The following is a 133,889-nucleotide window of genomic DNA, read 5'->3' as shown; positions in this document are numbered from 1 at the left end:
CACAGACCTTCATTTCTAAGGGCTGCCTCAGTTAGAGTTCTACCCTGATGATGGATCCTTTCATGGTGATGCCGAACGAGCAGCAATGCAGTGTGACTATTAGGGGGTATGATGATGGGGTTTTTTATGCACGCCTTGAGTTTAGCTTTGGCTAACCTTCCTCCAACTCTCAAAATACCCTCCTTGTCTAGAAATGGGTTTAACTCATTTAGAAGACTTTGATTAGGGATGTTGAGCCCTTGCTCTAGCCTAGCTATTTCCTGCTTGAAAGCAGATCTCTGCACTGACTTGAATATGACGCTCTTAGCCTTTATCATATCCTGGACCTGTAAAGGCTCACTATCTTTGCAAGCTAAACGATGTATAAGCCTAGCTACTGCTCTAAGAAGACTGTGCCACTCCGAAAAACGTTCAAAACGGTGTGGTTCCAGGCAAGATCTTTGGCCCATCTTGATTTCTGTGGTTGATTTGCAGGCTTTCACCTCTGCACTTCGTGAGACTTGAGCATTCATAATGTCCGAAAACCTTTGCTCATCTTTCGAGAGCGCTGTGGCTTCGTCTCTCTCAGAGACTTTGAAAATGGAGGAATACTCTGGCGTTATTGCTTGGCAGTAGACTGAGATGTGACTTAGGCAACTGCGCACAAGTGTAGGACGTCCACCTTTAAGCACCTGTGCTTGATTGGAGTCCAACGACGATGGTGGGTGCATCTTGTTTATGCACACTGGGCCTGTAACTGTCCAGCCTAGTGGTAGCAGCTGAGCAATGGGCGCCCCTGGAGGTCCCTTAACTTGGTCGTTCACATAGAACAAGTTCGGACAGTCCGCACCAAGCAGAAGGGCAATGTCCACATCTGGACAGAAAGCAGGTATGGCATTCTTTAATCGTCGCAAATGTGGATGAGCCTCCACAACTTCTCTAGTTACAATTTGTTTTTTGTTCCGAGGGATGGAGGAACACTCAATCAGGTCTGGCAACTTGAACTGCCTCTTCTGGTCGCAAGAGGAGACAACAAAGCCAGATGCTATGCGACCCTGCAACTTCTTTTTTCCTGCACACGTAGTCATAGTGTAGTCAACCATCTTGGTTTTAAGGTCAAACATGCGGAAAAACTCTGGAGTAGCCAGGGAGGCGTCGCTCTGTGAATCCAGGGCCACATAGAGTCTCTTTCTAAGCCAAGGGCTCTTGGCTGGATATACATCCGCTAGGCAGATAGGATGACAAACTCTGTACTGGTGCGAGTCAGAACACAGCTCTGTACAGGCGACTGCTGAAACCTCCACCTGCATCTCTGGTACGACTGGCTTGTCGGTGTCTTCGACTGCTGACTTTTCTTTTGGTGAAACGTTCCCTTTGGGGTGGGAGATGACACTGGAGTTGTGCATTGCGGTGCAATGCTTGAGGCTGTTGCATTTCTCACACTTGACGTTTTCTTTGCAGTTGGACGCAAAGTGTGGAGTTGCTCCACAGCATCTAAAGCAGATTCCCTGCTTTTGAACTAGCTGTTGCCTTTCTTTGTATGACTTTCTACTAAACTCCTTGCAGTTGGCCAAGCTGTGAGGCTTTTGGTGGATAGGGCAGAGCACCTCCTTCACCTCTGACTTGGATTCGTTGGCCCTGTGCTGAGTTTCAACAGCCTTAACACTAACCGGTCTTTTGGCCTCTCTGGATGGTTTTTTCTCCACTTTAGGTGCCTTCTCTGGCTGGGTCCCTTGGTATAAGGTGGGGAGGCCCGTCTGCGGATCATTCCTTTCTCTGGCCGCCCTGGTGATGAACTGGACCAAATGAGAAAATGGAGGGTATGCCTGGGAGTGGGCCTCCTTGTAGTTGAAGACCTCCTGTCCCCAGCGTTCTTGCAAAGTGAAGGGCAGCTTGGTCAAGATCTGCCTCTGGGACAGGTGCTGATCGAGGCACTTCAAACCGGGCAGTTCTGGATTCTCCTTGGCCGACTCTAATTCCGTAAGGAGATCGCTAAGGTCCCACAAGAGTTTGAAGTCTTTGAGTTTTAAAGCTGGGAACCTTTGGAGCTTGTCCATAAGAGATGCTTCAATCTCTGTGCTGGCCCCATACCTCTGCTGCAACCTGGCCCAGGCCTTTTCCAGGGCTTTGTCGGGATCGGCTACGTGGGCTGCGTAGATCTTCTTAACTTGTGAGGATGAGGCTGGGCCCAACCATGCAGCCAGAAGAGTCAGTTCTTCCTCAGGCAATAACTTTAAGTCTCTGATTGCTCTCTGGAAGGTGGCCTTCCAGAGAAGAAATTCCTCAGGCTTGTCCGAAAACTTTTCGACACCCTTGTCCTTAAGATCTCTTCTGGGGCTTCTGATGATGGAGACAAGCTGGGACTCTGGCGTCGAAGGGAACAATTGAGGAGTTTGCTGTTGTGGAGTGGACTCCCACCATGTACCTTGCGTCAACCTTTGGTCTCTTGGAGGGATGACATCGACCACTGACGAATCGATGGTTCCCTGTGCAGCTGTCTGTAGGGGCCAACTAGCACTCGGCCTTGAGGCCCTGATTGACTGACCTAGGGTTTTAGCAGGAGGCACAGGTAGCTCGAGCAAGGGTGAGCTCCCCGCTATGACGCTCTGCTCTGCAGGAAACTCAAAAGTGACTTTGGGGCCCTGCTCTGGGTAAGGAGAGAAGTCTCCCTGTTCCTCATCCGAAAACTGGCTGTTTAAGCTATTAAGATGCACAAGCACCTTGGAAGAAGGGTCCTGCTTCGGCAACTGACTTACATTTTCTTCTGTGAGTGGCTCAATTAGGGCCTTGGCCAAAGTCTCAGCCCTTACCCTTTTGGCTGCGGCATCCATCTTTATTCTAAGCATTTCTATTTCACATTGCCTTTGGGCCTGTTCTATTTGCATTTTGCTTTGCAGTCGTTGCTCTTCTTCTTTAAAGGGAAGGGTGAGATCAGCTGCCTTAGCATCAGCCTCCGCCCCCGCTACCTTGCTCTTTAGCTCCAGACGTGCAGCCTCCTTAATGTGCAAGGCAGCTAGGGAAGAGATGGCACTCCCAGCAGCAGAAGACTTGCTAGAGTGGCTATGTTTAGATGATGCACACTCCCTTAGTTTAGATACCTGGCTAGAGCGGTTGGACTTAAGACTAAGTGCCACAGCAGGTGATTTTAAAAGATTGGTCTCATGGCTGCATAAGGAAGACTGATTTCCTTTTGGCTCAGACCTTAGATTAACAGGTGGAGAACTAAATTCCAAGGCATCTAGAATTGCCCTCACCTTATTTTCTTTCTCATTAGTGCCAGCTAAGACACTCACTATTTCTAACTCTGAATCCTTGGCGTTAATGCGCTCGAGGACCTGGACTATCTTAGACACCAAACCCCTCCAGAGACCGAAGGTCTCTTCAAGGTCTGTCTGTAATATGGATGGCACCCTTGTAATACCCAAGCTCTCAATTCTGTCCATCAATGTTACAATTCGCTCCCATGCCGAACCTAACCTCACATGGAGGAGCTCCTTTTCATCTATTAGATGGGCTAGCATCTTGGCTGAAGGGTGCTTTATCCTTTGGGGCCTTTCATTCCTAATTTCAGCCTCAGAAGGAGGTATACCATCTGTATCATCTTGAAATTGCATAGACATTATGCATTCTTAATAGCAAGTAAATTTACAACAAAAGCAAATACAACATACCAGCAAGTAAATTTACAATAAAAGCAAATGCAATATATAATACAATGCACAACACTTAACCATAGCAATATATATCACTAAGTAACTATACTTTACAAAGATTGTGACCTTTGGCGCCAGATTTTAGTGGGCAAGCTGCAAAATGCCAACTGACAGCAACTTGCCACTTGATACCTCCCTTGCCCGAGTGACGTAAACTGCCAAAATGGCGACTTCGCCAAATTTTCAAGCACCTCGTGCTCTGCGGCTCGAGGCCTGCCGCCGAAGGAGCACCGAGGCTGGCTTTGGAAAGGAGGAGAGAAAAGACGCCTCCTCCCCGCTGTGAAGGGAGGTCACCACCGCAGGTCGATGAAGCAGGTCACCACCGCAGGACGATGAGGCAGGTCACCACCGCAGGACGATGAGGCAGGTCACCACCGCAGGACGATGAGGCAGGTCACCACCGCAGGACGATGAGGCAGGTCACCACCGCCGGACCATGAGGCAGGTCAAAGCCGGCCGAGTGCTCCGGCCGAACTCCTGATGAAGAGGCTGTCAAAGCCGGTTGAGTGCTCCGGCCGAACTCGCAGCAGCGTTGCCAGGCCTGTCCAGGTTCTAGCCTGGTTCTGGTGGGCTCCACGCCTCAGAGCCAGCCAAAGAACTGTCGCTGGTGCTCCGCGGCTCGAGGTCTACCGCCGAGGGAGCCCTGGACGTTGCTGGGAACTGCACAGCCTGTGCAAACCCAGAAAGCCACTGGGCTACGTGCGCACACGCGAGCCAAATAGCAAGGAAATAGAGCCCCACTATTTGACTCCTTCAGGTCTGAGAGCGGGCTCCACTGCCTCAGACGCTGGTAGAGTCTTTAGGTATGCAGACTGAGCTCAGGCGGAAAAGCCGCAGCCTATACTAAAACTTCCTAAACTATAAAAAACTATAAAGCCGTGCAAGCTAGCTGAAGCGGAAAAACCGCTGATCGACCTCAAAACTGTGCCGTCCGCCGGACAATAAAAACTATAAAACTGAAACGTGCTGTCCTTTATCCGGGCGAACTGCAAATCCCTATAAGCTGTCCTATAGATATTGAACGACTGAGTCTGGATAACTTCAAAAAAGGATGTTTATTCATACAAGGTTGTAAACCTGGCACAGATCTTAAAGTTGCAGAAAATGAAACAAATTTCTATAGGTTTTAGGTACAGAATTATCCCTGGTTCCAGAAAGCAAAGGTGATTATAAAACCACTATACCCTAATCACGCTGCCTATATTAGAAGGAGAAACTCTTTCCTTCCCTATCTTTACAGCAAAGATTAGTTCTAGAAGCGACAGAATAACCCTGCTCCTCTAACTAGATTTTCTATTCCAGATCAATATAATTCAATACTTATCTAATTTGGATAGGCTTAGATTGGCCTGGTTTTGAGGATGATTTGTCCCAGTTAGCCTTGCACAGCTCCAGCACGTTGTAAGACTATAGCCAGAATGAAGCTCCAAAATGGAGACTAGACCCTGGTAAAAAGGGCGGTCCTAAGATGTTGCATTCTTTGACCAATCACTGCAAAGAAAACTGCAGCCAGCTCTTGCAGATTCCAAGCCATTTTTCCTAGGCTTTTGCAGCCAGAGGCTCAAACAAAATGCAAAGGCGGGAAAACAAACAAACGACCAATAGGTAAGGCAAACCATCGTCCTGGGGGACGGAACAGACATTGTTTTCAAAATGTGTAGATTTTGTGACAGAGTCTGTTTTCAGAAGGAAACTCTGAGGACAGTCTTTTTATTCCTGCTATCTGCATATTCCATTAAGCTAGAGTTTAACCAATTTTTGCGGATTTGGTTAACGCAGCATGTTCTCTCTGGGAATCTCCCCTTCACAATCTAAACAGAGCTAGACTTTAGCTACATGAAAATTGCAGTGCCAACTCTACATTCTAACATCAGACCGGTGACCTAAGTATTGTTCTTTTGAATATAGTAACCTAAACAAAGCAAACTAGATTTAGTGCAAGTTATAGCTTAATAAGTACCAGTATACTCCTTCTAACAATTATCCTGGGCCATGCTTCATCCCACATGTCCCCCCACCCCCACCCCACCCCACTCCACAGGCTCGACTAAAGTGCTTAATAAGATAATTCTACTACATTTCTATCTCCCTTGTTTATCCAACACAATTGCAGCCATACATTGTACTTTGCTACTGATGAATGCTCTTAATAAGAATACCATACTACAAGGTTCTTAGTTTGAAGTCCTTAAATGTGCCTCAGAAGGGGGTTTTATTCAATTTTTTTCTGCCCCTTTGAAATGTTCATGACACAGAGAACTTTAAGCTAAATGTTTGGGTAAACCTCTTTTTTTTCACGGTAGGAACATCTGTGTGAAGAAATCAGATTCCAGTGCAAAGTGCAGATTCTGGGTGTATATACTGATGTCTGCTTTTCTGAGGAGGTAGTCCATAGTTTTCCTTCGATTCTCAAATGGGATTGTGACCCAAAGAAGCCTGCTGTAATAGTTGCATTATTCTAAAATCACAGCTAGAAAATATCACTTTTTTCTTACTACACGTCTCACAACCCTGGATTTGTAGTCCAAAAAGTAATGTTTGCAACCTTGTCTTGAAAAGACGCCCCCCCCCCCCCCCCCGCTGCTTTCTTTCCACTGTGACTAAGTAATTGTTTCTAGGTAATTGATGACACTGCTGTAGAGAAGAGAACTAGCCCAGGTTGTTTACCAAATACCTGAAGGCTTCCTCTGACCTAGGAAATTATTTGCATGTGACTAAGTCTACCATATGAGTTTTAACAAGCCGTTTGTGTGCCCTCGTTTTCAGAAGGGTAAAATCAATAAGAGAAGATGAATGAGATCAGATATGGAGCACTTTCCAACATTTCATAGGTACAAACTAGGACATGCGAGGCTAAGCAAATTCAGAGTTTAGTGGCTGAGGGAAACAGGATTATGTGTGAAAGCATTACTAGTTCTGGCACTGAAGGCATATTCCTTGTTGGTCAGATGGGCCTTACTTGATTTTGATGTGTGGGGAAATTTGGGAGATAGTTGTGTAAATTCGTATTCACAAGCAGAAGGTGAGGAATAACCAGTCCCACAGCACCAACATCTCACCCACAAGATCTAATAGAGAAATAAAGTACACTTAATCTTCTTTCTTAAACATATGAAGTAGGTTTACTTACAATTACTAAAATTTTCACCACAAGGCTAAAGATCTTGTTCAACTACAGCTCCCATGATTCCATTGTATTGAACCATGCCAGTTAAAATAGTATCCAACTGCATTAATTCTATAGTGTAGATGCACCCCTGGTTTCTCTCATCTCCTGCTCTCCTCCTTTGCTTTTAGCATCCTTCAATTGCAGAATTCAAAGTATAAAAGTTGTTTACATTCAACTGGCTCAACAGGAAGGGGAAGAACCCCGTTCTTCCAAAACTCAGATAATAAATTCCACAGTTTTTACACTTAAAATAGCATATTTGTATGTTCTTCCTCATTACCATTGCCTCTTGTTGCCTAGCCACACACATTGTGACTCTGTTTCACACACTCTGTAAAACGCTGGAAAGTATATAATGAAGGTTTGATAAAGACACAAATAGCTGGAGATCATATGGAGCTATGTCTCAGAAGAAACCAGAGAAGGTGGAAAAGAGTGGCAGTTAAGTAGAGCGCCAATTATAAAAAATACATCCCAATGATATTAACTGCTTCAGGGGTATTAGAAACCCTATTTCTAAACACAAATCATTTCCAAGGGAACTTAGGAATGTCAAGTTGAGAAGCTTTGCATAAAGTATTCCAATGGGAGCAACGCAAGTGATAAAGGATCTGAGAAGCAGTTCACATGGGAACAAGTTGAAAGAACAAGATATCATGCATATAGTATAAAGTTGGAAATGAAATACATTAACTTTTTTTAGTTAGGATATTTATTCAGATTTCTGTAAAACGTAGTTTTGTACTTGGATGAGCAATTTAATAATCGGGGAAAAACCTAAGGAACTTGTAAGATCATTTTGCTTTTATGTGTTTAATGGGAGAAAAAATGTAAAAGCATGTCAGTGATATCTTGCAGCCTTTATTAATTTATGAATGCCATCTTGGTATGTTACCCAACAACTCCATCACTCCAAATCAGCACTACCAAGGGGCATGAAAGAGTTGCCTTCATCAGCCATATTGGCAGGGAATAATAGGAATTGTAGTCCAACACATCGTGAGGGTATCAGATGTGGGAAGCTGGGGGATTTTAGTTCAAAAGAGGAGATTTGAACAGGCAAGTACTATGGAAGTACCATAGAGCCACCAGCCATCTTCATCTAGCTCAGTTTATAGTAAACTTCATTTTGCTATGCAGTCCTTAAGTTCAGAGACAACATTGCACAACCCACATGCACCAATGAAATATTACATTTCAGCAGGGGCACAAGGATATATGTTGACTGCAAATACATGTTCAAAGTTACAAAAGCATCACACATGCAATTCTGTTCCATGACCATGAAGTGAATGCACACAAGCCTTTAGCGAAGGGAATGGTTTAGTGGTTCAACCCCCCCCCCCCCCATTTTTTCAGGTCAAAATAAAATCCTGGTTTATTTATGAATTTTCACTAATTAACCAAATTCCTATGCCAAGTTTATGAGAAGCAAAAATTAGAGTCTTTCCAGAAATGCAAGCACTTTCTTGACCAGAATTCTTACTGCCGCACATTGAATAATTGAACACAAATGTCTGGCATCAATGTCTCCATCTAACCGATGCTGGAAAAAGGTTCACAACAGATTTTAGCCACCTTGGATCTCATCCTGTTGAAAAGGCAGGGTATACATTCAATCGATTAATTTTTTGTGCTCCTGGCTTCGATACTATTGAATTTCTGCTCCACTAGCCCCCAGATAGCTCACACAACCACACAAAGAGGCTCCCATTTGAAAACTGCCCTGCACTCCTAACCACCTTCATCCAGACTTGTTCACGAGTTGACCCTACCATTGGACAGAATGTGTCTTTCTCAGGCAGCAAATGGTGGGATGCAGCAGCAAGGCATTGCAGTAGTGAATTGCGTGCGATGCAGTTTACCCAACTCTCTCATGCTGGATTGTTGCCTTTAGATGTAATGGAAGACCTTCTTTTATATCCAGGACTGACAAAAATTCAACTGCCAGACTCATAAGCATATGTGTGTGTGTTTGTGTGTGTGTTTGTGTGTGTGTCCATATATCCATATATCTATATCTCTATAGATAAATATATAGTGAAGGAGTAGTATCTTGTTCTTTTCCCTTGGGTATCAAACCCAGCTTTGGCTATGTATCAGAATGAGGCATCCTCTCCAAACTGTGGACTGTTCTGGAGCACATTCCTGAATATAATTTCCTTTTACTCAGGGTACTGACCAAGCCTATTTGTGCTGTGTTAGTGCCTATGCCTGAGAACACTGAAAATATTAAAAGCTTTCATAAGCTTGAACATTTTAAATAACCTTTTCCTTGGCTTAATGATGGTTTTATATTAATATGAAGTTTTAAGGTTTCTTTTGTCTTACAAAAGTTTTAGGAAGCCAAGAGATTAGGAGATTAGAATTGAAAAACTCCAGGATACAAGACCCATGAACACCAAATTTTAGCATTTTTCTTAAAACAAATTTAGTATTTATAACTTAGGAATTTGCAGAATATTGACAAATAAAGCAGAAGCCCCCTTTTCTGTTCACAGCTGTGTGGGTAATTGTGATAAATTAATGATAAAGAAGTTGCCATAGACATTTCACACAGAAAATGACAGAGCTGAGTTGTTTTTTTATTTTAATTCTCAAGTTTCTCTTTTGTTTTCTGCAACCAGTCACCCACCATAATGAAAATAAAAGAATTAAACTAAAAAACTAAAACTAAAGATTGGTTTTAAAGGGAAAGGAAAGTATTCATAACAACAGCATGAAGACATAACTATGCTTTTAGTTAATAAATGTCAAGTTGTCATTAAGGAAAATGAACACCTCCAGACACCAAGGTGTGTACTCCTGAAGACAATTTAAAACTTGTAAATCAAGGCATATTGCGAAGATGAATTAAGTAATTTGTCTGCTGTGATGTAAAATGATGGCTTTGAGCACTGGATTCCAAACCTCCATTTAACTGGACACTGAGTGACTTCAGACCAGTAATTTCTTATCAGCTGAGGGAGTTGGGGAACAAACCCAAGTTAGGGAACAAACCCAAGATTAAAAGTTCTGATTAAGTTTGAATTTTGCATATTTCTTGTCATACGTTTCTACCAGTGCTGTGTTCTTTTTCTCTACAAATAACTAAAAAACCATCTTCTTTTAATACTGCCTCCTCTGGATTATTCAGTATCTCTTGCCAAGAACCACATATCTTTTTAACACATCTGATAGTATTCTTTGGGAAGAGGATACTGATTAGTATGGAAAATTCCTATGTTAGATAGGGATAAATAGGTCATATCCATTGCTTTGGTTAACCGATTACTTTTCCTTTATCTCAGTGATTAAATTAAAAAAATGGATGGCATTATGTAAAGCAATAGGGATGATAATTAAAAGAGTGAGGGCCTGTTTCAGGTAAAGTGTAAAATAAAAAATGTCCAAAATAAATAAATGTGAATGAGAGGAAACTCAGAGGATTGATTTCACTTTATAATGATATGATTAGAAATTCACCACTTTTTCTTACATTTCCCCTACTTAATTTTTTTGTGCTCTTTATAACTGTAATCCCCATAGGATACAGTTGTCAGGGTGCAACAAAGAACAGCATCATCAAAGCTGGTCTTTTCGCAACCTGACTACAAGAGGACAGAGGAAGGAGACCATTTGGCAGGATAGGCTGACTTTGCCAAGCTGTCTCTGCCTTTGACAGAATTACTAAAGACTAAGGGAGTGGGGGAGACTCGTAAGACGAAGACGCCGGGTGCGAAGCTGAACTGGACGCCTGAGTGCCAAGAGGCGTTTGAGGAATTAAAAAGGAGGTTCACAAGTCAACCCATATTAGTTCATGCCCAACGGGACAAACCTTTCGTGGTTCATTGTGATGCATCAGAGGCGGCCTATGGAGCAATACTGTTGCAGGCCGATGATGAGGGTGCTCTAAGACCGTGTGCTTATTTATCAAGAAAGTTCACGGAAACGGAACAGAATTGGCGGGTGTGGGAGAAGGAGGCCTTCGCAGTGAAGGCTGCCCTATCCCATTGGAGGCATTTCTTGGAGGGAACCGAGGCCCAATTTGAGGTATGGACTGATCACAAGAATCTGCAAGCTTTACGTACCCCTCAAAGGCTGAATGCAAAACAACTGCGATGGGCACAGTTCTTTAACCGTTTCAATTTTAAGCTGAAGTTCTTTCCGGGGACCCAGAACAGGATGGCAGATGCCCTATCTCGAATGCCCGATGCAAACTATTCGGCCCTGGGGGAAGTCGGAACTGTGTTCACGAAAGAACAGCTGGGTTTGATGGTGCAGACAAGGGCAACAGCGAAGGAAAAGCCCCCACCTAGTGGTCAACCACACGAACTGTCCCAGGAATTGAGGCTAGCTGCAGATGCAGACCCCTGGCTCCAGTCTCATAGGGATGAACTGTCTCAAACAGGGGGATTGTGGACTCACGGTTCCAAATACTATGTACCGGAGGAACTTCGGGGGAGGGTGCTGGCCCAAGCACACGACTCCAAGCTCGCTGGTCATTTTGGGTTTACAAAAACTCTGAAACTGTTGAATAGACAATTCTGGTGGCCAACCATACGCAAGGATGTAAAGGGTTATTTGCAGGAATGCCCAGTGTGCGCTATGGCAAAACAAAAGGTGGGCAGACCGGAAGGATTGTTGCAATCAGTAGCAGACCCCTCGAGACCGTGGACGGATATAGCTATGGACTTTGTGGTAGACCTGCCCAACAGCAACGGTTTCAACACAATCTGGACTATAATTGACCTGTTCTCCAAACAAGCTCACTTCGTGGCCCTTAAGAGACTTCCAACGGCACCCGAGTTGGCCAAATTGTTTCTGCAACACGTGTTCCGCCTGCACGGGTGTCCCAAGCGGATCATAAGTGACAGGGGCTCTCAGTTCACATCGAGGTTTTGGAAGTCTTTCCTGGGTATTTTAGGAACTGAAAGGGCCCTGAGCACAGCCTTCCATCCAGAAACAGACGGAGCCACCGAACGGGTTCAGAAGACCCTTCAGCAGTTCCTCCGTTGCTACAGCACGTACCAGCAAGATCAATGGTCCTCGATGCTACCACTTGCCGAATATTGCATTAACAATTCGGATCACGCGTCCACTGGGGTCTCTCCGTTTAAAGTTGTGAACGGCAGAGATTTTCCGCCATTCCCCGCACTGCAAAAGGAGTTGCCTTCTGACGAGAAGCCAGGGAATTGGGGCGAGAAGATCGCTGCCGCTTGGCCTTCAGTTCAGGAGGCCTTGCGCACCGCCAAAGTGGATTACAAGAAATATGCAGATAGAAAGAGAACAGCACCACCGGACTACAAAGTGGGGGAGTTAGTGTACTTGTCGACAAAGCACCTGAAATCCACACAACCATCCCGGAAGCTGAGCCTACGATATGTTGGTCCCTTTCCCATTTCGGCCGTTGTGAACCCAGTGACAGTACGGTTACAATTGCCTCATAGATGGCGCAAGGTGCACCCAGTGTTTCACGTTAGCCTGCTGAAACCAGCGCCAAACACTCACAGATGGAGTAAACCGGGGGCAGATCCGGTCCCCATTATGGTGGGGGCACACACCCATTTTGAAATCAAGGATATCCTGGACTCCAAGAAGTCTCGGGGGAAACTGTACTACTTGGTCCAATGGTCTTCACAGACCTTACACCCGGAATGGGTAGCAGCAGAGCATGTTAAAGCCCCGAAGTTGAGAAAACAGTTTCACACAAAGTTTCCCCATAAACCTGGACCATGATCCCGAAAAGGGGGGGGGTTGGACTCTCTCTCTCCTTCTTCTTTCCTTCTCCTGGCTTATTCTGCTGCTGTTGTTCTTAGATTGTCGGAACTTTGTCTCTCCCCGCAGGGTCGTCGTCCGAAGGGGGGAGTCATGTCAGGGTGCAACAAAGAACAGCATCATCAAAGCTGGTCTTTTCGCAACCTGACTACAAGAGGACAGAGGAAGGAGACCATTTGGCAGGATAGGCTGATTTATGACAGGGTCTGGTCTTCAAACGTGGGAAAGGACCAAAGGAAAGGGAGGTGTGGATGGAGAAGGAGGAGGGGGGAGGCAACAACCCCATATACTGAGGGGAAAAGCGGAAGAGAGTCAGTAAAAGCTTTTGCAGTCATCTTGGCAAGGCGGATTCAATAAAGTTTTCCATTGCGACCAGCGGTGTGAGCCTATTTCTTGGGTCCTACACCTTCCAGGAGCGGACAACAGTCCTGCCCATCTCTTCATGTATAATTGGCAGTACTGTGCAACTACTTTGGCCAAATCCTGAATAATGAAGTTAATCAGGCTATTTGGAATGGATTGTACAAACCTTGGACTGCAATGGCTTATTGCAAATTAGTTCAAGAGTAGAGGATAGTCTAAAGTCCTGAATGTCAAAGACATGTGGGGTGAAATTTAACTCTGAGTTTCAAAAATAATCATATAAAGAAAATGCCATGTTGTTATTATGCAGAAGAAATGAAGGGAACTGGGCTTTATTATTTGAGAGCTCTTGCGCGCAATTGGGACCACGTATTAATCAGTACTCTCTGTTCACAGTGCATATGGGGAGGGATTATATGAGGTGTTTGAATACTCAGTAAAGCCCTCCCAGTATTTCTTAGTAGTGGCAGATCATGAAAGAATGGGGAGTGAGCAGTTGCTGATCTCACTGAGATTTTCTTTAATTTCCTTTTGCCTGTTGAATAGCCTAGTTTAATCTTCAATTGACGTGTTTCTTGTCAATTTTTCTGTTCAACTAGGTAATGAGATTTATTGTTCTCCACCTGAATACCCCCCTTATCATTCTCACATATGTGTTAAATAGAAGGCAGACAGGCAGTCTCAGTTTTTGGGGAGGATTTTGGGGGTTTTGGTGATCTCACAATTCCCATCTGCACACATAATTTCTATCTGCCTTCAATGGAGACAGCAAAAGAGCTACAGTACAACACCAGCTGCCTGCTAAAACACCTTGAGTCAGACAGGGGCAAAACCTATGGGGCAGGAACAAAGATTGGCAGCCATGGCTGTCAGATACCTCTTCCTCCCAGCAAGAAGCTTAAACAGACAACACTGGAAGAGATGAGGCAGAGGAAGTATGAGGGTATGAGAGGGAATGTTCCCATGTCAGCCCTGATAATTGCCTTAATAAAAAGCCAAATGATCATCGGAGTAGACGAGGGAACTCACTACTGGGACACTCTTATCACCTTCCACTTCATTATGCTATGACACTGCATCACATTATTTGGTTGCTGAAAATGAAAAAGCAACCTCTCTTCAAATAACCTGCTATATAGTTATTACATATCTTAGTTCAACTTTAACAAACTTATGTTTTCTTAAGCAAGGGATACTATACCAGTTCCTTCCTCTGAAATATAGCTTTCAGCTCTTGATATTCATTGGAGTTCTCCTCTCTTAAGTACCAGCTGTTTAGCTTCCAAGATCCAACAGGATTTGATGCCTTGAGAGTGAATAGATTTAGCATTGCTGTTTCCTACTTCTGATTGAAGACACATTTTTTCTGGTTTGCTGAACTATTTGCAAAATAAAAGCAACCGTTTACCCATCTCTCTAACAGAGATTCATCCAAATGTCTTGGATTGTCTTCAGAATAAATAAGAGTCAGCAAATAAATAGTAGCTGCTAACTGAGTAGCATTTTGGGGGGGGAAATAAAGAGTAGGAACTGAAACTTATAAAGCAATGAGGGAGGAGCATTTACAAGAAATCATGTATATGCTGGCAGGCTGAGTTCTGGGGAAACGAGAGCTAAAATTCCTAGGGTTTTTCATAGTGATTTTAAGCCCATGTTGTGGTCAAAACACACCCTTTCCAACCAAACTCTCTTACTAGGGAATGGCATGATTGTCTGCTCAGCCTTGCCAAATGGTGAAGATTTTAAATACATGCCAGCTGTAGATATTGTCTTAGCCGCAATCCTACATTGTGTGTCTTTAAATGAGAAACAATGCCAGATGTATTTTTAGATTCTTGGAAAACATATTCAAAATCATGCTAGGTGGGGGTGGGGTAGAGACCCTTAACATATTTACTTGACTTGAGATTGTACAGATGATAATTATTACTTTACAGCCTGCTAGCAGACAAGCATGAATTGTAACGATGCAAGAAATACCAGTGTCCCTAAGACTGGTTCAGCTATTGGAAGGTGAGGATAAACTGGTTTGCTGAAACTATTCTAACAGATAAATGGCCTGTTCCTTTTAGTGATCTTTGGCAAGCTTTCCCTTTTGCCTCATTCCAACCAAGGTGAACCGAAGTGAAAAACTGAGCTGAACTTTGCCTACAAATTGATGACACAGTGACACCAAGCTCCCCATACTAACACGTTTTCCTCTTATTATCTTGGGAACAAGTTTGGTAATAAAGTTCGTTGTCCCTATAAGGCAAGCATTTAAAAGAAAAGCCATATTTTGAGATTCTCTAAACAATGGATTATAACTCAAATTTCTCTCCTCTTAAATAGATAAAATCAAATCCTAATTATTCATGTTGTTATCTCTTGTCACAATTTCTGGAACATTTAAACCAGCCGACTGAGAAATGCTTTCTCTTCACCTATGACTTTTAGTTAAAAGTAAACTGCACTGTTCTTAGATTGACATATCATTAGCAAACACTACAGCATATGATAATCCTATCTAAATGAACATGTACCAAATGGTGAACAAACAGCCATGTGAGGAACTGACCTTAATTTACAGATTAGTAGTGAGAATACAATGACATCTGAACTTGGATTGGGAAGGCTTCAGGAAATCTGAGAAAATGGGGAGATGGAGAAGTAAAATTCACAGATGGGCAGGCAATCATACAAATCACAGAGGTAATCATTTGGGCTACAGAACATAATCCAAATTCCCTGGTAGGATAATACTTTTATTAAGCCAACCAGAAACCTGCCTGCAAACAAGATTTTAAGTTTTCTCTATCTATTAAGATGTTGCGAAAGCAGAAGGGAAATGATAAGGAAAAACAAATAGATTTTGCAGAAACAGACTTGATAGAAATGGAAGAGTCAGCAGATATTCAGATTTGGTTCTATCAGGTGATATGCTGATATCAGATTAAACATCAGTAGGCACTCTGCTTCCTGAAAACAAAAAGACAGGGGAAGATTTGTCATCCATTTAAATGAAGTCCAGTTGTAAATTTAGGACTGCCTGTGTTCAGTTAAAAGTTTGGATGTAATCTTAGATGTAGCACTATGATTTTTAAAAGTCAACAAAAACCAAACTGAGGTTAGTTAAAGGGATTGATCTTCAGAGTTGAGTCTGAGGCCCCTTCTACACTGTCATATAAAATCCAGATTATCTGCTTTGACACTGGGTTAGACTAATATAATCCAGTTCAAAGTAGATCATGTGGACGATCCAATTTGATAATCTAGATTATTTGGCAGTGTAGATCCAGCCTGAGGTCCTGATGGTATAAAATGCTCTTCCTCTGCTTTCCAGAAAAACTGCTTCATGTCTTCAATGCAGTTCTTCTGGCATTGCTTGGATTGTGTCCCTGCATGGCAGAATGGGATTTGACTGGATGGCCCTTCCAAAAGTGGGAAATGCAGCAGCATGGGCTCTTGATCCAAAATTCCCAGCAACATGGGAGGAGCACAAGTGGAAAACAACATTCTCCAGTCATATGGGGGGTCTCTCAGCCCACACAGCCTGCCTGGATTGGTCAATGTTATATGCCTTCAAGTCACTTCTGGTTTATGGTGAACCTATCTACAGAGTTTTGTAGAATTCAAGAGTATGTGACTTGCCCAAATGGGTGTCTGTAGCCGAGCTAGGAATTGAACCCTGGTCTTCAGAGCCATTGTCCAACAAAGTTCAAAACACTACCCCACATTGGTCAGAGATAACCCAGGATGTGCAGGAGTGAGTTGCATTGCAGAATCTCCTATTCTGCCAAAGGAACATATGGAGGGTTAGTGTAGTGCTGCATAGTGGTCAGAAGGTGGGTCTCAGGTTTGAGAGGTAGGCCCCTTCCACACAGCTGTATAACATCCACATTGAACTCTATGATATGGCAGTGAGAATTCAGATAACCCAGTTCAAAGCTGATAATGTAGGATTTTCTGCCTTTATATTCTGGGTTATATGGCTGTGTTGGAGCGCCCCAGGAAGAGCACTCAAGGGTCATCTAGTCCAGCCCCATTCTAACATGCTGGAACACACAATCCAAGCACTCCTGACAGATGGCCACTCAGGCTCTGTTAAAAAAAACACCCATCTCAATCAGAAGCAGCAGATCCAACTATCAAAACCTATTACCATCAGAAAGTTCCTCATAACATTTAGAATAACGTGTAGAATCTCTTTGCCTGTAGCTTTAATCCATTACTGAGTGCCTTATTCTCAGGAGCAGCAGAGAACAAGATTACCCCATTTTCAATACAACACTCCTTCCCTCAGCCTAAATCAGGCTTGGACCAACTTGGGCCTTCCAGGTGTTTTGAACTCCTACAATTACGGGAGTTGAAGTCCAAAACACCTGGAAGGCCCAATTTTGCATGCCTGGGTTACACGAACATCCAGGAGTGAGCATATCATCCCTATCCTAATGTCACTCCACTGGCTGCCAATTATTTCCAGGCAAAGTACTAAGTGTTGGTTTTGACCTTTAAAGCCCTACATGATTTGGGTCCAGGTTGGATAGCCTTCTTCCATACAATCCACCCCACACACTTCAGTCCTCTGGGGAGTGCCTGCTCCAGACAGACAGAACACAACTGGCAATCATCACCCAGTGGACTCCTTTTCATCAGCCTCCCCATGACTGTGGAAGGACCTGACAAAGGAAGAACTCCGACAGACAGATCAACTATCGGATTTAAAAACCATCTAAAAACCTGATTTTTCAGGCAGGCCTAGCCAGAAGTCTTTAAGCATGAATTGTAAGTGCCCTTTGATTGATCTCTGTTTTGTGTGTTTTAGTATGTATTTCATAGAGATACGTTTTGATATGTATGTAACTTTTATGGAGGTATATTTGAGTATGTGGTTTTGTACTGTTTTTGCTTTTTTCTTCTTCTTTTTTTCATGTCAGGAGCAACCAGAGTTACTTCTGGAGTGAGAGAATTGGCCGTCTGCAAGGACGTTGCCCAGGGGACGCCTTGATGTTTTGATGTTTTACCATCCTTGTGGGAGGCTTCTCTCATGTCCCCGCATGGAGCTGGAGCTGATAGAGGGAGCTCATCCGCGATCTCTCCGGGTTGGATTAGAAACCTGGCAGCCTTCAGGTCAGCAACCCAACCTTCAAGTCACAAAGCTTCTATCCCCTAGGCCACCGGATGCTCCTACTGTTTTTGCTGTGTTGGTGTATTTTGTTTTGTAACCCGCCTCGAGCCATGAGTATTATACTTATTATATTAACAATTCTTATTATTATATTAACAATATACTATTATTATTCCCCCTTATTATATTAAAATTCTTTTTATTATTATTTACATTATACTATTATATTAACAATATATTATATTGGGTTGTTGTATGTCTTTTGGGCTGTGTGGCCATGTTCCAGAAGTATTCTCTCCTGACGTTTTGCCCACATCTATGGCAGGCATCCTCAGAGGTTGTGAGGTATGGATTCCATACCTCACAACCTCTGAGGATGCCTGCCATAGATGTGGGCAAAACGTCAGGAGAGAATACTTCTGGAACATGGCCACACAGCCCGAAAGACATACAACAACCCTGTTGATCCCGGCCATGAAAGCCTTCGACAATATATTATATTATTATGTAATATTATATTATTGATATATTATATTATATTATTATTATTTTACTGACAAAAAACACAGCATCACACAGCAAATGAGATGTATATGCTGAATTTCATATCACAAAATCACAAGTCAAACATTTCCCAAGCGTTTAATATTAAAATTATATTATTATTTACAATATTATATTAACAATATGTTATTATATTATTACATAACATTATGTTATTATATTAACAATATATTATTACCTCTCAATATGACTTGCAACCTAACCTATATATACACACAATATATTATACAGTAGAGTCTCACTTATCCACATTAATGAACTGCCTGTATACATGTGTGTAATCTCTTACTTACTTATATTGTTACTGTAGTAATACTGTACTAATACTGTAACACAATGACACCTGATAAATGAAAAAGCCAGATATAAAAAAGATACAGTAGAGTCTCACTTATCCAACATAAACGGGCCAGCAGAATGTTGGATAAGCGAATATGTTAGATAATAAGGAGGCATTAAGGAAAAAACTATTAAACATCAAATTAGGTTATGATTTTACAAATTAAGCACCAAAACATCATGTTATACAACAAATTTGACAGAAAAAGTAGTTCAATATGAAGTAATGTTATGTTGTAATTAATGTATTTATGAATTTAGCACCAAAATACCATGATATATTGAAAACATTGACTACAGAAATGGCTTGGATTATCTAGAGGCTTGGATAAGCGAGGCTTGGATAAGTGAGACTCTAATGTAATTATAACATAACATTACTGCGTATTGAACTACTTTTTCTGTCAAATTTGTTGTATAACATGATGTATATATACAGTATATTATTAATAATGCACTTATATTATTATTATTATTATATTACCATTATTATTATTATTGCCCCTCAATATGGCTCACAACCTAAAGTACCAGAGACGCGCGCCTAGGCCTTCCTTACAATACACACAAACAGCGACAGTTGACGCACGCGCATGCGCGCTCCCCTCTTCTCTCCCTAAGCGCGAGGCGGTTGAGCAAAAAAAATAAAAAAATAAAAAGGGAACGCTCTGTTTCGGATCCAATCGCGCGCCAATCACGCGCCGCACGGAGTCACGCGAGCGCGCCCCGCCCTTCCGAGAAACGCCACCTCACTCCCCCTCCCTCCCTTCCAGATTCCTATCGCAGCGCGCGAGCTGTCAGTTGATGGAGGGAGGGTGGTGTGTCCCTGACGTCATATCAGCCGCCCTGCTCCTATTGGCTGGGCGGCCTCACCAGACTTGAAAAGGTTGTTTTTTTTTGTGTGTGCTTGCAAGCCAAAGCAACTAACTCGTCGCTCTCTTCCCTTCCCCCCTCCCCTCCGCGTTGTTGTCGTCAGCTTCGGCTCGCGCTCAAAGGGGCGGTGGAGGCGGGGCCAGGGTGCTGAAGCGGCTCCGCTGATTGGCCGGCGCCGGAGGGTTACAGGGCTCGGCGGCGCGCGGCTTTATAAAGCAGCCAGTGCGCGTGCGCAGGAAAGGAAAAAAGCAAAGTGGGGGTACTATTTGAGTCGTTTCGCGTGGCAGCAGGCGGGTAGAAGGACAGCGCCTGAGGAAGGAGGAGGTAAGGGGGCTGGCGAGGGGAGGATGGCACTGAAGCAGAAGGGCCTAGGCCCTGCTGGGAATAAGTCCCATTTGTCGGTCCCTATTCTCACTGTATGTGTCTCTGTGTCTATATACCAGGCCAACTTGGGGCCTTCCAGGTATTTTGGACTGCAACTCCCACCATTCCTAACAGCCTCAGGCCCTTTCCTTTTCCCCCTCAGCCGCTTAAGCGGCTGAGGGGGGAAAGGAAGGGGCCAGAGGCTGTTGGGAATGGTGGGAGTTGCAGTCCAGAACACCTGAAGGGATAGCTGAAGATGCCCATGCTTGGTCTAATGATACAAAACATATAAGAGGTATCATCCATAGATAAAATAGAATAAACAATGCACTACACTGTAGAATGAAGGCAGTTTGACATCACTGCATTGGCTCAATGCTGTGGAATGGTGGGATTTGTAGTTTAATAAGGCACCAATGCTTACTAAAGCCTTGTCAACCACAACCCCCACGATTCCATAGCATTATCTTCAATGGGTGCCAAACTGCATTCACTTGACAATACAGAAGCAGCCTGAGAAATGGGACCCATGGCTTGGTGCAATTGGAGCAAAAATGAGCCCCAACTAGATGAGTCCGTAATCTCCAGCAGCTCCCTTCTATTCCCCACCTATTGCAACAAGCCAAATACTTGTGCCAGTGTATAGCTGTTTCTTTATGTTGATGTGATGTGGTTAATTGGAATGCATATCTCTTGTGGCAAACACACACACACCCAATCACATAAGCAACATTTTTAGCAAACGATCTAGCAAATGTGTTGTCAAAAGCTTTCATAACTGGAATCACTGGGTTGCTGTGAGTTTTCAAGGCAGTATGGCCATGCTCCAGAAGCATTTTCTCCTGGCGTTTTTCGCACATCTATGGCAGGCATCCTCAGAGGTTGTGAGGAAATTAGGCAAGTGGGGTTTATATATTTGTGGAATGCCCAGGGTGGAAGAAAGAAAGAATGTTGTTGGAGACAAGTGTGAATGTTGCCATTGGCCACCTTGATTAGCATTGAATAGTTGGCAGCTTCAAATCCTTTGTTAGGAGGTAATTATCTCACCCTGATTATTTCCTGTCTGGAATTCCCAATTTTTTTAGTGTTGTTCTTTATTTACTATCCTGATTATAGAGCTTTTTAAAATACTGGTAGCCAGATGTTGATCATTTTCATGGTTTCCTCCTTTCTATAGAAATTGTCCACATTCTTGTGGATTTCAATGGTTTCTTTGGGTAGGCTGACATGGTAGTTGTTAGAGTGGTCCAGCATTTTTGTGTTCTTAAATAATAAGCTGTGTCCAGGTTGGTTCATCAAGTGCTCCTATGGCTGACTTCTCTGGTTGAGTTAGTTTGCAGTGCCTTTCATGTTTCCAACAGACTTCACAACCTGTGGAGATGCCCAGGCAGTAAGTAGCTAGACCTTGAAGCTGAAAGGCTATTCAATGCTAATCAAGGTGATTAGACAAGAGTTCTTTCTCCCACCCTGGACATCATTCCACAGATATATAAACCTCACTTGCCTAGTTTTCAACAGATCTCATGACCTCTGAGGATGCCTGCCATAGATGTGGGTGAAACATCTGGAGATAATGCTTCTGGAACATGGCCATGAAGGCCAGAAAACTTGCAGCAATCCAGATCCAGCAAATGCAATTCTAGTAGGCCTGTCAATGTTCACTATAGGGATGTTTCTAACAATGCATGTCTTAGGATTGTTACCTCGAGGGTGATGTTTTTGTGGGTAAATTATCCTAATCCCCATTCTTATTTCACCAGAAGGAGATGTGCAGGCAGTAGCTCCTGCCTCAAGAAAATCATTCCTCTCCAAATTGTCCTGTTTGAAGGTGTGGTTATGAGGAAGAGATTTTTGAAGTAATTTGAAAGCCTAAGAAAGTGTAATTGCATATTATTTAGAAATTGCATGAATGGTTGGATAGTCCTCCAGGAAGGAGAGATATTGCGATATCTCTACTTCCTGGAGTGGAAAAGCAGCCCAGTAATAGTCATTTTAGAAGGGGGAGTTGCTTGGGGTCTCATCAACTCTGATAGCATGAGAGATAAGAGTGATGAGCTAAAAGTCAACAATAGGGGATAACCCATGGAGATGCTTTTTCGTGTAAGATTCAATCTCAAGCATCTGTAGTCAGGGCTGGAAAAATATTGCTGAATGAAATATTGGAGAGCTTATGTTAGTGAGCTAGACAACGTGAAGCCATATTGCAATATGACTTTTACCTGGACAGCCCAATCTTAGGCAGTTTTCAGACTAAGGATTGAGAAGTAAATCCCACTGTTTTTGTTTACTCTTAGGTAAGCAAGTATAACATTGCAGACATAGCTTTGAGGGGAGACTAGCTCAGAGTTAGATGGCATGTTTTGTTTGTGTGAAGTCCCATTCTCAGTCCCTGGTATCTTCAGGTAAAACAATGAAAGAATCCTGTCTGAAGACTTGTGATTCCTTTGGGCCCAGCATTCTTATAATAGTGAATAGACATCAATGTTGAATGATAAAAATAGCTACACCCTATGCTTACAAAGGGGTACTAACTAGTGGGTGGACATTCTATCTAAAATGAAGTGGTATTGGAAGCTGCAGTATGGACATGTGAGAAGGGGGACCAGGAGGTTGGAATAGGCATTAAAGGAGTAGTGACAGAAATACATGCAACTTTTCAAAGGGCTTTCCAGACCACAGTGTTGTGCCTATTAATCCAATAATGAGGGCCATTTGTAGCCTATACATCTTTTATCAGCACATATGCCTACATCTCTTCTTGGTAATTACAAGTAAATATTTATTAGGTAGATCTTGTGTAATGTCTTCATATGAAGGAATCTTAGTAATCTTTTCAAAGGTTTTCTTTCATGTGTGTGATGGGAGATGAAATGGCTGTATTTTTCTGAACAGAGTAGATGTGCATCTTGACAGTATAGGTAGGTTCTTCTGTCCAAAGAAAAGCTCGTTGAACAAAAACTTTGCAGAAAACAAAACTTTAGGAAAAATTGTGCATTTTGTAGGTAGGTGCAGTAACAATGTTTGGGAAATTTAAAATTGGAAGTTTTGACTAAATATCTCGTTATTCCTGTCTGGACAAATATGTACAAATTTGTAATACTTGGGAAAACCTTTGGTCTTCTCAGTAGAAATCCTGCAGGTTGAATTGCAGTTGACTTTGTATCTTGATGTAATTTGTTTTCTCATTTAGTTTTGCCATGGTAGAGAAAAGTGAAGTTCTAGGTACATATTCTTATATCTCCTTACATGTTCTTAAAAATAGCAAGGCCACTAGTTCTGCTAACTTAATCAGTTAAAGTTTTTCCTGGCCTTCCTGAAAAGCTCAAAGCAGTGGAAATCTTCTGAATGTTGCACAATTTGAGAATTTTCCAACTCCTTTATTTGTGTGAAGCTTCTAAATTCCTAGCTTTTAAATACAGTACAGACCCTGTATTGATGGGGATACTTTCAAGATCCCTTCATGGATACCTGAATCTATGGATAGTAGTGAACACTAGATTTTGACTATATTTGGATAGAGCAAACCATAGAATGACACTGGATGACAGAGAGAGCCACAGACACTTTAAGAGGTGTGGGGCTATTTTCAGAGCGTTCGTATGGATAAGGGGGTAATGTAGTATATGTGTCATTCTGCATTTAGTACACAGTACATTAAGGCATGTTGATTTAATTATGATGGAAGCTGCCTTGCTTTATTTTCCATAAGTTTAGAACATGAGTCCAACCAAAAGATCTTGTCTTCTAAAGTCTCTTAAGGCAGGTTTAAGAGTGTGGGCCATAATTGCCTCTGAATTTTGTGATTGAATGCAAAGTTGAACATGGGTTACACTGGCTATCCAAAATACCTTCATAGTGTAGTAATGACATAGCACTGTTTATTAAAATAACAGTATTATTATTTCAGTGCTTAGAATCATTCATATCCATCAAGTCTTTAATGCATACAATTGCCCTGTAAGGTGGAATAGTGTTATCCCATTATTACCAGATGCAAGAAGACTAAAAGCATAGTTGCATGTGAAATGTCACCTTGTGGGTCAATGCTAAAGTGCTACTTGTATTTATGATTTTCTAAGTTATAGTTCAGTCTCTGCTTTTGTACTTTCCCACATCTGTGGCATATCTGGCAAATAGTTTTTAGCTGGTCCCATATTAATTGTTTGTGAAACAGCTTTCTCTTCTACCTAGAAAATTGTGAAGCCTGGGAGACTGCACAGGTAAAACATGCCTGCACCCTGATTTGGCTGTTCAGCCCTAACCACATTTTGATGTATATTACAGAAATCTAATGGAGAAGCCTGCACCCAGAGTGGAGGATCGTACCTGGAGCTGTTCCTGTACTGCCAGAGGAAGGCACAGAATCCCCTTAGGTGGAACTGCTACAGAGCTGGCAGCCAAAGTGGGCGAAATGTTGAGCACATCTGTCTCAAGTTCTCCCCTAACACTTGTGGGTCGCAGGAGCACCAACAGCAATTTGAACTTGAGCAAGGATGTGGTGCAGCGGAGCCTGGTGCTCTTTACTGTGGGCACTTTCCTTGCACTGGTGTTGAACTTGCTGCAGATCCAGAGGAATGTGACTCTGTTCCCTGAGGAAGTCATAGATACCATCTTCTCCTCTGCTTGGTGGGTACCCCCATGCTGTGGCACAGCGGCAGGTGAGTCACTGAGGAACTGTGGTTGACTAGCAGGCTGTATTTGCTTGGGGAAGTCTTTGGTGGATTTCTTACTTCACTGAAGCAATGTTTTGATCAATTGTCCAGCTTTATGTGCATTTTCTTTCCATTTTTATTCCTATCTATATATTTTTTTCACAAAATCTTTGGCCAGAAAGGGTTCTTGTGTAGCATTCATTAACTTGTTAAGCATTTCTCAAGAATGGCTTTACCAGTAAGAATTAAGGCACATTGTATAGTCATCTCAGTATTAAGTAGATTTGCAGAATAGTAAGAATAGATAACATGATTCATGAGCAAAGTTCTAAAACTTACAGTCAGGCATATGACCTTTCAAGGAGCCATTAAATTTAGTGGGGGGGGGGGGGGGGGGTAGGTGCAGCAGATGGACCTGGGCAGCCTGTCGCATTCCTTAACTTGTCCTGCTGTGCGAGTTGGCACAGTGGCTGATCCTGAGAACAAGGAAGAGTTTCCTCTAGCTATTGTCTGTCAGGATTGAACACAGGGGCTGGGGTGACTCATCACCAGTCTCTGCTCTCCTGATTGGCTGTCTCTTGAAACTGGTGAGCCGCGTGTTCCTGTTCTTATTGGTTGGCTGCCTGAACATGCCACACACTTGAATCAAAAACAAGGAAGTCACATGTTTTGACAGCAGAGAAGGGGAAGTGAAGCTTGGCTGGGTGCCTATTATAAGAGCAGCTGCAGCAGCCAGCAGAGACCTAGGAGTTCTTCAAAACCCCAAATGTTGCAAAACCCTGTGAATTCTAAATAGGAAGCCCTTTTGCACACAATAGAAATGGAGCATATAACTGAACCAAGGGTGAACTAAAAAGAATATTAAACTCAACATGGATGAAAATCTTTGTTGTTTGCAAACTATGAACCCAAACACTTTTGCTTGCTAAGTTTGGGAATAGAGGAAAAGAAACTGAACAAATTATTCTAGAACATGTTTTTAGATTGCTTTCCTATTAAAATGGATGTCATGGCCTATTCAAGCTGATGCAGCACCATTCAAACCTGGAACTCTTCAGAAATGAGAAATTTTGAAGGAAATGCAGAAAGTGCAAAATGCAAATAAGCTGTTACCAAGACTACTCACTTGTAATGGCTCTGCCATGTAAGATAGTATGGTCCTCCTGATGTTAGCTAATGGAACCCCCATGATCCCTCAACATTTGTTATGCTGACTGTGGCTGATGGAAGATGCATTCAGCAATCTCCACAGAGAGACAAATAATCTCAATGATGTGAAGAAGGTTGTTATTCCTATTTTGCAGATGGGAGCTTAGATGTCAGAAAGTATTACGAGACCTTACAAACACCATTGTGTAAATGGATGGTTATACCCCCAGAAAGTCATTTCCAAGGTCATGTAACTACTGTAATTCTCCAATTTAGTAAATCAGCTACTTTTGGAAATGATGTGATCCCAGAGGGTGTTTTCTGGCATCCTAAAACATATCTTAGAAAACTTTTTTTTAGTACTAAACAGAGTTTGTTCTAGCATAGGCATGATATACCAGTCCCTTTGCCTATAGATATTATTACAGGACTGAATTAAGTATTATAGCTAGTTTGTGATGATCAACAGCAGTGGCTTCACCGATACAATCCTGTTGTCTTGTATGGGGAAAAAAGATATATTTGGCTAGCTGTGACAGAAAAAAGCTGGTCTATTCCAATCTAGAAATTTTTCATACAGATATAAGAACTGTATGAAGATTACCTCTTTGTGTGAATGGGGTTTGGAACCTAGTCAAAGTCAGCATGGCATAGTTCTTGGATTATGACTTTAGGGACCATGGTTTAAATCCCAGTTGAGTCCTGGAAACTCACTGGGTGACAACCCCGAGGCCAAACCTATCGCAAGGTTTTCTTGGTAAGATTTGTTCAGATCGGCTTGGCCTCTCAGCCCCAGAGGGGAGGTAAAGTCCCCCTCTGAACAAATATTACCAAAATAAGTAAAATGTTTGTTGATCCTTTTGAAATGCCTCTTGCTCAGTGTTTGTTTGCTAAGCTCATAACGTATCTGTCACTAGAAAAAATGTGGTAATTAACTACTACAGTGGACATTAAAGATCAGCAACAGTTCAGTCTCAGAGCATATATTTTACATATGGACTTCACTGACATTATCAGATGGGGACATACCTTTATGGTTTTAAGATTTCTAAAAGTCTTCAAACTTGGATGCTTTCTGAAAGTTTGTAAGCACACAGGATGTTTTCCCCCCAGTGTTATAGAACAGGGGCCAATCCATTCCTGCAGAATTCTGGGAAATGTAGGTTTAAAAAGCAGAGGACCTCTCTAGCTGAACTCCATTTCCAAGAATTCTGCAGGAGCAACTCAGACAATTGACAGATAATAGCCCCTGTTCTATAACATTAGTGGGACAGTGTCCTTAGTTTCTTGACAATAGGAAAGATAATTGTGTAAGGGAACTTCTTTTCCTTCCTGGAATTACAGGTGGCAATTCTTTGCTATAGAGATGAATATGTAGCGGAGCTTGTATAGAATAACTGTATGAATAAGTTGTGTTTATTTTTTTACAGCTGTTATCGGCCTGCTTTATCCCTGCATTGACAGTCACCTTGGAGAGCCTCATAAATTCAAGCGAGAATGGGCCAGTGTAATGCGATGTATAGCAGTCTTTGTTGGGATTAACCATGCAAGTGCTGTATCCTTTAATTTGCAAATATCTGTACAGTAGTTACAAGGGGTGGAATTCATTTTGATAACTTTTAGATTGCTTTTTTAGACAATACTTGATCGATTTTTAATTGAAACATCACTTAAATATGTTAAAAAGATTCCATTTTTCAGATGTTAGTTTTTATACTTGCTTCTCCTTAAAATGTCCCCTTTAGAGAATATGTGTGACTTGTGGGTTATTTCTATGAACTATAAGGCTATTTCCCCTATAGCAGAGCCTGATCCCAGAAGGGCACTTGGTTCTCGCAGAGGCAGCAGGAGGCACCTTTACTAACTATCCTTTGCATTACATACAGGAAACAAAGCAACATAAACAAATACACAAAGAGGTGGTTTGTTGCAGTTTGCACATAAAGTGCGTGCATATTACTTAACTGTACAAAGATCCCACTTGGCCACCACGCTCACCAAGAGATGCAACAAAAGCAAAACATTCCCATCACATGCACCAGCTGTGGCATGTTCCGCTTTTTCACACAAAAACTAGACAACTACATCTGCTCCAAATGCAAACAGATGACTCTGATGGAGCAGAGGATCCAACAGCTCGAGCACCGTATTAAGACCCTTAAGGACATTCAGGCACTCGAGCTCTTCTTGGACACTGCACAACACGCTGCTGTAGATCAGCAGCCTGCATCACACCAACACCACCAAGACCATGATCAGGAACCTTATGGGGAGATCAACTCAAAGGTAGACAACCCTCAGGCTTGGAAGGAGGTCACCCATAGAAGGAGACGCAGGACCAGGCAGCCTCCGCAGAACTCCTCTGCTCAGCTGCATTTACACAACAGACTTGAAATTCTTACATCATTAACATACAATCAGGAAACACATCTTGTGGAGGACCACAGTTTCTTAGATACCACTCAGTGGACCACCCTGGATCAATGCGCAGGGGATAGCCCTGACGGGGACAGTGCATCACCACAGTCACACTTATGTAATCATGCAAATGCTCCATCCCCAATCATAGACCAGGAGCAACAGGAACATCCTTGGGAGAGTAATGGGCTCTCGGATGTATCTCAATGGATTGTCATTGATGAATGCACTGGGGATGTTGAGGAGGAGGACAACACTTTACACCTACATGATTCACTTCAACAGGAACACTCTTCAGGGGACATACACACTGTCTTGCACAAAAGGGACCCTGTCAATCCTCAAAGGAAACAGGTCTTGGTAGTAGGTGACTCCCTCCTTAGAGGAACGGAAGCCATCATTTCCAGACAGGATGGGATGGCTCGAGAAACATGCTGCCTCCCGGGGGCAAAAATACACCATATCACTCAGAGGCTCAGCAGGCTCCTAAAGCCCCATCACCCTCCCCACCTTATGTTGATTCATGTAGGTACCAATGACACCGCTAGGCATACTTTTCAAAAGATCACAAATGATTTTCGAGCTCTGGGAACAAAGCTAAAACTGTATCTTTTCATCCCTCCTCCCTGTTGTAGGACACGGCTCTACAAGGGCCGGAAAAATAGTACAGGTCAATAACTGGCTCAGAAAATGGTGTCAAGAGGAGCATTTTGGCTTCCTTGACCATGGTCTACTCTTCCAAGAGGATGGACTACTGGCAAGCGATGGGGTGCATCTCACACAAGTAGGAAAACATCTTTTTGCACGCAGACTCACAAACCTCATCAGGCGCACTTTAAACTAGATCCACTGGGGGAGGGGAACAACAGCCTGGCGAACACTATATTACCCACGACCACAGGGAACCGCCGAAAGGCTAAACGGAGGGCTGGACAAACACAGCAAGGACCAAGTACAGAGAGCACAATAATCCCAAATAAACAGTTCGAGGGGAGGTCACAGGGGCTTACATGTCTTTACACTAATGCTCAGAGCATGGGAAATAAGCAAGACGAACTCCAACTCCTAGCACAGCACCACACATACGATGTCATAGGCATCACTGAAACCTGGTGGGATGACTCCCATCACTGGAATTTAACCATTGAGGGCTATAACCTCTTTCACAGAAATAGAACAAAGGGGAGAGGAGGGGGAGTAGCTTTATATGTCAAAAACAGTTACGTTGCAGAAGAAATGCAAGACTGTAATCCGGGAAACCAGCTTGAAAGCATCTGGATAAGAATCAAGGGAACCGGGACTCAAAAAGATCTTGTCGTGGGTGTCTACTACAGACCTCCGAGTCAGGATGAAGGACTTGATGAAGCCTTCTGTCAACAGCTGACCAAACAGGCACAAAGAAGAGATATAGTAGTCATGGGCGATTTCAATTATCCCGATATCTGCTGGAAAACAAACTCAGCCAAGAGTACAAAGTCCAACAAATTCCTCACTTGCCTTGCAGATAATTTTATGGTCCAGAAGGTAGAAGAGGCAACAAGGGGATCAGCAACTCTTGATCTAATCTTAACAAATGTGGAAGACCTGATCAATACAGTTGAAGTGGTTGGATCCTTAGGGGCAAGTGACCATGTGCTCCTGCAGTTTGCAATACAAAGGAATGTTGAAACTAAGACAAGTCAAACACGCATTCTGGACTTTAAGAGAGCTGACTTCCAAAAAATGAAGGAATTACTGAGCGGCATTCCATGGACGCCGATATTAAAAAACAAGGGAGTTAAGGATGGATGGGAGTTTTTCAAAAGTGAAATACTCAAGGCGCAAATGCAAACAGTGCCAACAAAGAAGAAAAATAAGACAAGTGCAAAGAAGCCAGAATGGATGTCCAAAGAACTTCTAACTGAGCTAAAGCTCAAAAGTGACATGCACAAGAAGTGGAAAAGGGGAGAAATCACCAAAGAAGAATTCAAACGTATAGCCAACACCTGTAGGGAAAAGGTTCGCAAGGCTAAAGCGCAAAATGAGCTCAGGCTTGCCAGGGACATAAAAAACAACAAAAAAGGCTTTTTTGCTTACGTTGGTAGAAAAAGGAAGAAAAAGGAGGCGATAGGGCCATTGCAAGGAGAAGATGGGGTGATGGCGACAGGGGACAGGGAAAAGGCAGAACTACTTAATGCCTTCTTTGCCTCGGTCTTCTCAGAAAAAGAAAGCCATCTTCAACCTCAGCAACACGGAATGGACGAAGGATTGGGGGAAATCCAACCCCAAATAGGGAAACAAGTTGTCCAGGAACACTTGGCCTCTCTAAACGAATTCAAGTCCCCAGGGCCAGATCAGCTACACCCAAGAGTACTGAAGGAACTAGCGGAAGTTATTTCAGAACCACTGGCAATTATCTTCGAGAGTTCTTGGAGAACGGGAGAAGTCCCAGCAGATTGGAGGAGGGCGAATGTGGTCCCTATCTTCAAGAAGGGAAAAAAGAACGACCCAAACAATTACCGTCCGGTCAGCCTCACATCAATACCAGGCAAAATTCTGGAAAAGATCATTAAGGAAGTGGTCTGCGAACACTTAGAAACAAATGCGGTCATTGCTAATAGTCAACACGGATTTACCAAAAACAAGTCATGCCAGACTAATCTGATCTCTTTTTTCGATAGAGTTACGAGTTGGGTCGATACAGGGAATGCTGTGGATGTAGCGTACCTGGATTTCAGTAAGGCCTTCGACAAAGTCCCCCACGACCTTCTGGCAAACAAACTAGTAAAATGTGGGCTAGACAAAACTACGGTTAGGTGGATCTGTAATTGGCTAAGCGAACGAACCCAAAGGGTGCTCACCAATGCGTCGTCTTCATCATGGAAAGAAGTGACAAGTGGAGTGCCGCAGGGCTCCGTCCTGGGCCCGGTTCTGTTCAACATCTTTATTAACGACTTAGACGAAGGGTTAGAAGGCACGATCATCAAGTTTGCAGACGACACAAAACTGGGAGGGATAGCTAACACTCCAGAAGACAGGAGCAGAATTCAAAACGATCTTGACAGACTAGAGAGATGGGCCAAAACTAACAAAATGAAGTTCAACAGGGACAAATGCAAGATACTTCACTTCGGCAGAAAAAATGGAAATCAAAGATACAGAATGGGGGACGCCTGGCTTGACAGCAGTGTGTGCGAAAAAGACCTTGGAGTCCTCGTGGACAACAAGTTAAACATGAGCCAACAATGTGATGCGGCTGCTAAAAAAGCCAATGGGATTCTGGCCTGCATCAATAGGGGAATAGCGTCTAGATCCAGAGAAGTTATGCTCCCCCTCTATTCTGCCTTGGTCAGACCACACCTGGAATACTGTGTCCAATTTTGGGCACCACAGTTGAAGGGAGATGTTGACAAGCTGGAAAGCGTCCAGAGGAGGGCGACTAAAATGATTAAGGGTCTGGAGAACAAGCCCTATGAGGAGCGGCTTAAAGAGCTGGGCATGTTTAGCCTGCAGAAGAGAAGGCTGAGAGGAGACATGATAGCCATGTACAAATATGTGAAGGGAAGTCATAAGGAAGAGGGAGCAAGCTTGTTTTCTGCTGCCCTGCAGACTAGGACACGGAACAATGGCTTCAAACTACAGGAAAGGAGATTCCACCTGAACATCAGGAAGAACTTCCTCACTGTGAGAGCTGTTCGACAGTGGAACTCTCTCCCCGGGGCTGTGGTGGAGGCTCCTTCCTTGGAGGCTTTTAAGCAGAGGCTGGATGGCCATCTGTCGGGGGTGCTTTGAATGCGATTTCCTGCTTCTTAGCAGGGGGTTGGACTAGATGGCCCATGTGGTCTCTTCCAACTCTACTATTCTATGATTCTATGATTCTAAGGGTTTGACTCTGATTCCTTTGCTGGCAAGCTGCTGAGGGAGACCTTGCTATATCTGGTCTGTGTTGGTATCTGCTAATATAGTCAGGTAAATTTTCAGGTTGGAGTTAATGAAAGATTAGGGGTAATATATGATAAAGGGTCTGCTAAAAATAACCTCATCGAAATAAATTATCAAAAGTGTCTGCATAGAATGGGAAAATCTCACAAAGCCAATGTTTATCTTCCAATGTTATTATAGCATCTCATAGAGCTAACTTTCCTTGCACTGTCTGGACTGATTATACAATGAAAATTGTGTGCGCACACCCTTTATATATTTGAATAGTGGAAAGCAGCAAGGTTGTAAGGGGAAGTATTTCAGAAGCAAGTACTTAAATAACTGTCAAATTCTGTGGTTGTATTTAAGAAAGTTTGTAGGAAAATCATTTCAGTCATTAAGATCACCAAATTTTCCTTAGCTTTCTTTATAGAAATTGGATTTTGCAAATAATATCCAGCTCTCTTTAACACTAGCAGCTTTGTCACTGGGCCTGTGGTGGACATTTGATCGTTCAAGAAGCGGCCTGGGCCTTGGAATTACGATAGCTTTTGTAGCTACTCTGATTACTCAGTTTCTTGTCTATAATGGTGTTTATCAGTAAGTATCTCTCCCATTGTGTCACTTGAGCTTCTTCCAACTGCTTTTGAAATCTTGAATTAACTTTAAACTTGTATTACATTCTTAAGCACCATTCATGCATTGTTTTGATAAAAAGCTAAAATCAGCAGCAGCTAGTCACAGTGGCATTACATTCTTCCCGTACATTTATTTTGTTTAAGGGTTATACTTCGCCTATGTTAACTTATAAAGCTTTCTTTGTAGAAATGTAGTGGTCTTCTAGAAAGGGTAGAACTTTTCAGTCTGTGCCAGCTTTCACTGTTTGTTAGTGTTTTTATTATTTAATGCAAGTAACTTTGTGTAGTTTACAAGGCTGTATATGTAAGACATCCTCAAAAGATGTTTAAACAACACTAAACAAAGGAGTAAGCCCTGCCCTAGCATAGAATGGTGGTGATGGAAATAAATAATTATAAGTAAAAAGATAGAATATATTCTTCAGTCAAATACTTAGTGTTGCTGACAATAGGTGATATGTCAATATGCATGTTCATAATACTGTATTTGTCCGGAGTAGTCAAATGTTGATGATTACAATAGACAGATTTTGTTGCTAACAACTACAGGCTCTAATTTGGTCTTGTAAAACTTTTTTTTTAGGTATACATCTCCTGATTTTCTTTACATCAGATCCTGGCTGCCATGTATATTTTTTTCAGGAGGTGTGACTGTGGGAAACATAGGACGGCAACTGGCTATGGTAATTATCATGCATGTTTAATAGGTGCTGAAAGTCTATTATGTCCCATTAGAAGGCAATTGCAAAAAGTGTGGCCACAATATATGCTGTTCAGTTAATGAAGGACCAAAATGCTTCCATAACACGTTAGAGAACTGGAATGAACTTTGCTTATGTTAGATTTCAGTATAGGACTGTGAGTGACCAAGGCCATTGCAGAAAGCAATTATCTGTGAGAAGGATTGTAAAATAGGCTGGATGAAACTTTGGGTAGTATAGGCAGTATGCAGTGGCTTAATAGTAGATAGCCTAAAACTCTAGTTTTCTACATACTAATTGAGAATAGAAATTGAGAGTTAGCAATGTAGTCTTTGGGAAGTGGCCAGCACTGGTAAGCAATGTTTTGGACCATGGTCCTCTTATTGCAAACCTGTGTGTTGTTCTTCTTAACCACTTCCCTCCCTTCTTTAAAGTAGGTGGATAACAATTGCCCTCCTTCCCTGTCAGTAGAGATGTGTTATACATAGAGATACTGTTTAAGTTTTGTTCCCCCAACTGACTAGATTGTTTATTGGAATGCTTTAATAGCACATTACTTGGTCTATACAAAATCAAACTCGTGATGTTCCACTAATTTCAAAGAACATAATCAGATTTTAGTGCAAGCCAAATATTACTTTTATTTTCAGAAATTACAATAACATTTCTTGTTTTGATCACAGGGTGGTTCTGAGAAGCCTCACAGTGACTAAAGGCGGCTTGAATAGCCTGAAGTACCTGCAGGAAGATAGAACTAAGATCTATTGTTGATTCCAAACTAGGATTTCTTCTTCTTGAATAGCCTGAGTGAGCTCCCTGCACAAATGACTGGTGAAAAAGATCATTCAGCTTAAGAGTGGCCAAGAGCTTACCTCAATATATTTAGGAGAAGTCTGGGCTTGGCTGTTCTGTGAACGAGTTCGGTACAGACTTGGGACACAACAAGCCCGTGCTTAATGGCAGTTCTCTTGCACGTTGGGTTTCAGTTGAAGATGTTGAAAAGCCGCCATATTTCAAAGCCTTGGAACTAAAGCTTTGTACAAGTGCCCAAAGAAAGTTGATTGGTGCTGAGGGATAGGGTATGTGAATGGGTTTAATAGGAATACTGATTATTCAAATATCCTTTAAGAAAGGTTGCCTTTAAATGAAAGGTGATCAGGAAAAAATACAATCTTTTTGAAGTTGTGTTGAGAAATAACTGACCATGGGCACAATCCATTTGAAAAGCTCCAGTGAAATCCAAGGGAGCAAATCCTACCCATTTCTGAGGCTCATGGAAGAGTACTGATCTGAAGTTCTATGATTTGAGCAGATTTTTTTTCAGTACATGAGTATTTGTGGGTTGGGAAGAGTTAAATTATCTTATAGACAGAAGCAATGAGTCTGTCACCTGTTGATCTGTGGTTGAATGATCATTTAGTAATTTATGGTCCTATTGGATACACCTAGCCAAAACCAATTACTGTTCAGTAATGTATGTCACATCTGTTATGTGCATCCTTAAGTATTTTACTGGGAAGCCTGTCCTCGATAATAGTGCATCAGTTATTGGGGGGGGGGGGGGGGGGGGAGTCATTCCTATGTGACAGCTGTTGAGCTTTCTGAAAGTCTGACTGGTTTCAGAATCTAAACAAGTTTTGCCATGAGAAAAACAGATCAAGCCAACAATGTTACTGAATGCTTCTTATACATGATCCTGTTTTACAGTGTATTTCTGAAGAACTCTTTGTGTTTTGGGTTTTAGGGTTGGTGTTTGCAACTCTACAGAACTTGCAATCTGTGATTGCCTTGTAAGGAAGAGTGCTTCTGTTACTACATTAAGTATCTGATGTTTCATAAATATTTCATGGTGAGCACAATAGTCATTTAGATAGCATAGACTGCAGTTGACCTAATGAACAACAAGTATTGGGTCTCAAATTTTTAAGGGCAATGTGCAGTTGAGAAAAATCTGAGCCTTGTAGTCTCTTTAATATCTTCATTGAAGAACTGAATCTTAAAAGAGTATAATATTCCTGAGTGGAAGCAAAAAAAAAATAGCAATAAATTAATTAGTAATGCTAGTTTATGTCTTACACTTAAACCCCTATGGTTCAGCTTACCAAGCGCACTTTTACCGTGCTGCTAACTTTTTACATTGAGCAGTTAGATCATCTTCCATTTTCAATCTCCTGTGTCTTCTAGTCTAGTCAGTGACTAATGTTTAAGACTTTAAGCTGAAGTTAAATAATGATATGGATATAGCCTACTGTTGTGGAGACAAGATTCTGTGGATCAGGGCACTAATCCCACACTGAAGGAGAACTGGGCTTCTTAAAATCTCATTATAGTTTTCATGGCTCCATACTTGGTTCCACTGCTGAAAAAAATGACTCCACTACTGCTAGATGTTGTCCATAGTCTGAAACTCTCCTTCCCTGACACATAGTTTGAGTATTGCTATTTTAAAACTAGGAACATTAGCAAAATTTTCCAAACTTATAAAAGGCTTTTTAAAAACCTGCTGGAAAACAATAAAAAAAATAGATACATGCTTAATTCTGCCCCCTCCCAAAATTTGGGTTAGAATCTGACCTGGAGGCAAATTCATCATATCTTCACTCGTCTTCATGGTACATTATGTCCCAGAAGAACTAAAACCCTCTGGCTACCATCACTTGCCCCTGAGTCAAGGTGACAGAAAAAAGGTTTGGGAGAGACCTCCCTCTGCATCTCAATTGGAGCTCCTCTAAATAGTGGTTGAAAGGTAAATAAAATGTTGTTCTGGGCTCCTGTGGGATTTGCTTTTGAAGACAATCCAGGCTTGCACAGGTGAACAACTATATATCCAAGTCCCTTCATTAGCTAGGAAAAATTAACAAAGATCTCATGAAAGTTTGGGAATTATACTCCATATGAGCGTAGGTAACCTTACCTTTCTTGGTCTTGAATCTGTTTTGAAAATACTTAGGTGCTCTAGGCAGGTAGGTTTGATTTATTCTTTAGTGAAGGAGTGGTCAGGAAGATGGCAAACAGGAACACTTGCTTTGAAGGAATGCCATTAAGGTCTGGTACTGCTCAATAATAAACAAAACATTGCAGCCTTAAAGCCTTGCTTATCACATTTAATTGGTTCTTAAAGACGTATTAATATCCTTTCTCTCAAAATTACTCAATTTTGAATGATATTACGCATTCAGTATGCCGAAGTGAACGTGTATCTGCAAGAAAATACCCACTGAACTCATTAAATGTAGTTGGAAATAACCATTATAGAGCAGCAAAGAACAATTTTTACAACACCTTTAATACTAGGTGCAACTAAAGAGGACAATGGTAAATGTAAATATGTAAACATAAAATGAGTATTTTACTTGTAAAGATTTATTTGTAAATCTGTTTTGAAAAGACAGCCAAAATACGTTAGAAGTTCTATCTTGCCAATTCTTGTAAGTATCTGAACCAAAGTGGTCAGAGTTTGTGTTACAAAAGGGGGGAGGGACTCTGCACTCTTCTGGATGGTATCTTTCAATTTTCAGACTCAAACATTTTTCAACTGTGTTTTTTTAAAAAATAAAGCTTTCAAACAGCTGTCTGTATTGTTTTTTGATTCATGATCATGATTCATGATCCTAAATGACAAAGACAAAGTGTCATTTGGTGGAACTGTTGGAATCTCCCTTGATTGTTGGTCTTGACATTACATTGTGGCCAGGATTCATAAAGGGCAAAGTTGACAACTTTGCCTTCTCTGGAGTTACTCCATGAGATGTGCTCTTTCTGTATACAATTGGAAATAGTTCATAGTATGTTACTTGTACGTCACATCCACAAGACTGAATATGATTTTCGCATCTGATGTCATACTTCATCCAGAGGCAGAAGACTTCCCAGCTCTTTGTTGCCCCTGTGTAGGAAGCAGAGAAAAGGGGAATTGCAGTGTTCACAATAAATATATAGTGATCTCCCTGACTGAGCATTGAGGGAAGGGGCCCCATAGAGTATTGCTGTCCTAAATGAAGAAAGCCAACTGCCCTGCAAATTAAGGCAGGCAGTGGCATGGCCTAAAATGTTTACCTGGTTAGCTGGGAGCAGAGCTAAGCGGTTGCTTTGGGAAATACTTGCCACTTTAACTCAAAAGTATTGCTGGGATAAGAGTAAAGCCAGACAGGCATGTACAAGAAGAATTGGTTCCTTCCCAGTATTTGGAGACAGGATAAATTCAAAACACAATGGCACGCCTTGTTATCACAAAAGTGGTTCTAGGCAAGCAGATGCCATCCAAAGAGGAGACTATATTTTACCCTAAATCTGCTGCCTGTATCTCATGATCTTGCCTAATCACCTCTATAATAAAGATTAACTTTTAAAATACATTAAAGAGCAATTAATGTCAATGGCATTTAAGAACTGTGTTTCAAAGACATTCAGAACAAAATTCCTGAGTCATGTGGCTCTCTCATCATGTCTGAAACACTCCTAAAAGGTCAGTTGGGCAAAATTTTCCATGCTGAACTTGAAAGGCCTATTCCCGGCCTGATGAATCAGTAAAACTTCAGTGCTTCTGTACTACTTTGACCTTCTGGAGTGATCTGGTTAATGTATTTCTTAGCCAATAACAGTAGCTTATCAGATCTCCTGACTGAGTGACACAAGCATTATCCTGTAATTTTTTTCATACCTGTCCACTGAACCTGATATGAACAGAAAATCTTTTGTTTTTACAACCTCACATTTCTTCAGATAGCAAGAGCTCCCTCTTGTGACACATCCCATTCAGATCAACCTCAAATATTTTGAGGAAGACTTTGAGAAACAGGGAAGTAAGGAGTTTCTTTTAAAAATTGCAATTATAATGGTAATTAATTGGGAGCTTGGAACTATATTTTTTAAGATATGCTCCAAATTGTGTTATTGCAAAATATAAATGTGACAATTCCTTTCTCCTGTTTCTGCCAAGTTCAAATTTCAGAAATGGCATTAAATCATCCACTTGAGACCACTTGCTCATGTGGAAGCAGACAGACGAAATACTGCTGCAATGAATGATTTTCAAATACCTTGGAAAAAGCTGAAAAATTAGCTGCAGTAGCCATTTTGTTTAAATTATTTTGTTGACTTCTGTGTGGTTGGCATCTCTGCTTCTGGGACTGGTGACTTCGCTTATCTTGTAGGCACAGCATTGTGGAACAAAGCAATTTCAAAAGTATCTTGATGAGTGGCAACATTACCTGTGGGGTATAATGAGTAATGCATTCTTCAGAGATCCTCGGAAGATGCCAGCCACAGATGTCGGCGAAACGTCGGGAGAAAATGCTTCTAGAACACAGCCCAGAAACCACACAACATTCCAGTGCATTCTAGCTATTTTTAAATTTAGAGTTTAAAAGACTCAAAGGTAACTAGAACTGTTGGAAATAGCAACCTTCTTCAAGCCTAAACTAGTTATTTGTTATTTATATAATTCAGATTGCTTACTGTATTGTATATTGTGTATTGGTATGCAGATTTCTTTAACTCTTTGTTGTGGGAGGGGCTGCAGACCATGTGATCAGATCTGGGCTTGTTCAGGACTCAGACTCCATTTTAGAAATAGTTCAGTTTAGACTTCATTAGAAACAGATTATGTTTTAGAAGTCGGTAGGAACAGAATGCTGTACAGAAGCCTTTAGACTTTCAGTGTAGAAGCAGAGACTCTATTAGACTCTCAGAACAGAGAGCTGCTTTAGACTATGTATGGCTGATTCTAAGAAAGATGCCCTGTGTTATCTACACAGAGAAACTACTTCAAATCCTATTTGTAACTCGATTGATTTGCAATGTACCTGTATGATAAATACATGAAGTTTGTGAGTAAACCAAATACGTTACTTTTATAGAAGTGTGCATGATTTAAACCAAGATGTTTTAAGGGACTGTAGATGTTTTGGGGCAACTGAAATAACACTTCTGAAACTCTACTGTGTGTGTGTGTGTGTGTGCGCGCGCGTGCATTGGCATATCTTTGTCCCTAACAGTTCAAAGAGATATCTAGGTACATCAGTTTAACAGCTGAGAAACCTAATTGCCTTGCATGAATGCCATTTTCCCAAAGGTTATAGCATCATTTTCTAAAGGTTGTGACTTCTAACAAGGTCACGCCTTTCCAAACATCATAAAATTTCCAAAAGATTATGGAGATTTCCATTTCCCTCTAAATATTTGAAGTTAACCTATTTGTCCCATATCTGATCCCCTTGCAAGAATTGTTTTAAATCTAATTGCATAACCAGTTTGAAATATTTAAGAAATAAGAATGTAAATCTAGGATTTTTTTTCAAGCTAATCCCATTAGGGCCGGATGTCCTTACGACATAAATAGTAAACTGATGTCCCTAATGAATGAAATCATGCATGTGTGATCAAGAGCCGAACAGACACATGTTCATAAATACAAGGCTCAAGAATATTTGGATCAGACTACCTAATGCAACACTGAATTTACCAAAGGAAGAGCAGGATAGATCGATGTATCTCAGGAAAAAGTTTTCCTGGCATTTTTAATTCCAATAAAGGAGCAGGGGGACAAAGAGGTGCAGTGGGGCACCTGCTGTTTTGAAGAGCAGAGGCAAACCTTGCTGATTTGATTTTGGGAAAATTATGGTGAGGGTTCGATTTCCTTCACCTTCGGTGTATTTTAGCAGCTGAACTGAACCTGGTTTACACGCGCAGTCTGTTGGCCTGTCTAAAGATCCAGAGCCTCTTATTAATTGCGAGGCGTTTTTGTATGTTACCTGAGCCCATGTAGGCCACAGAGGGGCTTATTTCAAAAATGAAAAAGTGAGAGGCTTTGCCTTGGAGGCACAGGTAAATTGCAGCAGATGTTGTACCTGGCTGCCGACTAAATGAATTTTTAATAGAAGCCCTCTGGAAACAGAACCTTCAATAAAGAGAAGCGAACACTCAACATCTGGAAGGGGCTCCAAAGTTGAAAGATTTCTTCCATGTTGAGATTGTTAGTGGGTGGGGACCACCGAGGGATGCCATTTTTAATTGTGTGAATGAATGAGCAAAATCCAAGCGCACTCCCAGTGTGGGGCTACCAATTTCTCTCTGGTCTGCAAACCTATAATTCAGGTCCCAAGGAAATGGAATATATCCTGCTTCTTGGCCCTATTCAACAGGAGAAGTAGACCAGAATACCTACAGCAGGAAAAAAAATGTTCAACATGACATACCCAAAGGATGCATCTTCAAGAGTATCACAAAAACACACTATGTTACAGGAGACTTCAGCCTCTGTGAGGGCATGAAACTGCTTTTTGGTGTCACAAAAATAGGAACGCTGTTAAAAAGTAATAATCATCATCATCATCATCATCATCATCTTTATTTATATTCCACTTTATCTCCTCTGGTAGCACAGTGTGTTAAAGCACTGAGCTGCGGAACTTGTGAACCAAAAAGTCCCAGGTTCAAATCCCGGGAGCGGAATGAGCACACATTGTTAGCTCCAGCTCCTGCCAACCTAGCAGTTCGAAAACATGCCAATGTGAGTAGATCAACAGGTACCGCTCCGGCAGGAAGGTAACGGCGCTCCATGCAGTCATGCCGGCCACATGACCTTGGAGGTGTCTTCGGACAACGCCGGCTCTTCGGCTTAGAAATGGAGATGAGCACCAACCCCCAGAGTCAGTCACGACTGGACTTAACATCAGGGGAAAACCTTTACCTTTTACCTTTATCTCCCCAGAGGGACTCAGAGCAGATTGCAGTACACGTATAAGGCAAACATTCAATGCCTTTTACACAATGAACAATGGCATGCAATACACAGATAAGGTAAAAGCCTTCCCCTTTCACCTCCACCATCTGAAGGCGATGCTCAACTCCAGCCATGGGGAGGTCTTCTTGTTCCATTTTCCATGTCGAGAAGCCTGCTGTCCATAGATATCTCTGATCTTTTTGCCGGCATATCTACATGGGGCACCCTTTTACTTTCCCACTCAGTCGGTACCTGCATTGTCTGCTTTCGAAATGCTAGGTTGGCAGAAGCTAGGGCTGACAGTCGGGAGCTCACCCTGACTCATGGCTTCGAACTTAAGGGACAGCACTTGCTATAACTTATGATGAGATAAAGGAATCCATGAAAAAGGCACAAAGATATGATTTTTGCTTGTGGTCTCTAATAATTCACACAGATGGACCTTGTTCCTGAGGAAAGTCATGCACAGAGAACCTTTTAGATTTCCTTTGACCAGAAGCTGGCCACTTGGAGTGCCTCTGGTGTCACTGTGAGAAGTTCCTCCATTGTGCATGTGGCAGGGCTCAGGTTGCATTGTAGTAAGTGGTCTGTGATTTGCTCTTCTCCACATTCGCATGTCATGTACTCCATTTTGGAGCCCCATTTCCTAAGATTGGCTCTGCATTTCGTGGTGCCAGAGTGCAGTCTGTTCCGTGCCTTCCAAGTCGCCCAGTCTTCTGTGTGCCCAGGGAGGAGTTTCTCATCCGTTATCAGCCATAGATTGAGGTTCCAGGTTTTAGCCTGCCACTTTTGGACTCTCACTTGCTGAGGTGTTCCTGCAAGTATCTGTGTAGATCTTAGAAAGCTGTTTCATAATTTAAGGCATGCTGGCTGATAGCTGGACAGAGGATGGGCCAAAGGTGTCAATGCCTTGGTCCTTTCATTACATTCATCACTTTCTCAAAGTGATCAGACAGGAGTCTTTAGGAAAGTCACAAACATGGAATGAGTCTATATACCTTCTTGCTGTTACCATGTGACCCCACCCACCTACCCACATTCACACCTGGCATGCAGTGGTGACCATGTCCTCCACTTTTCTGGTTGTTTTCAATAGGAGCCCGCTGTTATCAGATGACGGCACCATAAGAGGAATACAGAAGGCAAAGTCCACTCGGCTGGAACCATCTGGCAAGTTGACTCTTCGGTGAGCAGGTTACCTGACAAAAGATCAAAATCACAATGTAAATTTATCAAACAGGTTGCTGAGTTTGCCCCTTCTTTTCCTATTTCTCCTTTTCCTGTCAAATTAATCTACCTTAGATTTCTTTCAAGGACCTAGATATCCTAAAGGGAGACCGCCAACAAATATTGGATGCTGTTGGCTATATTGGATGCTGTTGGCTACCTCTGATTATTCCTTGACTAAAAAACCTATGAAATTATTGGGTTTTTCATAATTTGATAGCTGACATAAAGGCACACATATATACACAGCTTTGTCTCACAGGAAAGTTCTGTGGTTGCTATTTTTGCTGCTGTTTTCTGAGTAATTTTTGTCCTTAAGCATCTTCTGTGAGACAGGTCAGGCAGAAATGTGTGCCACACAATGCAAATACTGCAAGTGCTGCCCATTAAAATATTGCACCCAACAATTTGTCAGAGGTCACTGTTGCTGCTCCATGGGTGGGTTCCTTTTTATCTTCAACCATAGCATGAAAATCACTCAGAGTCCTTCAGGACACACCTGTATGCTGTCCTGGTCACAGATGTGTAGAACTGTTTGCAAAATGAGTGAAATCAGCAACTGAGAAGGAAGAGGAAAATGGTAGAAGATAGAAGGTTTCAGTGAACTCCTAGGGCTGAGCTCTCCTGTGAATATTTTTCAAGAAACAAAACCCGACAATCTGCTAATGAATATATGACTCCAAACTCCAGCGCCTAATTAAACAGCAGTCAGAGAAGTTAATAAGGAGGGGAGACACAACATCCTCCTAATTAATCAGCCTGCAAAGGAGCATCTCAGCTGGGGAGCATGTTTTTCAGTCCGGCCTTCTGCCTCCAAACCTCACCGTCCCTGACAAGTTAAGGGCATGTTGCCGATCCCTCCAGGTGGTCAGACACAATGGACTTCTTCAAAGGTGAGCTCAGAAAGAGATTCTCCAGATCCTCCCCATATTTTGAAAACCAACTAAAAACAAAAGGAAATAACCTGTTCCAAAATGCTGTTTGACCCTTTTCCCCACAGGAGACCCTTTCAATTACTTTTCATACCACTTTGTCTATTGTTGTAAAGCTAGAACGAATTCACACTCAAAACTTTGCCCTAGCAAACTTTCATGGTGATTGTGTTCTGGGTACATTATTATTTGTCAAATATAGGTTGATGGTTCGAATCCAGGGAGCAGGGTGAGTTCCCACTGTTAGCCCCAGCTTCTGCCAAGCTAGAAGTTCAAAAACATGCAAATATGAGCAGATCAATCGGTACTGCTTTGGCGGGAAGGTAAAAGAGCTCCATGCGGTCATGCTGGCTACATGACCTTGGAGGCGTCTACAGACAACACTGGCTATTTGGCTTAGCAATGGAGATGAGCACCAACTCCCAGAGTCGGACTCGACTAGACTTAATGTCAGAGGAAACCCTTACCTTTACTAGAGGCATATTATTATTATTATATTTATTATTATTATTTTATTATGACACAGCAAACAAGATAGATATGCTGGATTTCATATCACAAAATCACAAGTCGAACACTTCCCAAGTGTCTAGGACTGTGTGATGTATGACTATGTTCCAGAAGCATTCTCTTCTGATGTTTTTCCCACATCTATGGGAGGCATTCCAGAGGTTGTGAGGTCTGTTGAAAACTAGGCAAGTATGGAATGTCCAAGGTGGCAGAAAGAATTCTTGTTTGCTTGAGGCAGATGTGAATGTTGCAATTAATCACATTGATTATCATTGAAAAGCCTTGCAGCTTCCAAGCCTGGCTGCTTCCTGCCTGGGTAAATCCTTTGGTAGGAGGTGTTAGCTAGCCCTGATTGTTTCCTGTCTGGAATTTCCCTGTTTTCTGATTGTTGGTCTCTCTTTACTGTCCTGAATTTAGAGTTTTTTTAATACTGGTAGCCAGATTTTACTCATTTTCATTATTTTTTGTTGAAGTTGTCCGCATGCTTGTGGATTTCAGTGGCTTCTTTAGTGTAGTCTGACATAGTGGTTGTTAGAGTGGTCCAGCACTTCTGTGTCCTCAGATAATATGCTGTGTCCAGGTTGGTTCATCAAGTGCTCTGACATGGCTGACTTCTCTAGTTAGCTACTCTGCAGTGCTTTTCATGTTCCATGATTCGTCTCTGGGCAATGCTGCATTTGGTGGTCCCTCTGTAGACTTGTCCACAGCTGCATGATATACGGTAGACTCCTGCAGAGGTGAGAGGATCCCTCTTGTCCTTTGCTGAATGTAGCATTTGTTGGATTTTCTTAATGGGTCTGTAGACAGTTTGTAGGTTGTAGATCTTCAAAAGGTTTGAAATGTCTTCCTTTCCTTAGACAAGGTTTTCCTGTCCCAGTTTCACTTCACTCCTGCATAGAATTGAATAAAATGTTTGCTGAAATATTAACTGTTCTTCCCTTTTTGTTTTGAGAGAGCCTGTTCGTATTCTTTCTGTGTTATTTCTGCCTCTGCTATTATGTTTTCTGTTAAAGAACTAATGCCTAATAATAATAATAATAATAATAATAATAATAATAATAATAATAATAATAATAATAAAAACTTTATTTATACCCCGCCACCATCTCCCCAACGGGGACTCGGGGCGGCTTACATGGGGCCATGCCCAGAACCATACAATACAACAAAATATAAAACAACACATCATAACACAATTTAACAATACAATAAATAATAACATACATTACAACCCAGATCTAATCGAATCGAATCCCAAGAGCATATTGACTTCTATTCTCTGGATCCTGGTTTAATCAGTAATTGACACCCAGTGATATGTGATACCTAATGGCTGACATTTCGTATGACTTGATTGTACCATGGTGTTCAATATTTCAGAGCAATCTGGAGTACATTGTAGTGAGTGAAACTAGAGCAGTCAGCACACTTGGCATGGCAGGGTCTCACCATCAATCATTGGGAGCTGTGTGTTTCCTTGTGGTTGTACCCTGTTGATCTTTCACAGAGGACAAACATCAAGAGGTCTTCACAAATAATATTACAAGTCCTTTCACCCAAAAAAAAAAAACACCTCATTGTTGTTCATTGCCAACAAGTTGACTTTGACTTATGTCAGCTTTATGAATTAGAGACCAACACACCCTGTTAACAACATACCTGCAAACTTAGGAGCATGGCTTCTTTGACTGACTCTATCAATCTCTAATATTCCTCTTTTCCTACTGCCTTCAACCCTACCAAGTACAGCAAGCCCTCCAAATCTATAGGCTCCAGATCTGCAATGTCACCGACCATGGGTCATCAAGCTCCATGTTATTAAATGGTCACGACATAAACACAGACACACATTCATGTCACCACCATTTAATAACATGAGGCATAGTCATCTGTATTTCTTCAGATCTGCAAGGGCTCCTGGTGCTGGAATTGGTTCCATTACCTACTCCTGCCCTATTATAATCCTTTGTGACAGGCATGCAATAGTGTTTAGTATTATGTGACAGCATAGTTTGACCTATAACATTTAAGACGCAGCATGCAGTGGTAATTGATATTTGATGAAATCTAGTATTGGAAAGCAATTAAAATCAGGCAAATTGGTGAATAGGCAAACTGAAATCAGAGGAAATGGAAGTGGAGTTATGATTAACTTTTTCATGGTTTTCAATGGTCTCCAACTAACCAGCAACTAACCAATTCTATACATGTCCACTCAGGAGTAAAACTCACAGCATTCAAAGGGGCTTACTACCGGTGAAGCAAGTGAGAGGGAGGAAAATATAATTAGGCTTTTGAAGAAAATTCAAAATTTACATTGGATTCTCTCCCCTCTAAATTCTTCAAAAATTCAGCCAAACGCTAGAATTTAGAGGATTTCAACATTTGTACTAAGTCTAGTTGTAGTATTTGCAAACTGATTTGATTTCAGAGGGGGAAACATGCTCTGCATGTAAACATAATTCTTAAAATTGCTTTCTGTGAATGTCCTGTCACAACCAAGTTTTGCTGAAAATACACCCACCCACACATATGACTCTTTTTAGTGTGCCATAGAAAAATCAAATCACATGTTCTCATCTTTATGGTAAATTACGGTGATGTTTTACATTTATTTATTTTTATAGAACCTGTATTTTTTCACTAGAATGGTGGTAATACTAATAATAATAATCTTGAAATAGGGAAAGCCCAGGGAGGGCCACCCAACTACCAAAAACATATGTTGCCATAACACTGAATTACAGCTGCTCTGCAATTATTATATTAATGGGTAGCACTTTGGCCATCATGAGAAGACAGGAGAGCTTAGAGAAAAGAATGATGCTGGGGAAAATGGAAGGAAAAAGGAAGAGAGGCCAACCAAGGGCAAGATGAATGGATGGTATCCTTGAAGTGACTGCCTTGACCTTAAAGGAGCTGGGGGTGATGACGGCCAACAGGGAGCTCTGGCGTGGGCTGGTCCATGGGGTCACGAAGAGTTGGAAGCAACTGAATGAACAAACAACAACAGTAGTTACTAAACTTGGAAAAGTAACTTTCAAGGGCTACAGTTCTCAGAGCATGCTTCTGATGGCTGGGTGAACTATGGGAGCTGTAGTCCAACTGGATAAAGTTTCCAGGTGGGGTTCTGTCACTGAAATGGTTTCAAGTGTATCTGGAGGATTAAGTAGAGAACCAGATCTTTTGTAAAACATAGGCTTAACTTGCCTTCTCTTTTCTCAACCACAAATGGCAGTGGGACCTCCTCCAGGAGAGGTACTTTATTTATTTATTTAGTGTCAAAAGCATTGCTTAAATAAGCAAGTATAAGATTGATTAAATGGTATTCATAGTGTTCAACCTTATTTCTCTCACAGTTGGCAGCAACTTCCCGTCACACATTTGGGGGGGGGGGGGTAATGCCAGCTAGCTAATAGAGTCTATCGACAGATGTACGTTTGAGGCATCCTGTGATTATTCTACATGTTTCATTCAGTGCTATGTTCACCTGCTTCATGTGGAAAGATTTGTGCCAGACAGGGCAGGCATACTCAGCAGTTGAGTAAGACAAGACCAGGGATGATGTTCTTAATAGTTTTGAATCTGCACCCCATGCACTACCACTAAGATTCTGCAGGATATTATTGCATGCAGCTACTTTGTGCTTGGTGTTCATACAGTGTTTTCTAAATGTTAGTGTTTGATCTAAGCTGAATCCGAGATATTTAAGGTGGGAACAGTGTTCAAGTTCTTGGCCTTTCAATTTCCTGCTGGCTTCATGTTAAAGTAGGTGGAAATCACACACTTGTGTCTTGGCAGGGTTAGGCTTCAGGTGGTTCTCTTTGTAGTAGCTGGAGAGAACTTTCAGGGCATTGTAAGTTAGTTTTTGACTGTTTCAAAGTCTTTTGCTTGGGTTGTTAGGCCAAAGTCATCAACATATTTAAAGCTCTTTGTGATTCTTGGTTGTGGCTGATTGTTAGTAAAGATGTTAAACAAGGGTTGTTGTATGTTTTCCGGGCTGTATGGCCATGTTGCAGAAGTATTCTCTCCTGAGGTTTCGCCCACATCTATGACAAGCATACCTCACAACCTCTGAGGATGCCTGCCATAGATGTGGGTGAAACCTCAGGAGAGAATACTTCTGGAACATGGCCATACAGCCCAGAAAACATTCAACAACCCTGTGATCCCAGACATGAAAGCCTTCGACGACACATGTTAAACAAGGTGATCAGCTGCAGCATTCACACTTGCCAGGTAAGAGTTCTTTCTCCCAACCTGGACTTTGGGAGACCCAACCTGGACCCAATCTGCCATCACTGTCCAAGCAGGAAGCTTAGAAATAGTTGAACAGAACCTCTCTGAAGCTTTAGGTGCACTTACTGCCTATTACAGGCAAAACCAGCTGATTCTTAGTCCATCTAAAACACAGACCTGTGCGTTTCATCTTAATAACAGACAACCTCTGAGGATTACCTGGGAAGGAATCCCACTGGAGCATTGCAGCACACTAAAATACTTGGGAGTTACCCTGGACTGTGCTCTAACTTACAAGAAGCATTTCTTGACTATCAAGCAAAACGTGTGGCTAGAAATAATATCATAATGCTGACTGGCACAACCTGACACAGTGAAGAGAGCTGCCCTTGCGCTTTGCTACTCTGCTGCTGAATACGCAGGCTTAGTGTGGAACACACCTCACAGTGGACTTGGCTCTTAATGAAACATGCTGCAATATCACATGATATCTGTGCCCAACACCACTAGAGAAATTATACTGTTTATCCAGTATTGCACCACCTGACATCTGTCGGGAAGTAGCAGCCAATAATGGCTGGAACCAAGTGCCATTGAACACAATGGAACTTGAGCATCCATAGATTTTGGATTTCAAATGCCCTTGTACATAATAAGCCTTGATTGTAGGATCCTGGAACCAAATGCCAAGCATCCATAGGTCTTAGGTCTCGGGTCCAGAGTCGTATGCATTTCTGGAGTGTTCCTTCCCAGCATGCACAGCCACCCACCATTGTTTGTTGTGCCCTTCCTATGGTTTCTGGACTAAGGCAGTGACATTTCCATTTCATCCTCTGTTCGGATATCAGCCAGCAAGCTGACACCTTAAATCAAGAAATAGCTTCCTAAGATCTACAGAGATACTGGCAGGAACACCTCAGCAAGCAAGAGTCCAAAAGTGGCAAGCTAAAACCCATGGCTGATACCGAATGAGAAACTCCCTCCTGGGCACCTGAAAGGCGTTGAACAGACTGCACAGTGGCACCACGAGATGCAGAGACAACCTTAAGAAATGGGGCTATAAAGTGGAGTCCACGACCTGCGAGTGTGGAGAAGAGAAAAACACAGACCACATATTACAATGCAACTTGAGCCCTGCCACATGCACAATGAAGGATCTTCTTATAGCAACACCAGAGGCAGTCTTAAGTGGTGAGCTACTGGTCAAAGGACATTGAGTATAATGCAAGTTTTTTAACTTTGTGCTGTCGAAGGCTTTCATGGCCGGGATCACAGGGTTGTTGTATGTCTTTCGGGCTGTCTGGCCATGTTCCAGAAGCATTCTCTCCTGACGTTTCGCCCACATCTATGGCAGGCATCCTCAGAGGTTGTGATGTATGGATAAACTAAGTAAGAAAAGGAAAGAATATATATCTGTGTAGAGTCCAGGGTGTAGCTCCCTCCCTATTTACACAGGAGGAAAAGTTTAGAGATCTGTCCCTGAAACGGCAGGAAGGGATTCAAAGCGCTTCTGTCCCCATGTCTTTCTCCTTCCCAGTTTGAAAACAAGCCTGCTCTCTCTGCCAAGGCTTCTGGGCCTGGTTTCGGGGCGATCGCCTTCCCCTGAATCTCCCCCCTCCGAATGGGTTGGGATCTCCCTCCACAGTCACTCACGATGTTTAATCAAACCGATTCCTGCAGAAATCTTTGTCTTTGAGCACACAGAGCCGCCTCGTCCTTTCAACACGTCGGTAAAGCCACCCAATCTAATTAAAAACTAATACAAGCGCCGGTTTGGTTAATTTTCCGAGCTCGCCCCCCCCCCCCCCCCCCCAAGCCCGCCTTCATTTCCATTCCTCTCCTTCTCCCCCAACACGAGAGATGGGAGATTTCTTTCTCTCTCCCTCCCGGCTGCCAGGGCTGGGAAGGCAAGGCGAGGGATGTGTCAGGATGCTGCAAAAGCCAATGTTGTTTCAGCAGCCGAGTGGTAATAACAAAACTATTTATGCAAGCCCATTAGAGCAGCCGCGGGAGGAACCTTGCCTTGCCTGGTAGTTAAAATTTCTGAGCCAGAAAATTAAAAACAAATATTTAACTTCGCAATTTTGAACCCCGGGCTGGAACCGTGCTTCAACTTTTACTTTTACAGCGCGTGCTCAATCAATGGGGGACTTTCCCAGCCCGCTTCCCGCCGCCCAAGAGGAGAGGAGGCGGACACGGGTTTGGAAAGGGGCTCGTTCACACGAGAGGCTCGCAATCTCGGCCCACCCGCCACCGTTACAGACAGACAGGCAGCTTGACAGGGTAATAGTAGACAGAGGAAGCCGCGCGTGGAATGGAGCCGGGCGGTGTCTAAACGTGAGCAAGGAAATCTCCTTTTGGAGAGAACCCAACCTAGGTTGCTGCGAGTTTTCCGGGCTGTATGGCCATGTTCCAGAAGCATTCTCTCCTTATGTTTCGTCTACATCGATGGCAGGCATTTTCAGAAGTTGTGAGGTCTGTTGAAAACTAGGCAAGTGGGGTTTATATAACTGTGGAAGATCCAGGGCATGAGAAAGAACTCTCGTTTGTTAAATGTTACAATTGGCCACCTTGATTATCACTGAATAGCTTCGCAGCTTCACGACCTGGCTGCTTCCTGCCCGGGGGAATCCTTTGTTGGGAGGTGTTAGCTGACCCTGATTGTTTCCTGTCTGGAATTCCTCCTTTTTTTTTAAGTGTTGCTCTTTATGTACTATCCTGTATAAATACAAACGCTAATCAAGAAAGGCACTGCAGGCTAATCCAACTAGAGATGCCAGCCATGGCAGAGCACTTACAACCTGGACACAGAATATTATCTGAGAACACAGAAATGCTGGACCACTCTCACAACCACCGTGTCAGACTTCACAGAGAAGCCACTGAAATCCACAAGCATGTGGACAATTTCAACAGAAAGAGGAAACCATGAAAATGAACACAATGTGGCTACCAGTATTTTTTTTTAAAAGTCTAAAATCAGAACTGTAAATAAAGAACAACACTCTCAAAACAGGGGAATTCCAGACAGGAAACAATCAGGGCCAGCTATTGCTTCCCAACAAAGGATTCCCTCAGGCAGGAAGCAGCCAGGCTTTGTGAGGTCTAGCTACTTATTGAATGGGCATTCTCTGCAGAAAGGAGCAAACCATGAAAATGAACAAAATCTGGCTACCAGTATTTTAAAAAAGCTCTATAATCAGGACAGTAAATACAGTAGAGTCTCACTTATCCAAGACTCGCTTATCCAAGCTTCTGGATTATCCAAGCCATTTTTGTAGTCAATGTTTTCAATATATTGTGATATTTTGGTGCTAAATTCGTAAATACAGTAATTACATAGCATTACTGTGTATTGAACTACTTTTTCTGTCAAATTTGTGGTATAACATGATGTTTTGGTGCTTAATTTGTAAAAGCATAACCTAGTTTGATGTTTAATAGGCTTTTCCTTAATCCCTCCTTATTATCCAACATATTCGCTTATCCAATCTTCTGCGGCCCGTTTAGCTTGGATAAGTGAGACTCTACTGTAGAGAGAAACACTAAAGGGGGGGGGGGGAGAATCCAGACAGGAAATAATCAGGGCCAGCTAACAAAAGATTCCCCCAGGCAGGACGCAGCCAAGCTTTGAAGCTGCAAGGCTATTCGATGCTAATCAAGGTGATTCATTGCAACATTCACACTTGCCAGTAACAGAGAAGAGTTCTGGAGATATATAAACCCCACTTGCCTAGTTTCCAACAGACCTCACAACCTCTGTGGATGCCTGCCATAGATGTGGGCGAAACGTCAGGAGAGAATGCTTCTGGAAACATGGCCACACCGCCCAGAAAAATCACAGCAACCCATGCGAAAAAGCCGAGAGGCGCGCTCTCTCTCTCCAACAGAGTCATCCTTATTACCTCGCCACACATGTGATCGTAATCCTTATTGATAAGTCCTTCTTCCTGCCGAGGAGAACTCACTCACTCCCTCCATCGATCCGCACTGCAATCAGCAATATCGACAGAATCACCTGCTGTCCGTCCAAGGCCAAGGCCCCCCTCCCGGCCTTCCCAAGCCCCCAAGCCCAAGGAACAGGGGGATTTGGTCGGGGTTTCATTCAAATAGCTATCTGAATGAAGGGGCCTGATGCAGGCCAGGGCAAATTTTGTCCCTCCAGGTGTTTTGGACTTCAACTCCCACAATTCCTAACAGCCGGTAGGCTGTTAGGAATTGTGGGAGTTGAAGTCCAAAACACCTGGAGGGCCAAAGCTTGCCCATGCCTGCACTAGTGGATCTAATTTGCTATGGTGCAACTCCAAATAGGGCCCGGCCTTAAAGGCATATCTAGTGCATGCTTACTCTGAACTAAGGCTCACTGAGTTAAATAAAAATACTCCTGTATATAGTTATTAATTCTCCTGTACATATATATTAATTCTGTGTGATTGCAATTAAGTAGAAATCAAGTTTCCACAGGTGTGCATTGCTTAAAGAGCCTCGTTTTAGGAGCTCTTCACACTAGAGCTTGGGTCCACTTTAAATCCACTTTAAACCCACTTCAGGGAGGGGTCTTTAAACAGCTCAGCCAGACCTCCTGGGCCTCGCCAAACTACAAACCCCACAATTCTGCAAAAGGTAGAAATCGGATTTAAACTGCTCTGGGGTGATGAGGCAGTTCATAGTTTGAGTGTTGAGTGGCCACCCTGGGAGACCCTACTCACCACAGGGTGGCCTTGGGCAAGCCACACTCTCTCAGCCTCTTCTGAACAATTTTTCCCCAAACCTCCCCGTGATAGGATCACTTTGGGGTTGCCATAAGTCGGAAATAATAATAATAATAATAATAATAATAATAATAATAATAATAATAATAAACACAGTCCTAGACACTTGGGAAGTGTTCGACTTGTGATTTTGTGATACGAAATCCAGCATGCCTATCTTGTTTGCTGTGTCATAATAAAATAATAATAATAATAATAATAATAATAATAATAATAATCCAATACAACAGCCAGCAGAGTGTCTGCTGTGGACTCATCTTGTTGTGTTTCAAATAATAATAATAATAATAATAATAATGTTTCAAGTTATTTAAATTTTTATAAGATGTGTTATTATACAGTGATGTTATTGTGTTACTGTTTTTATTGATGTAATACTGTTCTGGGCTTGTCCCAGTGTAAGCCCTCCTGAGTCCTTCGGGAGATGGAGCAGGGGATGAATAAAGTTTGTTTATTTACTTATTTATTCCACCCTGAATCCCCTTGGGGAGATAGGGCAGAATAAAAATTATTATTATTATTATTATTATTATTATTATTATTATTATTATTATTATTATTATTATTATTATTCATGCCGGCCACATGACCTTGGAGGTGTCTACGGACAACGCGGGCTCTTAGGCTTAGAAATGGAGATGAGCATTAACCTCCCAGAGTCCGACAGGATTGGACTTAATGTTACCTTTACCTTTACCTAATAATGATAATAATAATAATAATAATAATAATAATAATAATAATAATAATAAAAACTATTTCTAGACCGCTCTCTCTCCCCAAGGGACTCAGGGCGGTTTACTGACACACACAAAAAAGGAAGACATTCAATGCTTCAAATGAGTACAAACACATTGTGCTTGTGCACAACAATCCTTTAGAAGTCGGAGCAGTTTGACACCACTTTAAGTGCCTGTAGCTGAATGCTACGGGATCCTGGGAGTTTTACAAGGCCTTCCGAGCCAAGGAGTGCGGATTCCTCGACAAACCAAAAGTCCGATGACTCCATAGCATCGAGTAATGGCAGTTAAAGTGGTGTCAAACTGCATTAACTCGGCCATGTCGACGCAATGCCCTCTGCCTGACCTTCCCCGCGGGCTTGTTGTGAAGATAAGGCGGGGAATCAAACACGCCGCCCTCCCTCCTGAATTCATGGTCGGAAATGGGGTTCTAGTAATCCGAATTGGGGGTGGCATTGGCGGCCTCAGTTCTGGATCCCTTCTTGGGCGCTACACGTCACCTCGGGACCTAGAGCCAAATATCTGATCTGATGCTGGGAATGTCTTGCTGCAGAAGACCTGCAAGGGACCCTTGAAAGGCAAGCAAGGCTCTCCATCGCTTTCTCTCTCTCTCTTTTTCTGGGTCCATACGACCCCCCCCCCCCCCCCACACACACACACACACGTATAGACTCTGCCGTCATTTCCCCGCTGTCTCTTTCCCCGCGAGTTCAATACCGCTGGTGACATTTTAATTTCCTCTGCTCTCAAGCCGGGGAGCTTTGCCGGGGACAAAGGCGGATTGACGGCCGTCCCTGTCCGGAACCGGAGCAGCCATCAAGGCCGGGCCCGGGCTCAGACCCCCGCGCCCCCTGGCCTGACAGCTCCCCCGACAGGTCAGCAAATGGGAATTGATCTCGCCCCGCTTCCTGAGTCCTTCGAGAATGACTCATTTCATTGTTGTGAATTTTCCGGGCTGTATGGCCATGTTCCAGAAGCACTCTCTCCTGACGTTTCGCCCACATCTATGGCAACCTTCACACTTGCCGTTGACATCCACAAGCAGGTGGACAATTTCAACCGAAAGGAGGAAACCATGAAAAGGGAACAAAATCTGGCTACCAGTATTAATAAACTCTAAAATCAGGACAGTAAATAAAGAACAACACTCTCAAAACAGCGGGATTCCGGCCAGGAAACAATCAGGACCAGCTAACACCTCCCAACAAAGGATTCCCCCAAGCAGTAAGCAGCCAGGTCTTGAAGCTGTGAGGTCATTCAATGCTAATCAAGGTGATTACAATAGAGTCTCACTTACCCAAGCCTCGCTTATCCAAGTTTCTGGATTATCCAAGCCATTTTTGTAGTCAATGTTTTCAATCTATCGTGATATTTTGGTGCTAAATTCGTAAATACAGTAATTACAACATAACATTACTGCGTATTGAACTGCTTTTTCTGTCAAATTTGTTGTAAAACATGATGTTTTGGTGCTTAATTTGTAAAATCATAACCTAATTTGATGTTTAATAGGCTTTTCCTTAATCCCTCCTTATTATCCAAGATATTCGCTTATCCAAGCTTCTGCCGGCCAGTTTAGCTTGGATATGTGAGACTACTGTAATTGCAAAATTCACACTTGCCTCCAACAGGAAATAGTTCTTTCTCCCACACTGGACTTCCCACAGATATATAAACCCTATTTCCTTGTTTCCAACAGACCTCACAACCTCTGAGGGTGCTGCCATAGATGTGGGCGAAACGTCAGGAGAGAATGCTTCTGGAACATGGACATACGATCCGGAAAACTCACAGCAGCCCAGTAATTCCGGCCATGAAAGCCTTCGACAACATAATGAATCATTTGTCCCAAGTTTGATTCAGAGCCATCAAGGCACGGAGGAGCCTTTGCGGTACCATCCAGGCAACATACATGCATACATACTTAGAATCATAGAGTTGGAAAAAACCTCGTGGGCCATCCAGTCCAACCCCCTGCCAAGAAGCAGGGAAATCGCATTCAAAGCACCCGCGACAGATTTCAAAGCAGTATATTCCACGAAGGCAACATACCAAAGAGTTACAAACGGTTCAATGAATCAATGTTACGAACCATTTTGTCAGTGTTCTATGTGCCCCACGCTTGCTGTATGGGTAACATGGAGACAACAGAGAACACAAAAGGTCTTATATTGTGGAGGAATGACTGGGTCTAGGGCAGTGGTTCTCAGAGACATGCGGGGAAAATCAGCTCTAGATTATTAAATATGGTTTCCTGTGAGCGAGCAGATGGACTACTGGATGGCATATGTTCTGTGTCAGAAACTAGAGCTGAGATGGTTTATCCAATGCAATTTTCTGAATCAGCACCCCAAAAGAACCAAATGATTCGTTACTCTTTTGGTACTAATGTTGGAGAGTTGTCCCTGGTCAAAGTGGTCCCTGGTGAAGGTGGTGTTGTGGTAATCTCTGAGCGGTTAGACTCAATTTAACCCTCTGGGGGAGATTCCACCAAAAATCAGCAGAGTAGCAAAAGCAAAAGCTTTCAAATGCAACAGTTACTTACACGGGGTGAGCAAGAGAAGCCTTTGACCATTTAGGATTGCAATGGAGTGCAGAGTCTCAGTAAAAGTTCAAAAAGTATTTATTCAGGTAAAAAGAATTCCATTGTAGATAGAAAGGCTTGGGAGCTGTCTAGTCTACTCTAGACTGGTTTTAAGGAAAATTAAGAAAGGAAAAATAACAAACATCTAAATAGTTACATCTTGCCAGGAGAGATGGCAGGACGTGTTGCTAGCTTGAAGAACAAAGGGAGAAGAGACTGGACCAAAATGGTTCCAACCTCATGGTCCAGTTTATTGGGGCCATAAAAGACATTCTGACCAATGAGAAGTTAGTGTCCCTAAAGATTCACATTTCTGTTAACTTCAAAGTAAGGGATGTGAAGTAAACAGGATAGAGGGAAACACAGTAAAGCCTGTCTAGGCATGCTTTGAAACAGGGAAAGGATTCCCTCAATCTAACTCTATCATCTACCTAACTACATCTAGACTTGAATAGTCCAGGGTGATTCCCAACAGGTGGTCCCTGGTCAAAAAAAGGTTGGGAACCACTGGTCTAGGGACTGTTTGTGCGCTGGGAGAGTCATCTAGGGGCAATCATTTGAAACTCTATGTGCTAAGAATTTCATTTATGGGTGGTTCCTGGTTGTAGGAATATAGGCTTTTGAAATCGGGTTCATCTTTTTGAAGCACTCTCTAGTCTCTACAAAGTTTATGTAGGGATCGAGATGATTTTTGTGGCAGCCAGGAACTGGTAGTGGGAGCTGGCTTGGCGCAATGGGCTTGGATGGTGCTGCTTGAGTTCCTATGGAATTATTTAAATGGGTGCCACTGCCAACTTTCTCAGGAAAATAAAGCGGATTGAAGTCAGCCTCTTTGACTTGGTTCTGCTCGTTGTTTTGATGCCTCCTCGATTGTCCGTGAGAATCAGTTCATAAAAATGTCCAGATTATATATTAGACCAGGCCTGGGCAAACTCTGGCCCTCCAGGTGTATTGGGAGTTGAAGTCCAAAACAACTGGAGGGCCCAAATATGCTCAGGCCTGCCTTAGAGTAAACCAAGGTTCATTTAGTTGTATCTCCCACCTATATCAAAAGGAAGTGTGCAGCCAGCCAGGCAAGGCAATCCTAAAAATTTCTGCTGAGAAGGAAATTCAGTTCAATGGTTAGGTATTTATTTACAGTGTGGTCATCTAATATCTACATGCCTATTCGGGTGGTAAGATCAATTGTTTCACAGGCGAGGACTTCAAGGTGAAGGGTTGCAATCTTCCTTTCCAGCAAATATGCTTAGCCTTGGAGCCTTTTTCATTTCTTTGTCGAAGTCCTGCCGAGTTAGGGAGAATGTTAGGCTGCAAAAGTTGCAACTGTAATATAGTTTTGGTGTCCTGTCGAACTAAGGCTCTACAAGGGCAAGTCACATCCTCTCAGCCTCAGAGGCAAACAAATGCTGCCAAGGAAACCCTATGAGAGAATTGCCACATGTCAAGAGTGATTTCAACCATATAGGAACTGGGTTGTTGTGATTTTTCTGGGCTGTATGGCCATGTTCGAGAAGCATTCTCTCCTGATGTTTCGCCCACATCTATGGCAGGCATCCTCAGAGGTTGTGAGGTATATTGGAAATTAGGCAAGTGAGGTTTATGTATCCCTGGAAGGTTCAGGGTGGGAGAAAGAACTCTTATCTATTGGAGGCAAGTGTGAATGTTGCAATTAATCATCTTAATTAGCATTGAAAAGCCTTGCAGTTTAAAGGCCTGGCTGATTCCTGCCTGGAGGGATCCTTTGTTGGGAGGTGTTAGCTGGCCCTGATTGTTTCCTGTCTGGATTTCCTGTATTTATTTCCTGTATTTAGAGTGTTGTTCTTTATCTACTGTCCTGATTTTATAGTTTTTAAAATACCGGAAGCCAGATTTTTTCCATTTCCACGGTTTTCAGCTTTTTGTTGAAATTATCTACATGCTTGTGGATTACAATGGCTTCTCTGTATTGAGTATTCCCTGGTCTTGCCGTTTTACACAAGAGACAATTATACACGTCTCCTATCCGTGTACTAACCAGACTTAAATGGGATCTAGCGCCTTGCAGAGACTCAGTCCCACTGACTACAAATAGCAACCTTCGCTTCCAACAAAATTGTACTCTTAGGCGGTTTATTTAAATGATAAAGGAGATATTTGTCTGCCTTTTATTTCCATGTGGAATAAAATGGTAATAAGGTTTGTGTAAGTTCTAAAATAAATGTAATCAGTGATTACATTCGGCCCTCCTTTCTTATGCCAGGATTTTATTTTCCTGGATTCAACCATCGAGTTTTAAACATTCCCCGATTTTGTGTTGTCGAAGGCCTTCATGGCCGGAATCACTGGGTTGCTGTGAGTTTTCCGGGTTGTATGACCATGTTCCAGAAGCATTGTTTCCTGATGTTTCCCCTGCATCTAAGGCAGGCATCCTCAGAGGTTGTGAGGTCTGTTGGAAACTAGGCAATGGGTTTTATATACCTGTGGAATAATGTCCAGCGTGGGAGAAAAAACTCTTGTTTGCTGGAGGCAGGTGTGAATGTTGCAATTGGCCACCTTGATTAGCATTGAATAGTCTTTCAGCTTCAAAATCTGGCTGCTTACTGCCTTTGTTGGGAGGTGTTAGCTGAAGCTGAAAGGCTATTCAACGCTAATCAAGGTCGCCAGATGAAACATTCACACTTGCCTCCAGTAGACAAGTTTTTTTTCCCTCCCAATCTGGACATTATTCCACAGATATATAAACCTCACTTGCCTAGTTTCCAACAGACCTCACAACTTCTGAGGATGCTTGCCATAGATGTGGGCGAAACGTCTGGAGAGAATGTGTTGTCGAAGGCTTTCATGGCCGGAATCACTGGGTTGTTGTAAGTCTTCCGGTGTGTATGTCTATGTACAGCCAGGAAGACTCACAACAACTCAGGAGAGAATGCTTCTGGAACATGGCCATAAGGCCCGGAAAACTCACAACAATTCATTCCTTGATAGTGCCGTTTCATATAACAACAACAACAACAACAACAACAACAACAGACATTGACAAAATTACAATCTGCCAACTGCAAAAGGCCACCCTACTGGGATCTGCGCGCATCATCCGAAAATACATCACACAGTCCTAGACACTTGGGAAGCGTACGACTTGTGATTTTGTGATACGAAATCCAGCATATCTATCTTGTTTGCTGTGTCAGACTATAATACTAATAATAATAATAATAATAATAATAATAATAATAATAATAATACATCACACAGTCCTAGACACTTGGGAAGTGTTCGACTTGTGATTTTATGATACGAAATCCAGCATATCTATCTTGTTTGCTGTGTCAGACTATAATAATAATAATAATAATAATAATAATAATAATAATAATAATAATAATACATCACACAGTCCTAGACACTTGGGAAGTGTTCGACTTGTGATTTTGTGATACGAAATCCAGCATATCTATCTTGTTTGCTGTGTCAGACTATAATAATAATAATATCTGCCAACTGCAAAAGACCACCCTACTGGGATCTGCACGCATCATCCGAAAATACATCACACAGTCCTAGACACTTGGGAAGTGTTCGACTTGTGATTTTGTGACACGAAATCCAGCACATCTATCTTGTTTGCTGTATCATACAATAAAATAATAATAATAACAATAATAATAATAATAATAATAATAATAATAATAATAATAATAATAGATCACACAGTCCTAGACACTTGGGAAGTGTTCGACTTGTGATTTTGTGATACGAAATCCAGCATATCTATCTTGTTTGCTGTGTCATACAATAAAATAATAATAATAATAATAATAATAATAATAATAATAATAGATCACACAGTCCTAGACACTTGGGAAGTGTTCGACTTGTGATTTTGTGATACGAAATCCAGCATATCTATCTTGTTTGCTGTGTCATACAACGTCGTTGTGTCAATAATAATAATAATAATAATAATAATAATACTTTGTTTATAACCCACCACCATAAGAGCCACCATTGTATATAATGGGATTTCCACGGGTGTTGCTAAGCAAAGGAGTCCTGGAATCAAATCCAGCGGATATTAAAGGCCCACTGCATACTTAAAATGGCAACTATGGGAGTAAGCCATGAGTAGACGGGAATAGACCCAGACGTAAACACAAAAGTGACCACTCGGATGACCCCTACATTCCCTCTGGGACCGCCTGCCTTCTGGATTTCCAGCTGGGGGTTAAACTGCAAGCAACACAAACTCTGACCACGGCTTTCCTTCCTTCCCAGCCCTCGAGTTTGGGGGGCTTGGAGGGGGGTCTCTTCCTGCACTGACGCCGAATGGCCACCAGGGGGCGCACAGAGGCCTCGACAAAGACCACTGGAGTCAATCAATCCCCGGAGTTGTTGCTTCTCTTTGCAAAAGTCTCCTCTCCGATTTGGAAAGCATTTTCCGCTCTCGCTTCCCATTCACCAACAAAGCAAAATAATAACGAGACACCCTTTTCCTCGGACATCTCTCTAAACCTGCCTGGACAGAAGCAGTGCTCGCAGGCATCTAGGACATATTTCCAGCAAAACAGAACGAAAGAGAGAGGACATGCTATTTAAATATGGGGTTCAATACAGGCACTGAGGTTCCCAGTCGGTCTTACCTGGTGGAGGTGTTTCACCTGCAATCCCGGCACTTTTGGGGACACATGGAGTCCTTCTTCTCCAAGAAGGTACAAAAGGAAGGAGGCTTCCTCTCTCTTCCTCCTCGGGCCAGGCTTTTTTGGAGGTTTTCTGGTTTCTGGAGCCTGCCAGGCTAGACGGAGTCCAAATGGACGCACTCAGGGGAAACTTGGCGTCAGACAAAAACACAAGGCGCGCACAAAGGCAGACACACACAGGGCACTTCCAATTTCCTGTCTCCGGCTTCTTCTCCCCCCGGACTTGTTTGGTTTGGCAGTGGCCCGTGGCAGGAGGCAACCGGGGGGAGACATCTCCTTCACACCCGCTCATCTGGAGCCTTTGGGCTGTTTAAATAAACTTTGGTCCAACAGCCGTGGTTGGGACCCAGGGCTTGCTCGGACTGCCTTTGGCGGGGGGATTCTGGGAGTGGCAGTCCCCCTGAACCCCATCCTCAGCCCCACAAGTTCATGGCATCACAAAGGCTCCTGGGCTCTGCCTTTTCTCCCTGCTCACCCAGCGTTAAAGCTTCCCCGGACAAAAACGCCCCCGTCTCAGCCCGGCTGGACAAAAGGCAATTTTAACCCTCTCCCAAAGAAACCCACACATTAAAAAAAAAGAGGTGGGAAGGCAAAGAGGAGTCCTGCCCTTTAGTTGTGGTGGGCCTCAAAGAGGCCTCAAGGACCCTCTCCCCCACCTCTTGGAGTTGAAGATGGGCCACTGGCAAGAAGGATGGAAGGAAAGGCTAGCAAGGTGCCAACGCAGACCCCTCAGTGAGAGCTGTTGGGAATCATCCTGGACTAGTCAAGTCTAGATGTAGTACTAGTTAGATAGATGATAGAGTTAGATTGAGGGAATCCTTTCCCTGTTTCCAAAGCATGCCTAGACAGGCTTTACTGTGTTTCACTCTATCCTGTGTATGTCACATCCCTTACTAGCAGAAATGTGACTCTCCAGAGACACTAACTTCCCATTGGTCAGAATGTCTTTTATGGCCCCAATAAACTGGACCATGAGGTTGGAACCATTTTGGTTCAGTCTCTTCTCCTTTTGTTCTTCAAGCTAACAACACGTCCTGCCATCTCTCCTGGCAAGATGTAACTATTTAGATGTTTGTTATTTTTCCTTTCTTATTTTTCTTTAGAAACCAGTCTAGAGTAGACTAGACAGCTCCCAAGCCTTTCTATCTACAATGGAGTTCTTTTTACCTGAATAAATACTTTTTGAACTTTTATTGAGACTCTGCAGTCCATTGCAATTCTAATTGGTCAAAGGCTTCTCTTTGCTCCCCCCCCCCCCTTGTAAGTAACTGCTGCATTTGAAAGCTTTGCTTTTGCTACTCTGCTGATTTTTGGTGGAATCTCCTCCAGAGAGGGTTAAATTTAGTCTAACCGCTCAGAGATTACCACAACAAGAGCAATGGGTGCCTCCCAGCCCACCCTGGGGAGAGAAGGGGCTTCATACCAGGATGGGTCGGTTAATGGAAGAATTGGCCCCTGAAGGGCATGGAGATGGCCCCAAAGTTCATGTGGTGCCCACCAACACCATAGTGGAGCTTCTTCAGGTCCTTGTTTTGTATTCTGTCTACAACAGGTATATGCAAATTTCAACAACTCTTAACTCAAAACACTTTTACATTGGGATGCTCTTAAGTAGAGGTTCCACTGTACACAGTCACAACACTGGTATTCCTCTTTAACTCACATGACCCACCTCTTCTTGTCCTCATTTTGGGCCCTGCCTCACTACACTTTTATAGTACTTATATTTTTCATTAATTACCATAATCCACATCTTCTAGCCCTGCCAAACCACACTTAGAGTACTTATGTTCCACTCTAACTGCCATAGCAACATCCTGTAGATTTCTGTAGTTTGTAGTTTAGTGAGACCTAAGAGCTCCTGTCTGAGAATTCTGCATTCAGAAGGACTTTGGCCAGTTCCTTCTGAACAACACCTGGCATTCATTGGCAATCTCCCATCCAAATACTAACCATGGTTGGCCCTGCTTGGTTCCAAGGTTAGGTAGAATCTGGTGCCTTTAAGGTTAGTGCCACTGCTTCAAAATGCCATAAAGCTTGAGGGTCTCTCCTGCCCATTATGTTGTGCACTTTTGCTCCTGAGGGCATCTATTTCCTGGCAGGGACCAAATGGACTTTTGTGTGAATCATTTACAAACTTTACTCTAGCACTGATCAGAGGTCTTCTGTTCCTTAATTGTCATGATATGAGCACCTCACTCACAACTGGGTTAGTCATTTGCACCCAGTATTGGTTGGTGGGCTTCAGTGTCTTCATATGGAACAAGTAAATCTCATAAACTTAAATAGATGGCACCTGTCTCTCTTACCAATGTCTTCCATTCTGTTTTATCTCAGATTTAGAATGTTCATGTATGGAATGTACATCATAGATTAAATTTTAAAATATGACATTAATCTGTTACTTTAATCTTTTCTGCATAGCAGAGGAAAAGGGCATACTCACAGAGGCCACTGGGATTTTATTAAACAGTTGAGTCACTTTAAAAAAATACTATATTACCAGATTGTCAAATGTACCATTTTGCAAAACGTTTTTTGTGTGCTAGGAGTGACTTGAATAACTGCAAGTCGCTTCTGGTGTGAGAGAATTGACTGTCTGCAAGGATATTGCCCATGGGATGCCTGGATGTTTTGATGTTTTATCATCCTTGTGGGAATCTTCTCTCATGTCCCAGCATGGAACTGGAGCTGATAGAGGGAGCTCATCCGTGCTCTCCCCATGTTAGATTTGAACCAGCAACTTTCAGGTCAGCAAGCTAATCTTCAAGCCATAAGTCCTGCCAGCACAAGGATTTGATCCACCGCACCACCAGGGCTCCTATCTTGCAAATAAGACAACAGATTCATAACTTTTTTCAGATTTGTGGTGAAATGTGTGCAGAAACAGTCACTGGCATTCAGCTTTAATCACATAGGTTCTTCTAGACTGGATTTTACAGGAAAACAAGGAGTTCATTTTGCAGTGGTTTGATCCCTGAATACCTTTTCAAAGCATCGCTCAATAATATGTGGAAAGAGGAAAAAGAAAACAAACTTTGGATATGCACCACTATGTCATATCAGGAAACCATTTCTCATCTGGGGTTAGGGAAACCAGAATGCAAAACTTCTAGTCCTCATTGCTCCCAGTTGTGGAGTATTCAGTGTCTTTATGCAAATATTATGCATAGCAACCAATGTCTGTAAAGCAGTGGTTCCCAACCTTTTTTTTGACAAGGGACCACTTGACCAGGGACCATTCCAACCCAGGACCACTCTCCAACATTAGTGCCAAAAGAGTCACAAATCCATTTTTGGTCAACTTTAGATTCTGTTTGGTTATTTGGGGTGCTGTTTCAAACAATTGCATTGGATAGACCACATCAGCTGTAGTTTCTGATACAGAACATGTGCCATCCAGTAGTCGTCATCAGCTTGCCCACAGAAATTTAATAATCTAGACCTGATGTGATCTATCCAATGCAATTTTCTGAATTAGCACCCCAAATAACCCGAGGAACAGGCATAAAAATGAAGACACTCTTCCAGGCACCACATAGAATGGCGCCACTTAGAGGGAGGGAGGGAGGGAGGGAGGGAGGGAGGGAGGGAGGGAGGGAGGGAGGGAGGGAGGGAGGGAGGGAGGGAGGAGAAGCAGCAGTCAGGAGGTTTGTTGTCACACCTTTCATGGGTAGTCAGCCTCTTCCCTCGTGACACCCCCATTGCCTCAGTACTATAAGAGGGTTTCACGAGACGAGTTGCTCTCATTGCAATGGTGTCGTAATGGTGACACCATGGACTATATTTTAGTTCTTGGGGATTACTGGTGATCCACGGACTACAGATTGGGAATCACTGCTGTAAAGTGATGGGGACATGAACCATTTTGTCTGCTTCATGTTTATTTATTTATTTACAGTATTTATATGCCGCCCTTCTCACCCCGAGGGGGACTCAGGGCAGATCACATTGTATACATATAAGGCAAACATTCAATGCCATATACACATAGAACAAAGACACAGACACAGAGGCAATTTAACCTTCTCCTGAGGGGATGTTCGATTCCGGCCACAGGGGGAGCAGCTGCTTCATCATCCACTGCGACGGCACTTCCTCATTCCAATGGCGGCTGGATGATTTTTTATGGAGTCCTAAATTAGTTAAATTAGCCTCCCCACTTTATAAGTGGTATCTTATTTTCCTACTTGATAGATGCAACTATCTTTCAGGTTGCTAGGTCAGCAATGAGCAGGGGCTATTTTTTTTAATTGTTGGGTGCTCACCCCCCCCCCCCACGGGTTGACCTCACACTCATGACCTGTTGGTCAGAGTGATTTATTGCAGCTGGCTGCTCACCAGCTTGTGCCACAGCCCAGCCCCTTTTGTGTTTTGTGAATATTGTCTTTATTAACATGGTAGTAGTTCACAGTTTCTCCAAATGAAACAATAGAAAAGAACTTGTCTTCTAAAATAAAAACCCAATAAACCAAAGCTGTAAACCATCCCCTTCTCTGACCTGCCATTTCTGTTTAATATTTCAGCGCCTCCCTGCAGCTTGTGTTCTTCTCATAGTGTGTAAGGCAACATTAGCCCAATACTCTTCTTTTTTTAAAAGTTCCATAAAGCACCCTGCCTATACCCTGCAGCAATACTACCCCCATCCATGATGAGGGGATGAGATGTTCTGCTCCTGGCATCAAATCTGGGTTTCCAGGAGCATTAGCCCAGAAAGGCCCTTAAAAGGTTGCCTGTGATAACAGTATGGTTTTGTGGGGTCATGTGATACAGGCAACACACAGCATACCTCCCACCTTGTGGTCCAGATTTTGATGCCTCTTTGTTTTCCATTTTGAAAACATAAACGATACCATGCCACATCCTGATCTCCCCATGAAACATAATTCTACTGATTTCAGATAATAGCCTCACCATAAATAGTGTTAAACTGTGTTAACTGGTCACAGGCCAGGGGTTTTAGAAGAAGCCCCCCAGTTTAAACTGTGCAGAACTTTTTTCTGGTTGCAGGCTCACAATGTTCTTCTGAGTATTCATCGATTGAAGGGGGGTGCGTAGGCATAGCCAAAAGCTGAATTTGTTCTGCTGGTCTGATTGTGTATTTAGACTGAACGCCATCAAGCAGAGTTTGAGTGGAGTAGCTGTACTATTTTATTGTCAATACCATATTGATTTCCCACCTTGGACATTTCCACCTCTTAAATGTATCCTTGGATACACAACTTAGATGCTCTGCTGTGTGGCCAATAGCTGTTCTAAGCTGCTTTTAATGAGTCTAATGGCACTTGGATTGAGACCTGCAGCACAGCGTGGTAGCAAAACAATGGGGGGAAAGATTGATCAGGAAACAACTTTAGAAAACAATTGAAACATTATCTATTCACGCTGAATTCTTAGTTTCCTTTTTTTTCTGTGTAAAAGTCTTATGTAGTCACTACCCTGACATGATTTGTGGCATATTAAGAAATGGAAAAAATTGGAGTGCACACCGCATCTTATTTCACAAATGGATTATGAGATGCATTCAAAATTGGAAGAAATAATCCAACCTATTTCAATGAAGAGCCAGCAGTTAATATTTGACCATATTTGCTGATTGTGAGGCTGACACTTCAATTCTCACTCAGACCACAGAAATATGGCCAATTTAAATAAATGAATGTTTGTTTATTATGCTGTTTACTCTGGATGTTTGTTTACCACATTGCCAGTTGTTGTATGTATTACTTCACCATTATTTGAATCCATTAGTTTCTCTGGAGGAGTACAAAACTCCCTCAGGCAACATTATTAACATAGCATTTGGGAATAGAGGAAGCTGGAGGAAAATCTTGGGCAAATGGAAGTTGTTTTGCAAATGGGAAAAGTTCTTTGTCAAGTTCTCCAAAGTGAACTTTTTGAAACACAGTTTCACAGTCTGCTCAAGATACAAAAAGTTGTATTCTTCATGGTTCCTAGAAAACAAAAACATTTTGAAATTTGTTTCGTTGTACAGTTAGTAATGAAATATTTTGATATGTTCACAATAATTTAGTACATCGTTTTTAAAGAAATGTCAAAGGGCTACTCTTTGCCTTATAAATACAGAAACAACCATTGAGGTATCATGTTATGTTAGCTATAATTCTTAATCCTTTGTTCCCCATGAGTGGGAAGTTGTTTATATGAATTTCATTGCTCTGGAAAAAGCAGCCTTTCCGCATGGGCAAAGATTAAATGAATGGAGTCAAAACAGTCTGTGCAGATCCATTGAAACCAGATACTGATTTAAACCAGCTGAGCATTTACTCCATCATTTTTCCCCTTTATTTAAACTGTATATTCCAAATCAAGCCATTGATTTCTCCATCACTGTTATGTATATTGAAAACAGTTCCAAAAGATTGTCCAGAAAGAAGGAAAATAGGGATCAACACGGCAAATATGATTCAATATAAATGGGGAAAAGTGAGGCAAAACTCCCTGAGCTAAAAGAGACTGCTCAAGGAAGGGATCTTACAATTGTGGAAGATAGGTCAATGGAGATATTGACTCCTGTGTGACTATTGTAAAAAAAAAAAAAGGCAAAAAATGGGTCGGTCAGAATTAGAAATGGAGTCCTAAATAAAAGGGTCAGTATCATATTGCTCTTATGTACAGTAACCATGTTTAGAGTGCTGAATATCATTCTGCTCAGCTGACCAAAAGAATATATTGCAGACCCAAAAAAGATTCAGAATTGGTCAACTAAAATGATCAAAGGCCTGCAGCAACTTCTCTATGAGGAAATGTTATAATGTTTAGTGATACTGAGCTTGGGGAAAAGGAAGCAAGGGGAATATGATAAAGGAAAGCAAGGGGAATATGATAAAGGATACATGGTGTGCATAAAGTAGGGGCTGCGGTAGCACAGCAGGTTAAACCACAAGCTGCAGGAAATCTGCTGACCGGAGGGTTGGCAGTTCAAAGCTGTGAGTTAGACTGAGCTCCTGCTGTTAGCCTTAGCTTCTGCCAACCTAGCAGTTCGAAAGCATGTGATGCAGGTAGATCAATATGTAGTACCTCAGCGGGAAGGTAAAAGAGTGCCCCATGCAGACATGCTGGCTGTCGTTGTTTGTTTATTTTAAAACTTATATAAAAATCTTTCAGAGGAGTGTCTTCAGCAAGTGGCATATTTATTTATGTATGTATGTATTTATTTACAGTATTTATATTCCGCTCTTCTCACCCAGAAGGGGACTCAGGGTGGATCACAGAACACACATATGCAGCAACTATTCAATGCTGTTTATACACTGACAAGACAGACAATTGTACATAGCTAGAGGTATATATAGGCTTTTCTCATCTTTGGCTTCTTGGAGGCTTGTGCTCAGTTCCGGCCACAGGGTGTGTGTATGTGCTGTCGCTCCATCTCCCTGCCAAAGAGCTTTGTTCATAAACTTCCTCCTTGATCAAATCACTGGCATTTATTAGCATTTCCTTATGGGTGCCTTAAAACACCTCACCGCTTTTAAGTGGTACCTATTTATCTACTCACATTTTGCTTTTGAACCGCTAGGTAGGCAGAAGCTGGGCTAAAGGCCAGGAGCTCACTGTGACTTGGGCTTTGAACTGTCAGCCTTTAGACTGATAAGATTTACTATAGCTGGTGGTTTAAACTGCTGTGCTAAAGCCTGGCTATTTAGTAGAAAAGATTATGCCAGGCTCATTAATCAAACAAATTTGCCATTGCAAATAAAGGTATCTGAAAATATTTTGTTAAGTGACAAAGGCCACACAGGAGACCCTTTATTTTTTATCAGGCAACCTGAAAGATGTTACCTATTGAAATAATAGTAGAGTTTCTGATACCATTTATTTATTTATTTATTTATTTATTATTAAAACTTATATGCCGCCACTCCTCTAAGGCTCGGGGTGGGTTACAAGAACAGGCTACTATGCGTTGACAGGATTGACCAAAGCCAGTCCTTTCAATGACATGGTCCTAAACCATTTGGAGATCTGAAGCTTAACACCAGCCCTTTGAGTTGGACTGGTAACTAGTACAATTCTTGAAAAGTCAGTACCACATGTTCTGATTTCCATCAGTATTCAGAAAACCAACTTTGGCACTGCTTTCAGAAGATAACCTCATTACAGCAGGCCCCTAAATCAAGCTGGATTTTTCTCTATGTTCTCCATTTCTTAATTTCTCAGTATCACCTTTTTTTTTTGATAATACAGGACTCTTCAATCAAATGATACCTCTGAGAGTTTCAAAGGTAACATTTGAAGTATATTGAAGACTGAAATCAATTGAGATAGTTGGGAGTAAGCTTCAGTAAACTAGTGGAATTTAGTTTTGGGTGGGCATTAGAAAATAGCAGTGAAGGTTGACTACTTTGAGTAAAAATTTTGTTATTTTGTGAAATCAGAGAATATGTTTCTCTATCTAGATTTCCAAATGCTCATATTTATGGAAATTGCCATTCCTAAATAAAAAAAAACACATTTTTCAAGGAAGAATGGGGATAAACTTGCTTCTGTGTTTGCCCATTTTCTTTGCTACCGTGTCAGCTTTGTCTCGTGTCCTTCTCTTCTGCAGATCTGCCTTCATAAGCAACAGGGGCACACAGAACTGCAAGTCTTTGCTGTTTTGAAAATGGCAGAAAACTGGTGGATCAAAAGTTTAGCCTAGAGGCTGCTGTCAGTTTTCTCAAGGAAATAACTTCATACACATTTCTGAGATCTATGGGATGCATGATGTGGCAAAATAACAACCCAATACCAGTTGCATACTTTATTCTAAATAGAAGAGTCAAATACTCGTCTCTGCACCTGAGCAAAAGGACCATTTAGGAAAATCCACTAGTCCAATCAGGAAAATAAATCAGTAAATATCCTTGAAGGAAAAAGCTTGAGTTAAATTATTTAACAAGACAAAAGAAAATTAAAGCAAGACTAAGTAAGAATCAAAATGTTTTGGTTACCTATGCAAGGCTTACCTGACCTGGCTGTTTCATTTCACATGTGCATACTTGTTAAAGTTTGGTGATACATGTTAAACTGCTCTCCTTCTTTGTGGTGTAGGAACTATTCCTATTCTTATCATGTTAATGCTGGTAAAGTATTAATAATTATTCTTATTTTTATTTATACCCCGATTTATCTCCCCCAAAGGGGACTCAAAGCAACAGGGGGGTTGTCTGTTCTCTGTCTCGAGCCCCAGTGAGCAACCTGCCTGCAGCTCTTTGGACCAGCTGAAGTTTCCGAGCACTCTTCAGAAGCAGCCCCATATAGAGCATGTGACAGTCATCCAGAAAGGATGTAACTAAAGCATGTACCACTGTGGCCTGATCCGGCTTCTCAAGGAATGAGCCCAGTTGGTGCACAAGTTTTAATTGTGCAAAGTCCCCCACCCTTCGACCACTGCTGATACCCAGGCCTCCAGGTTCACTGCCCATTCCAGGAGGACTGCTAAACTGCAGACCTGTGTCATCAAGGGCAGTGTGACCCTATCCAGCATGAATCCCTGTTCCCTAGTCTGCCTTCTGACTGACCAGGAGTACCTCTGTCTTGTCTGGATTAAGTTTCAATTTGTTTGCCCACATCCAGTCCATTACTAATAACAGGCACTCATTTAGGGTCAGGATAGCTTCCTTGGCATTAAGTGGAAAGAAGTAGTAGAGCTGGGCATCATCTGCATATAGGTGGCACCACACTCCAAAACTCTGGATGACCTCTCCCAGCAGTTTCATGTATATGTTAAACAGCATCGGGGACAAAATAGATCCCTGAGGAACCCTGCAGGTCAATGGTTGGGAGTTCGAGCAAGAGTCTCCCAGCACCACCTTCTGGGTACGGCCCTCCAGGAAGGAACAGAGCCACTGTAAGACAGTGCCTCCCAGTCCCATCCCAGCAAGACAACCCAAAAAGATACCATGGTTAATGGTATTGAAAGTCGCTGAGAGATTCAGGAGAACCAACAGGGACACACACCCCCGTATACCTCTCTTCATGGGTCATCCACCAAGGCAACCAAAGCTGTCTCTGTTCCATAGCTACACCTGAAACCAGATTGAAATGGAGCTAGATAATCTGTTTCATTCAGAAATCCCTTGAGTTAGGAGGCTACCACATGCTCCAGAACTTTGCTAAGAAATAGAAGGTTGGACACTGGCTGATAGTTGTCTGTTATAGAGGGGTTCAAGAATGGCTTTTAAAGTTATAGGTCTCACAACTGTCTACTTTAGGCAAGTTGGAACTTTGCTTTGTTCCAAGGAGGCATTGACCACCACCTTCACCCACTCTGCTTGTTTGATCAGCCAGGAAGGGCAAGGATCTAGAATACATGTGGTAGCTCTCACCTCCCATCCACATCCTCAGGATGCACCAATTGTAAAATATCTGTCAACACTGGACAAGCAGGAGCCAACGTTACATTCATTGGGACTGTGTCAGTAATAGTATCCAAGCTGGAACGGATCGGAGCGACTTTATTTGCAAAGCGCCATACACATTTTTCACAGTGGGCTGCTGAGTGGTCAGGGATTTCTTCTTGAGGACCAGTTTGTAAAAACCCTCTGACCACTCAAAACATCTCAGCGGGACGGTTCCTTGTAGATGCAAGGGTGGCAGCAAGGAATGATTTTCTCTGCTGCCTCCATTGCTGCAGAGTAGGATTTCAAATACAGAGTCATGTCTGACTCTGGGGGTTGGTGCTCATCTCCATTTCTAAGCAGAAGAGCCGGCGTTGTCCGTAGACACCTCCAAGGTCATGTGGCCGGCATGACTGCATGGAGCGCCGTTATAGTATAGTATGTAGCTTTTCACATTTCTGGCTGGCATAGGTGCAATACCTGGAAGTGTGCCTGACTTCACAGGTATGAGGAGCATCAGGAATATTTCTGTTTGACTTACAACAATAGAAAGATCACTGAGAACTAGACTCCCCTTTGTGTTTTGAGACTGAGAGCTTCTTGGCATCTTAAAATCTACACAGAGGTTAACATCCTAAAAACGGCACAGTTATTACATCCCGGCACCTCCAAGGGCATTTATTAAACTGCCTCTAGGTAAGATGTCATGTGGCAGTGATTTCTGAAATTGCAATTCTTTGGTGTGGTTTTGCAATGATTATTTCTTACATCCCCCCACTAGAGAGGATTATGAGAAAGATAAATCTGATTTCTCAGCAAAATCTTATCATATCTCTTTGCTTTAGCTGGGATTTTCTTAATAGCATTGATGTTGCTATGTTAGAACAATATTGACCCAAAGACCACTTAATAAGGCAGAGGTTTAAGTGTATTTGATGCATAGTGTTTGATTTTTATAAGCAAGCGAAATCAGCTGAGCAACAGTCAAATGTAAACAAAAATGTCCCAGCTTTGGCAATGAAGTTTTGGCTCTTAAATATAATCTGTACATCAAGCCACTTTGAGTCCCATCCCGGGAGAAAAATGGGATAGAAATAAATTATTATTAATACTAATAATAACAACAACAATATGTTGCAGTGCTTCCTCATTTTCTAAGAGAAGTGCTTCTGTTCATGATTTTGCTGGCCTTTCCCACTATTGAGTGAGCCCTAAGGATCCATGATTGCCATCAACTACAGATCATCACAAGCCATATTATTAAGTAGCAGCGATGTGAATGTGGAATTACTGCATGCATGTCCATGTTGCTGCTGTTTAATAATATGGGGCAAAACATACACGTTTTTCCATATCCATGATGGGTCCCAGAACTGAGCCCCCATTGATATGGTGGGCCCACTATATTCTACACACATCCTGTGTTCCTGGGTTTTTCCCCCAACAGACATTGATATTCTGCAGCTACTGGATATATTTGGCCAATAATGGGATTCCTTTGACTACTTAGCTAATTATTACATACAAACACACAGTCACACGTACCTCTGCAAACTTTGAGTCTCCTCAAAATGCTATTATGGTTCTTTCGATTTTAGCTATAAATAACTCCTCACCAGCCAAGAACTTTCAAAACATCCATGTGAATCAGAGCAAAGCCTTCTGTTTATCTAATGGTCAACCAACTGGCTTTAGGAAGTCCAGGTGAAAGAGCCGAATGTAACAGCACCATCCCACTTTAGTTCCCTGGAATCAAAATATAGAGGCATAACTAGCTCTGATTCTGGTCATCATTCATTGGTACTGTAATTCTCTATGAATCTTTCTAATTCGCTGGGGCATCCAAGTTGATGGCCAGCATTAATACACAACATAGTTTAGCTATGAATTGATAAGTTAGACATATTCTACATTACTGTATTATATAGTTTAATGTGATGAAATCTTGTTTATTTCAAAACACAGCACTTTGCATTTTGACAAAAACTAACATAGCGTTTCACAGTCTAAAATATAAAATATAACAAAATGCACTGGATTTGGTCATTAAAATAATGAAACAAGAAAATGATTGGTTCACCATTGCCAGGATACTGGTGGCACTAAAAGGAGAGAAATACCTGGGCAAAAAAACTAGTTTTAAGTTATCAAAATGTAAAACTTACTGGATCATATAACCATGATGTAGGCAAACCTTCTCTTTTACTCGCACCAAATGAGCAGAATTGGCTGACCAGCTTGGTTTATACAGGAGACAGTGGTGTCAGAGGTTAGGTCTAAATTGCCATATAATCCACTTTGAACTGCTTTATGTGATCATGCAGACCAGGCATGGGCAAACTTTGGCCCTCCAGGTGTTTTGGACTTCAACTCCCACAATTTCTAAAAGCCTCAGGGCCCTTCCTTTTCCACCTCAGCCACTTGTGAGCTTCTTGATCCCACCCTGGACATCATTCCACAGACATATAAACCCCACTTGCCCAGCTTCCAAGATAACACACAACCTCTGATGATGCCTGCTATAGATGTGGGTGAAACGTCTGGAACATGGCCATACAGCCAGAAAACTCACAGCAACCCAGTGATTCCGGCCATGAAAGCCCTCGACAACACAAAAATGATCATGTTCCCTCAGCGTAATGACTTGTGTGATACCAGCCTTAGCAACATGGCAAAATACTATTTTACTTTTATTTATTTTGTGCATGGTTATTCTTTTCGAAAGGCACAAGTCCCTGTAAATACAGATCTTACAGGCGTGAACAGAAACTGCATTGACTAATATTTGGATCTTTCGACAAGAAGTTTTTGGAAACACCTTTGCATGTGGTCTTTGAGGAACACAGACCTCAGATTTACTGAGATATTTGCAGCTCTGCAGTTCTTCAAGAGGAAGAAACAGGCAAGGAAATGTGGTGCAAAAGCCCAAACAAAGCCCTAAGTGTTTGCTGCTGTAGCCATTACTGCCTGCATGCTGCTCAGTACTTAGATACAAAAGCCAAGTACAAACGTTTTATCCTTGTATTCAATAATTCAGTAAACCGGCCAGAGGATTTCTCAGCAACTCTTTATTGCAATTCAGACCGACACTTTCCCCCCTGAAAAGCCATGGGTTTAATAAACACACAGGGCTTACCCTTGAGCTCAGCACGGATCTGCAGTAAGTACTTTATGACAGATTTGCCACAATTTTTTTTCAGAAGTAGCAGAAATCCCAATTGTTGGAGCTGATACTTTTATCAAAGCTCCTCACCTCTAGGGTTTTATGAGCAACCTCTCAACTCCCTGCCTTGGAAATTGGGGACTGAACACATCAGAACTGCAGAGAGGATGAAAAGACAGCTTTCTCGGAAAGAAGCTAATAATGGCATTTTCTTGATTGTGAAGGAAATGGAGGGAAAAAAGAAAAAAAGTTGCCATTGTTATTTAAAAGTTTAATATTACATTGTTTTTCTCACTCATGAGTACCCTCACTCAAAGGAATTCCCATCTGTGAATACTGCTGTCTTAAACCTATATACAATGCAACAGCTGGGTTACATCTGTTGAATAAACTATTAAAAGTTTTGTAGCTGCTAGAAACCAACACATCTAATATGGTATACAAATTTGGGGGTGCACATGCATATATGAAATGAAATGAAACTTTATTTATAGCCTGCCCTATCTCCCCAAAAGGACTCAGGGCGGCTTACAGCAAAATAAACACCCTGCAGATTAATTCAACCAGAAAAAGTCAGCCACAGCAGAACACAAAGGAGGAAACCATGAACATGAACACAATCTGGCTACCAGTATTTAAAAAAAACCCTCTAAGATCAGGACTATAAATAAAGAATAACACTCTGAAAACAGGGGAATTCCAGACATGAAACAATCAGGACTAGTGAACACCTCCCAATAAAGGATTCCCCCAGGCAGGAATCAGCCAGGCCTTGAATCTGCAAGGCTTTTCAATGCTAATCAAGGTGATTAATTACAACATTCACACTTCCCTCCAATAGACAAGAGTTCTTTCTCCCACTCTGGACCTTCCACAGATATATAAACCCCACTTGCCTAGTTTCCAACAGACCTCACGACCTCTAAGGATGCCTGCCATAGATGTGGGCAAAACATCAGGAGAGAATGCTTCTGGAACTTGGCCACACAGCCCCAAGATAAACACAGTGGCAAACATTCAATGCCAACAGTAATATATAAGCAAATAATGGATAAACTCGATAAAAAAAATATATTCCTGCTTATTATGACTCCCTAGATATCTAGACATGACGTGTGTATGTGTGTAAGTTACAGTGAATTAAAAACCCATGGACCTGACACATAATGTGGACTGCTCCATATGTGATCTCTTTCTAATATAGATATAATTTCTCTTAGGAAATAATGTATTTGCTGCCACTGCAAAGATTTATTTTGCCAGGAGTAAAGAAATGAGCCAAGTCTGAGTACGTTATTATCATATGTGGAACAAAAATAATTCATGAAGCATTCTCTTATTGCTGAATGTCAAGGGAATTTATCTGGAATTCAGGAAGCTCACTATGTTTGAGATACAAGTAGAAATGCTGTTGCATATTACATACGCAAAGGTTAAAAGAATTAAGCAGAAGTGAGAGCCATCTATGTCTCTTGTTTCTTTGCTTCTGGGTATGGTATGAACTGTACCTCTCGCACCCTCCAAGTAGCATATGAGATTCCCTTTAGGGCACATACCTTAGCTCTTCTCTTTTATGGCTGTTCTTAAGGAACTGTCAAAAAAAATTAAGGTCTGATACCCTGGGATATGTGGAGCTGATTATAAAAAACCTGTAGGAATAGGAAAGCTATTTTGAAATAATATTTTATGTACCTTTAAAATACTATATATGTGGTCACTCTTTTTCAGGATCTAAAAAGTTTTGCCTCTTCTCCGATGTACATCGCTGTGTTATACATCTCACCTGCGGCATTGTTAGCCTCACTCAGACAGTCCTGTCTGTCTCGTACTTGGAATGCAACTTAATGATTTACTGCCTTGCTTTGACTAACATGTCAGTTCAGGGCATATGCCTTCCGTGATGGTAGAAATTGTTTAACCTCTTAGGAACAGCAGATATCCTAACTCCCATGTCGTATAATTTACCCAGGTGAGAGAAAGATATCTGGCCACCCTATCTCCACAAATCCTTGCTCTCCACATAACAACTGTCATTTCTTAACTGCAGAGCCAGTCATTTAGAGACTGTTTGAGGAAATAATAACACCGTTTGTACTGGGCATCTCAGCAAGCATAAGTCTCTGTTCTTGGGCAACGTCTGCCTCCATGAAGTGCAAACTATTATTCATTTTTTAGAGATTTTTAACCAGAGGACCTGGAAATCTGCAAGGCTGAAGCACATTGCATATTATTGAATTGTGTGTCTGATGCTGAGATCGAGGAATATCATTACAGTAGAGTCTCACTTATCCAAGCTAAGTGGGCCGGCAGACCCTTGGATAAGCAAATATCTTGGATAATAAGGAGGGATTAAGGAAAAGCCTATAAAACATAATAAGGTTATGATTTTTACAAATTAAGCACCAAACATCATGTTATACAACAAATTTGACAGAAAAAGTAGTTCAAAGCGCAGTAATGTTATGTTGTAATTACTGTATTTACGAATTTAGCACCAAAATAATCATGATATATTGAAAAAATTGACTATAAAAATGCCTTGGATAATCCAGAACCTTGGATAAGTAAGTCTTGGATAAGTGAGACTCTACTGTACTTCTATTAAAAGGAGCAGGTTTCCAGCTTTCACTGAGGCTTTTTCCCTCTTAGACTGGTTACATTAATGATAAAGTACATAATGATAAAAATGTGTTTCCTCTTTCAGAGTTTGGAAATCCTCAAATGAAATAACAAACTGGATTGGATAGTGTGCTGTGCCATATTTTCCAGAATTAATTTATGACACGACCACCCTTGGTGTGTGTTCTTATATCAGTCATCTGCACACCTTAGAATTTGCTTTTAATGATGCTTGCCATAAACAGTTACCTTTTATTTTCTTTCATGAAATATATCTAAAAGCTGCATGAATGCTCTATGATGCACCAAAACTAAAACATTCAAGGTCCTGTGTCTTTAGCACCCTTTGGAAAACGTCTTGTGCTCCCTCTGCTGTTTTGACTAGGGCAGTGAACTGACCACGTGGACACCTAAAAACCATCAGCATAAGAGAGGTACAATGAGATCTTGGAAGCATGCCATGATTTTGAGTCTAGTTTTGATTCTGTCAAATATTCATTAGGAAAAGATAAGCAGTTGGGATTACATTTTGTGATTTAAAAAAAAGAAGGAGAAATGCTCTCTAAAAGGAAGCCTGGGAGGTCACATCAAAGTGTCTATAAATGTCTGTCAATCAGTCATTTGGTCAACTTGAGAGAAGCCTCCCACAAGGATGGTAAAAACATCAAAAACATCCGGGCGTCCCCTGGGCAATCTCTCACACCAGAAGCAACTTGCAGTTTCTCAAGTCGCTCCTGACATGAAAAAATTGGTCAACAATCCATTATTAACAACAAACAAAATATATAATATGTTCCGTTTGATTCATCATACATTACATTTTAAAAAATAAAGGAGAGGTATCGTAATTCTGGGAGCTACACTGATAGTTGTTGGAAGTCAGGCTCTGATGAAAAATACTTCCTGTCTTTCCTTGCTGGTCTCTCATCTTCCAGTATCAGTAGTCTGCTTTCAGTAGCCCCTTGAATCCTCCCAAACCTTCCCTAAACCACAGAAAGGCCCCAATAAATATTGGAATCACTTTTAGTTTTAACCTTTGGCTGACAGTTGAATGAAAATACCATGAATTGTGCTCCCACAGTTTCCAAAGCTGCCCACTACTATTTTAAAGTAACTTTCTAAGCTGTGCACTAAATCTAGATAGAGGGTGCAGGTGAGCATGGAATTACTGCAGAAAACTATAATCTGTTAGGAAGTTATTTCAGGGCTGTTAAAAACGTCATAAAACAAAATGATTTCACTGCCACATGGCCATATTAGAGCAAAGTCAGAATATTTGACAATCTTTTTTTTTTGTGTCAGGAGCAACTTGAGTTGCTTCTGGAGTGAGAGAATGGGCCATCTGTAAGGACGTTGCCCAGGGGACGCCCGGATGTTTTGATGTTTTACCATCCTTGTGGGAGGCTTCTCTCGTGTTCCCACATGGAGCTGGAGCTGATATAAGGAGCTCATCCGCGCTCTCCCCGGGTGGGATTCGAACCTGGCAGCTTTCAGGTCAGCAACCCAACCTTCAAGTCACAAGGCTTTTATCCCCTAGGCCACTGGAGGCTCCTATTTGACAACCAAAAAGACCTGATGGCACACTTGTAAACAACAGTGCCAATTCTTTTTGACTAAACCCAGATACTTTTTGCAGAAGCTTACAGTGAAAGAAGAGCAACACATTTCTGAATGCAGAACAAATTACTTAAAAGACAGCCTCTGGATTATAGTTGCTGAAATCAATGAATTTTAACATGGAAATATCAATCCCAAATGCACATCAAGAGGTGAAGCAGACTGTGGGAGACTATTCCCCCTTACTTATTGATGTAAAAATTTACTGTGATGTTGCCCATTAGAAGTTGCACCACATTTTCTTGTAGGAGGGTTTCAAAAGCTCAAGGGGCTTTTTCAATGACCAGGAACTCCAGAAAGTTGATGTGATGATGACACTCCCTTGACAACCAGCAGCCTTGAATAAGGAATCCCTTGAAGTGAACCCCCTAGCCCTGGAGCAAGGAGTCTGTTGTCAGCAAGGGTGATAGGCATGCCTGTCTGAAGGGCATCCCTGAACAAGCATTGGACCACTTTGTCCACCATGCTAGACAATGGAGAACATTGAGCGGAGGTTATAGCTGGATTCTCTGACTGTTGAAAAAGGGATCGAAGATATCAAGGAAGCAGTGCGGCAAAGGGCACAGCCGAAGCTGTGTGAATTTGGTTCACCATGGTGGTGGAGGTCATGTGTCCCAAAATGGATTGAATGTCCCAGAAGCTTGGCCTTGAGCACGCACTTGGTTGATGGTTGATTGTAAGGCTCAGAAGTGGTCTTCCAGCAGGTATGCCTTCTCTATGACAAATTCTAGGGTTTCTCCAATGAAGCATATCTTCTGCATCAGTGACAGGTATTTATTTATTTATTTATTTATTTATTTATTTACAGCATTTATATTCCACCCTTCTCACCCCGAAGGGGACTCGGGGCAGATCACATTACACATATAGGCAAACATTCAATGCCTTTTAACACAGAACAAAGACAAGACAAATATAGGCTCCGAGCGGGCCTCGAACTCATGACCTCCTGGTCAGAGTGATTCATTGCAGTTAATTGCAGCGGGCTTGATCTCCCGCCTGTGCCACAGCCCGGTAGGACTTTTAATGGTTCACAATGAGACCTAGTGACTGTAGAAGAGATAAGGTTATATCAGATAGTTGAGACTTGAATTCTGACACAAGGAGCCAGTCATCAATGTTGGGGAATACCACTATATCATGCTAGAACAGGTAGGCTGCCACATGCACTAGGTGAAAACTGGGTAGGGGACATGGAATATTTCAATACTCGGTCCAATCTGAAACAAGAATGTGTGTTGGCTGTATACATGCCCTTTTAATGTGTACTTCCCCAAAGATTATCTTCTAAATGAGATTCCTGGCAGAAATATTTGCAAAAAGATTAATTTTTAAGCAAATGCCACAAAATATTAACTGAGAAGTCATTCCTGAACTTTTGACACTGACACACTAAGCTATATAGCAGAAATAGAAAAGAATATCTTGAGGTCTATTGAACTAGAATGCAGTGGCTAGCTAGTTCTGAAATAATATAAAAGAATCTAAAGTCTGCAATAAAAAAACTCCTCATTTTCTGAATCTATTGTACAGTTCCCCTGCAACCTATGTTAATGAAGTTTTGTGGAAATAGTGACCATGCTTATACAAATTTGCAATTTTTATACATGAACTTTAAATCCCAGTTCCCAGGAAAGGGGTCACAAAGGATTGTAGTAAATACTGGACTATTGTACGGATTACCCATGCAAGGAAAACAGGTGACTTGTGAAACTGCAGTCGCTTCTGGTGAGAGAGAATTGGCCTTCTGCAAGGTCTTTGCCCAGGGGATACATGGATATTTGATGTTTTATCAGCCTTGTGGGAGGCTTCTCTCATGTCCCCACATGGGGAGCTCGAGCTGACAGAGGGAGCTCACCCACTCTCCCCAGATTCGAATCGCCGATCTGTCAGTCAGCAGTCCTGCTGGCACAAGGGTTTAACCCATTGCACCACCAGGGGCTCCAGGAAAACAGTTGGTTAGGTGCTCTTATCTGATAATGTGGTATGTACATGTCACTGAAAGTAGTGCCACATTCTTGTACGGTTCAAAATCTCAACAGACAAACTATGGGAAGGGGTGTTTCAGAAATAGCTACCAACCTTTGTGCAACACGAGATGTCGAATTCTGTGGATGCTGATGTTATTATTATACCAGCCACACTTCATGGAAGTCTACAATATTAAGGAATATCTGCCTCAACAGCTTGGGTCACTCGTGTGTGGATATGTTTTTCTAAAGAATAGAAGCACCTGTTGAAATTGTTTAAGGCAGGAGATCAATAAGTGGGTGCTGCTTAAAAAGCCAATCACACTCTGGAGATCCCTAAGGAAAACCTAAGTAAGAACCATTATAAAGTCCCCACATGGGGAGCTCGAGCTGACAGAGGGAGCTCACCCACTCTCCCCAGATTCGAATCGCCGATCTGTCAGTCAGCAGTCCTGCTGGCACAAGGGTTTAACCCATTGCACCACCAGGGGCTCCAGGAAAACAGTTAGTTAGGTGCTCTTATCTGATAATGTGGTATGTACATGTCACTGAAAGTAGTGCCACATTCTTGTACGGTTCAAAATCTCCACAGACAAACTATGGGAAGGGGTGTTTCAGAAATAGCTACCAACCTTTGTGCAACACGAGATGTCGAATTCTGTGGATGCTGATGTTATTATTATACCAGCCACACTTCATGGAAGTCTACAATATTAAGGAATATCTGCCTCAACAGCTTGGGTCACTCGTGTGTGGATATGTTTTTCTAAAGAATAGAAGCACCTGTTGAAATTGTTTAAGGCAGGAGATCAATAAGTGGGTGCTGCTTAAAAAGCCAATCACACTCTGGAGATCCCTAAGGAAAACCTAAGTAAGAACCATTATAAAGTCGAAATGGCACTTAGTGAAGCTGTTTGCCCTTGACTGCAGAAGGTTACCAAGGCTTAGGGGAGCTGAAAGAGACCAATAGGATCTTTGAACATTTCAAAGTATTTGGAAATGCAGTTCACACATCCTATCTACATGAATGAAAATTGCTATGCTTTTTCACAGTTTCTGATCATTTCAATTGCAAGGAGAGCCTGGTGCATTGTGGAATGTGCCATTTGAATGTAATAGTTCATCTCATATCGAGGTGCTATCCTGTGGGAGACATTAGCTATCAGGAGAATATGGGTGGCCTAATGCGCCTAGGGCACAGCACTAAAATTATCAGGAGAGCTAGGATCTCTTACAAACTTTGTCACTGAAATTATTGCGCACAGTTGTGTGAGCTTATTTCATTCGTAATTATTAAATTCCCCTTGATCTGTCTGATCTAAATTTAAATTGAAAGGGGGATTGAGAATTACGTTAGCCTTATTCCATTTCAGTTCAATGTACTTCAGATTTAGAGTATCTCAGTTTCTTCAACTGTTTTCTTACCTCATAATGTCCAGAGTGGTGTATACCATCTTTTGATTTTTTACAGAATTCCCCTCTAGTGGAATGTACAAAAATATTTTGTATTGGCCCCTCCTCCTATTTAGTAAAGGTAAAGGTTTCCATTGACGTTAAGTCCAGTCATGTCCAACTCTGGGGGTTGGTGCTCATCTCCATTTCTAAGTCGAAGAGCCGGCATTGTCCATAGACACCTCCAAGGTCATGTGGCCAGCATGACTGCATGGAGCACCATTACCTTCTCGCCAGAGCGGTACCTATTGATCTACTCACATTGGCATGTTTTCAAACTGCTAGGTTGGCAGAAGCTGGAGCTAACAGCGGGCACTCACTCTGCTCCCTGGATTCAAACTGCTGTCCTTTTGGTCAACAAGTTCAGCAACTCACTGCACCACCGGGTCCTTTATGCTACTCTAAAACTCCAGTTCAATATAGCAAGATGGAAAAGCACAGTCCATGGGAACCTATCTACCTTTTTTTGGATCCAAGTCACCCAGTCCAACCCACATTACAACAAAAACCCCAGACATTTGGAACAACTCTGTTAGATTATTACTCAATAAGCAATTGTGACAAAAAAGTAGCATTTCACTGTTACAAAGAATTGATAATGACTATGAGCTCTTCCTCATGTTCTCTCATATCTGCTACCATTTTTGCAAAAATTGCATTCTAGTCTCTCAACCTATTTCATCACTACACTAAGTCTGGAGAAATGATGCTGAGGGGAGCAATTGTATTAAGAACTATTTCTATCTTAAGACCAAGGCTTTGACAGAATCATCAGCAATATCTATCACATACTCCCCAAGAGATTTCATGAATCCATTTGTTGTTGTTTTTAAAGTGGGCCAATTTTTAAAATGTACCATTCCTGGGGAGGGTAAGGGTCGGGCTTTAACATGTAGGTTAAATGACCAGCTGCAGTAAATTATCAGTCAAAAGGCTGACTGTTCAAAGACCGGGTCAGGGTGAGCTCCTGGCCTTTACCCCAGCTTCTGCCCACCTAGCAGTTTGAAAGCAAAATGTGAGTAGATAAATAGGTACCGCTTAAAAGCAGGAAGGTATTTTAAGGCACCCATACAGAAAAATACTGGCAATTTGAGCAAAGAAAGAAATACTCCCCCCCTCCAGAACCAAGCAAAAAGATGCTGAAGATGGGAAAACCCTATACATATACCTCTCTATCTATGTACAACTCTCTGTCTTGTCAGTGAATAAATGGCATTGAATGTTTGCTGTCTATGTATGTTTTGTGATCTGTCCTGAGTCCCCTTCAGGGTGAGAAAGGCAAAATATTAATACTGTAAATAAATAAATAAATGCCAGAATCTACCTAAACTCACCAGGAAATGATCTAACCCTAAGAATGTGTTCACAAAACCTTTTACCTGCACTTTCTAAACTATTGGCTGAAAACAATAGGTCAGAAGTATGTCCCACATGCATGTTGGCATAATGGTCATCATTATCACAGACAAAAGGAGAAAATGTGGCTATAGTAATATTGTTGAAGCCTCTATATGCTTTCTTTTGCCCCACAGATTTGTTTTTTCCTCATCAACTCAACACAACTCCCCTCTTAGTAGTGGCAATAATACTGCCTGCCTCTTCCCTCAAACTCTCCCCCCTCTTTTTAGGTAAGGCAGCACTGTCTGGTTTGCACAGATGGTACTGTTTTGCACAGAGAATATGCAGAGAAAAAGAGCAGGAGGGAAGGTTTGATGAGGGGAAGGAGAAGGAAGTGAAATGGGGAGGAATAAAGAAAAGATAGAACCATGGCAATATTGGATGGGGGAAAGAGGGGGCAAGGCGAAGTGAGGAGAAGGGAAGAAGTGTGAGGCACACTGTCAGTTTGGTGAAGGGGAAGAAGTGGGAGAGAAAGAGAGAAAAAGGAAGTAAAGCATCAGCGAGGGAGGTCTGAAGGGACACTGTAATTCATTCACTGTTCCTAGTGTTGCATCTCCTCTGGTGGCCTCCTCATCCTTAACAAGTGGACAGATCTGCGTTAATGGCTATGATATCCTGATCTCCTTACAACATCAACTCAAGGCTTACAACACCACCATAACAGGATATCTGATGGGTAGCAGCATAATCTGCAGTCTGCCTCTTAGGCTCATCCTAAACCAATGATGGGCAACCTTTTGTGCTTGGTGTGTCAAAATTCACCAAAAAACCTAGCATGACTTGGGTGGTGTGTCACTTCGAGAAAAAAAACCCCATAATTTTGCAATATGTATAGTTTAAATAACAAAAATGTATAATTGTAATATATAACTTTATTTAATAAATCAAAAACTACAGTAGAGTCTCACTTATTCAAGCTAAACGGGCCGGCAAAAGCTTGGATAAGCGAATATCTTGGACAATAAGGAGGGATTAAGGAAAAGCCTATTAAACATCAAATTAGGTTATAATTTTACAAATTAAGCACCAAAACATCATGTTTTACAACAAATTTGACAGAAAAAGCAGTTCAATATGCAGCAGTGTTATGTTGTAATTACTGTATTTACAAAATATCACGATATATTGAAAACATTGACTATAAAAATGGCTTGGATAATCCAGAAACTTGGATAAGTGAGGCTTGGATAAGTGAGACTCTACTGTATTTACTACCATTATTTCCATGTACAAAATCTATGGTACCTCTTGCAGTTTCCATGCTGATTTCTCTCTATTGTAGTTTCAATGTAGTCATGAATAATGAATAATATAATAATACTGTAATATAATAGTAATAATATGATAATATACTACAGTGTGTATAGATAGATAGATAGATAGATAGATAGATAGATAGATAGATAGATAGATAGATAGATAGATAGATATAGATATAGAGATAGATAGTGCATAATTCCCATGGAGTGAACAACAAAACCACTGGACCAAATCATACCACATTTGGTCACAAAAGACATAGTCATCCAATCAATCTGCAAAAATGGCTAGGCGTGTCAGTGCTAACGCGCATGTCATAGGTTGGCCATCACTGTCCTACATTCAATACTAGTGAGCATCTGAATAGGTCTTTTGCCAAGGGAGGGAGAAAATCTTTATGGATAGCAGCAGCAACTTCCCTATTCTGGCTCCCCAAGTTCCAGACTAACATAACATACCCAGACATGCTGTTACATCCACAAGGAATATAAACCAAGGTAGTTTGTTAGTATTATATGAAGGGTATGGTGACTTCCACAGAACAACTTGCCTCGAGTTTGAAGAATTGGGATAATGTGATGGACATACATTAATCTCATTTTACACCATTGGATCGGTCTGCGTCTTGGCAGGAGAAACGTGGAATGGCATGCCGTTAGCTATGGCTGGCATTTGTACATGACTCTCGCTTTGCACAGGAATGACACCAGCAAACTTGAGAAACAAACAGTTCCTGAATCTAATGCCAGTAATTCCCTTGGACAATCTAAATGCACATATTTAGGAAAGTAATATCCTCCCCCACGGAGCATGATCTCTCTTGCCCTCTTCCACACATACATCAAATATCGCAGGCAATATGATTATTGCACTTTGGAAAGGAGAATGACATGTGGTTTAAGGAAGAGAAGTGTGAAAGAAAAGCTGCAGAATGCCAGCTGCATACGTCACACTGTAAATGTCATTCAGCACCTGGGGAGTGTGTGATTCTCTCAAGGGCTTGAATTTGACACCATATTACTAGGCTGGAAATATGAGAAATCAGGAAATGGTGAGCTTAGGAACAATCGCTGAATATTAGTCTTTAGTTACTGAAATTTGGACTGCCCATAAGAAACAGTTAGAAACAGGAACAGAGCGTCTAAAGGAAAAGCAGAACAGGTTCTCTTTAAGTCTATACTTTTAATGCGGAATTTCAACCAATCCATAAAAAATTGCCATCCCTATGCCAATAAATCTCTGGGGCAGTAATTTGTGGTCTCAAAATATTAATCAACACTCATAAAAATTGGGCTTTCTGGCATGCTGGGCCACCTGGTAAATGCCTTCTTATTGGGCTCAGTTCCTTTATTTAGACCATAAATCATACAATACATTGCATGAGAAGCAATAGCTCTCATGATAATACATGTTCTTACGATGAGCTAACATGGGTTTAAAAATCTTTGTTATAATATCAGCTATATATACTATTCGATATACACCTACAGAGCGAGCTGTTACAGCTGTACTATATCATAACACCAGCTCACAATGTGAGATTTAACAAAAGCAAAAGGGATTTTGATAAGGCTAAGGCATGATTTGTGGATTAAAGTTCCACTTTGTTTGCCAACAGAAATCAGCTTTTAGAAGTTCCATCCAAATTGGTGTTACCTACAAACAATATAGGTAAACAATATTTAAAATTGATATGTGAAAAGGTACATTAACTTCCTGAGTTTCTCTTATGCAAAGAAAACATCATGTGTACCTCATATTTCCAAAATAACTATAGTAGAGTCTCACTTATCCAAAAGTCTCTTATCCAACGTTCTGGATTATCCAATGCATTTTTGTAGTCAATGTTTTCAATACATCGTGATATTTTAGTGCTAAATTCGTAAATACAGTTATTACTACATAGCATTACTGCATATTGAACTACTTTTTCTGACAAATTTGTTGTATAATTTATTATTATTTATTTACAGCATTTATATTCCGCCCTTCTCACCCCGAAGGGGACTCAGGGCGGATCACATTACACATATAGGCAAACATTCAATGCCTTCAACACATATAGGCAAACATTCCATACCTCACAACCTCTGAGGATGCCTGCCATAGATGTGGGCGAAACATCAGGAGAGAATACTTCTGGAACATGGCCACACAGCCCGAAAGACATACAACAACCCATTCAATGCCTTTTAACATAGAACAAAGACAAACAAACATAGGCTCCGAGCGGGCCTCGAACTCATGACCTCCTGGTCAGAGTGATTCATTGCAGTGATTCATTGCAGCTGCTCTCCAGCCTGCGCCACAGCCCGAGCCCATATAACATGATGTTTTGGTGCTTAATTTGTAAAATCATAACCTAATTTGATGTTTAGGCTTTTCCTTAATCCCTCCTCGTTGTCCAACATATTCGCTTATCCAACGTTCTGCCGGCCCGTTTATGTTGGATAAGTGAGACTCTACTGGACTAACATCAGATTAAACAATAGGATAAAACTCATCTGAAAGGAGGAAACTAATTTGAACAAGGTAATCTTCTAAACAATGGTGGTATTTAAACATGACAAACTGCACTATTATCTTCAGAACCCATAACAGAAATGTCAGAAATGAATAAAAAAGGTCAGTGACCCTGAATCTGCCTAGATTTTCTTTTAAGGGTGTAATAAAAGTGCAACTTCCACAAAAATGCACTAATTGGATCTAATTCTGGTACCATATTGGGTATTGGGAGGAGGCAGAGTGTAATGTTTTTTTTTAAGCACGTTTTAGGAAGTAATACATTAGAGTAGATTTCATACCTGGATGACAAGCTGTACTTATCAACCTGTCCTCTTCTGCACAGCAGTTAAAAGGTCACCGTGCCTACTCTCCTTTGATTTGGGCCTTGCATGAGTGAGTGGCAGCTGGTTTCCTGCTCTGTGCAGCCATGCAAACAAGATTTTGGATTGTCACAAGTTCTTCTATAATTGCATCTAGAGGTTCAAAACAACAAAAAGTTGGTTAGTATTAGGCCTAACATGAGAGCATAATTAGACACAACCTTTGTCTAATGGCAGCTCATAATGAAGGAGATGATGTGCCACCCAGTTGTCCACATTTACTCTCATACAACAACCAAAGAGGTCAGTTAAATGCCAACTGATAATGTACCGTATATACTTGAGTATAAGCCGACCTGAATATAAGCCGAGGCACCTAATTTTACCATAAAAAAACTGGGAAAACATTGACTCCAGTATAAGCTGAGGCTGGCAAATTTCAGAAATAAAAATAGATACCAATAAAATTACATTAATTGAGGCATCAGTAGGTTAAATGTTTTTGAATATTTACATAAAGCTCAAATTTAAGATAAGACTGTCCAACTCTGATCAAATCATTATTCTCAACTTCTTCAATGTATTAGGCCTAACATGAGAGCATAATTAGACACAACCTTTGTCTAATGGCAGCTCATAATGAAGGAGATGATGTGCCACCCAGTTGTCCACATTTACTCTCATACAACAACCAAAGAGGTCAGTTAAATGCCAACTGATAATGTACCGTATATACTTGAGTATAAGCCGACCTGAATATAAGCCGAGGCACCTAATTTTACCATAAAAAAACTGGGAAAACATTGACTCCAGTATAAGCTGAGGCTGGCAAATTTCAGAAATAAAAATAGATACCAATAAAATTACATTAATTGAGGCATCAGTAGGTTAAATGTTTTTGAATATTTACATAAAGCTCAAATTTAAGATAAGACTGTCCAACTCTGATCAAATCATTATTCTCAACTTCTTCAATGTATTAGGCCTAACATGAGAGCATAATTAGACACAACCTTTGTCTAATGGCAGCTCATAATGAAGGAGATGATGTGCCACCCAGTTGTCCACATTTACTCTCATACAACAACCAAAGAAGTCAGTTAAATGCCAACTGATAATGTACCGTATATACTTGAGTATAAGCCGACCTGAATATAAGCCGAGGCACCTAATTTTACCATAAAAAAACTGGGAAAACATTGACTCCAGTATAAGCTGAGGCTGGCAAATTTCAGAAATAAAAATAGATACCAATAAAATTACATTAATTGAGGCATCAGTAGGTTAAATGTTTTTGAATATTTACATAAAGCTCAAATTTAAGATAAGACTGTCCAACTCTGATCAAATCATTATTCTCAACTTCTTCAATGTAAATGTGCTTATGTATCCTTGTAATAATAATAATAGAGTAAAATAATACATGTAATAATAATACAGTAGAGTGTCACTTATCCAACACTCGCTTATCCAACGTTCTGGATTATCCAACGCATTTTTGTAGTCAATGTTTTCAATACATTGTGATATTTTGGTGCTAAATTCGTAAATACAGTAATTACTACATAGCATTACTGTGTATTGAACTACTTTTTCTGTCAAATTTGTTGTATAACATGATGTTTTGGTGCTTAATTTGTAAAATCATAACCTAATTTGATGTTTAATAGGCTTTTCCTTAATGCCTCCTTATTATCCAACATATTCGCTTATCCAACATTCTGCTGGCCCATTTATGTTGGATAAGTGAGACTCTACTGTAATAATAATAATAATAAATATAGGAAAATATTATATGTAATATTAAATAGAGTACAATAATAAATGCAATAATAATAATAAGATCAGAGTGAAATGATAAATGTATTAATAATAATAAAAATAGAGTAAAATAAATGTAATAGTAGCAACAATAATAGAGAAAAATAATAAATGTAATAATGCCAATAATAATAGTGAAAAAAATAAATGTACTATATATTCTTGAGTATAAGCTGACCTAAATATAAGCCAACCAGGACCCTCACCCGAGTATAAGCTGAGGGGGGCTTTTTCAGTCTTAAAAAAAAGGGCTGAAAAACTAGGCTTATACTCATAGAATCATAGAATCATAGAATCGTAGAGTTGGAAGAGACCTCATGGGCCATCCAGTCCAACCCCCTGCTAAGAAGCAGGAAATCGCATTCAAAGCACCCCCGACAGATGGCCATCCAGCCTCTGCTTAAAAGCCTCCAAAGAAGGAGCCTCCACCACAGTCTGGGGGAGAGAGTTCCACTGCCGAACAGCTCTCACAGTGAGGAAGTTCTTCCTGATGTTCAGGTGGAATCTCCTTTCCTGTAGTTTGAAGCCAATGTTCCGTGTCCTAGTCTGCAGGGCAGCAGAAAACAACCTATGACTTCCCCTCACATATTTGTACATGGCTATCATGTCTCCTCTCAGCCTTCTCTTCTGCAGGCTAAACATGCCCAGCTCCTCATAGGGCTTGTTCTCCAGACCCTTAATCATTTTAGTCGCCCTCCTCTGGACGCTTTCCAGCTTGTCAACATCTCCCTTCAACTGCAGTGCCCAGAATTGGACACAGTATTCCAGGTGTGGTCTGACCAAGGCAGAATAGAGGGGGAGCATGACTTCCCTGGATCTAGACGCTATTCCCCTATTGATGCAGGCCAGAATCCCGTTGGCTTTTTTAGCTGCTGCATCACATTGCTGGCTCATGTTTAACTTGTTGTCCCCCATTCTGTATCTTTGATTTCCATTTTTTCTGCCGAAGTGAAGTATCTTGCATTTGTCCCTGTTGAACTTCATTTTGTTAGTTTCGGCCCATCTCTCTAGTCTGTCAAGATCGTTTTGAATTCTGCTCCTGTCTTCTGGAGTGTTAGCTATCCCTCCCAGTTTGGTGTTGTCTGCAAACTTGATGATCGTGCCTTCTAACCCTTCATCTAAGTTGTTAATAAAGATGTTGAACAGAACCGAGCCCAGGACGGAGCCCTGCGGCACTCCACTTGTGACTTCTTTCCATGTTGAAGACGATGCATTGGTGAGCACCCTTTGGGTTTGTTCGCTTAGCCAATTACAGATCCACCTAACCGTAGTTTTGTCTAGCCCACATGTTACTAGTTTGTTTGCCAGAAGGTCGTGGTGGACTTTGTCGAAGGCCTTACTGAAATCCAGGTACGCTACATCCACAGCATTCCCTGTATCGACCCAACTCATAACTCTATTGAAAAAAGAGGTCAGATTAGTCTGGCATGACTTGTTTTTGATAAATCCATGTTGACTATTAGCAATGACTGCATCTGTGTTGTCGAAGGCTTTCATGGCCCGGATCACAGGGTTGTTGTATGTCTTTCGGGCTGTGTGGCCATGTTGACATACAACAACCCAATGACTGCATCTGTTTCTAAGTGTTTGCAGACCACTTCCTTAATGATCTTTTCCAGAATCTTGCCTGGTATCGACGTGAGGCTGACCGGACAGTAATTGTTTGGGTCGTTCTTTTTTCCCTTCTTGAAGATAGGGACCACATTCACTCTCCTCCTAACTGCTGGGACTTCTCCCGTTCTCCAAGAACTCTCGAAGATAATTGCCAGTGGTTCTGAAATAACTTCCGCTAGTTCCTTCAATACTCTTGGATGTAGCTGATCTGGCCCTGGGGACTTGAATTCGTTTAGAGAGGCCAGGTGTTCCTGGACAACTTGTTTCCCTATTTGGGGTTGGATTTCCCCCAATCCTTCATCCATTCGAGGTTACTCAGGTTGAGGATGGCTTTCTTTTTGTGAGAAGACCGAGGCAAAGAAGGCATTAAGCAGTTCTGCCTTTTCCCTGTCCCCTGTCGCCATCACCCCATCTTCTCCTTGCAGTGGCCCTATCGCCTCCTTGTTCTTCCTTTTTCTACCAACATAAGCAAAAAAGCCTTTTTTGTTGTTTTTTTATGTCCCTGGCAAGTATATACAGTATATCCTCCATAAGTTATTTGGTCTCCTCAAAATAGAAGGACAAGAATGACCATTTCAAATTGCAGTATTCTTCTACTATGTCAGCAGCTGGTGACCCAAGAGTAACACTGTTTTTTCCCCTGTACTGATCATCTCATTGCACTACCTGAAGCAAGGAACCATCTTTTAAAATATGTGTCTTTCCAAGTGTTGCTGGTCTACAACTCCTAGCCTATCTCAGGATCAATCATGTATGCAGCTGATTAAATCTGGAATCAAACAACTTTGAGAGGCCTGAAGATTTTCCATCTCAGCTTTATTTCTAAAACACACATTTATTTCAATAATTTGGATAATAATACAATAATACATTGTGTTTAAATATGCTTGATTATTTGTATTGAATATAGTAGGGTTGTGCAAAATTTCATTTGTGCCTCGTTTGTGGTATCTCTGTTTTGTAAGATTCATGCGTAACATACAACTCGATATTAAGAAACGTGGGTTGTGCCCATGCGAAAAACTTAAGATTCAAAACACTGACCTATGACTTTCAGAAGAGTTATGTACAGTAAGTCTGGTAAATGGCTCCAGGTCTCCATTGCGGGCACCCCTTCTCCCCCAAAAGGGCCGAGTTTGGTTCCCCAAAGGGCCCCGAGGAGGATGGTGAGGTTGGGTTGACTGCATATTGTTTCAAGTCACAAGTTGACTTATGGCAACCCCATGAATTTCTCATAGCGTTTTCATAGGCAACCAATATTTAGAAAAGGTTTTACCAGTTCCTTCCTCTAAAATATAACCTATAGCACCTGCTATTTGTTGGCATCCAAGTACTTCCCAGAGCTAAACCTGCTTCCAAGTATGTGCCTTCAAAGGTGCAATTTGAAGGCTCATACACAAAGCTCAGTTCTTGTAACTGAACACCATACTCCAAAGAAGGTCTGATTGCTTCAGAATAAAGTTAAATTATTACTCCCCATAATTTGGGGATTTTAATATTATGTATGTAGCCAAAGGTCATACTTGTCCTTTCTTCTGCAGCTACCTCATACTGCTAGCTTGTATCCAGCTTTCTTTCTTGTGGAAATTGTTTTTATTGCATTTTCTTTCTTCAGGAACACTCACCTATCATGTATTTGTTTCCTCATTAGTAGATCTGGATATTTATTCATTTATTTACTATATTTCTAACTTGCTCTTCCCACCTTGAAGGGGACTCAGAGCAGTTTACAATTATGGCAAAATTCAATGCCGCATGGCACATACAGATAAACAAATAAAACAACTCATATAAAATCCTACTTAACACTTATCTGAGTTTATTAACATCAACATTCCTAAACCTTAAGAACATTATAATATCAGGAAGCCCAATGATATATAGTTAAGATCAAGTCAAGAATAGCTGAAGGAGGAAGAGAAACAGGTGCTAGTATTAGATACTTCTACTGAGAGGGATGAAAGCAGCTGTATGCTCATGAAGAAGGATATGCTTTCCCCTAATACATGGATCCAGGATGTAATAACATACAGTACCAAGCCTGTAGATAATTATCTTGATTAGAGATGGGCCATGACTCAGACCCTTTCTATACTGCCATATAATCCAGATTATCAAGGCAGATAGCCCATATCATCTGCTTTGAACTGGATTATATGAGTCTACACTGCCATATGATCCAGTTCCAAGCAGATAATCTGAATTTTATATGACAGTATATAAGAGGCCTAAGTGTGCCGGTATGTTTAACTTTGAAAAAAGAAAACTTACTGGTGAGAGGATAGTTCTCTCCAAATCTGAAATAATGTCATATTTTCGATGGAATGAACTTTTTTTTACTATTCCACAGGATAGGACTTGAATTAAGGCATTCAAATTACAAGAAAATAAATTCTGACAAAAACAACTTCCTGATGTTAAGAGCTGTTCAATAGTAGAATTGGTCACCTCAGTAACAGGTGTACTCTGTTTTGCAGAAAGCATTTAAACAGAGGTTAGATGGTCATCTGCCAGGAATGGGTTCTTCCATGGCAGATGGTTGCCCTAGGTGGTAGCTCTTGATGTTTCTTCTATACTTTTATAATTCAAAATGGCTTTCACCTCACTGGACCTTAGCCCTTTTGCACAACAGTTGGATAATAGGCAGAGGGATAAGAAAACCAAGCCACAAAAGTTCATAATGGTCTCTGATCACTTCTCCAAAGGATGATGAGAGAATATGTAGACAAACTGCTATTCCATTGGACTTCAACCCCTCTCCCTCTGTCTTTTGTATATTACTGGGTCCTTAATTATATAGTCAATAATTAGCCCTTGCCATCTGAAAGGAGAACTTTAAAAAATTATGATTTTACAGAATAAAATCAGTGAAAGAGAAGTTTCTGATATTAGAAAGTAATATAAGAAACCTATGAGTAATAGTAGAATCTCAGTTGCAGCAACTTGACAGGTCTAAAGGGTTGAATGCATGCACTGGGGTATTTAATGGTTCTGCTTTTCCTATGTTGCTATCTAATCTCATTCCATTCTCATATAATCAAATTCTTAAATTGTTTCCTATCTGTTTTAGGACACTTTGGATCCCAAAGGATGATCATGCCGAACCGAAACAAAACTCTGGATTAATTCTATACAGCACTGCATCTGTCCTGTTTTTCTGCACTTTTTTCTGTCAGGAGTGACTTGAGAAACTGCAAGCAGAGCCGGCCCTAGGTATTTTTCAAGTGTAGGCGAACAGAATTTTGGCACCGCCCCCCCCCCCCCCCCCACACACACACACACACCAATCACTGAAAAATAAAAGTGTTGGATAAGCGAAAATGTTTGATAATAAGGAGGGATTAAGGAAAATCCTATTAAACATCAAATTACATTAAGATTTTACAAATTAAGCACTAAAACATCATGTTTTACAACAAATCAACAGAAAAACCAGTTCAAGCAGTTCTCCTGAGGCAGGCCGCAGGAGACAGGAGTTGCCTCGATGGCGCCCCCAACAAGATGGCGCCACAGGCAACTGCCAAGTTGGCCTGGTGGTTGAACCGCCTCTGACTGCAAGTCACTTCTGGTATGAGAGAATTGGCCATCTGCAAGGACATTGCCCAGGGGATGCCTGGATGTGTTGATGTATCAAAGTCATTTGCTAAGAGGGTTGAATGAAAAGTAATGCCTCCACCTTCATAACTCCTCAACAGATGACAGTCCTGGTATGTGGCAGGTACTGGCTTTATCAGTCAGGGGTCCCCAAACTAAGGCCTGGGGGCCGGATGCGGCCCTCCGAGGTCATTGACCTGGCCCCCGCCCTCAGTTTTATAATATAATATATTGTATATACATATAATATTGATAATAATGTTATAATGTAATACAATATAACACTAATAATAATACCATATAATAATATTAATTATATATTCTATATTACATATAATATTACTAATAATATTACAGTATAGTGGTATAGTTCAATATAGTAATATATAATGCTAATATTGTGCTATGCTAATAATATAATATATTGTATGTACATATAATTTGTAAACCACTCTGAGTCCCCTTTGGGGTGAGAAGGGTGTGATACAAATGTAGTAAATAAATGCAGTAAAGAAATAAATAAATACATTTTAGACTTGGGCTCACCCAAAGTCTGAAATGACTTGAAGGCACACAACAACAACAACAACAACAACAACAACAACAACAACAACCCTACTTAACTTGACTATCTCATTGGCCAGAAGCAGGACCACACTTCCCATTGAAATCCTGATAAATGTATGTTGGTTAAAATTGTTTTTATTTTTAAATATTGTATTGTTCTTTCATTGTTCTTGTTGTTGTTGTTGTTGTTGTTGTTTTTGCACTACAAATAAGACATATGCAGTGTGCATCGGAATTTGTTTGTATTTTTTTCAAATGATAATCCAGCCCCTCAACAGTCTGAAGGATTGTGGACTGGCCCTCGGCTTAAAAAGTTTGAGGACCCCTGTTATCAGTAGACTCTCCTCTACAGTTCTGTTTGGCGGGAAGCCTTAGCATTGAACGGTTGTGTTGTTAAAGTGCAAAGTATGGAATCCTGCGCAGACAGACAGTCAATGTGACTTAAGCAACGTGCAGTCATAGAATTCCGACCATCAGCGCCCTATGTCTTATGGAGAACCACTTCCTTTTTTCTATCCTGAATTCTTCATGACTGAGCTTTACTAGATGTCCCCAACTTCTAGTCTTATGAAACAACATTCAATATAATTGTTGTTGCAAAGTCTTTCTTCACATCATGCCTAATTGTTTACACCTATATCATGTTTCCCCATTTGACTTTTCTCCAAACTAAACAGTCCCAGACTGCTGAGGTTTGGGAAGTCTATGAAGATGTGGATGAGGACTTTCTGTTGAAACCTGGTGTTTCACTGGGGGAAAGTGAAAGTGTTTTTTCAAGAGGATGGGAATGTTTTGGGGAGATTTGTTGTTGGGGAAACAGGCAGTGATTCTCATGAGAATCGGACAAGGATAGAGTCTGAAAGTTAAGGGGGGGGGGACAAGAGGGTTACAGATAACCCAGCGTTTACAGCTCAGAAGGGATAGTGTGAAACAGAGACCAATTTGTTGTTCTCAGAGATTGAAAGATAAACACAGGGAACCCAGGTGTGAGAAAGAGTGATGTCATGGGCAAGTAGTAGTATTATTATGGAACCGGAGTCAATGTTTGGTGGGAAGATCAACATTGAATTTTCATGCGTCAAACTGCCTTCTTGGGAGCGCCTGTAGAAATTCTGTTCTTGGTTCTGTATCATGTTTTCCTGTTTAAGTTTCATACCTCTCATGGTTTCTGTTAAGCTCCTGGAAATCTAACTCATGGATGTACTTTGAAACTGCTTTTGCATACTGGGTTTTGCTGGTACTTTGATAACTGTTTAGGCTGCTTATTTTGAACACTATTTTGAAACTGTTTTTATATTAGGTACTCTTTTCTTAATCAATCTATTATTGTTGTTGATCTGTGTGATGTTTAGGTGAAAAAGTGATCAAGCAGGGAGCTGAGCTACAACACAAACTTTATAAATTTTGCTCACAGAGGGGTTGCTCCGCCCTCTTGATTATTCTAATTGTCCTTATCTGTTTGTGTTGAAAATCACAACCTCCCAAGCTTTCACTATTTGTTTATTGATGTATATATTTGCTAACCTGTATTCTATGTGTATGTTGATTTGCCAGTTTGACTGTACCTCTTTGGTGTGGGAAGTGTTACAGACATGTGATTGTACTGAGCATGTTCAGACTCAGGACTCAATTTTGTATTCAATATGTGTTTGGTCTTCAATGAAATCAGGTTGCTCTTTGGACTTCAATGTAATCAGTTTTGAATCAAACCTCAGTAGAGGTGGAGGCATTATGTGTTTGGACTTCAATAGAGAAGTATGCTTATGGACCAACAAACTGACTACAGAAACCATCTCTTTAGATGCATGCATAATTGCAGAAATCCCAACAGTATGCTTATGGACTTCAGTGAGTACAAATATACTTAAAGACCGTGGCCTATTGATTAAGAATTATACCCTGTGTAGTGTGTACTCAACACAGAGAGAACTACATCCTATCTGTAACTGAACTTTAATAAGAAATGTGCCTGTATGGTGAAATAATATAAGATGTTTATGATTAAACAAGCTATGTTATTTTTCAAAAAAAGACTTTTTAAAAAATCTCTGAGTTCATACTTTAAACTAAAAGGTTTTAAAGAGCGTGTATATGTTATGGGCAATTAAAACTGCAATTGCAACTGCAATTGCAACTTCAAAGAAACAACAACAACAAATAAAACTTTATTTATATCCCACCACCATCTCCCAGAGGGACTTAGGGCGGTTCACAAAACACTCAAGGTGTGACACAAAATACAAAATACAACAAGAGTAAAACAAAACATAGGCAGTAAACAGTTAACACAACATCATAAATTCACAACCATCCTCTGACAACCAGATATATTTTTGTAGTGGCCTGTCTTTGTCCTTGGTAGTTCAACTACATGGTTCTGCAGTTTAATAGCTGAGGTCCCTGTGTGCCATTACATGAATGCTTATGAATATCACTTGTTCAAAGGGTTGACTTCTAACAAGGTCATGCTTTTCTTGACTAGTGGTTTTCAAAAGGCGGTGTGTCCACTGTCCACATGTTCATGGAGATTCATATTTGACATCATTTTTCCTTTTCAATAAGGTTAGGATTGCCATTTATTTCCAAAAGGTTATTGCCCCAGAGAGTGGGTGCAGTAATTCTCAAAAGTTTGGATCCCACAGCATTGGTTTTTGTAATTTTTGTCAGAGTGGTACACAACTGTGCTCAATACCTAAATGTGGCACACCACGGAGAGGAGGGGTGATACTGATAGCTTTAGTTTTTATACTTTTTCAAATGAACAGATATGAACATGAAATTCACATGACCTATGCCCATAAGAGGTATCTTTCTTCTCACTCTATTTATAATTTCCAACCACTTCATTTCTGGGGAAACAAAACGCAATTCTCCTGAAGTTCTCCTTGCCTGCACTTGAGAGTTTTTAGGTCTTCCTTCTTCTCATTGCAAGATGGGCCAATTGATCGGCGCCTTCTTTTCCTCACCCAAGGCGAATACGTTCGGAACACGGGTTTAACGCAACACGTCCAGCGACTGGAGGTTGGAGTGAGTCCTCCGTGTTTCTGGAAATGCAATCAATTCTCCAAGTCAGTGTCCGCCCTCGGGCTTCCTTCCGACCCATCCGGAGAGCTTCTCCCGACTTGTGCCAGACTCTCCTTCGAGGTCCTGTCCAAATCCAATCGCGCGTCAATCTGCGTCCCAGAGGCGAGGATTAGAGGCGAAAGAGTTGGGCTCGGCAAGGAATCAATGGGAGCTCTGTAATTGGCTTCGGCGGAGCCAGAAGCTCTTTCCTCCTGAAGGATATTTATATATCTAGCCTACACTGAACAGGAGACAAACGACCCCTTCTGCTGCAAAGATGGGTTTAGAAAGGGGGCTTTAAAAACAAAAATATATTAAAACACCAGGAAAGAAGACTTCCCTCCACTGTTTATTTGTAGAGCTGGCGAGGAGACGGCTTCTGGCAAGAGAGAGAGAGAGAAAGACAGGCAACCTCCTCTATATTGTCCTTGCACACTTTCCCAGATTTCCCAAGGACCATCTGTCCAGAACTCCCTTACCAGCCTCAATGGGATTCAGTCTGCATTATATGAGTCTACACTAGGCATGGGTAAACTTGGACCCTCCCTCCAGGTGTTTTGGACTTCAACTCCCACCATTCCTAACAGCCTCAGGCCCTTTCTTTTTTCCCTTCAGCCGCTTAAGCGGCTTAATTATTATTATTATTATTAATAATAATAATGATGATGATGATGAAGAAGAAGAAGAATCACTACTACTACTACTACTATATATCCCGCCACCATTTCCCAGAAGGACTGGGTTGGCTCACAAAACACTCAAGGTATGACACAAAATAAAAGGGCCAAACAAAACATAGGCAATAAACAGTCAACACATCTATGGCAGGCATTCTCAGAGGTTGTGAGGTCTGTTGGAAATTAGGACAAGAAAGGTTTATATATCTGTGGAAGGTCCAGGAATGGACTCTTGTCTGTTGGAGGCAAATGTGACTGTAGTAATTGACTAGCATCAAAGCCTGGCTGTTTCCTGCCTGGAGGAATCCTCTATTGGGAGGTGTTACCTGGCCCTGATTGTTTCTTGTCTGGAATACCCCTGTTTTCTGAGTGCTGTTCTTTATTTACTGCCCTGATTTTAGAGTTGTGTTTTTTTAAAAAAAAAAAAAAATACTGGTCACCAGATCATGGTTTCCTACTTTCTGATTTTGGAGTTTTTTAATACTGGTAGCCAGATTGTGTTCATTTTCATGGTTCTCGCTTTCTGTTTAAATTGTCCACATGCTTGTGGATTTCAATGGCTTCTCTGGTAGTTGTGAGAGTGTCCCAGCATTTCTGTGTTCTCAAATAATATGCTGTGTCCAGGTTAGTTCATCAAGTGCTCTGCTGTGGCTAACTTCTCTGGTGCCTTTCATATTCCTTGATTCCAACTTCTGCAGGAAGGGCCTACAGATCCACGCGCGCCCTTCCACTAGCCCCTCCCTGGGAAAGAAGGAATTGCGCTCGGATCGGCCTCCCAGTGGTTTGTGGGCATCCTTTGCAAGTTGTCTCGTTGGAGGGGGGGCGGGGGGGGGGACTCTTCTGACTTCCCTTTCACACACACAGCCCGCCTCCGCCTTCAGTTTTGATCCTCCCCTTGTTTCTGGTTTTGGGACGCTGCTTGTCCCAGATGCCCAGGAAGGTGGGGGCCCTTAATCCGCCCTCTAACCCTGTGACCTCCTTCCCTTAAGGAGCTTTTCTCCTTCATGTCCCCGGCTTTTGAAGGTCTTCTTGACAAATAAAAGCAATTTCCTCTCGGAACTAGAACCGGGGACGTGGGGAAATGCTTTAGAAAGAAAACAATCAAGGGTGCGCAGTGGTTCCCTTCTTCCAGCGTTTAGAGAGTTCACGAGGCTTGTTGGTTTTTAGATCCTCTCCTTGACTACTAGCGTTAATTTTAAAAAGGCTGGGAGAGCCAAAAGGAAGGAAGGAAGGAAGGAAGGAAGGAAGGAAGGAAGGAAGGAAGGAAGGAAGGAAGGAAGGAAGGAAGGAAGGAAGGAAGGAAGGAAGGGCCAGATTACAGTTAATATGTTTGTGGAAGGTCCAGGGTGAGAGAAAGATCTCTTGTCTGTTGGAGGCAAGTGTGAATGTTGCAATTAATCACCTTTAGCATTGAAAAGCCTTTCAGCTTCAAGGTCTGGCTGCTTCTGCCTGGGGGAATCCTTTGTTGAGAGGTGTTAGCTGGCCCTGGTTGTTTCTTGTCTGGAATGTCCCTGTTTTCTGATTTACTGTCTTGATTTTAGAGTTTTAAAATACTGGTATCCAGATGTTGTTCATTTTCCTGGTTTCCTCCTTTCTGTTGAAATGGTCCACATGCTTGTAGATTTCAATGGCTTCTCTGTTTAGTCTGGCATGGTGGTTGTTAGAGTGGTCCAGCATTTCTGTGTCCTCAGATGATATGCTGTGTCTAGGTTGGTTCATCAGGAGCTCTGCTCTGGCTGACTTCCCTTGGTTGAGTTAGTCTGTAGTGTCTTTCTTGTTCCTTGATTCGGGTTTGGGCAATGCTGCGTTTGGTGTTGAGTTGTCCAGGGCTGCATAGTATAGGGTAGACTCCTGCAGAGGTGTTAAGAATTGTGGGAGTTGAAGTCTAAAACGCCTGGAGGGCCGAAGTTTGCCCACGCCTGTCCTATACTGACCATTTCATGCAGTTAGGACTACCATAATGTGCATCAGTCTTCTGTAGTTTGCGTCCTCCCCACCCAAGCTTTAAACTGGCTCGGGAATCATCTGCACTGCAAAACCATTTCCTCATTTCGCTGAAGACTATTGGGAAGCTTCAAGCGTCTAAATTTCGTGCTGGTCCCCTGTTAAGTCAGCTTCACAGGCTGGTCTTGTTTTATGTGTACGGTAGGCATTGAATTTTGCCATTATTATGTTCTAAACCGCTTTGAGCCCTCCCGCCTTTCCAGGCGAGAAAAGCGGTATATAAATACAGTAAATCAAGAAATAAAATTAAAGGGTTAGTGTAGATGGGTGTAGCTCCTGGCGTATTCTCCCCAGGACAAGAGTCTCCGAAGGCTGTCGGGATGAGGAGAGCCTTCCTCAGTGGGAGCCCCACCTCACCCACTCGCGGAATGGTCCACGGAGGAGGAAGGATTAGCCACGCCGCGATCCTATCCCACCCTACCCGACCCGACCCCCGCGAAAAGAGCATTGGCTCGTGACGGCATGTGCAGTTGGGGTCGTTGAAAGCTGTGCTGTGGGCATCTCCAGCCCCTGCCAAATCGCCTCCCCAGATTAAATGCTCTCTTGGAGACACGCCGTGGGAGGGGATCCAACCTTTTCATGGCAACCTGGCTTTGAAGTCTCCTCTCCCTTCCCCTCCCCCAGTTTTAGGCGAGCGGACCTGGCAGGTCTTTGAAGGAGCCCCGCATTGAAACCCAGGCGCACCGGACCAGATCCGGAGAGTGAGCTCAGCTTTCTCTGATCTGTGAGCTGGCAAAGAAGTGAAAGGGATGCGCGGGGGGGGGGGGGGAGGCGTTTCATTCACCAAAAGGAGGAAGAAGGGGGGAAAGAGGGCTGGGTGGCTGGGTGGGAATCCTCTTAAAGAGCTGGGGGCGGAGGCCGCGGAGGTTGCCCTCAGCCGGGTGACGCGGGCGCGCCATGAATATTGCATTAGATGCCTCTACATATAAGCAAATGCCAAACCCCTGGCAAGGGCGAGAAAAGACAGACCTGCCTGAGCAGAATCCCTCCCCTCCTCCCTTCTTCCCTTCCTTCTTTCCTTCCTTCTTTCCTTCCTTCTTTCCTTCCTTCCACCCTTCCTTCCTTGCTTCCTTCCTTCTTTCCTTCCTTCCTTCCTCCACCCTCCCTCCCTTCCTTCCACCATTCCTTCTTCCCCTTTCTTCCACCCTTCCTTCCTTCCTTCCTTCCTTCCTTCTTTATTTCCTTCCTTCCACCCTTCCTTCTTCCCCTTTCTTCCACCCTTCCTTCCTTCCTTCCGTCTTTATTTCCTTCCTTCCACCCTTCCTTCCTTCTTTCCTTCCTTCCTTCCTTCCTTCCTTCCTTCCTTCCTTCCTTCCTTCCTTCCTTCCTTCCTTCCTTCCTTCCTTCCTTTCTTCCACCCTTCCTTCCTTTCTTCCACCCTTCCTTCCACCCAGCCTCTCTTCTTTCCACCCTTCCTCCCTTCTTTCTTTCCTTCCTTCCTTCCTTCCTTCCTTCCTTTCTCCCTTCCTTCCTTCCTTTCTTCCACCCTTCCTTCCTTCCTTCCTTCCACCCTCCCTCCCTTCCTTCCACCCTTCCTTCTTCCCCTTCCTTCCTTCCTTCCTTCCTTTCTTCCACCCTTCCTTCCACCCATCCTCTCTTCTTTCCACCCTCCCTCCCTTCCTTCCACCTTTCCTTCTTTCCTTCCTTCTTTCTTTCCTTCTTTCCTTCTTTCTTTCCTTCCTTCCTCCCTCCCTCCCTTCCTTCCCCTTTTGATTCCAAGGCGAGGGTTTTTTGCATGTGGACCCGTGGACCAGTGAGATCCTCTCCAGCCTACTGGAGTTCAACCCCACACTGCCCAAGTCCCCAATAAGTAACAGTTAAGTTAGCTTACAATAGGTTAAGGGTTTCCCTTCCCCTCTGCCTCCTGTATGACAGTTGGGAATGGACCACTCTCACAACCATCATGCTAGACTACACATAGAAGCCACTGAAATCCACAAGCCTATGGACAATTTCAACAGAAAGGAGAAAACCATCAATATGAACAAATTCTGGCTACCAGTATTTTTTTTTAAAAAAAACCCTGTAAAATCAGGACATTGAATAAGAACAGCATTGTGAAACCAGAGGAATTCCAGACAGGAAACAATCAGGGCCAGCTAACACTTCCCAATAAAGGATTCCCCCAGGCAGGAAGCAGCCAGGTCTTGAAGATGCAATGCTTTTCAATGCTAATCAAGGTGGTTAATTGCAACATTCACACCTCCGACAGCCAAGAGTTCTTTCTTCCACCCGAACCTTCCACAGATATATAAACCCCACTTACCTAGTTTCCTACACCTCACAACGTCTAAGGAAAGGATGCCTGCCATAGATGTGGGTGAAACGTCAGGAGCGAATGCATCTGGAACATGGCCATAAAGCCCAGAACACTCATAGCAAGCCAGTTGGGAATGTATCTATTTCTTCTCTGCTCTCTGTTTCTGCTCTCATTCTGACTGGTTGTGTAGAATGGACACATTTTTACTGCAAGCTTTTACTTTGACTTCTTAGTACTATGGAGAGTTTGTGTTGTGTGGTTTGGAGAGGTGTGTGTGTGTGTGTGTCAGAGAGATGCAGTGGTGGATGATTTTTCTCTGTCTTGAAACCTTAGAAGAGATGGGTGTTAGTGTTGGGGAATCTGAGCTGTTAGGCTCCAAATGACCCTCAGTCGGGGTGATTCCACCGTAAATAAAGCAGAAGAAAACTTCATAACCAGCAGAATCTTGGTGTGGTGAGCTATTCTATTCCTTAATATGGTTTAGAACTGCAGAGTCAGAACTTTAGGTTCAAAAATATTTATTGAAGTAAAAGAAATGCATCCTGGATAGAAAATGTTCTGGAGCTAACTACTACTTACTAAGTTTCGTCTTCTAAAGAGGTAAAAGGGTAAAAAATCAATGCAGCTAAGGGAAAATGTGCATCCTCATAGATAGAAAGAAAAGCAGAAGACTGAAACACTGCGAATGGCCACATGGCCAGTCTAGGGAAATAAAACTCAAAAGGAAGTTCCTTACAGAATTCCATTGCTACATCATCAAAGGGAGGGAAGAGACAGTGGCTAGCAGGAGAAATTAAAACAAAACTCTTTTGGAAAACAGGCACAGAAAAAGTGGGGGAAGGAATCCCTCAGCTTGGCCCTGTCTCTAGCCCAGCTACTCATTGGGGACTGGAGACTTGATGACACAAGATACTTGTGCAGTTCAGAGATGAAACCCAACAGTTCGAGTAGCTCAGACCCAGTTCTTAATTATTAAGAAATGCAGTTACTCTTTATTATTATAAATAAACCTTTTTGTGATTTTTTTTTTAAATTGGACTCTGCATCTTTGCCAGCCAAAGCTCTGAATTCTTTACAGCGCCTCACCTTCTACTGGCTGATGAGCCAAATGCTCAAGTTTAGTATCCTGTTTGATTTTTGGATGCTCTGCTATATTTTAGGGTAGTTTTCCCTAACCAAAGGGTTATGGGCCCAGTCTGTGTCCCTAACCAAAGGGTTATGGGCCCAGTCTGTGTCCTGCTTCTTGCAGGGGGTTGGACTGGATGGCCCGTGAGTTCTCTTCCAACTCTACGATTCTATGATTCTAACACAGCCTGGGATGCAGGAAAGCTGACTCATCCCAGGCAGCCAAAGCTCCAGCAAAAGAAAAAAGTATCCCAGCAAAATAGCACTCACTCTAAGAGTATCCAAAACTGTAAGGTCTCAGTACCAATAAAGCCGTAATTTAGGGAATCACTGGGTTGCTGTGAGGACAGTAAATCAAGAGCACCACTCAGAAAACGGAGTGGGCCAGCTAACACCTCCCAACAAAGGATTCCCCGGGCAGTTGACAGCCAGACCTTCAAGATGAAAGGCTAATCAAGGTGGCCAATTGCAACATTTACACCTGCCTCAAGCAGACAAGAGTTCTTTCTTCCACCCTGGAGACTCCACAAATATATAAAGCTATCTTGCCTAGTTTCCAATAGACCTCACAATCAGGGCCAGCTAACAATCAGGGCCAGCTAACACCTCCCAACAAAGGATTCCCCGGGCAGTTGACAGCCAGACCTTCAAGATGAAAGGCTAATCAAGGTGGCCAATTGCAACATTTACACCAGCCACAAGCAGATAAGAGTTCTTTCTTCCACCCACAGATATATAAACCTGTCTTGCCTAGTTTCCAACAGACTTCACAACCTCTGAGGATGCCTGCCCTAGATGCGGGTGAAACGTCAGGAAAGAATGCTTCTGGAACATGACCAGACAACTTGGAAAAGTCATTCGCTTCGTTAAAAAAAATAACTCATCCAAAAATTATATGAAGGTCTGTCTCTTCTTTAATCGAGGCGCGAGTATTTTCCTATGGATCTCATTTGGGAATAATACAAAAAGCAATGAGCTGCTTTCTCCTATTTGGGAAGCGGAGTGGGGGTGTGAAGACAGTATTCCATCACCTCATTTAAATCCGGCTCACCTTCATTAAACCGGGATATTCTGGCTTAAACCGATGGTGGATCGCAGCTGTCTTTTCAAATTTACCGGCTTTCATCTCTCGCTCCCTAATAGATAAACAGTTCCATCCTTTTCCATGATTAACAAAAGCGGGCATGGGCAAATTTGGGCCCTCCTTCAAGGTGTTTTGGACTTCAACTCCCACCATTCCTGGCCTCAGGCCCCTTCCTTTCCCGCCTCAGCCGCTTAAGCGGCTGAGGGGGGAAAGGAAGGGGCCTGAGGCCAGGAATGGTGGGAGTTGAAGTCCAAAACATCTGGAAGGAGGGCCCAAGTTTGACCATGCCTATAATAAAGTTTGACCATGCCTATGATAAAGAGTGGCAACCCACTAAGATAATTTTCTGGGGTACAGATTGGAGTATAACCTTTTGAATGTGTCCATTTGTAAGAGGATTGGGGTTTCTGAAACTCACTATTATTCCCTTTTCTATAACATTTCTATAGGGGAAACCTGGCTAAGAAGAGGAGTCTAGAGCCAGGCATTGAGTTCAGCTCCTAAAACTTTTCATTCCCTGAATGTCCTGATATCAGGAATTTAAAATCAAGTTCTTTCCTTGGGAGATTCAGCCGGGAGGGTCCCACACATTGGCCCCAGCAAAAAGGATACCCTGTATATACTCAACACAGAGAGAACTACATCCTACCTAGAAATGAACTTAAATAAGAATGTGCCTGTATGGTGAATTTAATACAAGATGTTTGTGAGTAAACAAGTTGTGTTATTTTTCAAAGAAGACTGTTTTTTTATTTCTGAGTGCATATTTTAAACTAAGAGGTTTCAAGGGAATATATATATATATATATATATATTCAAGGGAAAATATATGTGTGTGTGTGTGTATATATATATATATATTCAAGGGAAAATGTGTGTGTGTGTGTGTGTGTGTGTATATATATTCTAGGGAAAATATATGTGTGTGTGTGTGTGTGTGTGTGTGTGTGTATATATATATATATTATAGGGAAAATATATGTGTATATACATATACACATATATACATATATGTGTATATACATATATATATATTCAAGGGAAAATATGTGTGTGTGTGTGTGTGTGTGTGTGTGTATATATTCTAGGGAAAATATATGTGTATGTGTGTGTATATATACATATATATATATTCAAGGGAAAATATATATGTGTGTGTGTGTGTGGCAATTACAACTGCAATTTCAGCTTTAAAGAAACAAACATCCTCTCCTAACCAAATATATTTTGGTAGTGGCCTGTTTTTGTCCTTGGCAGATGTAAGGAAATGGTTCTTCAGCCTAACAACTGAGATACCTGTGTGCCATTACATGAATGCTAGTGAACATCACTTGTTCAGAGGGTTGTCTTTCTAACAAGGTCAATGCTTTTCTTGACTAGTGGTTTTCAAAAGGTGGTCTCCACATGTTCATGGAGATTCCCATTTGCCAAACTGACATGATATCATTTTTTTTCCTTTTCAATAAAGTTATGATTGCCATCTATTTACAAGAGACTGGGTGCAGTCATTTCAAATAAGGTATGTTTAGGATGGCAGTTTTCAGCAAGAATATTTCCATAAAATGACCTTGGGTGGGTTACAGTCCGAGTTTGTCTACTTACTGGGAAGCCAATCCTATAGAAGTCAGTGAAAGCGATTTCCAAATTAAACGTCCATAGGATCGGACTGTGCTATTAACTGCCGCATTAAAGAATGCAAAAATAGGAAAGCAACAAAAGCACCTCTGGGCCTTTTATGGATGGGCTTCCTCTCTCTTTTACCCCCACCGCTCACACCTCCAAAACCAGACCTTGGGAAACTTCGTCTCTTCCGAAGCCTGTCATTGGCTTCCTTTGAATCAGAGCTTTGGGTTTGCACTCAACACTCAGAGCCGGGATTGGGACGCAAAAGCACTCGCGCGCCCTATCCTAAATGCATTTAATCCGGTTTTTCTTCCTTGCAGTTGAGCTCAGTTTGGGATTTTGGGATACAATTGATCTGAAGATCCAGGTGGATTTTCCATAAATTGCACATTCTCGTCTAAGCCGCAGAAAGAGTGGAGGAAGTCTGTTATGCATGCTTCGGGGCCCCAAGTCGGCTGAGAGGAGATACATAAATGCCTTAAATAGAGGGGAGAAATAAGCTGCGAAGCTGGGCAAATTTCGTGGCTTGAGTCCAATGACACTGATGGGTCGCAGTCCTCGCTTCTCTAAGAACAGGATCCAAACTTTATCTTCAGAGCAGACCTTCTATAGTGAAGATTAACTTAGCCCCAACTCGTTCTTTCAATTTCAATGAGCCATCCATCGTTAAGGCACGAATCTAAGCCCAGACTGAGAGTTTTCCTGGCTGTATGGCTATGTTCCAGAAGCATTCTCTCCTGACGCTTCGCCCACATCTATGGCAGGCCTTCTCATAGGTTGTGAGGTCTGCTGGAATAAATAAATAAAGTAAGTAAAGAACTACACTCAAAAAAACAATTAAATTCCAAGCAAGAAACAATCAGGTCCAGCTGACACCTCCCAACAAATGATTCCTCCAGGCAGGAAGCAGACAGGCTTTGAAGCTGCAAGGGTTTTCAATGCTAATCACTCAAAACACAAGGGAATTACAAGCAAGAAACAATCAGGGCCAGCAAACACCTCCCAACAAATGATTCCCCCAGGCAGGAAGCAGACAGGCTTTGAAGCTGCAAGGCTTTGCAATGCTAATCACTAAAAAAAACCAAGGAATTGGGTTTGTTGTATGTATTCCCGGCTGTATGGCCATGTTCCAGAAGTATTCTCTCCTTCCAGAAGTATTCTTTCTACTTCTGGAACATGGCCATACAGCCTGGAATACATACAACAACCCTGTGATCCCAGCCATGAAAGCCTTCGACAACACAAACAAGGAATTCTAGGCAAGAAACAATCAGGGCCAGCAAACACTTCCCAACAAATGATTCCCCCAGGCAGGAAGCAGACAGGCTTTGAAGCTGCAAGGCTTTGGAATGCTAATCACTCAAAAAACAAGGAATTCCAGGCAAGAAACAATCAGGGCCAGAAAACACCTCCCAAAAAATGATTCCCCCAGGCAGGAAGCAGACAGGTTTTGAAGCTGCAAGGCTTTTCAATTCTAATCACTCAAAACACAAGACAATTACAAGCAAGAAACAATCAGGGCCAGCTAACACCTCCCAATAAACGATTTCCCCCAGGCAGGAAGCAGACAGGCTTTGAAGCTGCAAGGCTTTGAAGCTGCAAGGCTTTTCAACACTAATCAAGGTGATTCATTGCAACATTCACCCTTGCCTCAAGCAGACAAGAGTTCTTTCTCCCACCCTGGACATTACTCCACACTTGCCTAGTTTCCAACAAACCTCACAACCTCTGAGGATGTCAGGAGAGAATGCTTTCTAAACTTCCGACATAGTTTTCTCCGAAATGTTGGCATCCTGTTGCTCAAATGGAAAGACTATCCTCCGAGAATCACCTGCCTCCAAAATATAGGTTTCAAGTAAGACCTGATGTCAGAATTCGAATTCTCCTTTCTCAAATCGGATCAAAATACACTTCTTAATATATTTTCCCAATTGAAATGCTAAAAACAAACCTAGTAGTGAAACAAAAGGGACAAAGTAAGTCGAGTTTGAGTTTCCCGTTAGGTTTATGCCTCTCTCTTTGCCTTTAACAGCTGGAAAGTAGCCTTTGGGAGACCATAAAAGTTGATGATCTTGGTGGGACTGTTGGGCTTGAAATCGTGCCGTTAATTGAGGGAAAGGGCTGCTCCTGTCTCCCAGTAACTACCGAGGTGTAAATCCGAAGGAGTTTAGGGGAATTAGCTCCATTTGTGGGAAGTCTAGGGCGAGATCCCGTTTCCCTTTCTGGGTTTCTGTTAATACCCCCAACTGGTATAGAATTGCTGCTCTTTTTACCGTCACAACAGAAGCTGTTGTGTCTATAAGGATTAACTCTTCTAAATCCGAGGGAAAAACTCACGAAACTTTATGCAAGACCCTTAAAAATGACAGACAAGAGTATTGGGAGGATATAGAAGGAAGAATTTATAACGGGGGGCGGGGGGGAACACACACAAGTTGTGCTCACAATTTGGTCTTTCTTCCCGTCTGTCTGCTTGCTTCCCCGTCTTCTGAAACAGTTAGAATAAATCCGAGTTCCTCTAACTCCACTCAGTCTCTCGTGGGAAATATGTTTTAAAAGAAAGGCGAGATTACCGCCGGGAATTGGAGGAACCAGGGCTGTTGACGCAAACATTTAAGGACGCCTAACGGGGTTTTTTCTTTCTTTCTCCCCCTTTCACGACCCCCTCCTGCAAATCCATTGCGAGGAAACTCATTGTATACTTTTCTTTCTGGTATTAAAGGTGGTGAGAGAAAAAGTTAAACTCCGGAATCCAAACAGCTGACTTTAGTTACAGTGTGTGAGGCGCAATTCTGGTCGTTTCCAAACTGGGAGCAAAACTTTGTAATATTATTTTAGGCTCCTTGAAAAGTATGACAGAGGTCTCATAGATGTGTTCTGTGTTGATTCTAAGCGAAAGTTATTATTCTAAAATTTCCTTCCAAATAAAATAGTACCAAATAATGCAAATATAGAAAATGGTTGTACTGTGTTGTCGAAGGCTTTAATGGCAGGAATCACTGGGTTGTTGTGAGTTTTTCTGGCTGTACGGTCATGTTCCAGAAGCATTCTCTCCTGAGGATTCGCCCACATCTATGGCAGGTATCTTCAAATTTGGAAACTGGGCACGAGAGATATCTGTGGAAAGTCCAGGTTGGTAGTAAACATAGTCTCCTTGTTTTAAATGAAGTCGGTTGGCCGCTTTGCTTTACAAAGGCTTAACTCGCCCATGCACTGTTGAGATATTGTTTAAACTTGGGCTGTGAGATAACATACAACAATCTCGCCATACAGAGAGCCAAAAATAGTCAATGTATCAGAGATGTTTCCTATTGTGAACAGAAAGAGGAAGACGCACATTGTCAACTAAAGAAAGAATAAAAGAGAGAGAGAGAGATTTATTATGGGTGATAGAAAGTTCTATACACCATACATAGTATGAGATAGAAGACCCATAATAAGAAGCCATGCATGACTTAGCAACAAATGTTATCTCCCTTGTTTATATTACGAAGTAAAACTGATCTGAGAGGTTTACAGGGTTTTTAATATCACTATATCAATCCTTCTTCCTTTCCTCTTTCTCCTCCCTTCCCTCATTTGATGTGTTGTCGAAGGCTTTCGTGGCCTGAATCGCTGGGTTGCTGTGAGTTTTCCTGACTGTACGGCTCTGTTCCAGAAGCATTACTTCCTGACGTTTCGCCCACGTCTATGGCAAGCATCCTCAGAGGTTGTGAGGTCTGTTGGAATAAATAAATAAATAAATAAATAAAGAACTAGACTAAAAAAGGAATTCCAGGCAAAAGGGCCAGCTAACACCTCCCAACAAATGATTACCCCAGGCAGGAAGCAGACAGGCTTTGAAGCTGCAAGGCATTTCAATGCTAATCAAGGTGATTCATTGCAACATTCACACTTGCCTCAAGCAGACAAGAGTTCTTTCTCCCACCCTGGACATTGCTCCACACTTGCCTAGTTTCCAACATACCTCCAAATCTCTGAGGATGCCTGCCATAGATGTGGGTGACACGTCAGGAGAGAATGCTTCTGGAAGATATCGGCCACACAGCTCGGAAAACTCACAGCAACCCAATCAGCATTTGCTTTGTTCCAAAGTGAGTTTGCTTACTATACTAAATTAACTCGAGTTTTTTGTTATTTAAAATGCTTTGTATGGTTTAAAAAAATAATATCTAGGAAGTCAAAGAGCAACTTTTCTAATCTCAATGAAACTTTTTGCCTCTTTTCAAGGCCATGCATTTTCACCTACCACTAACACTCTGGGTGTGAATGCTCAGACTGGGGAGGATGTCCTGAAAGAGGGTGACTTGTGCTTGATACAAACAGGTAATAAACAAAGGCCCCTTCCCACACAGCTGAAAAATATCCTACATTTTCTGCTTTGAACTGGAAAATATGGCAGTGTGGACTCAGGTAATTCAAAGCAGATATTGTTGGATTTCCTGTCTTGATGTTCTGGGAGATAAGGCTGTGTGGAAGGGCCTAAAGTCAAAACCTGAGACCTGCCTGCTCCCCTCCCTCCATGTGGTTTGGAAATAGTCCCTAAGAGGGGGAAACTCCTTGCCAAAGACACCTGGCCTCTGACTCCTTTACTTGAAGAGTTTTTCTCATTTTCCTAAAACATTACATTGCCTATTCCAGCTCCATCCTAAAATCCTCTGTATGCGCGCCATGATTTCCAGATTGAGTGCTTCAGACAAAAGTGGAAGCCAGAGATTTCTCTTGCACCACTTGTTTTGTGCAGTCTGTAATGCATTATATATTGTCAACAGAAGGGCGGGATAAACAGCAGGGAAATAAACAAAACAAACAAATGGTCAGCTGATTTAGAAATAGTGTTCCCTATTTTTTGAGAACTTCTGACCAAAGTGGATCATTCTTTCTGCTGTTCTTCTGAGCCACAAACACAGACTGGTTTGCCCAGTGTGTCTGTCTGTCATTCTTTTGAAAGCCTGTCTAGAAAGTTTACCCATCCAGCTCCTCATTTCAGGAAACAAATACAAAATCTCTAATTGTGTGGTCCAGTTGTGATGCAGATTCCCCGGCAGGCTAGTAAAAATATTAATATTTGGATAGTTGTGTGGGACTTCCACGTTATGCCAGAAGCAATACCAGGAGCAATACCAGAGACAACAGTATGAAAACTCTGAAATTTCCCTCCCTGCTAAGATTGATCAGACCTAAGTGATTTTATTTGTTTGTTTGTTTGTTTGTTTCGTGTCAGGAGCAACCTGAGTTGCTTCTGGTGTGAGAGAATTGGCCTTCTGCAAGGACTTTGCCCAGGGGACGCCCGGGTGTTTTGATGTTTTTACCACCCTTGTGATTTTATGTGAGCGTGGAATACTATACTATAGCAATGCATCATTTGTTGTATTTGGTTATATTGCCTTAACTTCTTTTATTGTCAGTAGATGTGAGCCATCTTGAGAAAACGCCTTCAAAGGTGGTATAGTAAAGGTACATTATAGAAATAATAATAATAATATAAAATAACAACAAAAAGAATGTTCCCTGCCTTTCAAGTTAGCAAAAAAGATCTAATTTTTCAGTCAATGAAATCACACACAGCATTTCTGCTCCAGCATCAGCCTCTTGAAGTTCAATGGGACTCATGGTCAGGTAAAATGGTGTGCGTATGTCAGGAAGGTGTGAGTGTGAGAGAGAAGCAACGAGGGCCCAAACTCCTTCAGAGAAAGAGAAACAGTCCTGCCATTCCACAGCTTGGAAGGTGTAAAGTTACCCTTCCTGGATCTCTCCCCTTTCTGACTTGGTTACAGACTGAGCTGATTCCCTGTCGATTTGGAGGCAGTCCTCAACCAGGAGCCTTGGTCGTGAAAACTCTTCATTTCTCCACCCTTTTCGGATGGTGTGTTGGCTGCAAGCCATTTCCCAAGCTAGTCTCAATGTAGTGGGGAGGATTGCTTTACTTTGCAAAGAACTTGTTGCCTCCAAAGTCTTCTCCGGGCCAAGAGCATCCGAGCCGGTCATTTGGAAGAGAGCTCTCTCTGTGTGTCTCCTTATAGCCGACTGTTTCATTCCCCAAATCCAGCACCCCTGGCATTTAATATGACCTTTCCTTGCCTTTCCTGAAATCTGCACTGGTCCGTGAAAGGGGTGTGTGTGCAAAAGCTGAGACACTAGCTAACACAGCAACCATTTGCAAGCACAATTCTATTTTGTATTATTATATTATAGAAATATAGGGGGTATGGAACATAAACATGGACATTGCAAATAATAAGTTCGTGGGGTTGTGATTTTTCCGGGTTGTATGGTCATGTTCCAGAAGCATTCTCTCCTGAAGTTTCGCCCACATCTATGGCAGGCATCCTCAAAGGTTGTGAGGTATATCAACAACACAATAACTTCGTGTTTTGACCAAGTTCTGTCGATGTTTGGAAACTGTTTTTCGTCCTGTTTCTCTCCACTTTCACTACCACGGTTGAACTTTAAGAAGGACCCGGGCATATCTTCAGATCCATGGATAGACAAGCACAGGGAGAATCTGGCCGATCTAATTATTGTTATTATTACGACTAACTTTAAGCAACCTCACTCAACCAGGGAAGTCAGCCATAGCAGAGCACTTGGTGAACCAACCTGGACACAGCATATTATTTGAGAAGACAGAAATGCTGGACCACTCTCACAACCACCATGTCAGGCTACACAGAGAAGTCGTCGAAATCCACAAGTATGTGGACAATTTCAACAGAAAGGAGGAAACCAAGAAAATGAACAAAATCTGGCTACCAGTATTTTTTAAAAAAACTCTAAAATCAGGACAGTAAATCAGAAAACAGGGAAATTCGAGACAAGAAACAACAGGGCCAGCTAACACCTCCCAACAAAGGATTCCCCCAGGCAGGAAGCAGCCAGGTTTTGAAGCTGAAAGGCTTTTCAATGCTGATCAAGGTGATTAATTGCTACATTCACACCCGCCTTCATCAGACAAGAGTTCTTTCTCCCACCCTGGACCTTCCACAGATATATAAACATCACTTGCCTAGTTTCCAATATACCTCACAACTTCTGAAAATGCCTGCCATTGATGTGGGCGAAATGTCAGGAGAGAATGCTTCTGGAGCATGGTCATTCCGCCCGGAAGACTAACAGCAACCCAACTTCACCACCTATTTGCAATGCAGTCTCTGCATGTGTGCATGTGCGTGAGAAAGAATTGTAAAGTATCTAAGCCCCTATATTGGCACTTTGCAACACATATGAGATGCATAGTCGTGACAATGTGCTCCTGATCATTTGGACAATCACTTTTTTTAAAGGGGTGATTCATAGCTACGACCATCCACGCAGCTATGCCTGAATATTTGGATTAGGTTTCAATCCGAAGCATATTTACCATGACCTAAATCCCATTAAATTCCGTGGAATGTATTACCGAGGAATAGGATAGTAAATTGTTTTAAATCTCGGTATTCTGGTTCAAATGAGTTGTGGATTAGTCCCCCCCCCCCAAAAAAAAGGTGACAACGTATGGCACACACAATTGCAGTGTGAGAATGCAGAGAATCAGGAAATGTCCCCAAATAAAACCGACCCAGGCGAGTTTCCTTTGCAGCCCTTTTGAACTGAGAAGGCTGTGTGTGTGTGGCAGCAACAACATCTCGAAAACCGTGTTCTTCGTCTTTCTGGAAACTATGAACAGGAAGAGATACATATAACATATCCCTGTAGCATATACTTGAAATGCAGGGACACATTTTATAATTTTGTGTTTCATTTTGAAACTGACCGCCCCCCAAAGTGAATTCCATAAAGTAAAATAAATAGATAGATGTGGGCGAAACGTTTGGAGAAAATGCTTCTGAAACATGGCCATACAGCTCGGAAAACTCACAGCAACCCAATGTTTTCGGCTATGAAAGCCTTCGACAACACACTGTTTAATTTTTCCAGGAGTTCACTTAACTCCCATTCTTCTTTCCTGAATTTCCAAATATCTGGGGGGAGCGAGGTTAGGAACCAAACTGGGATTCAAGCCAGGCCAACGTCAGATTTCAAGAATAGTTTTGTATCCAAAGTTTATTTATCGTCTCTTTCAGACTTTATCTAAGGAATTCTTCTGAGTTCTTCGCCTGCAAGTGGAGTAACTCCTGCATAGAGACACATTTTCCCAAATAGAAATGTTAAAGTGCGGTCAGCAGCACCGAGTGACAAGCTGCGTTAGTTACTTGATACTTTGGACAGCTAATGTTTACTTCGAGATATTTTAAGCTCCAGTCAATAACTTGGGGTCCGCCCTGCAGCGAAATATTTGAAGCGCAACACCTTGGACACGTTTAATTATGGGGTATTAGCAAAGCCAGGCCCTCCAAGTAATTAGAAAATACTTCTGAAGAGACAGCCTAATCGCTTTCCATGGGGCACTTCAAGAAATTCACCTCAAGGTGTTTGTTAGACCACAAACGCCCGAGACCAGGGATACTGGGTTTCTTTGGACGCCCAGCCACTCTCGGTGCACAAGATTTTTCAAAGTTGTTGGAACTGTCGCTGTTTGGAAACTGTTTCTTTAAAAGGAGACATTGATATAATGGGTTGCTGTGAGTTTTCAGGGCTGTAAGGCTATGTTCCAGAAGCATTCTCGCCTGGCGTTTTGTCCACATCTATAGCAGGCATCCTCACAACTTCACAATATCTGAGGATGCCTGCTATAGATGTGGGCGAAACCTCTGGAACATGGCCATACAGCCCGGAAAACTCACCGCAACCTAGTAATTCCAGCCATGAAAGTCTTCGACAACAAATTAATATAATATTCTGCTCTCTTATTTTGTCTGGCCAAAGCAACAGGCCAACACAGTCGTGGGGATGTGGCTCTGAGTTAAAGCAACACCTACTTAAAGGCTTACGAGAAACAGATCCAATTTCCCGGATCGCTTTCCTCAAACTTCCAAATGTCCTGACCAAATTTTTCCGGGATTCAATCTCGTTGATTGAAACGCAACTCACTTCCAAGTGCAAGTGTGCCGGGACTGGACCTCTTCGCCCACTGGAAAATAAATCTGCTTATTTTGGCATTGTATCTCCACAACATCCCTGCACTTTACTGACAGGACCTGTGCCTCTGCTCTCCCAAATATTTTGCATTCCCCAATTGAGTCCGGCTGTCAAAACCCTAAAAATAGCTCACCATTACCGTGCTGTCACAACAACAGCACCCCGAACGCAGCACCAAACAACAGTCACATACTACAGGAGAGCAAAGTGATATGTTAATACATATCAGCCTGATTATTTTGTCTCCTCTTCTTCTGATCCTTCCAAGGGCCAACTGGATTCGTGCCTTCCTTTCTCTCCTTTTGCTTCCTAAGATTAATCAGCCCCCTCCTGGAAAACAACGCCCGAGGCCTCTTGCCAGGTCCAAACGTGTGGACAGCCTGGAAAAAAAAAAAAGAGAGAGAGAGAGAGAGAGAGAGAGAGAGAGAGAGAGGAGAGAGAGAGAGAGAGAGAGAGAGAGAGGAGAGAGGAGAGAGAGAGAGAGAGAGAGAGAAATATTCCTCAACTGCTGGACACCGGTCCGCCTGGCCTTCTGCTTTCGCCCGCCTTGTCCTTGATTCCTTTCCCATTTTCACCACAAAACCCCACTTCCTATCTCCCCCTCCCCCAACTTCTTCGATTCCCTGCATTTGTAAAATCTCTCCGGAGCAGAGAGGGAATTTGCTCCAGTGTATGGTGAACCAGGGGTCCTGAAATCTTGGGAAAAGGCCGGGAAGCTGTTTTTGTTTTGGCTTCATTGAGAGGAAAGGGAAGGGGTCCTCCGGCTCGGCTAAATCCTGTGCTTCGACCTTCATCTCTCCCTTACAAGGGCTTATTGAGGAAATCTCGCCATGCCTCACAGCCTCTGAGGATGCCTGCCATAGATGTAGGCGAAACGTCAGGAGAGAATACTTCTGGAACATGGCCACACAGCCCGAAAGACATACAACAACCCTGTGATCCCGGCCATGAAAGCCTTCGACAACACATCTCTCCTTTTTCTCCTTCTCGTTCTCCTTCTCGTTCTCCTCCTCCACCTCCTTCCTCCTCTTCCTTCTCCTTCTCAACCAGATCCTTAAGAAATGGGGCCACAAAGTGGAGTCCACGACATGCGTGAGTGTGAAGAAGAGCAAAACACAGACCACCTATTGCAATGCAACCTGGGGACCTTCTTATAGGCACACCAGAGGCATTCCAAGTGGTCAAACGACATATAGTGTAATGCCAAGTTTTTAACTTTGTGTTTCTAAATACATCACAACTGTATCCTCTGACACATAAATAAATCCTTCTCCTCCTTCTTCTTACTCCTGTGCCTTCTAAATCCAACTGAACCCTCTGACACGATAAATAAATCCTTCTCCTTTTTCTCCTGTGCCTTCTAAAGCAACACCCAGTGTCCCTACGCTTCATTGACCTTTGGGAGACTTTCACAATTTCAAGACCAGCCGAGGAAAGATCCTGCGGATGGCATGGAAGAGTTGATATCTGGGAGCGTTTGTCTCAAGAGGACTCACAACCTCTGAGGATGCCTGGCATAGATGTGGGCGAAACGTCAGGAGAGAATACTTCCACGTCAGGAGAGAATACTTCCAGAACATGGCCATACAGCCCGGAAAACACACAACAACCCTCTTAAAAGGACCTTTGTGGAGGGAGAAGTTCTTAACAGGCAGAAGGAGAAGAATCTCAAGGAAAAGGCTGGGTGGGTCTATTGAGGAGCCCTGCTTGGATTAAACAACCGATTCCTTTCCCTTAGTTTTTTTAAAGGAACGTTTTATTTTGAGTCATAGGAAAAATAGCTCAAAATGAGCCTGTACCTATTGTGATTATTCCCCACGACTATCTTATTCAACCCTCTTCTTCTTCCTCCTGTGCCTTCTAAAGCAACATCCAGTGTGTCCCTATTTTTCATTGACCTTTGGGAGACTTTCACAATTTCAAGACCAGCCAAGGAAAGATCCTGCGGATGACATGGAAGAGTTGGATATTTGGGTGCGTTGAAGAGGACCTGTGTGGACGTGAGAAGTTCTTAGTAAGCAGGAGAAGAATGTCAAGAAAAATGCTGAGTGGGTCTATTGAAACAACCGATTTTTAAGGGGACGTTTTGTTTGGAGTCCTAGGAAAAAATGGCTCAAAATGAGCTTGTACCTATTGTGATTATTCCCCACCTGACTACCTTCTTCAATCCTCCTCGTATGTTTATTTTGATTTAAAGCGCTCGGAGGAAGGGGAACCTCGCGTCCTGCTGCCTGTCAATGGAAAACCTCTCTGTTTAATATTGTTTTTGAAGCTGGAATACATGATCAAAGGCTCCTGTCCAGTTTTCAGCTGAATGATTCAATTATCAGGCCATCTCGCATATGTTGCACAGGCAGCTCCCAGTAATAGCAGCGCCAGGGCAGGCTGGTGATTTTAAAAACAAACATAAGCAGGAATCCTCGATATTTGGAGGTCTTTTCCTGCAGGCTAGGCTTTGGGATTACAAAAGGGGAGGCTGGCTGAGGGAGGGGGAGGGAGATGCGCCCAGGAGAGAGGCACGAAGACAAAAAGGGGCCGAGGAAGGAAGAGGGGGCTGCTGGAAAAGGATGCTCTCTTTTCCCCCCACTCCCCAAATAAATAAATCGGCAGCACACACAAAAACTTCCTTTGTATCGCACTGGTCCATTTAATATTATTTTTTGCAAGGAATTGTGGGATTCCGTCCCCTCTGTTCCCTCCCCCCTCCCCACTCGAATTGTAAACACTAGTATGGATTGGATACATATAGATCTAGATAAAGGCAAACTAGATAAAGACGCGGGTGGAGAAAGAAACAGCTTGGGAAGGGAAAGGGGTGATTAAAGCATATTTAAAGCACGAAGGTATTTCTGCGTTTGGAAGGAAAAAGGATCCCGTTCTGAAGGAGAGAGGAGGCTACAGCTTTAAAACCGGGGGGAAGGGGCCAAAGGGAGACGGGGGAGGGGGCTGCTGCTGTCATTTACGAGAGGGCGACGGCGTCACGTGGGGAGAAGCCCGCTCCGCCATTGGCCCGAGGCACGTGTCTAGGATACCGGCCTTGCAACGTCACTTGAGGAACTCTATTAAAAATAAGAACAAAAATCCAGAGTGAGTGAAAGTATTTCAGGTCCAGTGTTAAGTGGGCTCTAATTTTACACCTCTAGAGTAAGGCAGGGGAGAGAGGGAGAGAGGGAGTGAATGAGTGGTGGGGAAGGGAGAGAGAGGGAGATCGAGAGAGATTCGCCCTCGTCTCCTTCCGATGCAACTTGGACTATTTGGCTCAAAGGGGAGGGCGAGACAAGGAGCGGAGGAGGAGGAGGAGGAGGCAGCGATTGTCCAGATGCCGCCTCGGTGCCTTCCTTTCCAAGGCGCCGCAGAGTAGAGAGAAGGAGGCTCTGGCTCTCCAGCTGGGCAGATGGGCTCGCACTGACCCACACTCTCTCCCCACAACGCCAACCCCGCTGCCGCCTCTTCCTTCCTCTGGAATACTATCACTGGTCTCCTCTTGGCCAACCCGGTGTTGTGGACTACTCACTCTTCTGCTTCTGAGGAGGAGGCTGGAGAGGGAGCACTTGGGGATTTGGGGACAAGAGGAAGGAGAAGGCATACTAAGTCCCTACATTGGTAGAACTGAGAAGGGCAAAAAGAAGAAAGGAGAAGGTCTGGGTGCCGCAGCCAGCGGAATGGATCCTCTGCGGGGCCAAGAAGGCATGAAAAGGGCGCCCTGCTGAGAAGGAGGAGGAGGAGGAGGAGAGAGCTCCCTGAGCCTTCAGCGTGGAGCGGGGCATTGGGGGGAAGGGGCAACGCTGGCCCTGGATCGCTGGGGGGGAGCTGAAGAGCCCAGAAGGGCGCCCGAACAAAAGGCAGCTTTGGGGGGCTCCGCGTGCAGCATGGAGGAGCTCGAGCAGCGCCAAGGCGGAGGCGAGCAGGAGCAGCAGCAGCAGCAAGCCCAAGCCCGTCCCCAGCAGCACCCGGAGGAGTCCAGCAGCGGGAGCGAAGCGGAGCCCAACCGGCGCCGGGCGGCGATGCTCCTGCCCCGGGTGCTCCAGCCGCCCCACCGGATCACCAACTTTTTCATCGACAACATCCTGCGGCCGGAGTTCGGGAGGAGGAAGGAGGACGGCACCGGGCTTGGCTCAGACTCTCCGCAGCAAGCCCAGCAGCAGCAGACCCCGCCGCACCTCCACCAGCCGCCGCTCCTGCCCGCCAGGAGCCCCTCGACCTCCCCGGCGGAAGGAGGAGGAGGCGGCGGTGGTGGCTCCAAAGCCCTGCTGGTCCCGGCCAAGAAAGGAGACGACTCGGGGGAGGTGGTGGACGGAGCCCTGAAGCCCGGCGCCGGAGGAGGAGGAGGAGGAGGAGGGGGCGGCAGCAGCAGCGGGGGAGGCGGCGGAGGCGACCTCTCGCTCAGCTCGGACTCGGACAGCTCCCAGGCCAGCTCTTTCCCCAACGGGCAGCCCATGCTGTGGCCCGCCTGGGTCTACTGCACCCGCTACTCGGACAGGCCTTCGTCAGGTAAGAGGCGGCTCCCTCCTGCCCCTTCTCTTCCAGAACCGGGACACCCCCTATTTCCCCACTCCCTGTCAGCCCCTCAGCAAGAAGCAGCCATAAAATAAATCCTTCGCGGGATTTCTAAGCATTTGCGCTATACCCCGAAAATAAGACATATGCAGCACCAAGGTTGGCTCCCTCTGTCAGGTCTCAGTCTTCCTGTGCTTGCTGCAAGCTGAGGCATAGGAGGAGGAGACAGAGAAAGTGGGAGTAAAAGTCTCCTCAGTGAAGTGAGGAGCAGGACTTTTGCTTTAGGTATTGTGTGTCCTCAGGGGAAAGAAGTAAAGTTGTGGCTGCCCTTTGACTCAGCACTATGGGTCTCTCTCACCCTCAGAGACACCAGGAGAGAGTGGGAAAGCTTCAGCAAGCTACTGAACCCAAGGGAGATCACCCCATAAATGCAAATTGTACCCTACTTAAGAAAAATAAGACCCCCTGAAAATAAGCCATAGTGTGTCTTCTTGAGGAAAAATAAACATAAGTGTCTTATTTTGGGGGGAACACGGTGGACAGTGGAAAGCAAAGGCGAAAGGGGGGGAGGACAGGGACAATATCAACCCATATTTTGAAAGGAGGCTAAGAATGAGAGCCACAGTATTAGGAAAGATTGGGTACAGAGTGAGGAGGAGAGATTGAAAGCCTGCACACAAAGCGACCTCCGGGCACTTTAGAAAACATACGAAGCCTACAAAGCGGAGGAGAGTGGTGGTATCTTTATTTAAAAAATCCCTCTCCTTGTATAAGACGGGGAAAAGTTCCTTGTAGGAGTCCCAACACGCTCCCTTCTCTCTGACCTCGGAAAGGCCCGACTCTCGAAGTCCTGCCTCTTGTAAACAGGCCTGGAAACGTGCCCCGTCCTTTCCTGCCTCTCCTTTCCGTCAGCTCCTCCAAGGGGGGCTGGAAACACCGCCAGGCTTTTGGGGAGGAAGAGGGACCCCCGGGAGGGCTTTGCTTTGGGCAGCGGGGACCCCAAGACCCGGCCTAGTTGCCCAAAGAGCCCCGAGAAGCGGGCAAATGTCTCCCTCTCTCGCAGCGCCATTGGGAAGCCTTGGCGCTGAAACGGAGAGAGCGACAAGCTTTATAAACATGGGCTCCTCTGTTTACAAACAACGGATACCAAACCAAGCCGTTTCCCTAGCTAACTTTTCAATTTATATCCAAAACCACAATTAATGGTGGAATAAAATCCCCAATGAGGAACAAAGCGGCATTTCGCAGCCGGATAAAATCCCTGTCCGTCTGGTTCGAAATTTGCTCCATTGTTCTCCAGTCGCCTCCTTTGTTAATATTTAATTATCACACATCCTCACAATGGCCCGAACCGAAGAGAAAGTTGATTCCTTCCCTAAAAGGCTGGAAACACCATATTTCTGCCGATAAAATGTTTTGTTTTGTTTTTATTTTTGCATGTAACAACAACAACAAAATAAAGCACCAGTTCGGTAAGAAAATTCATTTTTAAAAAACATAGGTTTCGATTTTAATATGCCCTTGATTGAACAAGAGAGAAAGACTCTGTCAAATCTTCAGGTCAATATTTTTAAAAGAACTTAACGTTCTCTTTCCGTTGGTGGTGTTGCCTGAATTTATGCAATCCTTGCCTTTAATCAAGAGGCCATTTAGCATGGCAAAACATTACTTTGGGAGCTTGCAGGCAGAAACTCTAATGTAAGAGACCCAGAATGAGTTAGGATTATTTCCCAGAGGCAAGAGTGTTGGGGAATCTGAGCTGTTAGGCTCAAAAATAACCCTCAGTTGGGGAGATTCCGCCATAAATATAGCAGAGAACCCGAAGTAAACTTCTTCATAACCAGCAAAAACCTATGTACTAGGATTCCTCAGGATGGTTTAGAATTGCAGAGTCAAAACTTTAGGTTCAAAAATATTTATTGAAGTCAAAAAGAAATACATCCCTGGTAGAAAAGGTCTTGGAGCTAACTACTAGCTTACTAAATCTTATCGTCTAAAGGTAATATATATATATATATCCATGCAGCTACATTTTGCCTAGAGAAAGACAAAAATGTGCATCCTCACGGGGAGAAAGAAAAGCAGAAGACAACAAAGAGAAAGTAGGAAGCCTTTTCGATGTTCTGTTTTGCTGTCGCTAAATCAGGAAGTCTTTCCTCTTTATGTCTTGGAATAGATTCGGTACAAGCTGGGGGGTGAGTGCAGTGGGGACGGGGAATGGTGTGTTTTTGAAAAAGGCAGACTTTGACCCTCTGTTTGGCCGTGGAAGCAAAGTTCCCCCTGCCCGCCTCCTTCCCGAGCCTCTGGGGTCCGGGTCGCTTTCTCAGGCTCTTCCGAGAGACTCGGGATGGAGGAAGGCCGAGAAGCGCCTCTCGGGTGGGCTCGCTCTCCTGCCACCCCACGGAGGGCACCGGCAGGAAGCCAGGAAACGGGCAGGTCTCGTTGAGGCCTAGCCGAGACCCAGGGTCGCCTGGAGATGGGGTTGCGCTTCCCCCAGAACAAAAGAGAGAAGGACAGCCCCCCTCCCCAATTCCCTTTCTCCTTCAGCCAAAAGAAGAGGCTGAGGCCGGGTAGGAGGAGTCCCATCAAGTCCTGCTTTCCTGTTCCTTCCTGGGCTTGTTTCCCATCTTCACCCCAGCAGCTAAAATGCAAACTTGGGGGTAGGCAATGGGAGGAGAAGCAGAGGGTCTCTCTCATCTGAGGCATAGGTTGCAGGGTTGGTGGAAGTGTCCTTATTGGACAATAACTGCACTCAGTCTCTGGGCACATAAAATAAAATAAATAAATAGCAATCCTAAGCTTATTGAAATAAGAAAAAAAATGATGTCATATCCGTTTGGCAAATGTGAATCTCCATGAACATGGTTTTTGAAAACCATTAGCCAAGAAAAGCATTAACCTTGTTAGAAGTCAACCCTTTGAACAAGTGATACCCATAAGCATTCCTATAATGGCACACAGGGAACTCAGCTGTTAAACTGAAGAACCATGTCTTTGAGCTGCCAAGGACAAAGACAGGTCACTACAAAATATATTTGGTTAGCAGAGGATGTTTGTTTCTTTGAAGTTGAAATTGCAGTTGTAATTGCTCAAAAGATATATACTCCCTTGAAAAGTCTTAGTTTAAAATATGCACTCAGAGATTTTAAAAAGTCTTCTTTGAAAAATAACATACTCACAAACATCTTGTATTAATTCACCATCATTAACATTCAGTTATAGATAGGATGTATAACGGTATACCTACAGACTATGGACTATTGATTAAGAATGATACCCTGTGTATTCTGTGTGCTGAGTACACAGGGTATCATTCTTAATCAGTAGTCCATAGTCTTTAGGTGTATCTTGTTTCCCGAAAATGAGACACTGTCTTATATTTATTTTTCCCCAAGAAAAATACTTTCAGGGGATGTCTTATGGTACAACAATCTGCATTTATGGGATGATCTCTCTGGGCTCAGTAGCAGACTGCTGGCTCAAGCTTTTCCCCTATCCCATGGTGCTTGTGCGGTGTGAGAGAGGCCCACAGACTATTGCTGGTTAGTGTTGGAGAGCAGCAGCTTTACTGGTGTTTGTGGGGGGTGAGTGAGAGAGACCCACAGACTGTTGCTGGTTGGTGCTCAGGGAGGAGTAAAATACAGCCACAGCTTTACTTCTTCCCCCTGAGGACACACAATACCTAAATCAGAGAGTCCTGTTCCTCTCTTCACTGAGGAGACTTTTACTTTCACTTTCTATGTCTCCCTCTATGCCTCCTTGCAGCACTCACAGAAGGACTGGCACCTGATAGGGTGAGCCAACCTTGCATACTGCATAGTTTGCTATGCCTATCACTATGTCTTATTTGGGGGGTATGGCTTATATTGCGCAAATGCTTTGAAATCCTACTAAGGCTTATTTTATGGGTATTACTCATTTTCTGGGAAACAGGGTAATTGTACTCACTGAAGTTCATAAGTCATACTTCTCTACTGAAGTACAAAGAGCAGCATGTATCCACTTCCACTGAGGTCTGATGCAAAAAATGCATCCACCTCCACTGAAGTCTGATGCAAATATGCATCCACCTTGACTGAGGTCTGATGCAAAAAATGCATCCACCTCCACTGAGGTCTGATGCACATGTGCATCCACCTCCACTGAGGTCTGATGCAAAAAAATGCATCCACCTCCACTGAGGTCTGATGCAAACATGCATCCACCTCCACTGAGGTGTAAAGCAGACAGAATACAAAATGAAGTCCTGAGTCTGAACATGCTCAGGGCAATCCCATGTCTATAACCCCTCCCATACCAAAGAGGTACAGTCAAACTGGCAAATCAACATAGACATAGAATATAGGTTTGCAAAACAAATAAATAGTGAAAGGCTTGGGAGTTTGCTATTTCCAGCAGTCCTTGGCCTGGGCCACCACCCTCCCCTTTATTCACTCTCCTCCCTTGCTGCTTTGAGCAGGAGTTGGAGGAGTTGGGGCTGGGGGAGGGAAAGGACCCCAATTCGGGCCCCCTTAGGTTTGCAAAACAAATACATAGTGAAAGGCTTGGGAGTTTGCTATTTCCAACAGTCCTTGGCCTGGCCCACCATGCTCCCCTTCACTCACTCTCCTCCCTTGCTGCTTTGGGAAGGATTTGGAGGAGTTGGGGCTGGGGAAGTGTCAGGGATTCCTCTTCTTCAGAAGAGGAAGGGGAGCAGGAAAGTGTTCGTGGATCTGAGGGTGAGTTGGGATCTGAGGATGAGGAGAAGAGAAGAGGAGAAGGGAAACAGAGCAGAGACATCATTCAGCTAGATTAGCTGCTAGAAATGCAGCTGAGTAATTAGGAACTGCCCTAGCAGCTGTGAGAGGACCCAGGGCTATAAAGCAGAAGCAGGTGCAGCCAGCTCTTGCTGGTAACAAACTGAATCTAATGCCTTTGCTCTCCGTGTGCCTGCTCTGGATTTATTGCTGTTTCTTTGTCTGAAGTAAGACTTCCTGGCTTTCTTTTGCATTATACCACTGAGTGTGCTGTACTTTAGGTTTTGCTGAAGTAAAGCAGTTTTTATTTACTTACCACGGTGTCTTAAGACAAAACAGGACAGGAAGGCAGAGGAAAAGGACCCCACTCAGGGGAGTGTGGGACTCCTCTGCTCCTGTTCCTCCGATCCAAACCCTTTTAATTGGCTGCCCAGAAAGAGCCGGCGGTGCCTTGGTGGCATGGGCTTGCTTGGACGAGCTCCTCAAGGGACCCAGAGGGAGAACCAAGGGAGAAAGCGAGGCAGACCTCAGAGCTTCCCTCCCACACACAACCCACCCTTCTCCTTAATTGAATTAAGCGTCCAAGGCCTTCCCTCACCCTCTCTTTTGCTCTGTGTCCCCTCCTGCCTGTCTGTCTCTCTCTCTCGCCTCGGACGGCAGGCCCCAGGTCGCGAAAACCAAAGAAGAAGAACCCCAACAAGGAGGACAAGCGCCCAAGGACCGCCTTCACCGCCGAGCAGCTGCAAAGGCTCAAAGCGGAGTTTCAGACGAACAGATACTTGACGGAGCAGAGGCGGCAGAGCCTCGCCCAGGAACTCAGCCTCAACGAGTCGCAGATCAAGATCTGGTTCCAGAACAAGCGGGCCAAGATCAAGAAGGCCACCAGCAACAAGAACTCCTTGGCGGCCCACCTCATGGCACAAGGGCTGTACAACCACTCCACGGCCTCGAAAGACGGCAAGTCCGACAGCGAGTAGAGAAGGAGGAGGGAAGGAAGGGTGGGAGAACTTGCACCAGGCATTGGGAAGCTTGGGTTCTCCTTCTAGGAGTTTTGGACTGCAACTCCCACCATTCCTAACAGCCTCAGGCCCTTTCCTTTTGCCCCTCAGCCGCTTAAGCGGCTGAGGGGCAAAAGGAAGGGGCCTGAGGCTGTTAGGAATGGTGGGAGTTGCAGTCCAAAAGCCCTGGAATGAAAACCCAACCTTCCCCATACCTGGCTTTATACAATGCAATAATTTAATTAAAAAAAACAAAACCAATAAGGGCCAGTGTATAAAGACTATACCAGCATCAATAGTGTGGGGGAAAAAATATTGTGTATTAGATATACTTCTGCAATATTCAGTATGTGTGTATATATATATTATATATTATATATATTATATATATATATATAATTTACAGGTAAGGTGTTGTAAAAAAAAGATTTTTTTTTCCAAAATACCTGATGATTATAAAATATTTTTTTTGGTTTTTATTTTAGAAAGCTTAAGTTACTACTTTTTTGATAGGCTTAAGCGCGGTTGGAAAAAAAAACACACGGACATCTCCCGGACACTGTTTTTTTGAAATTCAAAAATAATAATAATATTAAAACACAACTTTTTTTTGCTGAAGTCCAAAGATTTTTATTATTGCTGCATTTTCACGAGACTGTGAACCCGAATAAATAGCTCTCTTATGAGTTTTAACGTTTCTTTTCCCTTTCCTTTTTTTCCTTGTGTTTTGTTTGCCTTTGTGGGTGGGGTAGAAAGAATTAAGACTTTTTAATATTCGCCAGATAGATTATAAACATAATATATAAACATGCTATCCGCCTGGAAATATAACTTGAGAAAATAAGGGGGAAATAAATCCCGAGTCATACAGTTATGCCTAACCACTTTTCCTGAATTTTCCTTCCTTTTTCTATGAAGTAAGGAGGTGGGGATGGAGAGTAAATAATTTTTAGTGGCTTAGAAAAGTTAATAAACCAAAAGAGGCTGACTTTGAGAAATTCGGAAATATTTAATTCGTCTGCCCAAAACTCGTGTTGGAAAAAGTTCAGAAAACATTTCCATTTCTGGAGCAATTTTCTGTCCAGTGAAGAAGGAATACTGTTTTGGGTTGCTGTGAATTTTTCGGGCTGTTTGGCCAATATGTTCCAGAAGCATTCTCTCCTGACGTTTCTCCCACATCTATGGCAGGCATCCTCAGAGGTTGTGAGGTCTGTTGGAAACTAATTAAGTGAGGTTTGCATATCTATGGAAGGTCCAGGGTGGGAGAAAAAACTCTTGCCTGTTACAAGTGTGAATGTTGCAATTAATCACCTTGATTAGCATTGAAAAGTCTTGCAGCTTCAAAGCCCGGCTGATTCCTGCCTGGGGGAATCCTTTGTTGGGAGGTGTTACCTGGTCCTGATTGTTTCATGTCTGGAATTCCCCTGATTACTGAGTGTTGTTCTTTACTTACTGTCCTGATTTTAGAGGTTTTTTTAAATACTGGTCGCCAGATCATGGTTTCCTACTTTGTGTTGAAATCAGCCAGGCCTTGAAGCTGCAAGGCTTTTCAATGCGAATCAAGGTGATTAAATGCAACATTCACACTTTCAACGGACATGAGTTATTTCTCTCAACCTGGATTTTCCACAGATATATAAACATCGCTTGCTTAGTTAACAACAAACCACACAACCTCTGAGGATGCCTGCCATAGATGTGGGCTAAACGTCAAGAGAGAATGCTTCTGGAACATGGCCAAACAGCCTGGAAAATTCACATCAACCCAGTGATTCCGGCCATGAAAGCCTTCGAAAACACAATATTGTTTTGCTTTGTAGTTTCCTTAGGACGGGGTCTCTCTCTCTCTCTCCCCCCCCCCCCAAAAAAAGCCAGGGAAAAGCCTTCACCCCTCTTAGCTTGCCTTGTAGTTGTTGCCTCCCATTCGCCCATCTATTCCAATCTCCTATTTATTTATCCCTTGCTCGACGTTGCCTTTTAAAAATCATTTTGGCCTGGTGTTTTAACCTGGCAGTGCTTTGGTCAACTTCTGTCCCTGGGGACTTTTTCCCAGAGAGGAGGAGACTCCATTTGTGTAAGCAAGGAAGCCGAGAAAGGGGATGTGTGTGTATCACTATCTACACTCCTAGATTTTGAGGGACTGGATGCTCTCAGGGCCAATTGGAGGGGACTGAGATCTGGAGCAGCCTCAAAGGAAGGAGCTAATCGAGAAAGAGAGAAAAGCTGAAGGACGAGAGGATGAAAGTGAGGACACTCTTCTGACTTCTGTTCTGCAAGAAAGGTTGTTTATAAAGCGAGGGAGGTGTGTCTTTGAGAGCCTTACTGTTTAATGACTCCGGATTTTGTATTTTGAGGAGACAAGTCACTCACTAACCCAGCATAAAGGTAGCATTTCCTTCCCGAAAATCCGAGAGATTTTAAACTGAGCCCAGACATTAATTACCCAGTGAAGAATTGAGAGGGATTTTTCATTACAGTGTGGAAGTTTTGACTCTCCCGCTCTCGCCCGATTAAAAAAGAAAGATGTATGGTTCCAATGTGAAGTACAGGGAGGTTTTGTGTTTGTTTTCAAAGACCCCCCCATGTCCCCAAATCTCCTCCCCTGCAGCTACTTTGGTGAGGAAAGAAGACTCTCTAAAGTTGGCTGTGCAGCGTGATTGAAGGGGAACTTCTCGCTCTGCCTTAAAACCTTTCCTTATTTCACCATTCCCAACAGACACACATTGTACATACTACTAGTAGTCAACTGGGTGGAAGAGAAAGAAACAATGGTCTTAAATCTACGGTGTAATGTTACATTCTGGGTTAATTTTCGGGTGTTTACCATTGCCTTTGACGAAGACAATGAAGGAGTCTCTCCAGGTGCATTTTACAACTTGCAGCATCCAATATTTATTATCCTATATGGACTATGAATGTTTCTGTTTACAACTTGTGGTCTCAAACATTGTCAACATTTCCACTGCATTTTGTGTGTTTTAAACCTTTCGAAGACTGCATTAAATAAACAAACCCAGATTTATTATGAAACCTACAACGCGTGCATCAGAAGCTTGGTTTGAGAGAAGACAGTTCCTCAAATGCCTTTCTGAATCGCAAGGAAATTATTATAGATGTCGAAGGGTTGTGGCCTTAGGTTTAGGAGATTTTTGAAAGATAATTAAAACTCTGCAAACGATTAATCTTTACCTGTGAGAACAGTTACCAAACTTTGAAACAATAACACTATTTTAAATATAAAATATGACAATAACATATAATACATGCAATACATCAGGTTTACTCTTTTCTGATAAATATGTAAACACTTCAAAAACTGTTTTGGCATAATTCTATGCTTTACTTGTGAGTAAATCCCATTTTACTTAAAATAATTTACTTCTGCCTAGGCATGCATTGGATTTTACTAGGGGGAAAAATCCTGGGAAGGCTAAATTCAAATTCAAATGAGTAATAACAATAATACCCAAGGTTGCTGTGATTTTTCTGGGCTGTGTGTCCATATTCCAGAAGCATTCTCTCCTAACGTTTCGCCCACATTTATGGCAGGCATCCTCAGAGATTGTGAGGTCTGTTGGAAACTAGGCAACAGGAATGTATATATCTCTGTGTAATGTCCAGGGTGGGAGAAAGAACTCTTGTCTGTTTGAGGCAGGTGTGAATGTTGCAACACAGTAATACCCAAGTTAATGTCCCGTTAGCCAAGCTCAAATCCACAGAGTTCGTTTGATTTAGTAAAATAACAGAAATTGTATTTCAAACATGTTAGTCAAATGTATGACTACAGAAATATAAAGGAAGATGTTGTAGGTGTTTGGGATCTATACTGCACTACTAGGAATTATTCATGAACATCACAACTGTTAAATGCTAATGGTATTATATAATACATTGGGTTGCTGTGAGTTTTCCTGACTGTCTGGTCACGTTCCAGAAGCATTCTCCCCTGACGTTTCGCCCACATCTATGGCAGCCGTCCTCAGAGGTTGTGAGGTCTGTTGGAAACTAAAGTGGGGTTTATATAGCTGTGGAATAATGTCCAGGGTGGGAGAAAAAAGCTCTTGTCTGTTGTAGGCATTGGTAAGTGTGAATGTTGCAATTGATCACCTTGATTAGCATTAAATGGCCTTGCAGCTTCAAAGCCCGGAAAACTCACAGCAACCCAGTGATCCCGGCCACGAAAGCCTTTGAGAACACATATAGTACATTATTATATTAGATGAAATTATGAAAAAAATATAATCTAGCTTCAAAATAAATTTATATAAATAACAAAGGCTATTTTAAGCCGTTGTAAACTTTATTGAACTCCCTGAAACAAATAAAAGTAGTGCAATTAAATATTCCTAATGGGTTCCCTAACAGAAAGTAGGACTTTTGGGGAAAGGACTAAACAAACAATTCTTACACATTCTTGCTAGGAAACATCAGAGGTTTCCAGGAAATTCTCTTAGCTATTTTGCGCTATCAGTACCTGAAATTTATTGAAGTTTTGGGTCTAACATAAGAAGGGCTCCTATAGATTGCCAGGAAAGAGTGGGCTTCCTCCTCTGTTTTTCCAGACTCCAGAAAGACGGATTTTAACTGAATTTTTAGTGCTGTTTGTGTTTAATTCTGTTTTAATGTTTGTATATTTCACATTTTATATTAATGCTTTTAGGTCAAGCCGCTTTGAGTCCCCTTTGGGGAGATAAAGAGAGATATAAATATTATATAAATATAAATATAATAATATTCTAGGTCCAAAGAGAAAGTAGCGGCACTAACCCACGGAAGTCAAGTTTGGTGCAATAAAACCAAGCTCAACCTACTCATCGAGTCACAAATATGTTTCCTTTACGCCTAATCACAGGAAAAGTTGGTTTATACGTAAATACTGAGTTCCACTGTGCTCAAGAGACTTACTATCTAATGATCACAGAGAAGAAGGTGCCAGAATCGCTCGACAACGGACTGGGAAGTGAATTCGAAACCCCTCCATACTTTGGTTTATGTTATCCAAAGCATCAGCATGAGCCAAAGGAACAGCAGGCATTTTCATATACTCCACTCGGATGAAAAGAAAGCTCGCTTCTGCTTCCAGTTAGTTCCCTTAATATGGAAGCACAAGCAGAAAGAAGCAGGCTAGGCCCAAGTGCCCACTCTTGAATGTGTGCTGTGGAGGGCGAGGAGGAGATTCACCCTGTTTTCATGCCTCCAAACACGATCTGGATTGAAGAATTGACAGAGATGTGTATGAAAATACACATCTCCGGTCAAACAAAAAAGGGCACAGTTGTAAACGCCTCGTCTCATACGTAAAACCGTGTTACCGTTGAAAATACGCTGAATTGCTATGAGTTTTCCGACCAGTGTGGTCATTCTCTCCTGACGTTTCGCCTGCATCTATGGCAGGCATCCTCAGAGGTTGTGAAACGTCAGGAGAGAATGCTTCTGGGACATGGCCATACTGGTCGGAAAACTCACAGCAACCCAGTGATTCGGCCATGAAAGCCTTGGACAACACAAAAATGAACATGTTCCCTCAGAGTAATGACTTGTGTGATACCAGCCTTAGCAACATGGCAAAATACTATTTTACTTTTATTCATTTTATACATGGCTATTCTTTTCTAAAGGCACAAGTCCCTGTAAATAAATACAGATCTTAGCAAGTATGAAGAAAAACTGCCTTGACTTATTATTATTATTATTATTATTATTATTATTATTATTATTATTATTATTATTATCTTTCAACAAGAAGCATCTACCCTTTTTGGAAACACCTTTGCAAGTGGTCTTTGAGGAACACAGACCTCAGATTTACTGAGATGAGTCTCAGGCCCTTTCCACGAAAGCCTGCGACAAAAATACGCGGAGCTTCTCAATCTTAAGAATTAACTGAATTCGCATTATAAAACTATTTCCTTTTTAAAATGTGGCATGTCAATTCCAACAAAAAACATGATCATAAGAAAATGATGCCCGATATTTATTATTGCTATTATTATTAGTAGTAGTAATAATAGTAATAATAATAGCAATAATAAATTGATATCATGTATCATTTTCTTATAATATCAGGTATCATTAGTAATAATAATAATAATAATAATAATAATAATAAGATAGCAATAATAAATTGATATCATGTATCATTTTCTTATAATATCAGGTATCATTAGTAATAATAATAATAAGATAGCAATAATAAATTGATATCTTGTATCATTTTCTTATAATATCAGGTATCATTAGTAATAATAATAATAATAAGATAGCAATAATAAATTGATATCTTGTATCATTTTCTTATAATCTTAGGTATCATTAATAATAATAATAATAGTAATAATAAATTGATATCATGTATCATTTTCTTATAATATTGGGTATCATTAGTAATAATAATAATAGCAATAATAAATTGATATCATGTATCATTTTCTTATAATATCAGGTATCATTAATAATAATAATAATAATAATAATAATAATAGCAATAATAAGCTGATACCATGTATCATTTTCTTATAATATCAGGTATCATTAGTAATAATAATAATAATAATAATAGCAATAATAAATTGATATCATGCATCATTTTCTTACAATATCAGGTATCATTAGTAGTAATAATAATAATAGCAATAATACATTGATATCATGTATCATTTTCTTATAATATCAGGTATCATTAGTAATAATAATAATAATAATAATAATAATAGCAATACTAAATTGATATCATGTATCATTTTCTTATAATATCAGGTATCATTAGTAATAATAATAATAGCAATAACAAATTGTTATCATTATCATTTTCTTATAATATCAGATATCATTAGTAATAATAATAATAGCAATAATAAATTGATATCATGTGTCATTTTCTTATAATATCAGGTATCATATGATGATGATGATTATTATTAAGCTTCATGTAGACCTTAACTTTAGGGAAGTACCTTCTTCCATTAGCATTGCGATCTGGGAAAGACTCACTCCATAGGTATACCTCACAACCTCTGAGGATGCCTGCCATAGATGTGGGCGAAACGTCAGGAGAGCATGCTTCTGGAACATGGCCATACAGGCCGGGAAAACAGACAACAACCTTGTGATTCCGGCCATGAAAGCCTTCGACGAAAAATCCCTCCATAGTAATAATAACACTTGCATTTCAGGCCAGACCATACCCAGGCACTATATATGCAAATATAAGTCTTGCCTTGTTGTTCCATAGGTATAACATTTAAGAGATGGGTTGTTGACCACTTACATGGGTGTCTTTCTGCGAAAGGGAACAGGACTATTTCTAACTCAATGGTCAGTGCTCCTCCTTAGAGGGTGAGACGATTTAGCAATCTCGGTCTTGTGTCCAAAAGTCATTCTGCGTCCTGCTGTTTTAATATCCGACCTGTCTCTTCAGTCTCCGCCCATGCCATGGCTGGGTTTCTAAGGCAAGCCTATCCTATCAGATGCTCC

The 133,889-nt window shown here is 42.2% G+C and overlaps 2 protein-coding genes and 3 long non-coding RNA genes across 7 annotated transcripts in view; 2 read left to right on the top strand and 3 right to left on the bottom strand.

The window, feature by feature from the left end:
* Positions 1–6,189, bottom strand: part of LOC103279079 (uncharacterized) — a 19,891-nt gene extending 13,702 nt beyond the window's left edge. For both annotated transcript variants that reach the window (XR_010007117.1, XR_010007118.1), the window contains exon 1: positions 1–6,189. This exon is cut by the window's left edge and continues 4,670 nt beyond it. This is a non-coding gene — a long non-coding RNA (uncharacterized LOC103279079).
* A 13,840-nt stretch (positions 6,190–20,029) lies between these two features.
* insig1 (insulin induced gene 1) lies at positions 20,030–37,255 on the top strand. Its single transcript, XM_003221915.4, has 6 exons — positions 20,030–20,188; positions 24,512–24,885; positions 27,459–27,583; positions 32,780–32,946; positions 33,568–33,667; positions 34,369–37,255. The coding sequence occupies exons 2-6, from the start codon at positions 24,519–24,521 to the stop codon at positions 34,396–34,398; spliced, it is 789 nt and encodes a 262-aa protein (XP_003221963.1). The 5' UTR covers positions 20,030–20,188; positions 24,512–24,518; the 3' UTR covers positions 34,399–37,255.
* Positions 35,231–61,732, bottom strand: LOC134299871 (uncharacterized). Of its 2 annotated transcripts, XR_010007115.1 has the most exons (4): positions 61,032–61,710; positions 42,454–42,607; positions 38,725–38,895; positions 35,231–37,571 (listed from the first exon to the last, which is right to left on the bottom strand). It is a non-coding gene; the product is annotated as an uncharacterized LOC134299871 (long non-coding RNA). The 2 variants fall into 2 exon arrangements; XR_010007114.1 differs by lacking the exons at positions 35,231–37,571; positions 38,725–38,895 and having other exon boundaries at positions 41,014–42,607; positions 61,032–61,732.
* Positions 61,733–66,734: 5,002 nt separating this feature from the next.
* On the bottom strand, positions 66,735–88,664 carry LOC134292476 (uncharacterized). The gene is made up of 4 exons (XR_009999720.1): positions 87,957–88,664; positions 87,715–87,888; positions 72,977–73,177; positions 66,735–67,042 (listed from the first exon to the last, which is right to left on the bottom strand). It is a non-coding gene; the product is annotated as an uncharacterized LOC134292476 (long non-coding RNA).
* Positions 88,665–119,065: 30,401 nt separating this feature from the next.
* Positions 119,066–127,109, top strand: en2 (engrailed homeobox 2). Its single transcript, XM_003221925.4, has 2 exons — positions 119,066–120,676; positions 126,079–127,109. Exons 1-2 carry the CDS (start codon positions 120,055–120,057, stop codon positions 126,393–126,395), a joined length of 939 nt encoding a protein of 312 aa, XP_003221973.1. The 5' UTR covers positions 119,066–120,054; the 3' UTR covers positions 126,396–127,109.
* Positions 127,110–133,889: the final 6,780 nt, after the last annotated feature.

Source organism: Anolis carolinensis, chromosome 6 (genome assembly GCF_035594765.1).
Source record: "Anolis carolinensis isolate JA03-04 chromosome 6, rAnoCar3.1.pri, whole genome shotgun sequence".
In the NCBI taxonomy this organism is placed as follows: Eukaryota; Metazoa; Chordata; class Lepidosauria; order Squamata; family Dactyloidae; genus Anolis; species Anolis carolinensis.
Note: the sequence above shows the minus strand (reverse complement) of the source record. Positions and strands in the feature narration are given on the sequence as shown.

Bases quoted from the DNA above. Each gene is read 5' to 3' on its own strand.
- en2 (XM_003221925.4), top strand. From the start codon at position 120,055: ATGGAGGAGCTCGAGCAGCGCCAAGGCGGAGGCGAGCAGGAGCAGCAG. The intron at 120,677-126,078 runs GTAAGAGGCGGC...CTCGGACGGCAG, and splicing joins CTCGGACAGGCCTTCGTCAG to GCCCCAGGTCGCGAAAACCA.
- insig1 (XM_003221915.4), top strand. From the start codon at position 24,519: ATGGAGAAGCCTGCACCCAGAGTGGAGGATCGTACCTGGAGCTGTTCC. The intron at 24,886-27,458 runs GTGAGTCACTGA...ATTTTTTTACAG, and splicing joins ATGCTGTGGCACAGCGGCAG to CTGTTATCGGCCTGCTTTAT. The intron at 27,584-32,779 runs GTATCCTTTAAT...CTTTCTTTATAG, and splicing joins GGATTAACCATGCAAGTGCT to AAATTGGATTTTGCAAATAA.